At 45.9% G+C, this 144,179-nt stretch overlaps 2 protein-coding genes across 8 annotated transcripts in view; one reads left to right on the top strand and one right to left on the bottom strand.

Annotated features, from left to right (window-relative positions):
- Drep2 (DNA fragmentation factor-related protein 2) overlaps positions 1 to 9,100 on the bottom strand; it is a 282,308-nt gene extending 273,208 nt beyond the window's left edge. For 4 of the 6 annotated variants that reach the window (XM_071670463.1, XM_071670465.1, XM_071670469.1 and 1 more), the window contains exons 1-2: positions 8,955 to 9,076; positions 7,587 to 7,817 (exon numbers count right to left, since the gene is read on the bottom strand). In XM_071670463.1, the coding sequence (XP_071526564.1) occupies positions 7,587 to 7,709 (123 nt within the window). In that variant the 5' untranslated portion in view covers positions 7,710 to 7,817; positions 8,955 to 9,076. Of the gene's footprint in view, positions 1 to 7,586; positions 7,818 to 8,393 lie in introns of all 6 variants that reach the window. The other 2 variants (XM_071670467.1, XM_071670466.1) reach the window with 2 other exon arrangements.
- Positions 9,101 to 51,595: 42,495 nt separating this feature from the next.
- LOC139753722 (uncharacterized) lies at positions 51,596 to 126,425 on the top strand. 2 transcript variants are annotated; one of them, XM_071670471.1, is made up of 6 exons: positions 51,596 to 51,689; positions 79,128 to 79,247; positions 80,166 to 80,457; positions 85,206 to 85,359; positions 86,628 to 86,720; positions 123,237 to 126,425. In XM_071670471.1, exons 3-6 carry the CDS (start codon positions 80,291 to 80,293, stop codon positions 123,762 to 123,764), a joined length of 942 nt encoding a protein of 313 aa, XP_071526572.1. In that variant the 5' UTR covers positions 51,596 to 51,689; positions 79,128 to 79,247; positions 80,166 to 80,290; the 3' UTR covers positions 123,765 to 126,425. The 2 variants fall into 2 exon arrangements, with proteins under 2 accessions (XP_071526572.1, XP_071526571.1); XM_071670470.1 differs by having other exon boundaries at positions 51,686 to 51,877.
- Positions 126,426 to 144,179: the final 17,754 nt, after the last annotated feature.

Genomic DNA, 144,179 nt, shown 5'->3' with positions numbered 1-144,179 from the left:
TGTAGAAAACTAGTAAAGTACTTGCAGATATAATGTAGACAACTAGTTTAGTACTAGCAGTAATAATGCAGATAACTAGTTAAGTACTAGCAATATCAATGCAGAAAACTAGTTTAGTACTAGCAGTGATTATGTAGAAAACTAGTAAAGTACTTGCAGATATAATGTAGACAACTAGTTTAGTACTAGCAGTAATAATGTAGACATCTAGTATAGTACTAGCAGTAATAATGTAGACAACTAGTATAGTACTAGCAGTAATAATGTAGACTAGTATAATGCTAGCAGTAATAATGTAGACAACTAGTGTAGTACTAGCAGAAATAATGTAGACATCCAGTATAGTACTAGAAAAAATAATGTCGAAAACCAGTAAAGTACTAGCAGAAATAATGTAGACAACTAGTATAACACTAGCAGTAATAATGTAGACAAGTATAGTATTGGCAGTAATAATGTAGACAACTAGTAAAGTACTAGCATTAATACTGTAGACTAGTATAGTGCTAGCAGTGATAATGTAGACAACAAGTATAGCACTAACAGTAATCATATAAACAACAAGTACAAGCAGTAATAATGTATACAACTAGTATAGTACTAGCAGTAACAATGGAGACAACTGGTATAGTACTATCAGTAAAAAGTGTAGACAGCCAGTATAGAACTAACAGTAATATTGCAGACTAGTATAATACTAGCAGAAATATGTAAACAACTAGTATAGTACTAGCAGTAATAATGTAGACAACTAGCATAGTACTAGCACTAATAATTTTAGACAGCTAGTATAGTACTAGCAGTAATAATGTAGTCAACTGGTACTATTAGTACTAGCAGTAAGAATATAGAGAACTGGTATAGTACTAGCAGTAATTATGTAGGCAACTAGTACAGTACTAGCAGTAATAATGTAGATAATTAGTACAGTACAGCAGTAATAATGTAGACATCTAGTATAGTACTAGCAGTAATAATTTAGACAGTTAGTATAGTGCTAGCAGTAATAATGTTGACAACTGGTATAGTACTAGCAGTAATAATGTAGACAACTAGTATAGTACTGGCAGTAATAATGTAAACAACTAGTATAGTATTAGCCATAATAATGTAGACAACTGGTATAGTACTAGCAGTAATGATTTTGACAACCAGTATAGTACTAGCAGAAAAAATGTAGACAATCAGTATAATCCTAGCAGTAATAATGTAGACAACTAGTACTAGCAGTAATAATGTAGACAACTAGTATAGTACTAGCAGTAATAATGTAGAAAATCAGTATAGTACTAGCAGAAATAATGTAGACAACTGGTTTAGTACTAACAGTAATAATGTAGACAACTAGTATAGTAACAGCAGTAATAATGTAGACAGCTAGTATAGTGCTAGCAGAAATAATGTAGACAACTGGTATAGTACTAGCAGAAATAATGCAAACAACTAGTATAGTACTAGCGGTGATAATGTAGACACTAGTATAGTGCTAGCAGAAATAATGTAGACAACTGGTATAGTACTAGCAGAAATAATGCAAACAACTAGTATAGTACTAGCGGTGATAATGTAGACACTAGTATAGTACGAGCAGAGATAATGTAGACACTAGTTTAGTACTAGCAGAAATAATGTAGACACTAGTATAGTACTAGCAGAAATAATGTAGACACTAGTATAGTACTAGCAGAAATAATGTAGACACTAGTATAGTTTTAGCAGAAATGATTTAGACACTAGTATAATACTAGCAGTAATAATGTAGACACTAGTATAGTACTAGCAGAAACAATGTAGAAACTAGTATAGTACTAGCAGAAATAATGTAGACACTAGTATAGTACTAGCAGAAATAATGTAGACACTAGTATAGTACTAGCTGAAATAATGTAGACAGGAGTGGTGATGATGGTGGCAGAAAGCGTTTATATTGTAACTACACGTGATTTTTTTTCGCTGTTGTTTCTGTAAGTTATGGTGATGGTGGCTGTAGTAGTCTCGCAGTAATAGTATAGTATCAGTCGTAGTAGTTGTAATAGTATCAGTCGTAGTAGTAGTAGTATCAGTCGTAGTAGTAGTAGTATCAGTCGTAGTACTGTGGTGGAAGTCAACCTCACTGGCAACACTTGGGGGCAACTATGAAAGACACAAGAATATGATGAGGAATTATTAGCCAAATATTATCACTAGTAGAAAAAATAATTACCAGGACAAGAGAACCAAAATGATGTTATTCCTCTGGACATAATTATAATAGAAATTAAGAACAGTGTTCCCACAACACTGTGAAACGCGTGTTTTTGTACCACTATATTTTTTTCTTATAACAAAGACAAATGTACAGGTTAGAAAAAAAAAAAAACTCAGAATACTCTAAATATCTACGAAAATTATATATATAAAAAAATCACGTTTTATAGAATCATTGGTGTGTGTGTGTGTGTGTGTGTATATATATATATATATATATATATATATATATATATATATATATATATATATATATATATATATATATATTCTTTTTTTTTTATACTATTCGCCATTTCCCGCGATAGCGAGGTAGCGTTAAGAACAGAGGACTGGGTCTTTGAGGGAATATCCTCACCTGGCCCTTTTCTCTGTTCCTTCTTTTGGAAAATTAATATATATATATATATATATATATATATATATATATATATATATATATATATATATATATATATCAATTACCGTCAAAATCAAACAAGAAAGAAAAATTTTTTTTTTCTTTTTTTTTTGTATACAGTGCAGATCCCTGCTGTGTATGTGTCTATAGCTGACATATCTTGGCAAAATACGGGAGACGCGGGACAGACGGAATCCGGACGGGCCACCGGCACACATGGAGAGAGAGAGAGAGAGAGAGAGAGAGAGAGAGAGAGAGAGAGAGAGAGAGAGAGAGAGAGCGACCGATTTTTTCTCTCTTTTTTTATTTTTAAATGGCGCTCATCAGAATGTCTTCGCGCCAATCAGAATATTCAATGCTTCATGAATCTGAGTGAATGGGAACACTGTTAGGTCACTTAAGATTACCACTCCAATTAGAATCTAGTAATATGTAAGACAGGAACACTGGCTTGGAAATAGTTTTACATTGCTTCGTAAATCTGATGAGAAACATGACATGTAAATGATTTACAAAATAGCAAGAACATCATTAAAAAATATGAGGACTCAACACACACACACACAGAGAACACACATACACAAAGGTGTGTATATGTATACATATATGAATACGTACAAACATTTGTACATACACGCACCTGGTCCCGCACTCTAGCACATTTACTCCACACACACACACACACACACACACACACACACACACACACACATTAAACAGGGACCTGCGCACACATAAGTATATACAGATGTTAGTAATATAAACACGCGCATGTGCACATAAGCGCGCTCACACCAGCATAATTATAAGTAAACACACAAATCTACATACACCAACACACACACACACACACACACACACACAAATCTACACACACCAACACACACACACACACACACACACACAAATCTACACACACCAACACACACACACACACACACACACAAATCTACACACACCAACACACACTCACACACAAATCTACACACACCAACACACACACACATCTACACACACCAACACATACACATACACATATACAAAACTCCCACACAATAATACACATAAATTATGCTGCATCACGTTATGTATGGGAGGTACATGTAATGAACAGTCATGAAACATGAAGTGATCATGGTGGTGTGGTCGCGTGTGGTGCAAAGTGGTATTTGCCAAGGGTGGGTAATGTGGCCTAACCTAGTGTGTCGTGGTGTAAAGCGGTGTCAGACTGATGTGCTGTGGTAGGGTTGTAAGGTCACGCTGCCTTTTACTGTGTGGTGTTATGCATTATACCTGCGTGGCGACTGGTGTGGTGTGGTTGTGAGAGGTGTGGTATAAAAGCGAGTGGTGATGTGGCACAGGACACTATGAAATAGAGGCCAATGGGGTGTGGGAGCGGCGCGCGGTGTGTGGCACAGTGCACCATACGGTGTGATGGTCCGACAGGGTGCACGCTGATGTGGTATGGAGAGTACCGTGGTAGGGTACAGTGCAACGGTGCCAAGTGTGGTGCAGTGCTGTGTGGTGTCGCATGGTGTAAGTCTACTGTGGCGCGGTGAAGACTGTGGTGTTATCTAACATGGCGTCCTACTGTATAGTGTGGTGCGGTAAAGTGCACTGTATAGCATAATGTATTGTGCGATACGGTACAGTGTATAGCATTCTGTGGCATGGCGTGTTGCGAGGCATGATCTATAGTGTAATACGGCGAGGTATGGTGTACCGTGTGGCACGGTGTACCGTGCAAATTGTGGTATGGTGCACTGTGTGATGGTGTGGCACAAAGCATTGTGCAGCATGCAATGGTGTGCTGTGTAGCTTGGTGTGGTGTATAGTGTGGCGTGCTGTTTCGTGCATGGTTGGGTGTACAGTGCAGTGTGGCCTACAGATTCGTACAATGTGGTATATGGTGCAGTGTATGATGGTGTGGTACCGCGTAACGTATAGGGCGGTGTGAGTGTACCCAAGTGTGGTTTGGTGTCCTGTATGGTATGGTGTATCGTGTAGCCTGGATCAGTATGGTGTGGTGTAGTGCACTACGTAGTCTTGTGTGGTACGATGCATTGGGTGATACCAAGTTTCGTGTCCTATGGTATGGTAATTACCTATCTGTACCGTGCGAGGGGAGGGGGGTCTACACTCGTGGGGGCCCCTTCTCTTGAATTCTCCCATCATATTCTTTTTTTTTTTTTTTTACAGATTCTGTATGTCCCCCACACTCACAGTCTCATAATTCAGTTTATTCCTTTTATTCACTACTAATACGCTATGAAAGTGGCTCTCTACCTCTATTCCAACCAGTTCCTTGCTTAATTTCGTGTTATGGTCTGTCTACACCACCAAGCTGATTCTAAAATTTGCAGGTTGCGATCAGGTCACCCATTACTCGTCGCTCTTCCATGAATAACGTATCTAAGGCCTTTGGCCTGCTTCTGTAACTAAGCTCCCTTAATTCTAGAACCACCTTCGTTGTTCTACTCTAGACCTCCTCTATTAGCTCTTCCTGTCTCGCAAGGGCGGTGACCCGGCTTGTGAGGCATTCTCTAGTTCTGGCCTCTCGTAGGACGTGTTTCTGTAGTATGGTGTACCGTGTGGTGTGGAACAGTGTCGTATGGTGTGGTGTGGAGTACAGTGCAGCCTGGTGAGGCGTACGGTGTACTTTGTGTTGGTGTGGCATAATGCTGGACACGTACGGCAGCAGATGACGTTACGGTGGAGTCTAAAGTGGTAGAATGTATTATACAGTTGTAGAGCATCTTGATGTAGGCTGACGTGGGGCCCTACAATCGCATGAGGTGGGGGGGAAGGGGGGTCCACAATGTGGTGAAATATGTGGTATGATCCGCTCTGAGGTAGTTCACTGAAGTCTGTGAATAACGTAGAATGTGAAGTGTGATTTATGTGAACGTAGAATGTGAAGTCTGATTGCAGCGTCACGTCAACCAGCGTTGTACAGTGTGCAGCGGTATGGTGTATGGTGTGGTATGGTACAGCAATGGTAGGCAGTGCACCACAGTGCTGTAGAAGATAATGTCGGGTATGGTACTGAATCGTATTCTGTGGTAATCGAAGTGTAACGTGTGCGTTTGGTTAGGTATAGCGTGGTGTACTGTGGTGTGGTTGCGATAGTGTGGCACAGCGAAAAGCTTGACGTGGTGTGAGGTATGCTGTACTGTCTGGTGTTAACACTGTAATATGGGATGATACAGAGGTGATGTAGGATGGGTTACTGTATAGAATCCCGTATCGTGAGATGTGTTCGGTAAACATCATGATGTGTTTGTGTGGGTACACCAACTGTGAGATATGGCGCGCTGTTGCTTAGCAAAGTAGTGGTGTGGTAAAATGTGGTATAGTATGGTACTGCAGTGCGTGTTATACAAAGTGATGAGGAATGATATCATCTGGTAAGGTGTAAAGTGTGGTGTGGTGTGATGAAGGGTACTTCGGGACACTGACAAGAGATGTGGCAAGGGTTGTGGTGTACCGATATGTGATATGATACAATACAGTGTTGTGGGGTATGATCAAATGTGGTGTAATACACTGCAGCTCGGTATGGTCAGTCACAGTGCTGTGTGGTAAGATTGCACGGTGGTTAGTTATGTGGTAGCGTGGTATGGTGGGGGAGAAGTGGAATGGTATTTTGATGTATGGTGTAATGTGACGTGATAACTAAGTTTTTGATTGTCAGTATGGTGTGGTTTGGCATCATGCAGTGAAGTGGTATAAGAGTATATAGTGTATATGATGTGATGTATACATTTTTGGTACGATATAGTATGATGTTACAGTATCAGGCAGTATGCTAAACCTTAGCTTGATATAGCAGAGTGAGAGAGGTTCGTGTGGTGTGGTGTGGTAGGGTGGTCTTGAGCGCTGTGTGGTGTGGGAAAAGATATGCCGTGTGGCATAGCATGATCTTCTGCAATGGGGTGTTCCGTGGTGATGTGGTGAGACACAGTGACTATTATAAAATAAAAAGTACTCTGGAGACACACAAGCATTAGCTATAAACCTACATGAGCTATAGTAGAAAAAAAATATATATATATATATAATCTATGGTGCATGCACAAGGGGAAGGGAAAAAAAGATACTGAGAACAGACAATGCACGGTAAAACAGTGCAATATAGGAAGGTGCTATCAACAAATAACATAATGAGAGCGAAGAAATGCACTGCAGTGTGAAAGTGATTATAACGGGGAGGTGCGCATGCGTCGGAGGGGGTGGCTATGTCCGTGGCGGGGGACACGACAGCCGCCCGGCCAGGAGAGAAATGGTCTTAACCCAATCAAAAAATTTCAAATCCACTTGCTAACGTAAAACTAGTATAACACACTACGATATCTATATATGTAAGCATATAGATATACAGATCAACACTACGAGACGATGATGCAATACCAAATAAGTAAGGGGGGGGGGGGGAAGAGGGAGGGAGGGATTGGGGGGGGGGAGAGGGTATCATCTGTGGTGCAACATGAGGTGGTGGTATAAATATGATGAAGAATGCTGACGGGTCTAGCCTTAGCAAAAGCCCAGCAGCCTCACTCGAGGCTACGTACAAGAGTCTGGCCTTAAGAGGAAGAAGGGAGGAAGGGGGGAGGGAAAGGGGGAGTTTCGGGGCCTTGGCTTTTGTTATCAACCTGAGGTTGATGGGAAACGAGTCCACCAAACCTCGAAGCCTTCAAGACCGCCCCTGGTGAACACGACTCCGAGCCTCAAAACCAAAAAAAAAATATCTTTACGTATTCACATTAGGGCCTTAGAGTACGATGAGGTGATGTGGACGAAGTGATGAGACGGGATGTTGGTGTGTGTGTGTGTGATTGTGAGCATGAGGGTGTGTGATTGGGCCCAGCTCCTCCCCACACCAGCTCGCCCGAGCCGGGTCAGCGAGGGGCCGGGCGACACAAGAGAGATTTGTACTAACGTGAGCTGGCATTTGGTCTCGAGTAAGGCTTCGCAGCTGCTGTAGTTCATTGAGCAAAGGAACCACCAGAGAGGTGTATATATCATCCAGCAAGTTCGTAGGGTCTCTCAAAGCCTCAGCCATGTCTCACACCTTCATAACAATTTTGGTAACCTAATTCCAATTTTTATTTTTATATTTATTTGGGGGGTCATAGGACTGTAGGCCTTTTAATGGGTTTTATGTTTCATTCTGTAAGAAAAGAATTGAGATGATTTTTTTTTTTTTTTTTGGTAGAATTTAGTTTGATTAGCGTCAGTCTTGGACGCGTCACCAGATCTGGGCCAATTTTCCAATTGTATTCTGTTATTCACTTACTATACAATCAAGGCCTACATTCTATATAGATATATATGTGTGTGTATATATATTATTTTATATATATATTTTTTTTTGAAAGTACCCTTTGCCAATTTTCATACAAATTAATTTCTTTATGATGTGGCTAGAAGACCCTAGCGAATATTGCAAAAAACCAAAAGAAATGTCACCATTTGTGTAGCAACAATTGGTGGCACACTTTTCCGGCACCAAAAGAAACAATTTCGGGAGTTCTCACGCAGTGGGGCGCTTCAAGTTGTGTCAATCCGGGTGCCTGGGCTCAAATTGGGTCACTCGGTCGCTATCACACTGCATTCAACTGGCTGTTCCCATTTATGAATTTTTCAGCATTTCTCATCATGATAGACATACTTAAATGTTTCTCTGATCAATTATACAATGCATATTTACTCTTTTTTTTTTCTATTGAATACCTGTCTTTTTTACCTGACAGTGTACTTTGCCGCTTCCCTCCGTGTCAAGCAGAGGGCTCTTCATCACTCGCGCCTTCGCTTGGAGTTCATATAGACACTGGGGTTTCCTTTATAAGCACACACACAGAGACCGCCAACCTCCTTCAAGCCTCCACGGTAAGAATGTTGGGGGCCTGGCAGTTTTGAGGTGTACCGTGGACGATGTTGTGGGAGGAGGGACGCCGATCCCGCCACCCACCACTGCTCCGCACTATCACATCACCTTCACCTCTACAACTACCACCGCCACAACACAGCACTTCACATCATGTAAGGCCCAGCTGATAATGCGACAGTAGACGGTTGCAGCAGGAGCAACAGCAGCAGCAGGAACAGGAGCACAGCAGCAGCAGCAGCAGCAGCGGTGGTGGTGGTGGTGAAGCATCCAGCGCTCTCTCTCACTCTCTCGCTCTCCCTCACCCCCGCCTCGGTGTCCTCATCTTGGAGGCGACTGCATCTCGACACTAGTACACCAAAACGCGGGCCGATACACCTCTAATGTGTGGTCACTTTAACGCCTGGGGAAGCCACTCACCTCTGCAGACATTAGGGCATGACTAGGTGGGGCAGGTTAGACAGCAATGAAGGAATATCCCCGGCGAGCCTCAGCACCGCATGGCCCCCCTCTGCCCCCGTCCGCCATAACTGGTCGCCGATCAATAAGAACTCGGGCCGCGGTGAGTGTGGGTCCTGCCCACCCAGCCAGCCGTCCTGCCTCGCTCCCGCACGCACGCCTCTTCTTCCTCCTCCTCCTCCTCCTCCTCCTCCTCCACCTCCTCCTCCTCCTCATCGCTCTACCTCTTCCTCATAGTGTCTGATACGTTCAATCTACTATCAACCACCGTTCGTACTCGTTATTTCACTCATCCAATCATCTAATTAGCTCTCTTTAACCAAAACCATGTCTTAGGGGAAGGAGGAGGGGGGGTCTTACTTGTGTATATCGTCCTTTACACGTGAAGTAATATGTATCCCATCCTCCAATACTCACTACTACGTGGATATCACCTTCACTCCCCCCCACCCTGTCTTAAGCCCGTACACTAACACCACACCACTCCTTCAACACCTCGACTGTTCTGTCCCCTTCATCTGCCACACGTTTTTCAGTCGTCTGCTTCTGAAGTTAGTTCTTCGTGTGTGTGTGTGTGTGTGTGATATTTGTTACTCCTGATTTTCGTCTCTGCTGCTCGTCTGCCCATGGTGTTCTCGCTATGCTGCTCCTGCTGCTGCTGCTGCTCCTGCTTGGTAATGGTTCTCCCCATTTCCCCTGCCGCTGTCTTTATGTATATAGCTGTTCTCGTTAGTGCTATCGTGCTATCAGTCTATATGTCCTCGTTGCTGCTATCATGTTATCTGTCTATCTGTTCTCGTTGGTACTATCGTGCTATCAGTCTATATGTCCTCGTTGCTGCTATCATGTTATCAGTCTATCTGTTCTCGTTAGTGCTATCGTGCTATCAGTCTATATGTCCTCGTTGCTGCTATCATGTTATCAGTCTATCTGTTCTCGTTGGTACTATCGTGCTATCAGTCTATCTGTTCTCGTTGCTAACATGCTATCAGTCTATCTGTTCTCGTAGGTACTATCATGTTATCAGTCTATCTGTTCTCGTTGCTGCTATCATGTTATCAGTCTATCTGTTCTCGTAGGTACTATCATGTTATCAGTCTATCTGTTCTCGTTGGTACTATCGTGTTATCAGTCTATCTGTTCTCGTTGGTACTATCATGTTATCAGTCTATCTGTTCTCGTTGCTGCTATCGTGTTATCAGTCTATCTGTTCTCGTTGGTACTATCGTGCTATCAGCCTATCTGTTCTCGTTGCTAATATGCTATCAGTCTATCTGTTCTCGTAGGTACTATCATGTTATCAGTCTATCTGTTCTCGGTGCTACTATCATGTTATCAGTCTATCTGTTCTCGGTGCTACTATCGTGTTATCAGTCTATCTGTTCTCGTTGGTACTATTGTGCTATCAGCCTATCTGTTCTCGTTGCTAATATGCTATCAGTCTATCTGTTCTCGTAGGTACTATCATGTTATCAGTCTATCTGTTCTCGGTGCTACTATCATGTTATCAGTCTATCTGTTCTCGGTGCTACTATCATGTTATCAGTCTATCTGTTCTCGTTGGTACTATCGTGCTATCAGCCTATCTGTTCTCGTTGCTAATATGCTATCAGTCTATCTGTTCTCGTAGGTACTATCATGTTATCAGTCTATGTTCTCGTTGGTACTATCATGTTATCAGTCTATCTGTTCTCGTTGGTACTATCATGTTATCAGTCTATCTGTTCTCGTTGGTACTATCATGTTATCAGTCTATCTGTTCTCGGTGCTACTATCATGTTATCAGTCTATACTCTCTGATGGTTCTCTACCTGTTCAAGTTATTTCGGGATATAATTCATACTCTCAATATTTTCCTAGACAATGTTTTATCCTCATTCCTCTTCTTGTTCTTAACCACACACATCTACTTACTTTTGTTCACTTCAGTGTTCTTACTGCTGGTGTTACAAGTATTTTGGTAATGTTCTTGTTCCTGGTGTTACTTCCATCCCTGTTCCTCCTAACCACTGGTGTTGTCTCTGTTCTTCTAACCACTGGTGTTGTCTCTGTTCTTCTAACCACTGGTGTTGTCTCTTCTTCTAACCACTGGTGTTTTCTCTGTTCTTCTAACCACTGGTGTTTTCTCTGTTCTTCTAACCACTGGTGTTTTCTCTGTTCTTCTAACCACTGGTGTTTTCTCTGTTCTTCTAACCACTGGTGTTGTCTCTGTTCTTCTAACCACTGGTGTTTTCTCTGTTCTTCTAACCACTGGTGTTGTCTCTGTTCTTCTAACCACTGGCGTTGTTTCTCTGATGGTGTGCCTATCACCCCCTGGTGTTTGGTCTTACCACTGGTGTTGCCCTTAGTTAGATCTTGCCCTTAGTGGGGGAGGTTATAACTAACTCAGCTCTTATTTTACAGCCGGAGTTACTCCCATTTCGTGTTGCTTATCTTGGTGTTACATTAACTTCCTTTTTTATTTTTTATTATCATTTTCCATTGTTACTGTTGCCCCTACTTCTGGGGTTGCGTATAATACCCATTCAGTTATTGCTATTACACCTGGTGTAGTGTTAGTTAGTATTGCTGTACTCCTGGTATTATCATAATACTCGAATTCTTTGTATAATATTAAGATAGGAAGTTATTCCTACTACTGTTGTACCGCCTACCCAGCAAATGTTCTTACTGTTGGTGTTCAGTCTACCTTTGCCACTGTTCTTATTGCTGGTGTTCAGTCTACCTTTGCCACTGTTCTTATTGCTGGTGTTCAGTCTACCTTTGCCACTGTTCTTATTGCTGGTGTTCAGTCTACCTGTGCCACTGTTCTTATTGCTGGTGTTCAGTCTACCTTTGCCACTGTTCTTATTGCTGGTGTTCAAACTATTCATGCTACTGTTCTCATTTCGGGTGTTCAGCCTACACCTGCTTCTCTTTTATTACCAGTGTCAGCCTACCCATGATATTGCTCTGATAGCTGGTGTTCAGCCTACCTTTGTTACTATTCTTACTGTTGCTCAGTCTACCCCTACTGTGGTCTTTTTTGCTCGTGTTCAGCCTACCCCTTCTACTGTTCTGTTTGTGTTCAGCCTACCCCTTCTACTGTTCTGTTTGTGATCAGCTTACCCCTTCTACTGTTCTGTTTGTGTTCAGCCTACCCCTTCTACTGTTCTGTTTGTGATCAGCTTACCCCTTCTACTGTTCTGTTTGTGTTCAGCCTACCCCTTCTACTGTTCTGTTTGTGATCACCTACCCCTTCTACTGTTCTGTTTGTGTTCAGCCTACCCCTTCTACTGTTCTGTTTGTTTTCAGCCTACCCCTTCTACTGTTCTGTTTGTGTTCAGCCTACCCCTTCTACTGTTCTGTTTGTGTTCAGCCTACCCCTTCTACTGTTCTGTTTGTGTTCAGCCTACCCCTTCTACTGTTCTGTTTGTTTTCAGCCTACCCCTTCTACTGTTCTGTTTGTGATCAGCCTACCCCTTCTACTGTTCTGTTTGTGTTCAGCCTACCCCTTCTACTGTTCTGTTTGTGATCAGCTTACCCCTTCTACTGTTCTGTTTGTGTTCAGCCTACCCCTTCTACTGTTCTGTTTGTGTTCAGCCTACCCCTTCTACTGTTCTGTTTGTGTTCAGCCTACCCCTTCTACTGTTCTGTTTGTGTTCAGCCTACCCCTTCTACTGTTCTGTTTGTGTTCACCTACCCCTTCTACTGTTCTGTTTGTGTTCAGCCTACCTCTGCCACTTATTGCCTGTGTTCAACCTACCGCTGCCAGTTCTTATTTCTGGTGTGCAGCTTACCCGTGCTACTGTTCTTATTGCTCGTGTTCAGCCTACCACTACAACGTTTCTTGTTTCTGGTGTTCAGCTTACCCCTGCTACTGTTCTTACTGCTGGTGTTCAGCCTATCCTTGTTACTGTTCCCATTGATGGTGTTCAGCCTACTCCTTCTACTGTTCTTATTGCTGGTGTTCAGCCTACACTTGTTATTTTACTTATTAACGGTGTTCAGCCTACCCCTGATACTGTTTTTACTGTTGGTGATCAGCCTACCCCTACAACTGTTCGTATTGCTGGTGTTCAGCCAACTCCACACCATTGTTCTTATTGTTGGTGTTCAGCCCACCCTTGCTAGTGTTCTTATCGCTGGTGTTCAGCCTACACCTGATACTGTTGTTATTGTTGGTGTTCAGCCTACCCCTGCTAGTGTTCTTATCGCTGGTGTTCAGCCTACCCCTGCTACTGTTCTTCTTGCTGGTGTTCAGCCTACCCTTGTTACTGTTCTTACCACTGGTGTTCAGCCTACCCCTGCTACTGTTCTTATTGCTGGTGTTCAGCCTACCCTCGTTACTGTTCTTATTGCTAGTGTTCAACCTATCCCTGATACTGTTCTTATTGCTGGTGTTCAGCCTACACCTGCTACTCTTCTTATTACTAGTGTTCACTTTATCCATACTATTGTTCACACTGCTGGTGTTCAGTCCACACCTGCTACTGTTCTTACTGCTGGTGTTCAGTCTAAACCTCTACTGCTCGTATTAATGGTATCTAGTCTTCCCCTACTACTGATCACACTGATGGTGTTTAGCCTCAACTTCTACTGCTCTTACTGCAGGTGTTCAGCTTGTCCTGTCCCTACTTCTATTCTTATTTCAGGATGCTACTATTCATCTTAACCCTACTGCTGTTTAGCCTACAAAATGCTCCTGTTCGTAGTGCTGGTGTTGAGGATGCCACACCTTTCTACTGACTATATTGCTGGTGTTCATCCTACTCCTGCTACTGTTCTTACTTCTGGTAACTGGCCTACCCCTGTTACTTTTATTGTTGCTGGTGTTCAGCCTACCGCAAATGTTCTTGTTTGGGTTCATCCTATCCCTACTACTGTTTCTGGTGATGGTGTTCAGCCTACTCTTGCTACTGTTCTAACTGCTGGTGTTCAGCCAACCTCTGCTACTGTTCTTATTACTGGTGTTCAGCCTACCTCTAAAACTGTTAATACTACTGGTGTTCAGCTTACTACTGCTATTGTTCTTACTGTGTTCAGCCTATTAGTTCTTATTGTTCTTATTGCTGGTGTTCAACTTACCCTGCTACTATTCTTTTAGCTGGTGTTTTCAGCCTACCCGTCCCTGCTACGTGGGTCCTTGTTAAGACTTTCTAGGATCGCACCAAGAGTCTAGAATCTAAATCCTATGAACTTTAAAAGCTCATAGATATTTGCATTTCCTTTTACGTACAGAATTCCACAAGTCTCTTCCCGGAGCCGACTGCATGGGTAGACAGATGTCCTCAGGAAGAGGCCGGCGTGGTGGCGGTGTCAGCCACGAGCAACGTAGAGTCATCAGGTACTTTACACTGAGTCAGTGAACACTGTCTTACATACAGCTCTACGGGTACATAGCTCAATCCCTTACTCTCATCTGTATCTGTCGGTCCCTCGCTTCTTGATGGGCCAGTACCACTACAGGTCCTCTGTTTGGAAAATAGATGAACAAAAGTATTGTTTCATAACATAACTATGGCAATCCTCTCCTCAAACAGCGTTTTACTCTGGTAGCCGAGAAGGTACGGGCAATTGTAAGTCCAAATTATGGCCAAGTTAGATCCTCCATTTGTGTATATATATATATATATATATATATATATATATATATATATATATATATATATATATATATATATACCTCCGACTAAGACAGGTATTCAAATATCGCCAAGCCTGAGGTGAGGATGAACAGCTGCGCTGGCTATAGGCCGATCTCCCTGTCCGCAACTCAAACTCAAGGAAGCACGCGCATTGGTCCACAGTCGTCAGCGACGCTAACCACCTGACCACTACAAATTCTACGGGCATGATTTCCTTTTAAGAGATATTATGAGCCATTCTCAACTATCTGTTACCCTTTTTTTTCCTTTATGCTACAGAAGGAACACCACTCATGCTGGAGGAGTTGGAACCTTTCCCATTTCTTTCTGAACAGTATCAAGTCTGATGGATGTTTACAACACTTCTGTGAAATTACCTTGAAAGATATTCTTCTGGTGTTTTGGCAATTGGGAAGGATTTCGGTTATTGCAGACACTCCAGCTGTAATTTCTTCGCACTGAATGCGTTTATCTCTTGTACTAGAATAACTAAATCCATTCCAAAGGTGACCCACGGAACACTATGTTAGTTTATATTCCATGCTACTTTGTATTTTGCGTTCGGTGTGTCTGAGGACGCGATGTTTTGGACCAATTCTGAATCACTTGTGAACAAGCATACCCAATGTAGCCTGTCATTACTTTGCAATTAGCTTTATTTCATTTGTTTAGCAGGACACTTAACATCCACAGTCTAAAATGTTCCTGTTTGAGCAGCTGTTCGCCCATGTTCCTTTTCGGGGAAGGTTCTTAGGCACCCCGTTGCTCTTCATGACAGACTGGATGGAATATTCGAGAACTACATTTCGCCTTCGATAGGTCTGTGGTTTCGCATAAGACGGGTAAAAAGGTTAGGTCAATATTTTAAGTCCAATTCCTCCACATGACCCTTCTCTTCCGTCATTCCTATATAAAATGGGGATTCGAACCCATACCTCAAGTTCTGTACCCAAACATTCGCTTTTACGGGTTTTCGAGAAGGGGCAGCAAGTCCAGGATTCCTCCTCATTCAGCAGACGGTGAGAGAATGGGGCTTTCTTAACCTGTGTGAGACGAACGTCCCTGGATGTTGGTATGTACTCAAGACATCACAGTTCCTTGTGTAGCAGACGGGAGAGAGGTCCCAAGTGCTGGCAGCAGACGCAGCTCATTCAGCTGTTCTTCCCCTCCCTCCCTCCTGCTCCTTCCCCACTCTGCAAGTGGCTAGATAATGGGTAGTAGCTTCGTGACAGGTCTGGGCTAGCCGACGGCACGTAACTCTGCTCAAGTTCCCCCCGAGGAGTCGAGGTCCGGGGACCTTATCGCCCGCTAACAGCCTGGGTTCCTATCCTGGAGTGGTATTACTACACTATTACAATATCACTGTTTTTACTGCTCGCGTGGGTGTTACTGCCGGCTCCCGTCCTTGCTGCTTGTCCAAGTCTTTCTCTCTCGTATCATTTCCTGCAAAGTTATTCTTACTACTGCCACTATTTCCACCCATGCCATTACTACTTGCACTGTTTTTTCACTGTTTTTACAGCTTATGCTGTTCTCATTGATAGATTGCAAGGCTTGGAAACCAGTTACGCTGTTCTTTCTATTGTGTTATGAGTGCTGTTGTATTTTCATGCTTTTGGTGTATTGCTTCCTCTGAGCTTGTGTTCACCGTAGTTACTGGAACTACAATAACTAGATGTATTTACCGCTCCTGCTAGTGTTAATCCTAGTCACATTCTCTACTAAAAATCTTTTTCGAATAACACTTTTCTCCCTTCTATTGATGTTGTAGTTGGTCACTGTGTTCTTGGAGTTACGTTTTCTTAGTAACTGCTGAGATGTATGTCTCACACTTGGCCTCGTCCTCACAACGCATGACATTAATCGTTTGACTGTGAAAATTTCTCTTATCAGGTTTCTTCATCCTGTTGACATTTCCCCCTTATTGTGGTTGGCGTCACTATGTGTTGTGCTTCTGTTTTTACAACCTCTTACTTGCCTCTTTTTCTACTCGTCCTTCTTCTGTTGTTATTGCTTCTTACTCTTCGTCATGACCATTTCTGATGTACCTAGTACTAGGACTTCTAACCATGATGATCATCAAAATTGGTCTAAACGAGTAACTGCAATCAAATTAGGACTACAGCAATAGCTTATTAGTTATCTCCAACACCTCGAGTTACCTCCTCTAACCCAGAAGGAAAACGAGAAATTATTGTTAAAGCTTGATTATAATCATCTCCACAAGCTACTTAGTAAATCCAACAGGCTCACAATTAAGGAAAACACAAACACACCCCACAAGTAAGACACTTGCTCGCCTAGAATGGAAGACAGAGATGTCTGATTGTCGATTTCCGCTTGGCTACGGAGGGAGACGCAAGGCCAGAAGTACGGATCTTCCGACACCTTGACGCAGGTCGCTAGCAAAAAGTACGCTGGCAATGTTCCTCTGCTTACAGAATGGTCTTATGTCACAGTACCTCGTAACACTGGTATGTGGTGGTCTGGCAAGACCATAGCGTACCACACAACCTGCCCATATGTTTGGAATGGTGGACTTCCTTTACAGACATTCTTTTTTGCTACGCAGTAGCTGTAGCTAATTAAGGTAAACATATTTATATAAAAAAAAAAAGACAAAAGTCAGCGCAGCTTGGTACACTTGTATTAATGACTAAAACAGCTAATGGTGATTCCTAAAAATGAATTTTGAACTAATGATTTAAATCTTCGATATATCTTTTCAAAATCTGTGTTTGCCACTCCGTTCTTTGGTAAAGGAGACATTCTGGTCGAAGCAGAGATACTTGTGGTGGTTGTTTCGTACTTTCTCTGCTTACAGAACTGTTCCCAAAGAGAGATCCAAAATTCAGCAACGGAAACCATCACACAAAGGCCCTCAACACCTTCCCAATCGTACTCCATTTAGCAGTCTTTAGTATATAAAAAATCTTGTTTTATGCAGCTCCTGACACGTCAAGGAGTCTGTGTGTACAAGTATCTGTTGTCTCATCCAACGAGATGCTTGTGAGAGAACGAGAAATGTCAGATGACGCCATCACCACAGGGAGGATACTAAAACCCACTCCATATCCTTCACAAATGTGAAGGAATCCGGCTAAATCAGATGGAAATGGGGAAAGGATGTGTTGCTCCAAGAGCCCTGATATAAACCAACGTGGCGTACCCAACGCTGAAACAACTGCAGGTTCTCGATGGTTAGGACATTGGTTGATTGGACGTAAACAAATAGGGGTTACGGGTCAAATCTCTGATTGGTAAGACGTGACATGTGGTGTGCTACAGGGATCAGTCTTGGGACCAGTTCTCTTTCTCATATATATATAATGATTGTGATAATAGGATGCACTGCAAGATATCTAAATTTGCGGTCGATACCAAGTTGAGTAATAAACCTACAACAGAAACCGAACGTCTGCAGCTTCAAACTGACAGACTAACGGATTGGGCTAATAGGTGGTATATGAATCGTGATGCTGATAAGCGCAAAGTTTTACATATCGGTAGTAACAATCAAAAAAAGGGCAAGTTGCCATATGAATTCTGCTAAACTACAAGAAGTAAATGAGGAAAAGGACTTGGGTATGATAATCTCTGGTGACCTGGAGCCAGGTAAACAGTGCTCAGAAGCAGTTAAAAAAAAGCGAAAAAAAAATTCTTGAATTCGTAGGTAGGGTTTTGGAATTAAAGTCTTTGGAAATTATCTTCACTCTTTACAACTAACTGGTGCGTCCCCTAACTGCAATGCTGTGTCCAGCTTTGGTCATCCTTCTTGAGGAAAGGCAAAGACAGAGTGGAGAGAGTACAGAGGCAAGCTACCGAGATGATTTCCGGCCTGGGAAACAAATCCTAGAACAGCCAAATAAAAGAACTGAATTTTGATAACTTGAAAAAAGAGAAAAGAGGTGATCTAATACCATTCTTCAAAGTTATCAAACGTTTCTATAATCTTGATCTGAGGAACTACTACACAAGGATGGATTCGTCTGGTATCACTCGTAGTAATGGACATAAACTCGTTGGGCAAACGTTTTACCTCAAATGAGACCAAGTACGATTTATCAATCAGAGTAGTTGAAAGCAATACCATGAATACGCTTAAGCATACATGTGATAAATATCTTGCTTCAAATCCACGACGAACATCATTAGCACCTCTTTAGCTATGACAAGGTTACATATCTTCCTCTCTGAAAAATCTGCAGGTCTTCCTACACCTACCATGTTGATCAATGACTCTCCGATCTCTTCCACCATCACACACAGCCTAGATTTAGGCCCCAGTGGTCTGTGCTTGTTTGAATTCGGTTGTGGACAGGGTACTCCCGTTCGAGTTCCTCAGCTAGGCGAAGCAGAACCTACCACTATGAGAATATTTCTGAACCCGTCACTCAGTTCCTCACGTATCCTTACATCGACTAATGCAACGCTTCCCTGTGAATCCCTTCTGCATGACTAGGTGGTCTGTAACTGACAATTCATCTCCTTAAATCTATGGAAAAGTGTTGGATTTTGTTCCGATTCATCCACAATATTCTTTTCAAAGTTCCTTTTTAAGTGTGTGTGTGTGTGTGTGTGTGTGTGTGTGTGTGTGTGTGTGTGTGTGTGTGTGTGAAGTGTAGTGATAACCATGAAAAAAGCAAGAGCTTTCGTGTATTCACGGTAAATACGCGAAAGTGCTTAGGACGTTCGTTTTTCCACTTTTCATCGTATTTGTCAGCATAAACACAGATTTTCCTTACTCACTTTTGGAGTTGATTGTAAGATCACCAGGGTGTTCTAACATTCGTTTGTTTAGATCTTATCTAATCTATCTTCCTTAAACAGGAAACTGATAAGCGTCAATACGGTCAATTACAGATGAAGACCGTCATCTCTGTCATACATTTGTTTGGCAACGCGTGCCATGTGGCATTATGCTCACCACTGGTCACAGATCAAGACAGCAAGTCTGAGCTGTGTACTGACAGAAGTCATTTTTCGTCAGACGAGGTTTTCAGGGAACACAGTCCCCCGCTGAACAGACATCGGTTAGCAGGAGGGACTTGATACCTATCCAGGTGTGTCTGAGGGTCAAGGCGAGTCCTCACCCGCGAAACATGCACGTCGATCAGTATCTGGTACTTCAGCGCCCTCCCGAAGCATCTGGCACTCTCCAAAGAGTTTAATGAACGTTCTTGAGACGTTGCTGTTTTCTGCGGCTAATTCATCGCCACGTAGAAATATGAATGCATAAGTTGAATTACCTGGTGCGGTAAGGGAGTCTATTTATGGTGCCCGAGACCTTGACATTTCACTTATCAACCCCAAAATCAACAAGGTTTACCCTGTCTCAGTGAGGATGTAAGGAGGAAGAGGAAGACGATGATGAAGAGGAGACTGACAGATGAGGAGGAATAGGGAACGAAGGTAGAAGTGAGGGAATGAATTAGGAGGCGTCGGAGAGGAGTGTGGGTGGAGGGAAGAGGGAAACGAGATGTGCATCTCAAACAAACGTAGGAAGAATGAGGACGAGCAGGATGGGGAGGAGGAAACGGAGGCAGTACATGGGGAGGGAGGACATGGAAGACATTAACAGAAGACCCGACGGTGTGCGACGAGAGGTTACCTGACGGAGGACGGTAATAGTATCCTAAATTCCTAATCTGTATAGATGTAGACGGGATAGTAAAGCAGATGACGCCTTCCAACCCACCACTCCCTCTGGCGTATCAGCCGGCAGGGATACAGCTATGGAGGAACGCCACGTAGTATTAGAAAGAGTATGCCGTCATGGACATTTTGCTGGAAAGGATGAATGGAAACCCATTTTGAACTTCCAACCGCCCGAACTCTTGGGTATCCGGGGAAGAGGGAGGGACCAGGGGACTAGCTGATCTTCAGTAGGTCCAGAGACCTATCTCGCCTCCGGTGGGTCACCTCGAGAGGGTCTTAGGAGTCCGGTTCGTCATCGATATAGGTCCAGAGGCACTATATTCGCCTCCGGTATGTCGTGGGACCCACCTCGTTCCCGGTGGCTCCTGGGGCCCGCGAATCGTCTGCTGTGGGTCCAGAGATCCTACTTGTCTCTTGTGGATCTAGGGCCCCGACCCCTCCTCTACTATAGGTCCAGGGGCCCCGCCTCGTCTCTGGTGGGTCCAGGGGCCCTGATTGTCTCCGGTGGGTTCATGGACCCACTTCGTCTCCGGTGGGGTTTAGTGACCCAGCTCGCTTCCGTTGGGTCTAGGGACCTTGTTCATCTCTGGCGGCTCCAGGGACCCGGCATGGCTCGTGCCCTGGTTAGTCCAGGCCAACGCCTTGGTCAGTATCTCTCTCCACAATATCGAGAGAGAGAGAGAGAGAGAGAGAGAGAGAGAGAGAGAGAGAGAGAGAGAGAGAGAGAGAGAGAGAGAGAGGGAAGGGAGAAGAAAGAGAAAGTGCTTCTTCTTTTCATCGGGATTCAGATAAGGAGACACTATTTTCCTGTTACGCATGTGAGTTAATACCTAAGAATACGAGCACCACTTGTTGGTGTGTGTGTGTGTGTGTGTGTGTGTGTGTGTGTAAGGGTGTGTGTGTGTGTGTGTGTGTGTGTGTGTGTGTGTGTGTGTGTGTGTGTGTGTGTGTAAGGGTGTGGCTCACCATACGGTACCGTGAGGGCGGTAGCTGCCAGGCAGGCGTTGGACGCCCCCCACTTCGACCTGCCAAAATCACAACCAGAATGGAGCTCCCAAGGAACACCTGTGTCGCCTGCACTACAGTAAGGTTATTGGCAGTGAAATAAGAACGGAGGGAAATACTGCTTGGAAAATAAATATATAAAAAAATAAGGAAATCTGTAGTTAAGTTTCATGGCCACAGTTGGAACTTTCTTCACGTTATGAGCTAAGTTAAGTTCAAAGTTAAAACTTCTCATGAGGGGACTAACTCAGGTACAATCCTGAGTGCATGGGAAAGACAGATAACAGAAGATCCACTGGCTCATGTCTGGGTTATCCGCGTATCACTCACTTCTGTCTATTCCTATTTCTAATCAACGTGGGTGAGTTATGCACAGAACATTACGAAGGTTCTCTCCTCACCCTCCAGCGACAACAGCTGTCAGGGAAGAGAACAGAAGAAAATCTGTGTGTGTGTGTGTGTGTGTGTGTGTGTGTGTGTGTGTGTGTGTGTGTGCGCGTGTGTGTGTGTGAAGTAAGCCTGCATGAAATTCAACAGGACAGAACGAAAGGGGAAAATCTTACCATAAAATCTTACTGCACTATCCTATCCTCTGCTGCAGTACAGTATTTTCTTCGGGTCTGGTCGATAAATGGGGACCTGGCTTACGCTAGGGTGTGTGTGAGTGAGTATGTGCATAAGCAGGAGCAAATATATATATATACATATATATATATTTTTTTTATTTCATACTATTCGCCATTTCCCGCGATAGAGAGGTAGCGCTAAGAACAGAGGACCAGGCCTCCGAGGGAATATCCTCATCTAGCCCTCTTCTCTGTTCCTTCTTCTGGAAAATTAAAAAAAAAAACGAGAGGGGAGGATTTCCAGCCCCCCGCTCCCTTCCCTTTTAGTCGCCTTCTACGACACGCAGGGAATACGTGGGAAGTATTCTTTCTCCCCTATCCCCAGGGATATGTATATATACATATTTTTCTTTTTTTTTTTTTTTACTATTCGCTATTTCCCGCATTGGCGAGGTAGCGTTAAGAACAGAGGACTGAGCCTTTGAGGGAACATCCTCACTTGGCCCCCTTCTCTGTTCCTTCTTTTGGAAAATGAAAAACGAGAGGGGAGGATTTCCAGCCCCCCGCTCCCTTCCCTTTTAGTCGCTTTCTACGACACGCAGGGAATACGTAGGAAGAATTCTTTCTCCCCTATCCCCAGGGATAATATATATATATATATATATATATATATATATATATATATATATATATATATATATATATATATATATATATATATATATATTATATTTATTATATATATATATATCATTTACACACACACACACACACATATATATATATATATATATATATATATATATATATATATATATATATATATAAGAGACGAGGCAACACAAGCGTGACGCATGCTTCCCCGTAACACCCACACACACTCACTAACCCTATGTCACCCAATGGGAAGGTCTGCCTGCCTTCATGAGTCTTCTCGTCCATAAGACTCGTACTTCAGTAACCTCTTTTCCCTACAGTGAGCTTCTACCATCCACGCAAAGCGACACCCGACTTCCACCACCCTTGGCAGCCTTGACACGCAGACTCGTCCTTGGTAGGACAGCCATCTTCGCCCTGGATATTCACAAGGTGAACTATGACCTCATGGATATATTCCCCTTCGCCGTGCCCTCATCTTATCTCTATTCTCCGAGGCACTAACCCTAAATCCTACTTATCCCCAGGCTGGCTGGCTAGTATCCCAGCCCACGCCCCCGGCATGTATTTTCACTTCATTCAAGTATTCACCCAAGGCTCAGAGCAACACATTCACGCCTTGTGTGTACCTTGCCCCGCCCTGGTATACACACCCTGACTGCCCCTACATCTCTGTATCAAGGGGAACTTTCAAGTGTGTACAGGATGACAGAAAGGCATTCAACTGACGATGAAAATCACAACAATCACTTCTCTAACTAAAAGATTTCCTAGCGTTTCTCATTTCAAATGGAAATGCGCTAAAACTAAACGACCAAACTACATACAAATATGACGGTGATACTGTAATTCGTCAAATCACCTCGTTCTATCGCTATAACTTGTAAGACCGTGTTCAACAGCTCGCACATAATGATGTGTGAGTGATAATGAATTTCAAATTCCATAGTAACACATATCTGAAAGGTTTTCTTAAAATCAGAATGAAAACCAGTTTAATCGATGATAAAAAAAAAAAATTACCTTAGTCTCCCATTCACTAATCACTAGATCTTTATCATAAATAAATAATATTTAGTAATGCAATCCTGAACACGAAGAGAACCAGACCTTTGCATATCGGGCAAAAAGTTTCGCACTGTCTTAATGTCACCTTATTCCAGCTGTCTACAGGATAACTCGGTGATTGACGAGTTACGTTTTCTTTTCTTACACACACTGTCCTTAAAAGCAGCTACCAACAACTGCTTCTCACTGCCCCAAAATCTGTTGGGTATGGGACACTTCAGGGTGGAGACCGGGCCTCACAGAGGTGGCGCAAACACGGAAGCTGCAGCACCAGGCACACGACGTGAGAATCTACCTTAGAGAAGGGGAGATGAATACGGTCATTTGACAGAGCAGATCTAAATAGAGCTTTGACGAGTTCGATCTAAGACGCTTCCTAATTTCAGATTTGTCTCATCTGACTCGTATCAATACATCCACGTGTGGGCAAACGTTTCGCTTCGAATGGGCAAAGTTACTTTTTTTTTCAAACATAATATTTACCAATGAATAGTGTGGTATCTCTTTCTCTCTCATCTCTTACTTTCAATAGTTGATGGTATCTTTCTGTCTCGCCTTCCTCCGGCTCTCTTTATCTCATAAGCCAACCGTTTCAACATCCTCCTGTTATCAACTGACCGTGGAGATTCCCACACAGTAAGCCCTGCGTTGTTTAAAGTCTCCTCCTCCATAAACCAATTCACAATCTGGCATTTCTACTTTGTCTACTTCGTTTATTTAAACTCGTGTCTTGCTCTAACGTAGAGTCCCTTGCTCTCTTATCTCTCCATATGGATTTAGAGATTTTCTTTCTCCCCCCAGTGACATAATATTTCGTGAGAAATACATTTCACCAAAAGTCTTAACCCAACTTTTCCTGTCGTATCAATTACGTTTTCTTTTGTGTATTCCTTCCCCTCCCTGTGAAACTATGTCTTTGTCATTCAATCATTCAGCGCTTTACAACCCCTCCTGCTTCCCGTCTCGCCTGGGATCAACCACTTCCTTCGCCTCGTCGTCTGTAGATGCCTATATCAGCACGCAACATACCACGTCTATAACTGTTTAGAAATGATTAAAATATGGATGTCCTGTGATAGAATCTGATACATTTTGATACCTAAAAAAAAAAAAAGAATAAACCTTGTTCATACTTCCTGAATTTGAAAATGCATCGATTTTTTCCTTTATGGTTTAAAACTGGCAGGGTTGGCAGCTTGTTGTCAAGGTTTGGTACCGGATCTCCCAGCTAAATGTGACTGATAACACTTGCATATACAACCTCTCTTAACCACAACCCTCACCTTTGTTGTCATGACTCATCCCACGGGAAAATTCCAAATAAATTTTTGTTCCTGTGAACACAAAGAACGTAAACCAGCTGCCTCTAAAGATGGACAATATGGCTATTGAATCTCTCTCTCTCTCTCTCTCTCTCTCTCTCTCTCTCTCTCTCTCTCTCTCTCTCTCTCTCTCTGTATATACATATATGCTCGTATATGCTCGGTAGGGCAATAATCTCATACAATGGGGAACATGAAGCTGTCCGAGTGTCTGCTTCTCAAAATGAATCTGCAGAGTACAGCAAAAGCTGGAGGGCGGATGTACTCTCTCTCCCCAGTGCCTCAGATCACCTTTTATCCGACTTCAGCCAATGCCTCATCTCAAGCACTATCGATCCTACCTCATCAAAGGTTAAACTACTAGCTACCTAATAGCCAAGGTTCCTATGAGCTACCATTTAAACAGAGGTAATCATGGGTAATCATGGTAAGAAAAGAATATCTTTTCTTCTTCCCCTATTCCAGGAGTCGACTTGGGTCCTACGGCCTTATGGATCGAGTACGCAAACCGGTCCACCATACGTAGACATAAAGTAATAGACATTTGAGGAACCACTTTCAGAAGCGTTCCAGTTCACTCACAACCCGACAGCAGATGTAGCACGACAGCAACACGACCTGGAGTGACAGCGTGGGTTAAGTAAGATTTCTGCATAAATCTATGGAATAATGCAAAGGGAATGACTAAACACCGTAAAAGCATGATGAAAAGCGGAAAAGAGAAGCAAGCAATGATGAAAAGAATAGTCATGAGTGCAAGAAGCACTGGTAGCGTATGGACAAGAAGCACGCTGCTGGATTTTGGAAGTGGCAGTACACAAGAGAATATTATGAGTGCAAGATGCACTGGTAGCGTATGGACAAGAAGCACGCTGCTGGACTTTGGAAGTGGCAGTACACAAGAGAATATCAATTGTAGTAAACATGACCATCATCACGACTATGAATACACCAACGAGATGAGCGTGACTGAAAGACTGCACATCAAGAAGCCTCATAAACCACTTGCACTTCTGAATCACTCGTGGCGTTGTGGAATCGAGAGGCGTTTTGGCTAAGGAGGGTCAGGCTCTGAGGTGGCCTGAGGGCTGCCCTCAGTGTGGTGTACGTCCCCACTCGGTAATTCTCATGACCATGACGCATTTTCTAAAGAACCTTATGCCTTGTGCGCGCCGACTACGTCGCTATTCCTCTCCCCATCGCCAGCCCATGGGTCACCTCTATGATCAGCCGCAGACGTACTTCCATCACCAGCCAGGCACCTGAGGTGATAAAACCAACAGGGTCGCAAGTCCTCAAAAGGGTCTCGATAAGGATCGACACAGATTTGGCGGCGGTGACCCCCTGTGCCTGCTTGATGAAATGCTTTAGGAGAGGATTACATGGGAGGGCCTCGAGTGAGCGCTACCAGCCACAGTTCCCATTATATATGGAGAGGCACACAACCCTCTGAGGGTGGGCGGGGAGCAACGGGGTGCGCGCCGCCGGCCGCGTGTACCTCTGCATATCAGTGATAAATTTTGCCACGAGTTTGGAGGGAGGGAGTCAGTCACCTCCTGCTGGTGTGTGTGTGTGTGTGTGTGTGTGTGTGTGTGTGTGTGTGTGTGTGTGTGTTCTGTGCATGCTGCCTCTGTGGTCGAGTGATGAAAAATACCCACGACACGATGAATGGTAGGGAGGCGAGAGGGAGGGGTAGAGGAGCTCTCAGCCACAGGTGAAATCTGAGACATTTCTCTGCGAGAGATGTGTGGCGACGCGATCTATTTCGAGACAAATACTTCATGAGTGTGTGTGTGTGTGTGTGTGTGTTAAATGTATAACTGAGAACGGAGATATGATGAGAAATTCTTACAACAGACTCTATAAGACTGAGAACATACTTTTAGTCCCTATCGACCCATACGGGCTGTTTTTACTGCCTTTCCACATACATTCTCCACAGGAAACCCTTCTATCTTCTGTTTGGTGATCGTACTGATCATGCTGCACTTATCTTCCTCGTTCTGAGGTTAGTGTTTTCTTTCTGGTATCACTGCCAACCTTCCTCTTACACACACACACACACACACACACACACACACACACACACACACACACACACACACATACATACACAAGACGCGCCGATCCCATACATGCAGTAATTCGAAACGGAGCAAACGTGTGATACACGAGCCAAGGCAGTTGAATCCTGCCTAGCGAGGTCCAACTATACAGGTATATAAAGTCTGTTATTCTAATAGCATTTAGTGTATAGGATAACGTTATTCATGTTTTCAGATATGATTACAATAGATATACGTCTACTGATATCAAAACATCTATGCCTGCACACGGGATATACTAGCAGAGTGGAAAGTCGATAATAAACCTGCAGGGGACGTGTCTGTGGAAACGTGTTAGTGTCAGTGAAGAGATTTAGGATTAGATAGTATTTCCCACTACTTCCTCTGACGCTGCCCACTGCAATACTACCTTTAGTGGGCTGCCCTTATCTTACACGAAGACGAGGTGTGGGTTTCCGGCAGGACTAACGAGAGAGATAAGCTCTCATTAACTCAAAAAGGATGGTTGGGAATATTTTCATTTTTTGACACTTTTTTCCCCCCCTCCCTCTTCCTCCACGTCGTCGGGAATCAGCCAAAAGAAAAGCGAGTGTTAAACCTCGCGCCTCTCCTCTCCGTCTGCGACGACCCTGACGACTGCTGTTTCTGCTAAAGATGACCACCCCGGGTCGCAGCCAGACGTGGGGGTCCCTTTTGCCGTCAGACGTCCCGAACTCGACCCGCAACCCCTGCCCTTTTCCTGACGCTGCTGCATCAAGCGACCACCGCCAACGGTCGTGACGATGACCCACAGAAAAAAAAAAAACGGACGCTGCGAACACTTTTTCCCGTTTCGTCTCCCTACTTCTACGGGAGTGAGGAAGATGATGACCAGGTCCTACTTCAGCGAGAGGCCGGGAAGGGCTTCTTGTGCAGGGCTGGTGAGAGGACCGAAGGAACCATCTCTCTCAAGGGGGTGAGAGGTGGGAGGTGCTGCGTCTCGGCGAGATGAGTATGAGGGATGATGTCCCTCATACTGAGTACTGAGTCCGGACAGTGTGTAAAGTGTGAAGGGATGTTGTACTTCAGAGAGACAAGTGTGAGGTTTATCACGACTCCGTGAAATAAGCATCAGATGTATCGCAGTTCGGTGAGGCCAGTGTGAAAAAGCACTGTACTCGAGTGACAAGAATTGAAAAAAGTATGATCTTGTGCCTAAGTATGATCTTGTGCCTAAGTAAAGTAAGTGTGATCACGTCCTGCCTCAGCGTGAGGAGTGTAGAAAAGTAGGACTGTGTCTTAAATAAAAGTGTGAGGTCCTACACCTCAATAAGAATGGTTTGAGAGGTGCCATGTCGAGGAGAAAAAGCGAGGGATGCCTATTTTTCTAAAGGCAAGTGTGAGGACTGCTTGCCCAAGACAAACAAACAAGTGTGAGGGAGTGCTCACAGCATCTAGAAAAGTGTGACAGGTGCTGGCCTACGGAGACAAGTGTGAGGGGTGCTGATTTCAGTGACTCAAGTGTGAGGGATGTCCTGAGGGGTGTTTGCCCTCAGGACAAGCGTGAAGTGTGTTTTCCTCCGTGAAACAAGTGTGAGGGGCGAATGCCTCAGCTACATAAGTGTGAATGGTGCTTATCTCAGCTAAGCAAGTGTGAGGTACCTGGCTCAGTGGGACAGGTGTGTGAAGGATGTTTTCCCGTATTGAAACAACAGGTCTATGCATGGGTCTTTGGAGAAGGAGGAGTCTCGTATAGTTCTCTCTCTCTCTCTCTCTCTCTCTCTCTCTCTCTCTCTCTCTCTCTCTCTCTCTCTCTCTCTCTCTCTCTCCTAAACTTGGGTGACCCGTTCATCGCGGGGGTTTACGGAGGCTTAACTAGACACTAGGGCATATATCTTTACGTAGATCAATGAGTTCCTTCCTGTAAACAATTGGTGAAAATGCAAGAGGTACCTCCAACTCGAGAATCAGGGGGCCACATCTTCCACCTTCATATGATCAGTGTCACACCCACCACACTCCACAACCGGTGACCACACCCTCCGTAAAAACACAGTTCCGAATATGAATACATCACTAGAAAAAAAAAAAAGAAGTTTGACTGCCATCCTGTATATTTCAAAGACCGTCGAGAGAAAATCCCTGATGAGTTAATGATGGAGTATGAGGGTCACACCCCTCCATGTGGCACCACAGGACCGACCGACGCCCTCCACAGTACACACGGGTAGTGTGACGTACACAAAAGACACTCGTCGCTTCTGGCAGTTCGTGTGTCACCCAGAAGTATGAATATCATGGGGGACAACAGCGACACGAGTTCAAGTATATTCAACCCAAATACCTCGTTCAGGTGCTCTTTTATCTTCGAGGCTGCGCTCCATGCGTGAGCCGGGTAAGGTGCACTTCTTTTGAGATAGGAAGACCTTTGATAATGTTGTACTCTTTCTGTTCGCTTATGGAAGATATAAAGCTTCGCCAGAGGTAACTTCTCGGACGCTGCATACACGTCTTTTGGCGGACGCCGAGGACATCCGAACATATGCATAAATCATTTTGATTTTTCATCATTTAAGCCCGCGAACACCTTATACTGGGCCCCTGCGGCTTCAAGGCTGCGCTACGATCAGTATCAGGGATATGATGGACTCCTCTTTGGAACGAGAACTTCCTCGACGAGACTGTACTCCTTTTCGCGTACTGACGAAGGCGTAACCACGTCAGTGCTGACCTCGCACTTTACTCACAGCGTAGCCTCCTACATGGGGAGCCCAAGAGCACCTAACACACACACACACACACACACATATATATATATATATATATATATATATATATATATATATATATATATATATATATATATATATATATATACTTTAACCACCTGGGGATGTCCGTATTATCCGTGAGCTGGATGAAACGACCACTGGTTATGATGGCGCAACCTTGGACCTGAGTCTTAAAAAGGTTACGTCAAAACAAGGCCATGAAACCACAGGGTCGTAGGATCGTGCTCGAGGCTCGTATCTACGGGTGCCGGTCGTGCTTACGGAGTTACGACAACCTGCACAAAGTTACTTATAAGGACGTTAGATCATCCAAAACCTGTTGCTATTGAATCAAGTTCTTCCTCCGTCCCTCTGAACGGGTTTCCCAACTCTACTTAATAGCCCTAAACGCTGTGGTCAGACCTCTCAGTGTGGCACTTACGGACACACGGTCATTATGATGCAAATCCTACCGCTCACTTTAAGGGTGAGAAGACATCTATAAAAAAGAAAGGTCTTCGACCAGAGCTACCGGTATCGACGAAGAGGTCGGGGCAAGGACAGACCGAACCTTGGGCTCGGGTCGAGGAAATGGCAAACAGATCCATATATAAAAGCCCATTACAATCATCGATCAAGAGGTATTGGACGATGGAAGGCCAGACAGTGAAGAGCCGCCTCAGCGAGCGGCACCAGACTCAACCAAGATGGGCACGACTGGAGTGGATATTCCCGGTGTGGGCAAAGCTGGGTGGAGGGGGGTGCACCAAAACGGAGACACAACTGGCGTAAATATCGCAGGAGGGGGGGTTAAAGGTGGCAGACAGCAGGAGGCAGCGCGACTGGCTATCACTCAGACAGGAGGACTTACGGCTGGTGTGCAGAGGGGGACACACACGGTCAAGTTAATACCATTCCAACAAAACCCAGGTCAAGAGCTGGGGCGCAGGAGCTGTGCAGCGGGGAGGGAGGAAGAGAGGGAGGAAAACAAGTGTGCAGAGGGAGGACACGGTCAAGTTAATACCATTCCAACAAAACCCAGGTCAAGAGCTGGTGCGCAGGAGAGAACAGCTGGCATCATTGCAGCAGCGAGGGAGGGAGGGAGGGAGGAAAACAACAGGTAATCAAGCAATACAGAAACACAGATGACGTCATAATGTAACGGGAGGGACCACAGCTTCTGTACAGCAAGGGAGAACAGCTGACATCATCAATGACAGACAAGGGATCAGACCCGGTCTACAGCAAGGGAGTACAGCTAACGTCAGAGTGACAAGGAGAGGTCAAAGCTGTATGATACGCAGCTGAAGTCAGCGCTATCACCATTGCAGCTAAAGGAGTGGGAACTGACACGCTGCAAGAAGGATGACTCGGGCACACACACACACACACACACACACACACACACACACACACACACACACACAAGGTGAGGATATACTCGAGGAAAACATGATTACGATGGTAATAGCTGTTGTAGCTTACGCAAAGGAATCTAAACAGACAAACACTAGCTGACCTGGGTACTGCAACCACAAGACTAGGAAAATCACCTTAAGAGCCATATATATATATATATTTATATATATATATATATATATATATATATATATATATATATATATATATATATATATATATATATACAGATTGGAATTTATTGATGATGAGTTTGAGAAGATATATTCTGTTGGATCCAAGTTAAAGCATCCTAGATCTTTCATTGTTTTCATTGATAAATCCCTTAAGTTAGCAAAGAAATAATTTTACAGAGTTAAATCCAAACCTTCCTTTGATACCAAGAATCTGTGTTGCCTGGATGTGGATAGGTAGCTGTAGTTTTGGGGTAATATACGTCACAGCTAGGGAATGGATGAGAACACATGAGGCCGTTCTCCTACTGGTTCTAGCGCTACCTGGCTAATAGGGGAAAGTATATATATATATATATATATATATATATATATATATATATATATATATATATATATATATATATATGTGTGTGTGTGTGTGTGTGTGTGTGTGTGTGTGTGTGTGTGTGGTGTGTACTGCATACACCTCCGCGTCTGACAGTGATGAACGGTCAAGGGTTAACTACCGAGTTACCATGAGTCTGACAGGAAATGACAGGTGAAGACCCCGTTGCTTATGTGTTTGGCATGAATGGCAATCGAATACATGTCATCGAATTAAGTCGTCTTTCCTCTCTCAGCTCCACAGACGGACTGCAGGTTCGAATCCTCCTTCTCTCGCTCCCTCCATACTGTAGAGGGGAAATGAAGAGGCGGAGAAACTATTGATTACCCACAACGAGATCTTCGTACAAGGAAGGTCTCGCGCGTAGCGCTCAACACACGTCGGTGCCTGGTGAAAAATACGGCGTCCCTCTCTGCCATTGTTCTTAGTAAACGATTACCGATCCCGAGTTCATCTGGTGTCATATATCAAGTTCTCTTTCTAAGTTGTTGCGTGTGTGTGTGTGTGTGTGTGTGTCTCTCTTAGTCTATCCCGTGGTAGCTTTCTTATGAGGCATTCGTATTATCATTCTTCTTTTTTTCTTTTTTTTTCATCTGACATGTATTCAGTCTATTCCGAGAGAGAGAGAGAGAGAGAGAGAGAGAGAGAGAGAGAGAGAGAGAGAGAGAGAGAGAGAGAGAGAGAGAGAACGACGAGATTCTGCCATAGGGACAGAGTTTAGCGCGTAGCGTTCACCGCAGGAAATACATATATAATGGTTACGACTAACGAAAGAGTCGCGTGTGGGGTATACGTGCGTGCTGTCGTGTGTATGTGTGTAAGATGCGGCACCCCAGTTGTGGGATGAGGGCAGAAAAAAATAAGACAGTTACCTGGGTCAAAGGAGTGACACGTGACAGCCACCGAAGTGTTGGCTCACTACGCAGCTGTCATAAACACCCCACCCCCCCTCCCGATACCCAGGCGGGGTAGTACCCCTCCTTGGTGGTTGGCTGCACACCACCTGAGAGAGAGAGAGAGAGAGAGAGAGAGAGAGAGAGAGAGAGAGAGAGAGAGAGAGAGAGAGAGAGAGAGAGAGAGAGAGAGAGAGAGAGCCAGCCGTGAGGGTACGAACCTGAGCAGAGGGATAAGGATGACGAACTGCAGGAGGCAAGTCAGCAGGGTAGAGGCAGGCAAGAGGGGTATATCTGATATATGAGCACAGTAGGCGTATACGGTGGGGATATATCTGATATATGAGCACAGTAGGCGTGTACGGTGGGGATATATCTGATATATGAGCATAGTAGGGGCATACTGTCGAGATATATCTCATGATCACAGAAGGAGCATTTAATGGTGATATATATGATATATGAACACAGCAGGGGCATACAATGGGGATATATCTGATATATGAACATAGCATGGGCATACGGGAATATATAGACGATCACAATGGGGATATATCTGATGTATGATAACAGTAGGGGTATACAGTGGGGGATATATGTTGATATATAAACACAGAGGGGGCAAATAGGAGTGGCATATCTGATATGTGAACAGTAGAAGCGTAAAATGCTAGCAAAATCTCATGTATAAAGGGCAGGAGGCATGATGGAATGAGGACATACGTGATGTATAAACACTTCAGGGGGCATGCAATGGGGTCACAGCTATCATATAAACAAAACAGCGGCATACCCGATATATAAACAGCAGGGAGCATACATGATATACAACCCCAGCAGGGGGGTATACCTGATATATAATCCCGGCAGGGGGATACCTGATATACAGATAACAGAGGGATTTGGAAATGACTTCATAATGAAGGAGGGGAGGAATTGCCTGCAGTGATACAGTAAGAGCACATATACGGCAGAGGTAAGAAGTGTTAGAAAGCTAGAAAAGGTTGTACATATGTATATAGTAAGATATGCATGTATACATATATATGCACATATGTGAGCAGTACAGAATGGAGACTCATCGCATGGACACACAGAGGGAGGGAGGTGAGCGGCAGACAGCGAGGCTCGCGCGCAAGTGAACAGGAGGTGAACAGCGGTGGGTGGTTAGCGGTAGATGACCCGAGATACGGCATGAACGAACGAGATGTGACCACCAGGTGGGTAAGAGTACATCATACCCACCCACCACCTCAGCAGGAACAGACGCAGGTCCAGAGGGGCCAGAGAGCTAGTGAGGAAGTTAAAAGGCCACCTCAGTAGAGGTATCCGGACGTACTGAAAGCTGAGCTGGAAAGGGCCGCAAGCAGAGACTGGGAACCTGGCCAACTGGGACACAAGCAAGCGAAGGGGGCAAGCGACCCCAGCGTCCTCCGCGCGGGGGGGGCCATCACTAGCAAGGACGTGCACGAACAGCGTCGTGGATCAGCATGTGCACTACGTGAGGTGGAGGAAGGTCCACCCACAGGACATACCAGCAGGGGGAGGAAGTGGAGGAGGTGGAGAGGAGGGGGTGTGTTAAGGAGGCACAGGCGAACTCGCTCTGCAGCAGTGTAGGAGGAAGTCCTCGTGGCCAGCCATCAATAAAACACCAACCGGAGAGGAATACTCACGGCCGAGCTGTACACGGATTAGCCCGGTCTGCAGGGCGCGTAAACCAGAAGTAGCGGGGGCAGACAGCAGCAGCGGGGGCCTGAGACGAGTCCGGCGGGCTGTAAGGAGGGAGGTGGCACGCTGCCAACACGGATATGTTATAGCCTGAGGTGAGCGTCCACACGGTATGGGAGGATAGCAACACCGGCGGCGGCGGCGGCGGCCGTGACGCCAGCCACCGCCACAACCACGCCAAGTCTGGCCATAACCTGAAGCCTCTCTCTCTCTCTCTCTCTCTCTCTCTCTCTCTCTCTCTCTCTCTCTCTCTCTCTCTCTCTCTCTCTCTCTCCCACGACAACCACAATACCAGGACCTCGACACTCTTAGACCGTGTCTCTAAACTGACCTTATGGTCGGAGGTGATAGCGAAGTTAAATCTCTCGCGTCCTCAGGAGTATCCAGAGCCCGACGGAGTTCCATGGATACATGACCGTAAAATTTCAGTCGAGTCAAGTTCTCTACCAGGGAGAACAAAGAGATACGTTAAGGCTGTACTAAGCTCTCAGTCCTCACTACCTAGTTAGTGCGGTGTGTCGTAACGTCATAACAGTGCAGGGTACGACTCTCCTAGCATACAGACAAGACTGAGGAAGATCTCTGTGCTGTGGGCTTTTCCCACATCTGTGTAACTGTACACTTACTACATACATCTGCCGTGCCTCTACCACATACGTCTGCTGTATCTATACAACACACATCTCACGTACCTTTACCACACACATCTGTGAGTTTACCACACATACCTGCTGAATGTTTACCACATGCGTCCACTTGTATCTTCACCAGAGAGCACTTCGGGAGTAAGGTGTTTCATGACCAGACGGCAACACTGGAGGTAGTGTTGCACGGCGGCAAGACATGCCAGTACACAGTTCTGCCAATGGAGACTTTTGCAGAAGACATGAGCGAGCGTTCCCCTCACACACACACACACACACACACACGCGCACCGAGCGTCGCCTCATGAGCCTCACACACCAAGGATGAGGCTGAAGGGACAAGCAAAACGGGCACAGATACAACACCTAGTCGTCCCTCACACTCCACACCCGTCCCGAAATCTGTTTCTAAAAGACTGACGTCTACATGTGAGGTCTGGCTGCGTGCAGCACAGCTCAGTCTCTGCCCTATGTATGTGCGTGTGGATGTATGTAAATATGCGAAGATGGATGGATATGACGGGTGTTACCGGACTCAGGCCGCGTGAGATTACGCCGCAAAGTGGAGAATCACCAAAAGCGATGTTATTACCACCGTCAATGGACGAGGAAGGCAGTAAAAAAAAAAAAATCATCAGGGAACTGCTCACTCCAAAAGGAATGCACACACTTTCCCTGCTACTGATCGTAGCTGCAAGTACCCCGTAAAATGGGTCTTGGGGTTACTTGATCACAATTCTGTAAGTTGCGCCGCACATTCTCGCAACAGTAATGTTGTAGGCATGTCTCTAAATATTATGACATCCAGGTCGGTCATTGTGTATCAATTATGGTACAATTAAACTCATGATGTCTCTATGTTATGTAATTACATGTTGATCATTATCTATTTGTACTGTATGGAACTGGACTTTTGCAATCATGGGGCCCTCTCTCTCTTGAATATGTAGACACACACACACACAAATATATATATATATATATATATATATATATATATATATATATATATATATATATATATATATATATATATATATATATATTTATGGTGAAGAAACTGCGTCTCCAGGCAGTAATAAGGAAGAAACTCCTTAGATGTACAGATCATCTTTGTGGAATTGAACAAATGACTCATGTTAGGAGAGCCTTTTCGCAATGGGCTGAAGTCACCAGTGGCGTGTTGCAGGGTTATGCCCGGGAACAGCTACTGTTCTTGATGCATGCTGAACGAACTGCAGGAAGGAGGAGGGAGGTGAAAAAGTGAGGAGGACTGCATCAACTCACAGAGGGGACTTGTACAAACACCACAGTTGGTCTGATACATTGTCCATGATACCCAACCCGAGCAAAGGCAATCATGATGGGGCACTACAGAAGAAGGCCTCGGCATGAATTCCATCCAGGAGGAAATGAGCTGCAGGAACCTGGGTTTGAAAGGAAAGGGAAGATGACAGTGTCCCTAACCTGAAGCCAAGAGTCCCACATCAGGAGAGTAGCGAAGGAGACGTTCTGTCTGCTTATGAATATCAGAAATACGTTCAGGTTCGCACAAGACAGTGAGGGAGTGACCTGATCACATCCTTCGAGTTTTAAAACTGGAGTGATGACAATGGAAAGTTCCTCAAAAGATGCAGGTACAGAAAGAAGTACTTTCACTGTATAGGAGTAGCTGCTGACGGCAACAAACTGAGTGAGGTTATAGCATATGCAGTAAGCCTAACAAAAGTTTAGAAAGTTGTAAGATATTAAAGAGAATTCAAGAGATGGGGGTCCTACGAGAGTAGAACTCCTTCCTCGTACAATACAAATTGATAATCACAAAAACAAGAAATGAACTGAATCGTGAGATAAGAGAACGTGGTCATGTACAATTCTACCAAGTTGTACGACAGTGGCGAGTGTTCACAAGACGAGGCCCCCACGAGTGTATGACGCCCCTCCCTCTACAGTCCAAATAAGTAATTACACACAACCCCACAGGGACAAGTATTGAGAGAGAGAGAGAGAGAGAGAGAGAGAGAGAGAGAGAGAGAGAGAGAGAGAGAGAGAGAGAGAGAGAGAGAGAGAGAGAGAGAGAGAGAGAGAGAGAGAGAGAGAGAGAGAGAGAGAGAGAGAGAGAGAGAGAGAGAGAGAGAGAGAGAGAGAGAGAGAGAGAGAGAGAGAGAGAGAGAGAGAGAGAGAGAGAGAGAGAGAGAGAGAGAGAGAGAGAGAGAGAGAGAGAGAGAGAGAGAGAGTTTGAAGACCAGGAAATAAACCTTTACTCGAATTCACGTTATATATCTTTAACTACCAATTAATGGGGAGGGGGAGGGGGGTAATAACAACGTTATTATAACAACCCTTGCCTGGCTACCTATTACGTTCAATAAAGCGGCCCTTCAACCTTCGCGTAACAGCTGTGTCAGCCTTACCCTTAAATCACGGCGGTAACAACCTTTGGTGTGGGATGGTGACCCTTGACCTGAGTCTTCTGGGTCAAAGGTTAACGACATCATACCTGGGGATTGTGCCGTCGTGTAGAAGGGTCGCACAGCCGTGTTCAAAAGCTTTACCGTCACGCTCACATGTCGTAACGTCGTGCTTAAGGGTCGTACCTTCGTGTTGAAGGGTCGTGCCGTCGTGCTCAACGCTCGTGACGTCCTACTCTAGAGGATGTATCGTCTTACTTAAGGGTAATAACGTTGTACTTTAAGGGTCGTGCTGTCGTGCTTTAGGACCTTGAAGTTGGGTCCAAGGGTCGTAAAGTCGTGCTAAAGGGTCGTAGCAAAGTCTTGCCCAAGTGGTTAATATGGCGACCCGAGACGGTCTACCTTTGCGTCATATGAACCCCAGTGTGAGGGCTAGGCAGCCTCAAGTCCATCGCCCGTGTTCGGCCCTGGTGCAGGTGTTCTGTAACCCGAGTACGACAGTTCCGCAGCCCAAGTTGACTATTCAAACCTCAGTACCACAACTCTGTAGCCTTAAGACGGAAGGCCTGTACACCTGGTGTGTCGGGTGGCCAAGCCTCTGTCGGCGTTGTGACCCCCCAAGTGTGGCGATGGTAGCAGCAGTCTCCAGGCCCCGAATGTCGTGGGGGTGTTGTGGTCCTCTGGATTCTGGGTGTTGCTAACCTGTAGCTTAAGTGTTGCTGACCTATAGCTTTTGAGTGTTGCTGGACACTGTAGCTAGAATGTTGTGGACCTATGTCTCTTTTGAGTGTTGCTGGCCTGTAACTTGAGTGCTTTGGGCCTGTAACTCGACTGTTGTTTGACCTGTAGGTTAAGTGTTGTGAGCCTGTAATTCTTTAGTGCTGCTGGGGACCTGTAGCTTGAGTGTTGTGGACCTGTGGCTCTTGTGTGTTGCCGACTTGTAACGTGAGTACTACGGACCTGTAACTCGACCGTTGTTTGACCTGTAGGTTGAGTGCTGTGGACCTGTAACTCTACTGTATAGGGCCTACAGACCTAGTGTTGACCGCCGTAGCTTCTTCGTATGGGCTACAGGGGAGGTCCTATGAGTTAGATGGAGAGCCCCGTGGGTGAGCCGGGCGTCCCCTACAGGTTCAGTCGGCCCTATGGGCTTGACGAGTGGCCTCTATTGCAGCATTATGGGCTAAAGGGGCGGCTCTATGGACTTGAGGGGCAGCGCTATGGGCCACAGGGGCTGGACCTATGGGCGAGGGGTTGGCCGGCCATAACAGCCCTTCTCACAGCACTTAGTCGTTAATGGATACGACTCCCGGGGAGTGAAGGAAAGGGCTCCCTCCCTCCCCATCCCCACCACCAAACTAGAGTGAAGATGCCCTTAGGGTCCTCGGGTGTGTGAGTATCAGTGTTAGGGAAAGGCTGGGCGGGGCGGGGCGGACCGGGGTGGGGCGCGGCGGGGCGGGGAGAGGAGGAGGGGAGACTTGAGGAAGAGGAAGTTACGGGAAGAGGCTGGGGTGGGAGGGAGGGAGGGAAAGGAGAGGCCTGGGTAGGGACGGGGGAGGAGGAGGTGGGTGAGAGCAAAGACAGTGGATGGCTATGGTATGGAGGGTGAGGGGGGGGGGGGTGGATGGAGAGGAAGAGGAGGAGGAGGAGGGAGGGAGGAACAGGCAGGGAGGGAGGAGGGAAGACCCGTGGTGGAGGAGGAGCAGGAGAGGACAGATGATGGGGCAGAAGGCTGACACCTGACACACGCTTAAGATAACCGAGTAAACGTTTCCTCCAGAGATGACCATACCTTATGACGACCTCACAGGAGTGAAGTAAAATCGAAACAGAAAGTTAAGCAAAATATAAGAGGACTCCGTTGGTGTAGCGGTTAGCGTTCCCGACCGTGAAGCATCCACGGGCCGCCAAGGGTCGAGAGCAAAGGCTCGAATCCTGGCTGCGGTAGTCGGTCCACAGTCAACCCAGCTTTTCATCTACCCCTATGGGCTGGCCAGTAAATACGGGTACACGTATATCGTCAACATAAAGAAAAAAAAATATACAGCTCACTTGCAGTTCTTGTCTATTTATCTATCTAGTATCATTACACCATTCTTAATCCAATCTGGGTACAATCAGGTACATAGAGACCCCTGCAACATTACTCACACCCATCCAGTAGTATACCCTTGTCCAGCGCTTATGTACGTAAGGGCTTCTTACTTTTCCCCCACCTCCACACACAAATTGCCTCCATTGTATCTAATCCCCGGTCATTTCTCCAGCATCTTCATCTGATATATCCCTAACCCTAGTCAATTCTTCCATTATATCTAGCCATCGCTTCCGCGATCTATTTGCCCTCTTTGTACCTTTTACTGATATATATATATATATATATATATATATATATATATATATATATATATATATATATATATATATATATATATATATATAATATATATATATATTCTTGGTCTACAAGACCATACCGTCCTAAAAGATTTTCATCCACTCGCCTTCCTGGTGCATTCTTCCCACACCACAAACCCTTCTCTCACATTCATTCTTCAGTCTTGTCTTATCATCCCAGTTCGAACCACACAAAAGCGTTCACCCCAGGTGACCTATCCTGACCTATATACACTTGGGTTTCACACAGCCACGCATCAGCGATGGAACAAGCACTCCTTCACCCTAGATTCTCGCACACACACACTCTGAGCTTAATATCATCTTCCCACTCACCAGGGTCTTCAAGTACCTACTCAATCTTAACCCCCGTGAGCGACTCTCCTTCTAACTTCAGCTTCCCCATTACTATCCTAACTAAACATGTTCAGACAACCACAACTTCCAGCTCTTCGCAATGCAAACTGATCGTATAATCTTACCTTCCGTTCATTTGAAAAAAAAAGAAAGCATTCTATCTGTATTCGCACTAACTTTCAGAATCTTCATGCAACAAGCATTCATCGAACCGGCCCACCATTTTGTCCAATCCTTGCTCTGCTTTATCTAACACCACAGCATCATCTACATACAACAACTACGGCAAATTTTCATCTTGTTTTTCCTTGCTCTCGTCTCACGCGATGCCCCATCCACGATAAACACATGAACAGGATGACAACACACAACCCTGACGCATTTCCCACATTCATTTCGGATCACTTACTCTCCTACATAAACTACTTCCTTTATTTAACTTTTAAACAGCATTCACAAGTCTTCAGTACACACCATACATAGTCGCAACTTTCCACAGTGCTTTTCTGTCAACTTTGTCATATGACTTTTTCATAATTAATAATGCTACCTTTTTAGACAAAATTTCATTCACTGACTCTTTAAATGAAAAATAAAAAATATGATCCACACATCCATCTTGCCTTCGTAGACCCTACCGTGATCCTCACCGATGAATGGTTAACAAATCGTTTGAACACGACCAATCACCATCCTACCATTCGTGCCAACTACGACAAGTTTCTTCTTCGTCTCTAGGTCTTATACACACTTTTTCTCCCGTTCTTCAACAGTGAAACAAATACTGTCTTTGTCCAATAATCAGGCATCTGACCACTTTTCCAAGCATCCATATATATGTATACACATTCCAAATCCCTTCCAGAGGACTTTCACTCAATCATACACCATCAGCTCTTCTTTTTCTTTAAGAGCTTTATTGATTTGCATTGCTTCCTCTTTTTTTAAATGTCTTCTTCTCTCAATAAACCAACTACTCCTTCACCTTTCCTAAATCCCAACAAGAACAATGAACACGTCACTTTCATCGTAATTTCCAGTCACATATATTCAGAACGCTCCATCTTGTATAAATTCTTGCTACTAGCATTCAAACCGACTTAACTTTTATACTTTCACTCCATACACATACCTCTCTCTCTCTCTCTCTCTCTCTCTCTCTCTCTCTCTCTCTCTCTCTCTCTCTCTCTCTCTTCCTTACTCTCCTTCTAAAAGAACTTGAAATTTTGAATTCTGATTCATATTTCTCTTAAGCTCCTCATTTACCGTCAGTGATATACACCATCCTTTTAAGTCTTCTGTCTAAGATTCAATAACCTAACACACCCTGTCCCCTAGTGATCATAATCTTCTGGCACATTTTAGCTTCTAAAATCTCATTTATAAATCCCCAATGTTTCTTTTCTGTGAAATCTTCATTCCTCCATGCTGTACCCTTACTTAAACCAACGTTTGCACAACCTAACACACACACACACACACACCTCCCATATTCATCATAATCTGACATATTTCAGCTTCTAAAATCTCATTTATATAACCCCCAATGTTTCTTTTCTCTGAAATCTTCATTCCACCAAGCTGTACCCTTAATTAAACCAATGTTTATACATCCTACCACACACACACACACACACACACACACACACACACACCTCCCCTGTAGCCTGCAATAAGGCAAGCCATACGACAGTTACATTCTGCTCGGGACATTAACAAGACATGCCATCACGTGGACGGCAATAAGACATCAACCTGTGATGGACGGATGGGACGGGATGCTAATGATGCAAGCTGCATACCGTTAGCTTGCGTGCGACGCCGTGACGCCCCGTGATAACGTGGGCAACGGCTGATAGGTCAGACGACACTGAGGAACGTCAAGTGTGGTATAAATATGAAGGATGGAAGGAGTCGGTCAGGGAGGGGCCAGTGTGTGACTAATGAGACATGGCGAAGGTAGGATTATCATTATCATTTTTACCTGTGTTATCATTATCTTTATAATTACTATTATCATTATTACAATTCATCTCTGGGGATAGAGGAGAAAAATAATGCCAATCACGTATCTCCTGTACGTCGTAGGAGGCGACTAAGTGGGACGGGAGCTGTGGGATACAAATCTTCCCCTCCTGTATCACTTTCCAAAAGAAGAGACATATTATGTGTGGTATGAGGAGAAATGAACACAGATGATTTAAAGGAGAAATTTCTCATTTTGTTCTTTATGTAACTAAAGAATAATATGCAGATTACCAAAAAATCTATTTTTTATCCACGTTATTTGTAGAAAAACACGATTTAAAGAAAAATATATGTATTTTTTCAGTGTAACTTGAGAAAAGCAGAAAAGAAAATATCTGTAATGTTTTTTGATGCAACTAAGGAGCCACAAATGACATCAATCGCGGATCTGAAGCGATGTGTGATGTAGTCTATCCTTAAACGTATGTATGATGCAGCTTTCAACTACTCATGCTGGAGAATCACTCCATACGTTAACGGTCCTGTTGAAGAAAAAGTCCATAGCCTCGTTCGAAGCGAAGCCTTCGCCCATCAGCCAGATCTAACCTTCAGCAGCTTCTCAGACCTAAATTTTCAAAGCCTCTGATAATTCCGAATACCTAAATTAGCTCGCCTTTGTTGTATATCCTGTCGACCACTCGAAGGAACTCCAGCCACAGTGGCCATCAGATACGACACACGGGTGACACTTCCCTCCCACGCCACTAACATCAATGCAAAGGTCATGAACATTAAACGCCCTCGGAAAACTCACTAGGACGAGCTTTGCTGGGAAAAGAAAAATCTCTTGGTAACCTCCACGAACAAAAATTCATCCATTCCATTTTAAACTAAGCTTACCTCTCGCGCATGGTTATCCATGCTGTCAAAATGAAGCAGCATAAGCCTGCAAACAACATAAAACAGGAGATACAGAAAGTGTGCAAGAACCACGGACACACATCATTTGCTCAACGAAACAAAAATACTTCCATTTCACATCAGTATCCTTGGCCAGCCTACGCTATACTGGGCAAGCTACTGTGCGTCACATAATTAGTGTGTCACCAATGGCAACTCAAGGATGGACAGTTTTTGTATCTGTTTCTTTCCCTACACTTCGCAGCTTTGGAAATCTTTACCCCCCCCCCCCCGCTTTTTTAAATGGCAGGTTTCCTATTTCCTCAAAAATTCTCAAAATCATTTTCCCCTCCTCATTCTCACCTCTCATTAGCCCTCTTTGTATCTCAATTAAGGTGTGGCCTCGATGTGAACTTCTGTCCGACTCATAACCGACCACCAATCCCCAGGCAGAAATGAAAACCTTACCCCAGCCTCACGCCTCAGTAACCAATACTTATAGATTCCTCCAACCCATACAAACACTTTGCCAAAAAATGGACACATGTCGATGATTTGACAAGAAACAAACAACCACTCTCCTCATCCATCCTTGATCTCTACTCTACCAGACATAAACCCGTTTGAAACTACATTTCCTAGTCATGCAATAGTTACACTTTCTCGTCTGTGTTCTAGACGCCACTCATCATTCCTCCAGTGCAACAGACACAGATTCAAAACATCACAGGGGCCCTTATCTTCAAGACTCAACCTCCATACGGGCCACCAAAAGCCACACACCTGCTGGCCACGGGTCACCAAGGGCCAAACACCGTCTGGTCATGGGTCACCAAGAGCCACACACCTGTCTGCCCCGGGTCACCACGAGCCACACACACCAGCTGGGCCAAGAGTCACACACCTGGGAGCCACGAGTCACCAAGAGCCCCACACACCAGCTGGCCACGAGTCACCAAGAGCCACACACCTGGGAGCCACGAAGTCACTAAAAGCCACACACATCAGCTGGCCACGAGTCACCAAGAGCCACACACACCAGCTGGCCCTTAGCCACCAAGAGCCACACACCTGGGAGCCACGAGTCACCAAGAGCCCCACACACCAGCTGGCCACGAGTTACCAAGAGCCACCACAAACCTGCTGGCCACGGGTCACCAGGTCATGGTAAGGCACGTACCTCTGCTGCGGCGTAAGTCATCAACGTGACGCTAAAGTGGAAAATAAGAACATTCTTAAGATAAACTGTAAAAGATGTAGAAAGTTTGCTCGTTTTGCTGCAAGTAACTGATCATATATGCAAGCATATTAGTATGCGTATATATATATATATATATATATATATATATATATATATATATATATATATATATATATATATATATATATATATATATATATATGCAAAAAGTACACAAGTATTGAGTGCACGTATGATACAGGTTGAAACCACAAGGAAACGCAAAATTCGGTGTCCAGCGTATTTTCGTATCATCACGTCGTCAAGACTGAGTGACTCAGTCTTGATGTAAATATACGAAAGCGCTTGACACTTGCTATTTCCCGTTCCCTTGTGGCTTTACCAAAACACACACACACACACACACACACACACACATACAAGTGGTTTAAGCAGTTTTTTTCTTCTGGTGTGTGTGTGTGTGTGTGTGTGTTTTACTGGACTCCGCTTACTCGAAGTCACGTCGCGAGTGAAAAGCCACTTTCGGCGGGCTGTATCACTGAGAGTACAGTCTCGTCAAAGAATTTACTCACACCAAAAGAGTTCACATTTCCCTGCTACTGGAAGGAGCGCATGTCCTGAGGGGCAGAAGCCTCTGGAAATAGGATCAGTGTAGCGCTAGGGGCTATCTTAGAAATAGGTCCCGCAGTAAACATGAAGACGTGTACAGGCAAATTACGTAATTCTTTATAATGATGAATACCAGATTCATTTTACTCTAAAGCCGCTCTTAAGCAACAGTAGCATGAGCGGCAGCAGCAGCAGTAGTAGCAACAGCAGCATGAGCGATGGCAGCAGCATGAGCAACAGCAGCATGAGCAACAGCAGCATGAGCGATGGGAGCAGCATGAGCAACAGCAGCATGAGCAGCAGCAGCATGAGCAACAGCAGCATGAGCGGCAACAGCAGCAGCAGGACGACTCACTGTGACTCATCATAACACGCTGGGAGTTCTCGAGGTTGTTTACAATCCAAAAATACTCCCCCCCCCTCCACCCCCAGGCCATGGACCTATCACCATGACGTCACCGGCCCACGTGACTCCCGCCTTCGCTGTATGGTTGGCAACCCACCCTCCCCCGATGTCAGCTCGGGGAGAAAAAGTAATTAATAGCAGTCATTAACGAATTCTAGTGCCCTGATAACTACAGATACGAATGACAGGCTCAAGTAGGTGGTATCACTGACCTAATTACATTGACCAGAGGGATGGCGTGGGACCTGATGGTGGGGGGGGGACCTATGTATGTTGGCTGATCTCCGTGTTATCTTACAACCCCCACACAACCTCCCCACACCCCCACACCTAGGACTTGCAATGACTGCGGCACTGATACCAACGTATGGGTACGAAGCAAGAGTGTTGGAGTCATAGGGACATTAAATTATTTTTTCTTCTTTTCTTTTTTTTTTGTCTTCTGAATTATCTTGAGGTTCGTAGAGCCAGCGGCTATCGCGTGAGGAAGGGGGGAAGGGGGTGTGTCAGCGTTGAAGCGGTCAACGCCAAGGAAGGAGGGAAGGGGAGGGAAGGGAAGGGACGTGTTGGCAAAGAGGCGTGAGGCCATTACGCGAGCAGATAGCGAAGAGAGATCCCCCGTGTGTACTGGGTCGACATGCGCCGCTATTTCTGACTGATACTACCGACTGGAGGAGGAGGAGGAGGAGGAGGAGCAGGAGGAGACCCTGATATCTCCCTAGAAGGTGGAGCTAGATAAACACGAGACGGTGTACCCGTATGCCAAGAGACGAATTCCGATACATCCATGATGGACTAAGGGAGAGGGGAGGGCTGGGGAGGCGAACCTTGACACAGTGAGGTGTATTGCCGTTATCATGCATAACCCTACGACCTCTGCTTCATGGAGGCTGCTGCTCCTCCGAGGTTGCGCTACAGTCAGAAGAAGGGAAATGATTGCTTCAGATCGAGAAGTTCCTCGACATAATGAGTAAGTGCTTTTGTCACATGACGGTAAGAGCCATGTCGGTGATTTTTCACTCACCCCTAGAGCCCGGTAACGCCTAAGTCAATTGGGAGGTGAGTTTGAATGGAGAAAAACTGGAGGAAGTGAAGTGTTTTAGATATCTGGGAGTGGATCTGGCAGCGGATGGAACCATGGAAGCGGAAGTGGATCATAGGGTGGGGGAGGGGGCGAAAATTCTGGGAGCCTTGAAGAATGTGTGGAAGTCGAGAGCATTATCTCGGAAAGCAAAAATGGGTATGTTTGAAGGAATAGTGGTTCCAACAATGTTGTATGGTTGCGAGGCGTGGGCTATGGATAGAGTTGTGCGCAGGAGGATGGATGTGCTGGAAATGAGATGTTTGAGGACAATGTGTGGTGTGAGGTGGTTTGATCGAGTAAGTAACGTAAGGGTAAGAGAGATATGTGGAAATAAAAAGAGCGTGGTTGAGAGAGCAGAAGAGGGTGTTTTGAAATGGTTTGGGCACATGGAGAGAATGAGTGAGGAAAGATTGACCAAGAGGATATATGTGTCGGAGGTGGAGGGAACGAGGAGAAGAGGGAGACCAAATTGGAGGTGGAAAGATGGAGTGAAAAAGATTTTGTGTGATCGGGGCCTGAACATGCAGAAGGGTGAAAGGAGGGCAAGGAATAGAGTGAATTGGAGCGATGTGGTATACCGGGGTTGACGTGCTGTCAGTGGATTGAATCAAGGCATGTGAAGCGTCTGGGGTAAACCATGGAAAGCTGTGTAGGTATGTATATTTGCGTGTGTGGACGTATGTATATACATGTGTATGGGGGTGGGTTGGGCCATTTCTTTCGTCTGTTTCCTTGCGCTACCTCGCAAACGCGGGAGGGGGCGAAAATCCTGGGGGCCTTGAAGAATGTGTGGAAGTCGAGAACATTATCTCGGAAAGCAAAAATGGCTATGTCTCAAGGAATAGTGGTTCCAACAATGTTGTATGGTTGCGAGGCGTGGGCTATGGATAGAGTTGTGCGCAGGAGGATGGATGTGCTGGAAATGAGATGTTTGAGGACAATATGTGGTGTGAGGTGGTTTGATCGAGTAAGTAATGTAAGGGTAAGAGAGATGTGTGGAAATGAAAAGAGCGTGGTTGAGAGAGCAGAAGAGGGTGTTTTGAAATGGTTTGGGCACATGGAGAGAATGAGTGAGGAGAGATTGACCAAGAGGATATATGTGTCGGAGGTGGAGGGAACGAGAAGTGGGAGACCATATTGGAGGTGGAAAGATGGAGTGAAAAAGATTTTGTGTGATCGGGGCCTGAACATGCAGGAGGGTGAAAGGAGGGCAAGGAATAGAGTGAATTGGATCGATGTGGTATACCGGGGTTGACGTGCTGTCAGTGGATTGAATCAGGGCATGTGAAGCGTCTGGGGTAAACCATGGAAAGTTGTGTGGGGCCTGGATGTGGAAAGGGAGATGTGGTTTAGGGCATTATTGCATGACAGCTAGAGACTGAGTGTGAATGAATGGGGCGTTTGTTGTCTTTTACTAGCGCTACCTTGCACACATGAGGGGGGAGGAGGATGTTATTCCATGTGTGGCGAGGTGGCGATAGGAATGAATAAAGGCAGACAGTGTGAATTGTGTGCATGTGTATATATGTATGTGTCTGTGTGTGTATATATATGTGTAAATTGAGATGTATGGGTATGTATATTTGCGCGTGATGACGTGTATGTATATACATGTGTATGTGGGTGGGTTGGGCCATTTCTTTCGTCTGTTTCCTTGCGCTATCTCGCAAATGCGGGAGACAGCAACAAAGCAAAATAAATAAATAAATAAATATATATTTATATATATATATATATATTGGAAAGGATCACAATTTTGCGCGTGATCAAGATATTCCTATGAGTCCACGGGGAAAATGAAATATTTCTCTCTTGTGTCTCCCCTGATGATGTGATTATTACATGAAAGTGCACTTGGGAACTTTTCGTGTTTCATTTTCCCCGCGGACTCATAGGAATATATATATATATATATATATATATATATATATATATATATATATATATATATATATATATATATATATAATCTGGGGTTTAATTGAAAGTCACGTGTTACGCGGCGTGGTCAAGCGTCATAAGAAAGATGGAGAGACTGCATTTTTGTCCACTGAATGCCCGCGTCCGGGTGAAAAAGAATGAGAAGACAGTCACCTGGGTCAAAGGAGTGAAACCTGAAAGCCGCTGAAGTGCTCGCTCGCGGCGCAGCCGCCAAAAACGCTCCCGATAACAAGACGCCTAGCACCGGTAATATACCACCCTGGTCGTGGCTGTCCACGACATATGAGAGAGAGAGAGAGAGAGAGAGAGAGAGAGAGAGAGAGAGAGAGAGAGAGAGAGAGAGAGAGAGAGAGAGAGAGAGAGAGAGAAACGTTGAAAATTATGCAACAAAAATACCGTTATGGTACAAGAGAGGTGGATGAATGGAATACACCGAAAGAAGGTGTGCTAAATGTGGACAGCATTACAGAAGTCTAAAAGGTTGTACCATATTAGAAAATATTCAAGAGATGGGGGCCTCACTAGTGTAAAATTTCCTCCCTGTACAGAAATAGGTATTTTTTGCTCGGGGTGCACAATGAATCTGCCAAGGAGATCGGCACAAATCAATCAAATACAAATAAGTAACTTCACGCGAACTCTGGCATTCAGAACACACACACACACACACACACACACTATATATATATATATATATATATATATATATATATATATATATATATATATAAATGGATTTGTATGTAGCATTTATGGATCTGGAGAAGGCATATGATAGAGTTGATAGAGATGCTCTGTGGAAGGTATTAAGAATATATGGTGTGGGAGGCAAGTTGTTAGAAGCAGTGAAAAGTTTTTATCGAGGATGTAAGGCATGTGTACGTGTAGGAAGAGAGGAAAGTGATTGGTTCTCAGTGAATGTAGGTTTGCGGCAGGGGTGTGTGATGTCTCCATGGTTGTTTAATTTGTTTATGGATGGGGTTGTAAGGGAGGTAAATGCAAGAGTCCTGGAAAGAGGGGCAAGTATGAAGTCTGTTGGGGATGAGAGAGCTTGGGAAGTGAGTCAGTTGTTGTTCGCTGATGATACAGCGCTGGTGGCTGATTCATGTGAGAAACTGCAGAAGCTGGTGACTGAGTTTGGTAAAGTGTGTGGAAGAAGAAAGTTGAGAGTAAATGTGAATAAGAGCAAGGTTATTAGGTACAGTAGGGGTGAGGGTCAAGTCAATTGGGAGGTGAGTTTGAATGGAGAAAAACTGGAGGAAGTGAAGTGTTTTAGATATCTGGGAGTGGATCTGTCAGCGGATGGAACCATAGAAGCGGAAGTGGATCATAGGGTGGGGGAGGGGGCGAAAATTTTGGGAGCCTTGAAAAATGTGTGGAAGTCGAGAACATTATCTCGGAAAGCAAAAATGGGTATGTTTGAGGGAATAGTGGTTCCAACAATGTTGTATGGTTGCGAGGCGTGGGCTATGGATAGAGATGTGCGCAGGAGGATGGATGTGCTGGAAATGAGATGTTTGAGGACAATGTGTGGTGTGAGGTGGTTTGATCGAGTAAGTAACGTAAGGGTAAGAGAGATGTGTGAAAATAAAAAGAGCGTGGTTGAGAGAGCAGAAGAGGGTGTTTTGAAATGGTTTGGGCACATGGAGAGAATGAGTGAGGAGAGATTGACCAAGAGGATATATGTGTCGGAGGTGGAGGGAACGAGGAGAAGAGGGAGACCAAATTGGAGGTGGAAAGATGGAGTGAAAAAGATTTTGTGTGATCGGGGCCTGAACATGCAGGAGGGTGAAAGGAGGGCAAGAAATAGAGTGAATTGGAGTCATGTGGTATACAGGGGTTGACGTGCTGTCAGTGGATTGAAGCAAGGCATGTGAAGCGTCTGGGGTAAACCATGGAAAGCTGTGTAGGTATGTATATTTGCGTGTGTGGACGTGTGTATGTACATGTGTATGGGGGGGGGGGGGGGTTGGGCCATTTCTTTCGTCTGTTTCCTTGCGCTACCTCGCAAACGCGGGAGACAGCGACAAAGTATAAAAAAAAAAAAAAAAAAAAAAAAAAAAATATATATATATATATATATATATATATATATATATATATATATATATATATATATATATATATATATATATATATAATTGTGTGTGTCTGTGTGTTACCGGACTCCGTTTGTATCACTGCGAGTACGATTTCGAGTACAAACTCCTCAATCTAAAGGAGTCTGTATTTCCCTGTTACTGAAAATAGCACAATCCTGGGCTGCAGGAACCTATAGAAAGGTCCTAGAGTAATTACAATACACACACACACACACACACACACATATATATATATATATATATATATATATATATATATACATATATATATATATATATATATATATATATATATATATAGTCTGTTCTCACTTGCATGATGGGTGAGGAAATACAAAGTTATGCCACTGTTCCACGGCACGGAGGTGTGTGGAAGACCCCCTTCTCCACCGTCGCTCGACCCATCTCGACTAACGGACCCCTCGTCGGTGGTCTTTATCGCGCTTATCGACGAGACTACAGCACCGCCACGCCCCCGTAGCCTTTCATACCCCACGCTCCCCACGCCCACACACCGCCTCACCCACGTCCTCAGGCTATCCCACTCGCATCCTCAAGCTGGCCAGCAGCTTACCTGACCTCGCTTCCCAGAGCAGGAGAGCCAGTCAATTAGCGCCTGCGGCCGGAGACCTGAACCTTCGGGGAATCACAGACGCCCGTGGGGTTTTTTAACTTACAATCAAGTTATCATTTTGTTGTAAATGTGGGGGGATAACTGCACACTTAGCTCCCCACCAACCCACACCACTACCCTACCAGGTTTGCAGTAGTGTGTGTGTGTGGGGGGGGAATTATGTTGTAAATGTGGGGGGATAACTGCACACTTAGCTCCCCACCAACCCACACCACTACCCACCAGGTTTGCAGCAGTGTGTGTGTGTGTGTGTGTGTGTGTGTGGCGGGGAGAGGGAGTGGAGATGGGGAGGGAGGTTATGATGCACGTCTGTGCTACAAGAACTTGTAACTGAACAGCAACTGAAGACCTCAATCCACTCCACCGGGCGAGCAAAACCTACACTTGATGGCGACTAGAAGGTCGGTGCTTTAACAATCTCATTCCCTTCGTGCAGAGGAGGAATTAATTACCCACGAAATGAACGTATGGGTTCCAGCTTTTGACATGCGTGGGAAGATGTAACAGTCTCGCGCTTTATACGGGATAATGAATGGGCTGCCCGGGGATAGCTGCGTGCCCATCCCGTCTCTTGTGGCGAATCGTGGGGGCATAAATGGGCAACAGTTAAGCTGATACGTTCTGCATGGCAAGGGCTGCGTCGACGACGCCTCCCGTACCGTCGTCCTGTTAAGACTTAAGCAAGTCTATATATAGGTCACAAGAGCATGGCACTCACACAGGTGAGTCAGTCGTGGGTCTGCTGGGGATGAAGGGTGAAGGGATGCGAGTGTGAGGGAGTTTTGGGGGGGACTGGAGGGGTGGGGGTGTTGTAAGGGGGTGAAGGGGGAGACACATGCCAGGTCCCGGCCATTTTCAAGGGCAGTTTCCTCCCGTCGTGGCTGCCAGTGACACCAGCGACTCAACACAGGTGAGCAACCATACTCTGTGTTCCTGCCACGTCTGGTCCCGTAATGTTTCTCCCTGGGTTGACTAGCTCGTCCGCCAACCGCGTTCGGCAAAACCGTTCGGGCGAAGACGTCCGTACGCGTCGAGGTGGTTCTTTTTGTTTTAATGAACCAGTGTGTCTGGTTCCCTGCTAGTGAGGGAGGACCTAATGAGGAGGCTGACACTCGTTCGGCTGTGAATACCCGTTTGGGGCCGTGACCAGCTGGGTATCCGGCCGGCAATGTACCGGGAGTGGTCCATCGCGCGGTAGTGTGGTCCATCGCGCGGTAGTGCTTTGTACTAACAAGTCGCAAGGTAAACGTCGTTCGCGGTGGCTTCTTGTACGTCAGCTGACGGGTACGGGGGGGTCGCTTGTCGTAATGTGTCGTTGCGGGCGAGTCGTACGACACTGCGCTGAAGGGTTGTTCTTGGTACAGCAGTGTGTCGGAATGGTCAAACGTAAGGCGGTGCTCCGTGGGGGGCGACTACTCATATGGCAATTTTTCGGGATGACGACTCATTTGCTCCTGGGCTGCTGCTACACGTATAGCAAATACTCCGGGGTATCTATGCATATGGCAGTGGAGGGGCTACTCTTATGGCGATCTTACGGCGTCGCTGCCACTCGTATGGATGTGTTGAGATGGTAATTCCTTTATCACCTTTATCAACGTCCCCAGTTGGTCAGTTGCGTCGTGTGTGAGCCAGTATGACCAGGTGGCTACCTCAGACTTCACCTCGGGATGGGTACTGGAAGGGCAGAGGGTTGAGGGGAGTGATTCTTACAAGGAGTGCATCGTAATGCATGGTATCATATGAAGCTTACCTTACCAAAGCAGTCTCCCGGAGCGCCAAGGAGCAGCTACTGGGACTGCAAGATGGTGCGATGCCAAGCAGCTGTGAGTTCTGAAGTCTTAAGCCGTCACCTATACACACCAGGTGACCACGTATGTACACAACTGATCGTCACATATACACACACACCTGGTGACCAAGAAAACGTGAATTAGGGGACCCATGTGCATACAACTTAATCCCCATAACACCCCAAATGAGGCATCCAGACAAACACAGCTCCAAATATGCACACACAACTTATCCATCCGTATATATGGTATTTCTACATCTAATTTAGACTGCGAAACGGAAAACTTGCAATAAAGAGAAAAAGGAGAAAAACAAAAAAACATCAGAATTTTTCTGGCCCAGCCAAAAATAAATACTTGCGAAATGCCAGACTCCGACTGAAGTGGAGCAGCGCTTCACCTCCCCAACCCTCGCCACGAGACCTGCTACGTTCTGTTATCACAGAATAACGCATACGACCCCTTCCTCTCCTCCAATATTAAGGTAGCGTTCGGAGTAACCCAGGCTCCCAAGTCGACAGGTGAATGCCGTTGTAAGAGTCTCGAGATGCATACGGTCCAGATTATCTCATCTTGAGTATTAAGGGTTCCTTGTTCCTCGAGCTTCATCCACGTTACTCGGAAACGAATATCCACTGCCATCAATCCTTAGCTTATTTTTGAAGGTTTTCTGCTCAAAATTTCTCTCAACTAGACCGTCGAGGTGTGGCAATGCAGAGCACTCCATGAGGGAAGGTTAGATGAAGTGGCAGTGAGGGAGGAGGCAGGCCAGGTGACAGAGCACGTCAATATGAGCATCCATTATGAGGCAGTAGCTAGCTCGTATATCACATGCTATAGCCACCCTCCCTCCTTGCCGCCGCTCAGCCACGCCCTCGTTCACACCATCACTCTTAACAAGGGCTTCAAACCACCCTCAAAGCCTCTTGTATACTTCACGTGCTAACAGCTCTTCAAACATTCAGTGAAGAACATAATAACTTGTTTTCTTTGTTACCAAACAGTAAACCCAGGCAAGGATGGGACGCGTCTCAAGTGTCTCCGACACTCACCAAGGAACATGAGAGTACATGGGAAGGGACAGGTAACAGAAGACATGATGGATTATGACGAGGCTATCTGCGGGTGGACAGTAGAGCTCCCTGAATTTCTAATCTCTACAGATGGAGAGAGGATGGTGAAGCAGATGACGGAGTGGTTACAAACACACCACACCCAACACACAGGTCCATGGTAGGAGCAGATCTTGGAGACAACAGTGTACACAGAAGAGAGGCTTTGCTCCGAGACAAACCATCTTAGCTGACAACCCTATACAACTTCTCCATGAGTGTGGAGCTTCATCATTCCTTACTAGCAACATAAAAGAGATATCGATTTATCAACAGATTACGTATTATATGAACCATACGTACGATCAAGACAAGCAGAAGATCACTCACAACTGGAAACTGTAGTGCCAAAGATTCTTCTGTCTGCAGCTGGTCATGTTTCATCACACACAAACGTCTAGTGTCTCGTGTGTGTGTGTATTGACTCAACACATATAAAGCCAACTCATCTCACATACAACTAACATATGCAAACCCATACCTAGTGTTGTGTGTGTGTGTTGCCTGAACATCTACACAGACCCACACCTAGCGACGTGCGTTGCTTCAACACCCACACCATCATACACAAACCCACACCTAAAGCTGCGTAGGTTGCCTCAACACCTACACAGATCCGCACTTCGTGTCGTGTGTGTTGCCTCCACACTTATACCAACATACACCGACTCACGACTAGTGTCGTGTGTGTTTTACCTCGACACCCACACCAACATACACAGACCCAAGTGTCATAAGTGTTGCCTCAACACCTACGCCCACAGCCAGCCTCTGCAATCACGGTCACCAGCGCCTCTGTCCAACTTGGACTCAAGGTCTGCACTTTCACATCTATGTACAGCCTGAACCACCTGATCATCTCGCTTTCCCAGAAGCCCACCTTCGCCTACGCATTCAACACGTAGGACTCTTCTCTGCCATATGATTCTTCCCGGCCATCCCACCTAACCCACGTAATCTATCCCACGTAACCCCACTCACATTCCCTCCCTAGGCAAACTAATTGTTCTACACCTGTTCCCACGCAAACATGTTCTCCTTCACACGTTCTCCTGCCCACGCATTTCCGCACCTACGCCTTCCTCTCACTGCGCATTCCCTCCCTCCCCCTCCCCCCCCCCAACCTACGCCTTCCTCCCACTGCGCATTCCCCCACCCACGCCTTCCTCCCACTGCGCATTCCCCCACCCACGCCTCCATCCCATCCCCATACCGACCACTTGAGGTCGCGCGCGTTTCGAATACCTCCGCCATTTGCTGCCTGATATAATTCACAAGCGTAACCTCCACGCGGTAAAGATGGCAGGGTTTGAATAGCTATTATGATTTACCAGATCTGGTATGGGCCCATGGTGTGTATTCCCTGTGTGTTGCTCGTACACACACACACACACACACACACACACACACACACACACACACACACACACAGCATTACAGTATTCACTGTTCATTCGCTGTACACATTAGTTCCCACACATCTGTTTATCATACCCGCGGTCCACACGTTTGAAAATCGACCTTTCCACGTATCTACACATACCATACAACATGCATAGCTGCTAAGTGGTTAGAAACTATCTACTATAGTTATTACACGTCCACACTCACACAAACTTAACAGCACCGAAGTTACCATGTGTACACCCGTTCGATACCCGGTGTAACTGACGAGATGGTGGGTTGGTTAATTGTTTGTCTGACTGGTCGGTTGGTTGTTTAGCTGGTAGGTTAATTGGTAGGCTGGTTGGTTGGTTGGTTTGTTGGTTGGTTGGTTAGTTGGTTGGTTGGTTAGTTGGTTGGTTGATAGACTGGTTAGTTGGTTGGTTGTTTGGTTGGTTGGTTGGTAGGTTGGTTGGTTGGTTGGTTGGTTGGTTGGTTGGTTGGTTGGTTGATAGGTTGGTTGTTTGGTTAGTTGGTAGGTAGGTAGGTAGCTATGTAGGTTGTTTGTTTGGTTGGATAGTAGGTAGGTTGTTTGTTTGGTTGGATGGTAGGTAGGTTGTTTGTTTGGTTGGATGGTAGGTAGATTGTCTGGTTGGGCAAGATCATCAAGGCCGTTAACGTCAAGTTAAACTCACCAGTCGAAAAATCACTAACACTTTCTTCAGGTGTTGAGGATCACTCGAAGACCACTTACACTATATAGCATGTGGCCCTTGCTAACACACGAAGACCACATACACTATATGGCATGTGGTCTTTTCAAAGAAATCAAAGATTACATACAGTATATAGCATGTGGTCCTTCCTAACAAATCGAAGACCACATACACTATATAGCACGTGGTCCTTCCTGACAAATCGAAGACCACATACACTGTATAGCATGTGGTCCTTCCTAACAAATCGAAGACCACATACACTGTATAGCATGTGGTCCTTCCTAACAAATCGAAGACCACATACACTGTATAGCATGTGGTCCTTCCTAACAAATCGAAGACCACATACACTATATAGCATCTCTTCCTCACAAATCGCACAAAATATTCACATTATTCTATTTTCTAACTTTGTTACCCTTACATCCTCCCTATTCTGAGTGATCTACCGCTATCTAATGGTAATTAAGCACCACAAAAATTTTCTTGGATGTGAGATCACTTCTTACCCGTAAACCTTTTTTTTGTATTTCTCGCTATTTCTCCCACCTTGGTATGAATTCGTGAAGGATCTTCCTTATCGTAATGTACATAGCGAGCGATGTAACCTGAACCTGTGACAACACATGGTAGACGTAAACAACACATGGTAGACGTAAACAACACATGGTAGACGTAGACAACACAAGGTAGACGTAACCATATCATGAGTATCGCAAATACCAATAACATTCTAAAAAGATACTGATTACTCTCTAGGTCGTAAATCCCCTATATGACAATTGAAACCCTGCCTTACTGACGAATTCGAAGGATCAAATTTACTTGCTATGAGATGTCCTAAGCCTCTCCTACGCCATATATATTTTCGGGAAAATGGGAAACTTTTCTTGAGATGAATACGATCCTTCGTTTTCAGGATATACATATCTACCATACCTCGATTATCCCAGGACCTTCTGCTGCGCTCAGGGAGTCAGCCACGTCCATCGGCAAGGAGCAGAAGGCAGCAAGGGCAGTGACGTGCTTGTCTGGATAGGATACGGGTTGGGAGGTGAAGGAATAGGAGGGACTCCGCGTCTTTCCGTGTTGCGTTTTGGACGGGAGGGTTTTCCCTTACGAGGAACCGATGCTGTTTGAAATGTTGAATAGCTGCTTAGTGCCCACGAGTGCATAAGAACGAGTGTGATGCATCTAAACGGTTGCTTAGTGCCTGTCGAGTCATTTACAATGTGAATACCTTTCGCCGATTTGGTGTTTGCTGGGTGGGTGAGGTAGGATGTTGTGGGAGCTGCGAGAGATGTGGCGCTGGGGGGTGAGGTAGGATGTTGTGGGAGCTGCGAGAGATGTGACGCTGGGGGTGAGGTAGGATGTTGTGGGAGCTGCGAGAGATGTGACGCTGGGGGTGAGGTAGGATGTTGTGGGAGCTGCGAGAGATGTGACGCTGGGGGTGAGGTAGGATCTTGTGGGAGCTGTGAGAGGGGATGTGACGCTGGGGGTGTGAGGTAGGATTTGTGAGGGTTGTGAGAGGAGAGGTGACGCTGGGGGTGTGAGGTAGGATCTGTGAGGGTTGTGAGAGGAAGGGTGACGCTGGGGAGGGAGGATGTGAGGTTTTCATTGGTGCGTGAAGGTCGCTGGGCGCCTCTGAAGTGGCATGGGTGGGAGTAGGTCAATGCCATGAGAAAAAATGGTGCAAATCATGTTTGAAGTGGGATCGTATTGACGGTATTTTTCGTTTCGTGGTGTAGGTGATGGAAGCGTAGTTGATAAGCAGCCATTGATTGTTCTAAGCGGTCTGTTTTGCGTGGTCTTGCAAGGCTGGCTGGTGACCAAGCCCCAGTGGGGGAGGAGAAGTTCTGAGCGAGGTGGATATATCGTTTGTACAGGACACTTGAGGGATCTTGATTTTTCTTAGGTTCGAAACCTGTGTTGGGGAGTTGTCCCGAACGCATCACGTTTGTTAATGGCTCTGCGCTGGCGTGGTGTGTGTGTGTGTGTGTGTGTGTGTGTGTGTGTGTGTGTGTGTGTGTGTGTGTGTGATGTGGGGAGTGAATGTCATGTGTCACACGTGATGCCTGGTATAGGTGCACTTTTGTCGAGCGGGGAGAGATTGATCGCTCAAGGTAATGGGAGGACACAGGTTGGATTCATGTATTAACTGGAGTCAAGAGGGCGATGGTGGGTCTACGGGACAAAGAAAATCTGTTTGGAGCAAGTCCTCTGTTGTGACTGCGCAGTGCTGCGTGTTTATTGTTATATAGTGCTTGGGGTTTGGGGGGGGAGTAATGTGAGGTCGTCCGCATTTGAAGACGTTCACACTGTGGTATGTCTGGAGAGAGACAGTCGTGTGGCAAGAAATTAAAGAGGGTCGGAGAAAGAACAGCTTCCTGGGGAACACCTGTATAAAATCTCTTGCCTTAACATGGCTGACACATTCACTCAGTTTCTCTTAAAAAAAAAAAGACTCCTCTCTTCCTCACTCCTCTTGCTACCAAGTAATTAAGCAATGGCAATCACCCACCTATTGTGATCGACTCTCCTTCCCTCCCACATCAATTCTGAACTCATTCTCTTACGCTCTTTCACACGTCCCCACAACTCTTCCTCTCGCCTTCACATTTAACCCAAACTTTACCTATCAATACAAGACATTCGAGAACCACATGTGCCCCATTTCCTCAAGTTTAGTGTCACACAGACCCAGAACATCCAGGTTCCTCTCCCTAGATATACAAAGGAATACGAAGGAGTTCAAACAGCAACTGACCACTGGGTCTTTTCTAAGCTGTATGTGATAGTGGAGGATATCGGAAACACTGATAAGTACGGGAAAAGTAGAAAGGCATACAGAAATATCAGAGAGAATGAAACTGCGACCTTTTCAAAACCCAAAAGCTATCTCTCCCTCCTTCCCATCCTGTTCACATCCACGCACAAACAGGCTAGCCAATCTAGAAGTTAGTATAATGCCCTCAGCTCCTGCTGATATTCTGGTTTCTGGTCACCTAAAGCTTTGAAAACCTAAACGCAAACTGTGGGTTACAAGTCATTCATTGGCACTATGCAAGCATTCCGCCAATCCTCAGGCTCCTCACCATGAATCATACATACATACATAGGCTAATCGCTGCATTAGGACTTACTATTTTCTAACAGCCATATTAGATACAACACTATCTTTGTATGAGACACTTTCCTACATTGCAACGTAATATAAAGATATATTTGTCTGATTTCACTCGTAGAAATGGTTACTAACTCGTGGGCAAACGTTTTACCTCGAATGAGGCAAAATACTCTCTCCTTAACAGGATTATTAACACATGGAATAATCAGCGAGTGAAGAGTGGTTGAAAGCATTACCAAAGATACGTTTAAGAACAGACTTGATAAATATTTCGCTTCAAATCCAAGGCTGACAATATTTGAGTCTCCTCAGCAACATGTAAAGTATATGTTTATTCATCTTTAACATGTACGTGTTTCTCCTCTTACCCCACTGATCCATGATGGTCACGTCCCTTCCACTAATCACAATCAGCTTTGAAGGGACCAATTGGTCTGTTGCTGTCTGAATTCCTTTGTCCATTCAATTTACTTCACACATTCTGCCATCCTCAGCCTGAGCCTCCCAGAGGGGCGAGCACGCCTCTTGGCTCCTTCTTCTGTTCCATATTTTAGAAATCGAAATACAAGGAAGGAAGGATGGGGTGGGGGTGGGAAGAATTCCAGCCCCCCAACCCGACCCCTTTAGTCACCTTCTACGACAAGCAGAGAATACGGAGGTAGAATTCTTTCTCCCATATATATATATATATATATACATATATATATATATATATATATATATACATATATATATATATATATATATATATATATATATATATATATATATATATATATATATATATATATATATATGTTATAACACGTACGAGTATTTACTTCAGGCAAGTTGACTGTAATCAAACCTTTACATACACTGGTCACTGGATTTCTGGGACATATTACACACAGATTTTAGTACTGGACATATAATTATATCTCTCTCTTTTATATATATATATATATATATATATATATATATATATATATATATATATATATATATATATATATATATGAACATATATCAAATGATCATTAGTCTCCTACTTTTGACCCGATCCACCGAACAGTTTGCTGATCTATCTGGCAAACCTATATTTTTAATACACTGTCCAGATATAGTTTTCGAAAGCCTTCCAAAGCAAGGACTACATAAAGGTAACTGCATTTTTTTTTTTTGTCTTGAGAACTATGAATGTGATACTTAGAAATATGATGATTTTTCTTTTCATTTCCATGAGACAGAGTTAGTTAGAAATACAACCCTGGATACCTTTCTGTAGGGGGTCATGTATAGATGAGGCAGCACTACATGCGGGAGCAGAGGAAGCTGGGCTCCCTTTGGGGATGGGAAGGAAGGTCCTCGACGAAGTGTGATACTCTTTTCCAACCGCTAATGATCATACAGCCTCGTTGGAGGTGAACTTTGGCTCGTGGTGTTAGCACTTGTGGGCGATGCCCTTGGACACCCTGTAAGGCATATGTCACTATATGAGGAGTATCAGTGGCAACACTGGTAACTACTCATGAGAATTACATTCTCGTGTTAATGTGACCGTCAAGTGGCAACACTGGTAACTACTCATGAGAATTACGTTGTCGCCTTAAAGTAACTCATTTTCCTTCGCCTGTTTTACAGTCAGATATTGTAGGGTGTCCACCATGATGAAAATGACGCCATCACGACACCATATTTCGACACATCATCTGAATAATGTACACGTTCTTATGAACTTCGACCTTCTAATGAGTTTACCAGTACGATGCTGTGGAGGAAGTTCATCAAGAAATTACGAATCACAATCCAATTCTACATTCTAATGAGTTAAGCAGTACGATGCTGTGGAGGAGCCTCATTAAGAAACGACAAATGACACTCCAAATTCTACATCTATTCGTACGAAGTGGCTATGCATACGACGGGGTAAGAAATCTGTACATAGCTACATGTTATACATGCAGCTATGATTAGAACAACTCATTCTACCATTCCAAAGATGATGGTTACACAGCCCTTGTGATTTTCTTAATCGCAAATGGCCCAGATGACTCATTACTCCTAAGTAAAACGCCATTGTCTTTCATCTCATTTTCTATGGAAATTACGTTACATGAACTCAGAACGAACGTACATGTAGCAGTCAGTTGTCGTACACGAATGGAGAGTTAAGACTTGGAGTAAAATGCTTATATCTTGATTAATCATTAACCTATGTTTTCTCAAGTCAATTGGTTAACTAATCCTCTTAGGTTTTCGCTTTCGTTTTTCTTCGTTTCCTTATCTCGAAAGCTTATCTTAGTCTTAGGCTTTGTGAGCTAGTGGAGGTGAGAGAGAGAGAGAGAGAGAGAGAGAGAGAGAGAGAGAGAGAGAGAGAGAGAGAGCGACATCGGGCTCGGCTCTGTGAGCTAGTGAGGCAAAGTACACGAGACCATGCTAGGCTTTGTGAGTTAGTGAAGAAAAGTAAGCGACATCGGGCTTGGCTTTGTGAGCTAGTGGGGATAGTAGACGATGTGTGAACAGCAGCAGATCTTGTTCGAAGACCTAACCTACCAAACACCGTTCATGAAATTGGCAACAAAAAAAAAATGTATCGTTTCAATCGGGGAGACCCACACCCTTATTTTCGTCTGGTATAACTATAAAAAACGGGAACCCACACCCTTATTGTCGTCTGGTATAACTATAAAAAACGGGAACCCATACCCGTATTGTTGTCTGGTATAACTAGAAATAACGGGTGTGCATCGTCTAGATTTACCGTCACCATCATGAGGCACAGGACTGAGGAGGGAGTAGGCCAGAGAGTCGCTGGCTCAGATCCGTACTTCGCGTCGCAGCGTCTGCGCGCTGACCACGACACAAAAACCCAAACAACATCCTGTCGTAATTAGTCTACGAAGAGGAAAGTATATATCCCCCCCTTGCAATCTGCAATGATACGTTCTGAAACTAATGGTCTCCAGGAGGAGCAGAGGCGGCATGAGCGATCTACACCTACGGCCTCTTAAATGACGGCTGGTTCTTAGGATCGAATATCATTCGCTACATTAGATATGTTCTGTGATCCAATACCTCGATTATGAAGTGTTATGATTTCTAAGGAAGAGAAGGATTTCCTCGCCGTCTTTGGGGCTACTAATAAGCCTATACGTTCACTGATACAGTACAAACATAAGGAGTTCGTAGATCATGTCCTATATATTTCCCGGTACTTGTCATTTCGTATGGAATGTCTGACGAGTTTGCAAAGACTGGATATTGTCGATGCCTAAATCCAAACGTTAAAGATTCTGATTGATAAGTTCACATGTTGTGTCCGTCTTAAAACTGGGTTTACTGGCAAAAGATGTGCCCCAGGCCACAGCACAGCTCACACCTGGCACCTGACACCCGTCCCCTTGGTCGTATTCACAACAGCATGACTGATTTCCACACTCTTAGTCTGCCTACTGTGTATACACTGATGGCATATGCTTCACAATGGGGAAAATTCACCTCGTAGGGAATTACTTCTCAAAGTATGTATCAGTATACAAATATACCAGCTAACTATACTAGCGTTTTACATATCACATGATACGTTCTTCATAAATTGCAGATATACTTAAGTGACTGATCACAGGGGCGACGTTTCATTAGCTATTATACCGAGGGTCGTAAGTAATTACAAAGCCAAGTCGATTTATCGGTATTTACGATACATCGAAACAGCATAAGCTTTCATGCTGACGATATCGAAATGAGAGACAGATGGATGTACATCAATATATCGACTGATCGACATGCCTTATGTGGGTGAAGACGCCTTACACGACCGACACAGCAGTACTGTCTCCTGTGTACGAAAATGGTACTCTCTTGCGCCTGCGCAAGATCCCGAGGTCGGTGCCACAATATGAAGGTAGGATGTCGAACACACGCGTCGTCGACGGACGTCGAACACGCGCGTCGTCGACGGATGTCCGAACGGAATCCTGAAGAAGGTTGCAAACGCCTGAGGCGTATCAGAGCAGCAGTCATCCATGGGGTATGGCAGTCACTCCATACCCCATGAAGTTATACGATGACCCAACACCAGCAGGGCTGTCACGAGGTTACAGGATGACCCCAAAACCAATAGGGCTGTCATGAGGTTACAGAATGACCCAACACCAGCAGGGTTCGTCATGAGGTGAAACACACAGCCCTCTGAACCAAACGGAGTGGCAGGAACTGCTTACAAAGTACAAGTTAAGAGGTTCATGAAATATCAAAGCGTTCGACCTGAATCAAAATCACACACGGGACATATCCGGAACCCATCACACAAAAATAAGTTTAAAAGGCAAATATCCTTGATATCACACCGAATGGCCTGGTCACGAGCATATTCATCTCGCTTCTACAGCAATCATGAGCGATCAGTACGTCGCGCATCACAAATGTGCCGTCAGTAGGATTTCAAAACTACAAATATGGATCATTGACATCACGTTGATGATGGATGTTCCTGTGGTACACTGGCGGGCAAAGTTGACCGCAGCCGGGCACCCACTCACCCAGCTGGCTCTCTCTCTCTCTCTCTCTCTCTCTCTCTCTCTCTCTCTCTCTCTCTCTGCCTCCCGCCAACACCACATGTGTTTATCATCACTTAGCTCAAGGGGTACGACGGGGTACGACCCTTGAGCAGCACGAGGAGACGCTCAGTCACGACGGTACGACCCCAAGTCACGACGGTACGACCCTTGAGCACCACGATGAGACACTCAATCGCGACGGTACGACCCAGTTACGACGGTACGACCCTTAAGCACCACGATGAAACAATCAGTCAACGGTGCGACCCCAAGTCACGAAGGTACAACCCTGGGGTACAATGGGCTTGCCTTTGACCTTTCCCTTACGCGTCTACTCAAGGCCCTGGCTATTATACCCAAGAGCTGTACCTTCGTACTCAAATGGCTGCTATTTACTGTAGGCGAGAGTGAGCCGGGAAGGGGGGGGGGGGGTAGGAATTGGACAGCAAATAGTGAACAGTGTTACCTACAATATAATCAAAGGGGTGAGGGTAGAGGTGTGGGGTGTGAAGCCAGAAAATAATGAACACTGTTATCTACATTGTAATCAACTGTTTTCTCCCTTATCAGCAGCATATAGTTTGCCTAGAAGACATGCTTCATTTATCATTCTTTTTTAATCGGCGTCTTAATAAATATACTTTCCGGCTGGTTATTGTTATGAGATGCATCACCATATAATAAACTCTGGCTGACTTTGTGCTGAAAGGATGACTTCAGTTTTCAACGAGCAGTTCATGCCACGAGAGGAGAGAGGACCCCCCCCCCCCCCTTCAGTAACACGAAAGGACCACCTCCCCCCCCCCTCAGTGACACGAAGTCTAATGACGTGATACGTATGACGTGATACGTACAATAAGGACACCACGTCCTCGTACGAGCAATGTGCACGACTACGATCGCAGTGACGGGACGACACGGCAGCGTGCACGCGAGAGGAGAGAGAGCGCTCTGCCGCTTCTGGATGTACTACTGTACTGTGGCACCTGAACTTATAACTGTATAACTGTTTGGGGCGCCACACAGACTGTTAGGGGGGAGATGGTGAGTGGCCATTACATATGGCCGTGTCGCAGGCCGATGTGTGTGTGTGTGTGAGAGAGAGAGAGAGAGAGAGAGAGAGAGAGAGAGAGAGAGAGAGAGAGAGAGAGAGAGAGAGAGAGAGAGAGAGAGAGATGGGGGGTGGGGAGAAGATATAAATCTGAGGAGAGAGGAGGAAAAGAGAGTAGGGGATAGAGGAAGAGGAGAGAATGAATGAAGGGATAGGGAGAGAGGAAATGAGTTAAAGAGAAGAGAGCGGGCAGGAAGGGAAAATGGGGAGAAGAGAGGGAGGGGCGAGGAAAGAGAGAGAAGGGCGGAGAGAGAGAGAGAGAGAGAGAGAGAGAGAGAGAGAGAGAGAGAGAGAGAGAGAGAGAGAGAGAGAGAGAGGCGGGGAGAGGTGAGAGAGGGAGGGACGGGAGAGAGAGAGAGTGTGAGAGCGATGGAATAGGGGAAAAGAGAAGAAGAGAAGGGAGGGTCTGGGAGAAAGCGAGGGGAGAGAGAGCGCAAGGGAAGGGAGGGGAGAAAGAGAGGGAGAAGAAAGCAAGGTAAGGAGGGAAGAAGATAGGGAGGGGCAGAGAGAGAGAGAGAGAGAGAGAGAGAGAGAGAGAGAGAGAGAGAGAGAGAGAGAGAGAGAGAGAGAGAGAGAGAGCATATATATGTGGGTGGTGGGAGGCCAGTGTACAGATGCTGAATGAATCAAAGGCACAGAGGGAGGATGGGTCACCTGTGTGTGTGTGCCATATCGACTGGTAAAGGGGGGGTGGTCTGGTGGCCGGCGAGGCTTACCCACCCTCCCACGGTACGGCGTTGTACCCCGGCCTGCCTGACACACACCACCTAACCCTCCCTCTCTCTCTCTCTCCCTCCCTCGTCTTACAAGGCTGGCCACCGCTGACCTGGGCAGGGACTGCGGCGCGGGGAGGGGGGGGGGGGGGGGAAGGTCCGGCCAGCCACCATGTAAGGAGGAGCCCCCCCCCCCCCTCTCTCTCTCTCTCTCTCTCTCTCTCTCTCTCTCTCTCTCTCTCTCTCTCCCCAAGCTTGCTAGAGGCAGTCTCCTCTAATCCCACCGGATGGGACGCCCGAGGTAGGATAACTCCCCGCCTCCTCCTCCTCCTCCACCACCTCCTCCTCGTCTCCCCACCCCACCCACCCCTAAGCCCACCCCACTCATTTTGCTGAATGAGTACTCCTAGAGGGTGTTGAACATCTGAATAATTACACAGCGACACACACACACACACACACACACACACACACACACACACACACACACACACACACACACACCTGGGCTGCGTGAGGATCGGGCAGGTAGTGAGGGGGGGGGGGGAAGGGAGAGAGGAGGGAGAGGGGTTGAGGGCCGGGCTAGTAGTGAGGGAGGGAGGAGGTTGAGGAGGAGGAGGAGGAGGAAGAGGAGGCACGGCTGAGGGCTGGGCGTGGTGTGTGGCTCATATATGGAGTTTTGGCTTGTAATTTACGAAGCCGAGGGAGTGAGGGAGGGAGGGTAAAAACTGTAGGTAGTGTCTAGCTGGCCGAGCCGACAACCCCACCACCGCCACCGCCGCCACCGCCACCGCCGCCGCCGCCGCCTCCACCTACGCTCTCTAAAGTTGAGGATACCAAAGGCGGCGAGTCAGAGGAAGTGTGGGGAGGTGGGACGTGCACGGGGGGAGGGAGGGAGGGAAGGGGGGAGAGGGGACGTGCAGCTTACTGGAGGGTGGGTGGGGTGGGGTGTGTGTGAGGGGGATGTGGGGGGAAGGCTCAGGAGGGGAGGGTGGGCTGGAGTTCCTCCAACAGAGGAAGTGGTGCTTGCTGGAGGGTTGGATGGTGGGGAGGGAGGGAGGGAGGGATGGAAGGTTGGAGGGAGGTGGACTAGAGCTGCGCCCCAGCAGGGGGTACGTACAGCTCACTCGAGGGGTGGGAGGGGAAGGGGGAGAAGGTGTTCCACCTGGGGGAGGGATTGAGGGGGGGAGGCGGGCTAGCTCTAGCTTCCGAGAGAAGGAGGGGGAGGGAGGGAGGGAGGGGGAGGGTGGGAGGGGGAGGGAGGGAGGGGGAGGGGGGAGAAGAAGGGGAGGATGGGTTCGAGGTCTTCCGTGAGGGAACATGGAACTCAACTGGGGAGGAGAGGGGTAGGTGGCATGGCAGGGGGAGGCGACGTGGAGATTTCCCCCCCCCCCTCATCTCATGGGGGAGAGAGAGAGAGAGAGAGAGAGAGAGAGAGAGAGAGAGAGAGAGAGAGAGAGAGAGAGAGAGAGAGAGAGAGAGAGAGAGAGAGAGAGAGAGAGAGAGAGAGAGAGAGAGAGAGGAGGGTGGGGAAAGGGGGAGAGGCGAGCTGCTCTTGCTACGGAGACGTGAAACTTACTAAAGGGTGGGGAGGGAGTGTGTGGGTTGGGGGATGGATGTTGCTCAGGAGAGCTCCAGGAAGGGGAAGGTATAGTGCTGGAAGGGAAGGGAAGGGAAGGGTTGGGACAGTGGGGAGAACTGCAGTGGTGTTACTCAGCTGAGGGGGGTGTAGGGAGGAGAGTGGGGGGAAAGGGAGGAGGAGGAGGAGGAGGAGGAGGAGGAACGGGAGGGGAGGAGGAGGCTGTCCAGGTACTGCTGGGGGAGGAACGGCAGAGTCGAGTCCACCAGCGGCGGTACTACTGCTGCTGCTGCTGTGGGAGGGGACGTTAGGAGGGAGGACGTGGGGAAGAGGGGAGGGGGAAGTAGTGTTTCCAGGAGGAGGAAGAGGAGGAGGAGGATCAGGAAGAGTGGAGGAAGAGGAGAGAGAGAGGGACACAGGGACACGAAGAGGAAAAACAGAGGTAAAATATTTGCTTAACTTATGGCTATGCTGTGACCTAGATTCGAGCATACAAGATGGCTCCGTGGAGTCAGCGACCTTGCTCGAATACTGCGGGGCCGTGTGAGGTGTTGCAAGCCAGACCCGGGGTATCGAACTGGTGTTTTATGTGGCCCCGAGACACCACCCTCCACCCACCGACCTACTCACTCATACTCCATACAAGTTAGAACCCTCACACTCCATCAACACCCCTCCACACACACACACCCCACACCCACGCCCCAATCCCCCCCGCCCAGCCACCCACACACTCACGCCCCGACCCACCCAGCGACCCTCCTACTGTGCCACTCACCCGCCCGACCACCCTCCCATGCGCTCACCCACTCTCCCTCCCGCGCTCACAACCACCCAACCAGCCCGCCTCTCTCTCTCTCTCTCCTACCACCCCCAAACTACCCAGCCACCCATAACCACCCATACAACCACGCAGGCGAATTGCCACTCTCCATTATGCTACCCTCCCAACCAACCACCGGGCCACTCTCCCAACCACCCTACCACCCTCCTAACTAACCAACCAACCAACCACACTCCAAACGACCTTACTTGCCAGCCAACCACCCAACTTGCCACCTCCGAACCATCCACCCACCCAACCAACTACCCACCTTGCAACTCTCCCACCCATCTGCCATTACACAATCCCAGCCAACCATCCACTGTGCCACCTTCCTAACTAAACCCCCCACCCACCGTGCCAACCTCTCAATCAACCATCAAACGTGCCACTTTTCTAGTCAACCACCCACTCACCGTGCCACCCTCCCAACCACCCATGCCACCCACCGAACCACCCTCCTAACCAAGTTCTTTCCTTGCCACCCTCACCTTCCAATCAAACACACAGTCTCCCTCCCAAACCACTTAAATACCCAGACTCCCCCACCTTCCTAACCACTCACCTACAAACCTTCATTATCAAAGCAAGTTCAGGCACAAGCAACCACACCTTTATCACCGTACTTTCAGCTACCTAAATCCGTCACCGGGGAAACTTCTCCTGAAAAACGAAGTTACGTCTCAACCCCTTTTTGTTTTCTCTATGATGAGCCGCCTCAGAACACTGACTCGTAGATTAATGACGACTTCCTTAATGTCATCTGCTGGTGCCAGTACCACTACTTCCTGGAAGTTGCCGAAGCCACAGTCAATCAGATACCAGTATCTCACACGTCACACACACACACACACACACACACAAACTAAGCCTTTTACATACATATAATGCTCCTGTATCCTTCAATGCTCAACTCCCGTTCCTCTTCAACGTGGGATGGACCTAGTGCATACAAAACTCTCTGCTCACTCACCCTACGCCCCTACCTCACGACCTGTGCGTTCAGAGAGATCGAATTTCTCCACTGTAATACAGGTCGATTTCAATTACTCCAACACTACGCCTCATTGTCATCAGCTGTGATGAACTCCCCCATCCAGTTACTACTCTCCTTACATAGGAAACATGTCCACAACATAAGATGAACCTTCATTCTTTTGGCGTCTCAACCCGAAATTCTCCTGATCTTGGACACTCCATCTGCATCTACCCACCTCTTCGGCCGTCTGCATCTGCTACTATGCTGTATAATCCCACCGGTCTATCACTAACCCCACACACACACACCAACCTTAGGTCCATCATGATACACACTCTTATCTCTCTCCATCCACACACTCCTGATTTCACATACCCTTACAATTCAGATCTGTTCTTCTAATTCCTTCTAAAATCGCGAAAGTTATCCATAACTGCTTCCTTCACTAGGTACCTATCTTGACCCTCGGGGAAATCAGGATATCACATTCATGCATAACAGGATGAGCAAGTACTTAAACAAACAGGTTTCCCTTACTTCTTACCACTCAACAACGCCTTTGTGTTCACTATAACTCCCACAAGACCATAGATTCTCCTACCTACCTTGGCAAATGGCACTTTCATCTTGCCACAACCATACATTCTAGAGTGTCTCATCCCTGAAGACCTCAAGAACAACTTTATTTCCGCCGAAAAAAAACAAAAAACGGGGACATAAGACCTCTCCATTTCTATAAGAAAAATTACAACAATGATCCTCTGACATTTACTATCAAAATCCTCCTATTTCACACATCCTCAATCTCGCCATCCATTCCACCCAGGTACTCATGTCCAGCCAGGTGGAGAGCCATCCCCTTCCCAGCACACAACAACATCCCTGGCAGCTTCCTCCGTACTTTGGTTCGCCTTTGCAAATCACTCGACCCACGCGATGCCCTCCCTACCCATGAACGGATTCAAGCGCCCCAAACACCTTCCTGTAGATCTATGAATGCAACTAACCCCCAACAGCTTTGTCTACAGCCTAACCCACTGCCTTAAGCTTACCCAGGCGTCCTCCTCCGAAGTCGTACTCGTTCCTCACCCAAACACAACCGGTATTCCTTCCTCATACCATAATGCATCAATACACCAGCTGGAGGTGTCCAGTGCGCGTAATGAGTGCGACATCTACGAAGCGCAACCTTTAATAACATCGAAATCTGTTACAGACTCCGTCAAATATACTTCTCTCTGGGTACACTAACCAACAGCCAAATATTCAGCGTACCCAGTTACCACACAAATGGTACTGGGTTCGAATCCTTGTCGATGATGGGCATTATGTGTTCTATGAAGGCGCACTTTCACTGAATGTATATGTATGTTTGTATCTATCTATCTATCTATATATATATATATCTATATATATATATATATATATATATATATATATATATATATATATATATATATATATATATATTCATACTGTCGGCAGTTGATTGGATACTTGGAAAGCGCAGGAATGAAATGTTACATTCTCATGACAACGTTTCAAGAAATCTATTTACGTTCAAGTTTGTCAAATTTTAGAATATATTTCCCGAAACTTTGTTAAGTTTTCTTTCAAGTTATTACTTTTCATTATATGTTTGGGCTTATATATATATATATATATATATATATATATATATATATATATATATATATATATATATACATATATATATAAGCAGCACCTACCCAGCCTTCTCTTGGGTAGTTGCAACGTGGGTTTGAAGGGTTGTTGGATGTGTTGAACCTGTAGTTCTAGTAATGTAGAGATGGGTGAGCTTCAGACCAGATAAAGAATGTGTGATTCGTATTTGTCTGGGGAGTGTGGTTCTAGATGGGTCCTTCTAGTGTGGTGGAGTGGTGTTTTAAACCGAGTTGGGAGGGCGATTGTTTAGGGTGTATGTGTTCTATCAGGAGTTGTGTTTATGGGTGGTAGAGGGACTTGAGTAGAAGTTACTGAAGTGTGAGGCCTGCCAGGGGTAGGCATTCTATTTCTACTTGGGTATGGTGGGTAGTTACGGGTTGGTTAGGGTTGGCAGAGTCTAGTGCTACTGCAAAGAGCTGATCTTAAAGCATGTATCTTTGCTTCATCGTGTAGGTGATGAATATCAGAGATTGGTTGGGGAGCCTGAGATTGCTCTTAGTGCACTGTTGGGCGTGGAATGCATCTCTTGATACATTTGCTTTTCAGAAGGTGGAAGACCAGGCGGGAGAGATGTGGTTTAGAGTGAATAGAATGAATTGTTTACAGAGCTTTCTATGACACTCAGTTTCTTGTTCGAATCTGGTGCTACTTAGTATTCTGTGAGAATTTAGTTCGTGTATCGGTTTTGCCTTGATGTTTTTGGTGTAGGGAGTGAATATGTCATGTATGTGTGTCGTATGTGATGCTTAGAAAGGTTGGTGTTTTATCTAATGCATGTGACTGTCCATTCAAGGAAACTGGGGTCGTGAGCTGGATTCGTGTCTATCTGGGGCTGAAACGGTGATCGAAGACTTCTGTGGAGATGCAGACATTCAGTTCTTGGTAAATCATTGTTCTAACAGTGTAATGTACTGCTGCATGTTTGTGGTGCTAGGGTGTTGTGAGGTGACTGTGAGGTCGTCTGTATATGAGAGGTCCTTCATGTTGTGGTTTGCTGGGGTAACGGGAGGTCACGTAGGAAGACTGAAAGAGGATTGGAGAAAGAACTGCTCCTTTGGATACTCCTATGTAGAGATGAAGTGTTTTAAAGGTGTAGCTCTTACGAGTATAGCATGGCGGCCGGCCATGGAATTGGAGAAGCATTTTCTTTTTTTGTCACTATTGTGGAGGGTGGAGTCAAGTATCTTTTGCATGTGGATGTGTCGGGGGACAGTGTCAAATATTTTGACCATGTCTATTGCCACTGGTATTGTGCGGGTCGGGGGTTGCAGGTGGATGTAGTGTTGTGTGAGGTCAGTGTTTGGTGTGGTGGTGGAGGAGTGGTTCGGTCTGAAGCCATGTTGTGCTGGTGAGGGCGAGATATCTTGGTCGATTCCATCCTGCTGGGTATCTGCTCTTCACAGAGTTTGGATACCGACGATAGAAGTGATACGGGCAGGTGGATGGGAGGGTTTTAGGATCGGTGGCAAGTTTCTAGGTGTCATACATTTCACTGGGCAGCCTGGAGTCGGTGAAGATATCTGCAAGTGCTTGAATGGCTACTGCGCCAAAGCCGTTCATGTAAAAGTTTGATATGGTGTCAGAACCCGTTGTAGGAGTTCTTTAAGTTCTTAATTGCACTGTTCGTATCGGTGAGTGAAGGATGGGCAGTTGTTCCTGAATGGCTCCTATGTAGGTCTCTTATGATTCATCTGATCATGGGCGAAGTTGTACCTTTGTGGCTGACTTTAAGCAGTACCTTCAAGGGTAGGTCTGTGTGTTCTTTGGGAGAAAGGATATCACTGTAAGAAGTCAGAAGCGTTACACGTGCGGGGTAGCTGGATCGGCGCGGCAAGTGTGAATTTTCTTCTCGAACGTGCGTCAGAGTGGGTAGCTGCGGGTCTTGGGGTTTCGTGGGTGCTGAAGAAGGAATGCCAGCTTGCAGTCTGCCTCTCAGTGAATAAGATGGTGATGGTGTTATTTTGAGCTTCAATTCTTTTTCTTTTTTTTTTTTTTCTTCGATTTCTGTTGATAGTAAATGGTTCTGGCTGATATGGTTTCTTTGTTGTATGACTTGTGTCACTTGCGACAAGAAGTCCCGGTTACATTTCTTTCCATGTCCTTGTGGTATGTGCTTTTTGCTGGCTTGGTTGGATGTATTGAAGAGTGACACTGCGTGATTTGGGGTTTAGGAAATCACCCATACTGAAGTTTTGGTGCTAAGTTTCCATGTACGGTAGGATGAGTGGTTAGCGTGCTTTCCTGCAGCATGTGCGAGTCCTCATGTTCGTTGTGTGGGTTGGGTGAGGCAGGTAGAGTGCTATGAGGGTACGCAGGTGGTCAGAAGACAGTTCGTTTAGCGTGTTGCAGGTGGTCCCTCTGTGTATAGTGCTGCTGAGCATAAAATGATGGTGTCTGACGTGGCTGGCTGCTGGAGGTGATGGGTCGAGAGTCTGATTGGCTGGTTTCGTAGGTTGAGGATACAGAGAGGGCGCAGTTGGTTTGTGAGCAGCTCACCCCTGGGACGCCGAGTGTGAGCGTTGAGCCAAGTGGGATGGTGGGCAGAGAAATCTCCACAGAGATATGTGCTGGGAATTCTGGCCTAGGACTTGCATTTTGGGGAGTATCTCCGGAGGGGCATGTGGATGGGGGGGAAAGTATATAGGTGGCTGATTACGTTGTAGGTCGTACTGTGAAGCTTTACGCCCATGGAGTGTATATCAAGGTTGTTGTCGCTGTCTGTGCGCTGTGTTGTACCGCCAGTAGCGTTGGAGAATGGTGTGATTAGGTTGGACGAGTGCTATGTGTTCTCCTCCTTGACCTTGTCGTGTCTTACGGTTGTGCGATGGTGGATTTGGACGCGAGTCTGGTTTCTTGGATGTCGTTCTCCTGCAGTGGGTAGAATGGCGACATCGAACGCTTACTGCTCTAATGCCCCGTCCTCTCCCTACATAGATACACACGCATCTCTACACTTTATACGACCTATAGTCCCGCCCGGTAGATGTGGCCGGTTTCCTATAAGCTGCAGGTATTATATGAGGCAAGAAGTAATTATATATGAATTCATACAAGGAAACAGTAGGGTAAATACTAGTGCCTTTCGACTTTCACTTTATATGATGAAAATGCGACTTGCGTTAAGTATGGACGAGGTACGGGAACACGCATGGGTTCGATTTCTCTCCTTCGGCCCCAATAAACTTCCCGTAGAAAGTACTTCATGAATGTGATATTAAAGTTGGACTGTCCAGGACTCGGCGCCATTAATTATGTCAGAGGTAAAACTGCACAGAAGCGAAGAAGAATTTTCGGCATCTGAATTAGACTCCCAGTTCCTCAGAGACAGACTCTGCTATTCGTGTAATGTGGAATTTCGAAGTCAAGTCTAGATCATATACGGATCTCAAGTATGCTTATGTGGCTAGAAGTGGCACTACAGGGCCATCAAAAGAGATAAGGGTGCCAAAGGCTTCTCAAAGGAAAATGGGGGGAAAAAAACTGGGTTTTATCAGGATTCCAATGAACTAATTTGCGTGTCCCTCAATAGAAAATCACGTCAAAATCTGAGTATACAGTGAGAGTTCAGACAAGGCGAGTTGTAGATCGAACAGGAGATGGCAAGGCACATTTGAAAAGATATGAAATGCAGTGTTAAGTAGTCAGCAAAGGAGTGCATTTGTTTACCTGCAGAAGAAAGGAGGTCGTTGATAAAATGAAAGAGCGTAGGAAGCAAGACAGGCTCCTGAGGGACACCGCTGCTGATCGGGAAAGAGATGGTTCGGTCACCTGTAGTTACGGAAACTGACCCGGTAAAATGAGAGAGAGGGAAGCCTGGAGATCATACTCAGATGGCACACGATGTTAAAAGCTTTCAATGTATCAAAGGCTAAAATACTAGATTCCACAGAGATGACCATCTGACATTACCAAGGTAGGAAAGCAGGTATACCACCGACTGATCTCGCTATGCGAATGCCACGCCGATGATCACAGAGAAGACTATGGGACTCAAGACGCTGAAGGAAAGAGTTGAAAACAGATTTAAAGACTTTGGAAAACAAATCTCATATTAACAGGTGGATAATCATAAGCGACATAACAGTCATCCTTCATCAGGAAAGGTCTACCAATACGTGCTTCCACAGTGGAAAAGATCAGGCTTGTAGAAGAGGCGGGGAAGATGAGAGATAAGGGCACATAGCAAGACGGCAATAGTGACAAAGTAGTAAACAAAAAAGAAAGATGAACAAGGTAGACTTATGGGCTGACTCAGGTGTAAGAATAATTAATCTGAAAAATCCTAAGTCGAAAAAAACGGAGTAACGATTTCTATGGATTTAAAAAGCATATGACATTACTGCCAGACACATAGGAACATCATGTACGGATTCGAAATGAGTGTATGATCGAGGCCTCAGAAAGGGGAGGCCTCCGGAAGGGGAGGCGGGAGGGTCTTTCAGATGTAAAGAATGAAAAGGTAAGTTGCTTAAGGTTATGTGGGGTATGGCGAGACATGCTCAGAAACGACGGTTTGGGCCTGAGCCTGACGGGTGAGGGGTTGTGCTTGGTATCCAAGATGGTTAATGTCTTCACTAGTAAGATGGGAGAGCTATCTACTCATCAGTAATGCTGGACGAGTCGTCAGACTGGGCAAGGTGGCGGTGTCGCTGTCTGCATTTCATACTGTTGCAGTGAGTAATATGGTACGGTGTTTAGTAGGCGGTCAAAAGTCTTATGATAGAAAAGGCGATCGTACATATTACAGACGACTGAAAATGAGACGAGGACAGACGCTAAGGATAGTTACGATAAGAATATGTAAAATGAAGTTTACAAGAGTGATGGAGTTTCTGATGCTTGTTTGTGGAGATGTAGCAATATACGGATAATAATTATTACTGATTCTGTCTAAACGAGTGTGTTGAAGTGTTACGCCTTAAGAAAAAAATCTGGACTTTTCATTAAAATCTTAGATATTTCTCTCTGGTTCTACAGCTCAACATCACGTTATTGTCGCTGGCTACCTCACCAAACCGTCACTTGTGTCTTGATAGCCAACTAGCTACCTGTGAACACACACAGGGGCCAGTACGGCGCGCTGCATCACACGACCCTCCACGCTTCGCGTCAACGAAAGGAACTTCGAAATGGATACAGGATTGGTCGAAATGCCGATTGAAATCTGTCGTATCCCGGCCTCTACTGCGAACGCTTTTCTTCTTTCAAGAGGAGATAACAAATCTTTCTTCAACCTTCCCACACACCCCCCTCCTTCCTTCCTTCCTTCCTTCCTTCCCCCCCAGCTCAACCCCACCCCACCCTTCCCTTCCTCCACGATCGCTGCTCCTGCAGTACTTCAGCTGCTGTGAGAGGGATCGACGCATGACGTCAGTGGGTACATTATTCAGTTTTCGTGATGCCGCCGATGTACCCGACAGCCACGCTCCTTACGCCCACACGCCTTGCTTCTGCCCAATTAGTCACAGTCGTTCTCAGGTCAAGCACCTTTAATGCCGGTCTTTATTTAAATCACTAACGTTACTTACGTGAGCGGTTATTTCGGACTCAAAATTTCGCTCGTGGAGAGAGAGAGAGAGAGGGCGCGAAGTCCATGGCAGAAGAGAGTGGCATTTCGACAATCACCCTCGGCTTCCATCAATGGCGAGAGAGGCATGTTTTATATTTTGTCATCATTTGTTCATCACCTTCCCCACGAGGATACAGGAGCAAGGCGATGTGGGAAAGGGAGGAACAGGAGGAATAGGGCTGAGGGAGGAAAGGGAGTACATGGCTACACGGAGGAGATAAGTAACAGGAGACTTGATGGTCCCTAACGAGGTTTCTCTCTTGTACGGTGTCTTGAAAATAATAGCTGAAGGCACCTCCCCACCCACCTTTCCCTCCGGCTCAACTAATTGTAGGAAAATGACGAAAAAAAAAAATACAAACGATCCAGCATGGAAGATACAACCATGGAAATTTTACAGGGAAGTGTGGACTACAGGAAAGTTTCCTATCAGTTTGACAACACTTGCTCTGCGGCTGGTAAATGAAAAAGGGAAAAAAGCATGATTAGTGGTAAACTAATTTGTTTTACTGATAGCAGATGCTAGAATAGTACTTGTCTCGACTTGCTCTGAGATAAGTTACATTCTTAGCATTTACTAAGTCGGGAAGTAATCTATTCCAATCCTCAACCACACCATGTGAACAGGAGATATTCCCCACATTGCTATTGTACCTCCTTCCTTTTATCTTATCATTATTCCTGGTCTCTGAATGCGTCCGAGTGCTACACTGTCGTAATCATTTAGCGTTCAGAGTGCCACACTTTCGTAATTACTTAGCGTTTTGAAAAATTCTATCAATATCTCCTCGAAGTCTGCGTACCTTTACGATGAGTGATATAATTTCAAGTCTTTGAGTACTTCCTCGTCAGACTTATTTCTAGGCGAAGGACTTGGTTCTGTTGCCCTTCTTTGAATTCACTCAAGCTTCTCGTTAACTTTGATCAGGTTTGACGAGAAGACCTGAAGGGCGTATTCCAAATGAGATCTAACGAAGGCATTGTAAAGAGAAAGTATCGTACCTTTTGCTTTGCATTTCATGCGTCTAGCTACGACACCTAACATCCTACAAGCTTAAATGCAGGTACGAAGGCACTCTTCACCGTACTCAAGTCTATTACTGATGATCAATCGTGAGTTATTTTCTCATTGAAACTTCTAATATTGGTTCACCAAGCATTTTGTATTCATGATTTATATTTCTGGTACCTAAGGGAGAGGAGGGAGAGTGGAGGGTGGTTGGGTTGAGGGGTGAGGAAGGGGTGGCTGGGTCAAGCGCCCGTGACTCCGCCGCCAGTGACCTCGGGGGACACCGAGCACGAAGCTTTCATTAATGAGCGTTAACTAGCCCCACCGCCCACCGCTGTGCCTGGCTGCGTGCAGGGAACCCAGTACGACCCTAGGCCCGACGCTAATGCCGTCCTCAACACCGGGTAAGCCATTCTCCCAAAGCAGTTAGCTGTTCCATCAGTTTATCCAACCACAGCTCCTAACAGAAGACTGGCAACCTCAGGCACATTCCTGAGGACTATATACCTCACCCTCGTGGCGAAGACGACGACGAAGAAACTTTGCGGTAGACTTCGCGATACGTTAAATCAACCTTGCAACACGAGAGAGTCGAACGTGCTTTTCGCGAACTCGACTGACGAAAGAAAACGACATATCTTCTTGTAAATTCCCTAGGCCAATGACCGGAATACAGATTTGCTTGTCTTAAGAAGGGAGACTGTACTCAAAGCAATTTCAAAGGCTTGGGAAAAGAACAGGGTGAGTGTGTCTGTGAGAGGATGACTGACTGCTTACGATGCTGTCCATAATTTCTGTGCCTTATGGAGGAAGGTGGAGGTTTAAGAATCACGTTAAGGGATCGTGTGGAGGTGGAGGGATGCGAACGCGACGGTTCCTACGGGAGAGCTAAGTACCAGTACATGGTGATCATGCAGGGACGGAGGTCAAGAATCTTGCGAACTGGTGGGTGCTAAGGATTAGGTAGGTCAAGCTGTTAAGTGGGTTAGGAAAGGTTGATCTTCGTGATGAGACCTGGTTCTACATGAGGTCCTCAGAACTCTGCCTATGACACGAAAGCAGAGACTATTTGTGGGACGCCGTGACGGACGGAGGGATGTGTGGGACGGAGGTGTGGATACCCCTCTTCGCAATATCTAGCCACCCTTCCTTCCCGTATTTTCGGTCTGCGGGACGAGAGAACTAACTGGAGAATTGAGAGACGGGTCTATTGCTCTTATGACATTATTATTCGTAGGCACAATCTTGTGGCAGTGTAGACAACGCAGGTGTTGTGGGAGATGTCATCAGCCACCCATCCCCCTCCCTCGCTCCCTCTCAGATGGAAAGGTTGACAGTAAACTACTCCGATAACCACACTACTCGCTGGTTGTCTCTCGCGCTTACCCACACGACAAAAGCCAGAAAACACTATTTTGATTCAATATCTTAGCAAGTCTTCTCCAAAGAATTCATCTCTCTCATATATATATATATATATATATATATATATATATATATATATATATATATATATATATATATATATATATTCTCCGAATCTAATTTTGCTTTGGTACATATGTATTTCATATTTTTGTTTGTTTGTGTGTGTGTGAGTTGGTTTTGCAAGAAACTGAATAAATACATCAGTCCATTCTCTATGATGATATGGAAACATTTTCTAATAGATCTTCCCCTTGATTTCTTCCCGCCACTCCCCATATATCCCCTTCATTGATTCTGACTCGAACTATGATCTATACTCATGCCATTTGAAGCACATCGAAGCTTCGAGGTGAACATGTGTGGGAGAGAATCAGTTCCAGAATCACTGGGACGGTAATTTCCGGGGTCTTAGGTACAACGATAGTTAAATCGATCATGGACTTAGCGCAAGTGAGATACTATGTGATGTGTCGTCAGGCTTGAGGAAGGTTCGTATGACACAAGCCATTATTCACGACCCTTAAGAGGCAAGAGTCGATGGCTGGCTGGCGGCAGAGTACCTTGTTCAGTCTGTTATTTCTTCTGCAGGAGACGCACGCGAGGCTGTTCCAAGACATCGTGGTAGCACCTCTAAGCTCATAGTTAACGGGAGAACCTTCTGCTCCAGAGCCACCACTCCTTCAGGCCAGCTCTGGTCATAAACTCCAGGTAGGCACCGCGGTCTCAGAGAACTTCCGGTTCTTCCAGGAAACAGGTAACTTCCCAGTGTTCTTTAAGAGCAGATAACCACCGGGAACTCTGGCCTCTCGATCAAGCTCGCAAAAGGACAACTCGGAATGAGCCTTCAGCATGTTATCTACGCGTCACCTTCAGAACTAACACTTCAGTAGCCCCCAGCACAGGACAACCTCCCAACCAACTGAAAAACCACACAACCTTCCAGTAGTCCTCAGAGCCGGTACATAACTCCGGAGTACCCTCCACTTCACAGCCACGCAGCTCTCTAGTTTAAGTCTCGGACGTAGACAACCTCTTAGTAAACACAGAACCAGGCATCCCCCTCACTCATTAAACCCTGGGATCTTGTTATGAACCTCACCAAAGGTTTCAGTCCTATATAACTTTCTACAGGTCCTTACAGCCTTGTAACCCACCAACGTACCCTTGAAACCTGTTAACTAACTTTCGTTAACCTTTTAACAACCGGTCGATTTCCTAACAAGCTACAATGAGAGTCGGGAAAACTCAGCAAAAGGGCTTTTCCTTTGGACTCGACAGCGATAGAGAAGGCCTCGCCGCAACGACTAATTGCCTTTCAGTAGATCTGGATCATAATTCCTCCTCCTGGAAACACATTTTCCTTCAAAATTCAATAAAAAAATAAACGTAAGTCAACTTGAACATCACATAAGCCTCCACAATTCACTTGAACACAACATATCCTGCACAAGTCAGCCTCACCACGTCAGTCATGGACCACGTCAGTCCATGCAGTATTTACCTCAGCCGACCACGTCAGTCCGTCCAGCATTTACCTCAGCCGACCACGTCATCCATGCAGCATTTACCTCAGGTAAGTTAACCCCATTCCAGAGGTTAACTCCCGGTATCTCAATCCCTCCACAGGTCGAGAGGAACGCTAACATCACCGCCATAAACGGACGCCCTCAATCCACGAACAGCGACCCCGAGATCTCTCACAGTCTGCCGGCAGGACTCCAGGGTAGAGATCGGGGACCGGATCCACTGGAATGCCGCTGCACCTACGGCTCTTTCGCTCCGGCGTGAGCGACATCAAGAACATGTTCGACAAGAAGATAGAGGAGCACAAGAGGGCGCAGATGGAGAACCCCTTCAGCGAGTGGCAGGGTGCCGGCCGATCCAGGAGGCTCTCGAAGGACGATACGGGATACGGCAAGTACGTGAGGCGCGGTCGGTCCTGGGAGAGCTGTATGTAGGGGTGGTAGTCGTGTGACTGCTGGTCCAGTAGCTCACTGTGAGACAGGCTGGGGGGGCGGGATTTCACCATGTTGCATTATGTGTTACTTCTATTTGGCTTTTAAGGGTGAGAGAGAGAGAGAGAGAGAGAGAGAGAGAGAGAGAGAGAGAGAGAGAGAGAGAGAGAGAGAGAGATCACGTACAAAAGTACAAAAGACATTTTATAGTTAACAACTGCTGATACCTCCCATATTCACACACATTTCAAACCAAGACGTAAATTAGCATCGAAGCGCGCAATCGTCTTTTCATCTCATCTACTTAACGCGAAGAATAAACCAAGTATAAAATCCTGCCACCAACCCGTATCACCTCCCCCTCATCCCAGGCCTACACCCGCCGTAAACTGGGGATGTGCTGAAAAAGTAAATTGCTTCGTCCTCATCTCCCATAAGGGTGGGGGGGGACTCGACACGCCAAACCACCATTCAGTTCAAGGAGTCCCACCGAACCACAGACTCAACACAACGTCAATTCTACTCAATACATTACCTGTTTCTCCTTTGGTCCCTTGGTCACACACACACACACACACACACACACACACACACACACACACACACACACATACACACAAATAGAAAACGAAAGCAAGAAAACGACTCTTTGTGGATATCAAGATGTGCTAAAGGAAAGCACTGATGTAACCAGGACTGACCACAACGGGATACCACCTCCTTCTTCTTCCCTCGCACAGCCAAGGTGTGAAATTCTTCTCCATCTCTCGTCTTTCCCTCCTTCTTCCCACGCACAGCGAATTCTTCTCCATCTCTCATCTTTCCCTCGTTCTATTACCTTTATACCGTTGGAAATCAGGTCTACAAACACCTGCGGAAACCATGAGTCATATCTCCCATATCTTTCTCCCTCGAATTTCTCTCTTTCATCCAGGATGACCTAGATTGTTCTAGATGTTCTACCTGTACCCTGTCGGTCACTATACATTTTATTTCTATGATGGCCTCAGGAACCACTTCTACGAAAGTGTCCTCATATCACCCAGGGCCTTTCTAAAGGCTCCTGCAGGCCAATGCTGGACTACTTCCACTGGCTGGTGGAAATTTAAGACACTTTGGAGTGACACGCGTTCTCTGATGGGCCTTTACCCTTAATGATACAGCCTCGCCGAAGGTGACGCTACCTCAACACTCGGCAGTGTAACCTTGAGCAGGCAGAGTCCGGTAACTCTCTCTCTCTCTCTCTCTAACTCTCTCTCTCTCTCTCTCTCTCTCTCTCTCTCTCTCTCTCTCTCTCTATCTATCTATCTATCTATCTATCTATCTATCTATCTATATGTATATAGAAGTTTATGACAGACATGAAGCTATGACAGACACAATCTACAGTGATCTACAGTGCATGACACTCTAAACCTCACGAGGTCAGCTTTCTTCAAAAAGCAAATCAGAATGACCGTCACTTGTGTGGGGATAACGTAAGGCTGGACGTCCGGGTCACTGTAACAAGATGACAGACCGTAACGAGGTCAAAAAATGACGACCTGGACACAGCTCTCGCAAGGCCAGTCACGACCCAGGTAATGGTAGTACCAGGCCAGTGACGACCAACACTATCCTAGCACGAGGCCAGTGACGACCAACACTGTCCTAGCACGAGGCCAGTGACGACCAACACTGTCCTAGCACGAGGCCAGTGACGACCAACGCATTCCTAGCACGAGGCCAGTGACGACCAACACAATCCTAGCACGAGGCCAGTGACGACCAACGCATATCCTAGCACGAGGCCAGTGACGACCAACACTATCCTAGCACGAGGCCAGTGACGACCAACACTGTCCTAGCACGAGGCCAGTGACGACCAACACTGTCCTAGCACGAGGCCAGTGACGACCAACGCATTCCTAGCACGAGGCCAGTGACGACCAACACTATCCTAGCACGAGGCCAGTGACGACCAACACTGTCCTAGCACGAGGCCAGTGACGACCGACACTGTCCTAGCACGAGGCCAGTGACGACCAACGCATTCCTAGCACGAGGCCAGTGACGACCAACACAATCCTAGCACGAGGCCAGTGACGACCAACGCATATCCTAGCACGAGGCCAGTGACGACCAACATTATCCTAGCACGAGGCCAGTGACGACCAACACTGTCCTAGCACGAGGCCAGTGACGACCAACACTGTCCTAGCACGAGGCCAGTGACGACCAGCACGAGGCCACTGACGACCCGGACGATATTCACATGAGGACCAGCAACGACTCATAAAATGCTCGCACGAGGCCAGCAACGAGCCACATAATGCTCACATGAGAGCAAGGACGGCTCAGACAATGCTCACAGCACCACTAAAAGCTGCATTAAGCGAATATCCACAAGTAGCCACGGCAGACTAGCGTGTCAGTGTTGGCAGCCACGGCAGACTAGCGTGTCAGTGTTGGTAGCCACGGCAGACTAGCGTGTCAGTGTTGGCAGCCACGGCAGACTAGCGTGTCAGTGTTGGCAGCCACGGCAGACTAGCGTGTCAGTGTTGGCAGCCACGGCAAACTAGCGTGTCAGTGTTGGCAGCCACGGCAAACTAGCGTGTCAGTGGTGGCAAATATACATAATGTGATAATACACAAAACGTACAAAACCTATCTTTGCATCAGTCCACATTAACTGCGTCGTATCAATTCCAATCAATGCGTCGCACACCGTTGCTCTACCCACTTCAAGACCTTCCTTAGTTCGTTATAGCAATATTCGTACTACGGAGTGAACGTCATTTTCTTAGAATCAAAGCTACATTAGTCTGCTGTACTATGGCAATACCTAGCTTCCCAGTGCTATGGCAATAGTAGCCAGCTGCTGTAGTTATTGTAATACAAGTCTTCTAGGGTTATAGCAACACAAATAGAATTATAGTATCATAGTCTGGCAGAGGCGTCTGTGATCTAGTGGCTCTTCCTACGTTAACGTGGAAAAAGGGTACGGCACATAACTCTACGGTCAGCTCCACCCGTGTTTCGTTACTGTCCCGCGTAACCAGTCACTATCGCAGTACCGAATGGACGTGAGGTGTTGTACACATAGGCGCACACACACACACACACACACACACACACACACACACACACACACACACCCTCATACACTCCACCACCCTCATATCAAATCAGACAGATGATGCGAGACAACAGCTACTCAAGTCCTGTAGCTTTTGCTCTACATCCTTACAGCTACCGACGCGGGCCATGTCATCTACGACGTGGTGCAGACACCCGAACTTGTACGTATAATAGTATGGGACTTTAGACCTATGGTGATGAGTGACAGGGGGGGTAAGTCCCACGGGAGGAGAGTGTAACTTAGACGGGGGCTAAATCCCGGTGCGTGTTAAGGTTGGAAGTGGGGGGAACTGGGATGCTGTCCACTGGTAGCGAGGTAGCGTTAAGCCTTTGAGGGAATATCCTCACCTGGCCCCCTTCTCTGTTCCTTCTTTTGAAAAAAAAAAAAAAAAAAAAAAAAAAAAAACAGAGGGGAGGATTTCCAGCTAACCACTCCCTCCCCTTTTAGTCGCCTTCCACGACACGCAGGGAATACGTGGGAAGTATTCTTTCTCCCCTATCCCCAGGTATAATATATATATATATATATATATATATATATATATATATATATATATATATATATATATATATATATATATATATATGGGGCACCAAAGTTTTAGGCATCTTAAACTGACTATTCTTTGCCCATTAAAATCATCCTTGAATGTTCTCGAGGCGTCACTTTGCTTACCAAAAGCAACCTAGCAACCGTCCGAGAGTACACACAAGTCTCAATGGGTCTCACTCCATCAACACAAACCGTATTACTTTATCTTCAGTTAATCAAATAATTCTCTCTAACATAACTCAGAAATTACGGCTGCGTAAGTCTTCTAAATTACATTATATCTATTGGTACACTTGTGCTTTGTATACAAAGGACCATATACACGTAAAGGAATTTTTTTTTTTTGGTATCTGATCCCTCAATTCTTGCTTGTCGAAAACTGGCCGAAATTCCTGAGCAGATTCTGCCACGCGTCTCGCAAAGAGGCAAGGAGAGAAGTGATCCATCAGTTTTGAGAATTCTCTCACGACCACTTCAAACTGTATTACACATTCATTGACTCTGCATCTGCTATCATCGTGACAATGACCAGGTCGACAACCTAACAATTATACTCTCGCAACGCCTTTATCTGTTAACTATCTTGAAGCAAGGCAGATAAGAGATGACTTAAAAGGAATTCGTAAGGACAAATCTTACGATCATTTGTAACGCCGGGAGTTTGGGATCCGCGCATGTCATACCTACGATACAGACTGCTGAAATGGCTGTATCACGTAGCACCATGGTTGGTCCTTGAGGCTGTATCACGTAGCACCATGGTTGGTGCGTGAGGCTGTATCACGTAGCACCATGGTTGGTCCTTGAGGCTGTATCACGTAGCACCATGGTTGGTGCGTGAGGCTGTATCACGTAGCACCATGGTTGGTCCTTGAGGCTGTATCACGTAGCACCATGGTTGGTCCTTGAGGCTGTATCACGTAGCACCATGGTTGGTCCTTGAGGCTGTATCACGTAGCACCATGGTTGGTGCGTGAGGCTGTATCACGTAGCACGTACCCTCCCAATTCCAACACCCTCCCTTTTCCTACCCGACAGGCCGATACCTGGGAGCCACACGGAGCGACGGAGCCAGGCGGCGCAGGCGCACATGATGATGGACATCCGCTACCTGTGTGACATGATCTGGGACTGCTCCGAGTGGCGGAGCCCGGACGGCAGGGCCGCCATCACCTTCGGCAAGCTCTTCAAGGTAGGGGCCTGCCGACCGAGAGCTACGCCGTGTCGTACGCGCGCAGTGAGGTGGAGAGGACTTTGTATGCCTGTAGGACGCGAGCAGTGAGCTTAGAGGTGGAGAAGACTGTATATCTGTAAGATATTCAGTCACGGGCAGTGTGAATGACAATGTACAATATGAAGAATAATGAAGGATTAGATATGGGTGTTCCAATTCTCTTTTTAGCGTCGTGAGTGTTGTGTTCTAATGTCATCCTTCCACACTTCTTCCTGTTTCAGTCATCCATTCATTGCGCTTTCCTGCAAGCCTTTTACTCACCCTGCTGTTCCTCATTAACTCCATCACTGACCATCTGCCCTTAATTTCTTCCTCTCTCTCTCTCTCTCTCTCTCTCTCTCTCTCTCTCTCTCTCTCTCTCTCTCTCTCTCTCTCTCTCTAGGTCTAATCTGCCTTACAGCTTCATCCCTTCCATCCTTCCCTAGCCTCTCCTCTTCCCTCAATACATAATACTTCTCTCTCATCCTTGCTTTCTCATGTAAAACTCTCCTAGCCTTGGCCCTCTCTCATATACCTCTCTTCCCTCTTTATTTGTTGTTTTTTCATTAAATTTCTCTAGTTCCGTCTCTCTACTTTCACGCAATAATTTTTTTTCTCATCTTTTTTTTTGTCTTGCTGTCCCTCAGTCTTTTCCTCCTTTTCATTTTTCTTTCTTCATCATACTTTCCTTTTATTTCTACCTCCATCCTCTCGACATTTTCTCATATCCTCATTTTCCTATCAGCAATACAAGAATATGTTATCTATCAATTTTTCCAGACAATATTCTTCATAAATATTTTTTCTTACCTTTTCATTGTTTTATTCTTTTTCTGATTTTGATATTCTTTTTTCATGAACTTAAAATGTCATCATGTTTTCAAAAAATAATTTTTTGAATTTACTACAATTATATAACATGACCTTCTCCTTTGACCTCTGATTCCTACACCTCCATCTGGCCCCTCCGCTTGAATCCCGACCCCTTCCTTGGCCTATGACCTCTTTCCCCGACTCCTGCCCTGGTCTCTGACCTCCGCCGTCTGACCTCTTGACACTTGTCTGGCCCTGTGACCCCTTGTAATTTGACCCCGCCCACCAACCCCCGACGTGTTCACGGCTTCCTCCCTCCGTCTGACCCCGCATGTGGCTTACACCCACGTGGCTTCAACCCGCGACGTCTGGTCTGGTTCCCCACGCTCCTGGCGCGGACCGGCGGGTTTGGGCTGACTGCCTTGGCGATGCAGCTGTACATCGTCATCTCGGACAAGGTGGTAGGCACCCTCCTTCGAGCCCGGAAACACGGGTTCGTGTACTTCGACGGCGAGATGCTATACCAGGTAAGCTGTTCCATGTACTATTAACCCACCTCATCACCCGGTGCGAATGACAGATGGATTCTGATCTATTTATATTCTTGCTTTGCCTTGCCTCTCCCTCTCTCTATCTCTCCTGTCCAGACTGTCTGGTGGCCTTATCAATATCTCCAAAGAAATTCATAAGTTCTGGTCTGGGAGCCCAGTACATATGAAGCACAGTCGCCGACGAGTTATACATTTTATCGCGAGCACGAAGGTGCGGGTCAAGTTACACCTCAGTAGGAGAGATCGACAGCAATCCGGCTCGAAGAGGCTTCAATCGGTCAGCCGAGTTCGGGGACATGGTGTTGTCGCTCCACAGACGATGAAGGGCAGCAGATAACGAACGCGAAAGTAAACTCTCACAATTACGTTCCCTTGATGACATCATTCACTTAAAACATTCTTTTGTCTTCCCATTTCCATACGAGACCAAGTACATTTTTCCGTTCCTCCTCACTTAATACATCACCATCTACTTCTACAGCTTCGTATTGTGCAGCCGAGTGAATACAAATCTGCAGTACCCTGTAGGGTCTTGCTACTGTATCTGATAACCATACCTGTGAACGAGGTATGTTGTACATGTGGAATACACCAGGTCGGAGTCTGCCTTACGTTAGGCTCTCTCGAACATCATCCTTGGGAGCAACGTTTCATTCGTCTCTTTCCCACAAGCATACACCACTTCAACCACAAGGGTATACGCACACTGTAAGCATACACCACCTCTACTATACTCAGACGTCTGGCGGTCCAGGGAGAGGGGTAAGGTGTCGCTAATTACCTAAAACCCTGGTACGAAATATCCAACTATTCAACCCAATGGCGGCCCCTTCACTACTATATGACGGATGACTTCCTGGGAGCCTAACACGTTAGTTCGCTTTGCACCCCAAGTCCTTTCAGTTCGCCCCAACGACAGATCTTTTTTTCGTGAGGCAAGACAATTATTCCTACCGTACATTTGTTGTGTCTTGTTCGTGAGCACAGATAACGTGCCTGTCATACCCCTGTCCCCCGCTCTCTCGGCGTACCCCTGGCGCTAGTTGAACCACCTCCTCTCTGATCCTGGACACACCTTACAGTGCATACCTCCCTCCGCCTCCTGCTTGTGGCATCTCTCGTGGATCTGTCTGCTCATTTATTCCTCGTCAGTGAGGGTAGGTAACCAGGCTGCGATCCTCTCACAATTCAATAGATTTCGGGATTGCCTTTAACTTAAAGTACTTCGACTTGACGTTCTTTTCATCATTTCTAATCATACTTTTTTATATTATTTCAGCTCATTCTCGGAGAAAATATAAGTATAATTTGTTACTTTTTTCCATACGTGTCGTTACTTGCTGATGGCAAGTGAGGTGAACGTTACGTACTTACGTTTCAGCTACGTAACGGAGAAGCGGAAATGTATACGAACATTCCATCCATCTTCCCTCCCACCAGCAACTAACAAGAAGAAGAAAAAGCAACGAAATAATCACAATTTCTCTTAAAAGTACCAATGTAAAATCGACCAAAATTCGAAGTACTTAAAAGTGAATCCCAAAATCACCAACTGGAGGGAGCGACAGTCAGCGAACCTCCTGTCTCGCAGTAGACCAATATAGCACAGGAGATGCCACTTGGTAATGATGCTATGGATGGGTTTAGCATCGCAGGTCGGTCATACCACTTCATTTAGTGAGCCCAAGCGCATTCAATTAGACACACACACACACACACACACACAAACGGGCTTCCGATTCAGTATGGGCCAGCCCAGGGTCGGACCCGCATGGGTTCGAATCCTGGGCGTGGCAGTCGGCCCAATCGGAAACCAGGTGTTCATCTTTCCTTCGGGACTGATCGATAAATGAGCAAGTGGCTTAGGATGATGTATGTGTATGTACGTACATATATGAGTAACGCTAATAGTTATCACACAAAAGCATTACTAATCATAAGCGCTTCTCATATAACCCCGAAAAAGGTAATTAACAAGCATGTCACTAATCATCATTGAGTGGCCGAGATGACTCTGGTCCCCTTTGCTCGACGCAAAACCCCAGGAAGAAGACGCAGTCGTCAGACCTGCTGGTGTGTGTGGGGATGACGACGTGTGGTGGCACACCCTCCTGAAAAGGTGAGGGACACGGCCGCCGATGTGGCACTCGTGTGTGGCACTGCCCTAGTGAGTGGCGGCGTTACTCACCCGGCAGGAAGCGGGGGTCGCGTCCTACGTAGGGCACATGTCACCCCATTCATCTGCGGGTGTGTGTGTGTGTGTGTGTGTGTGTGTGTGTGTGTGTAGTCATTCCTCAGCCGAAGGAGACAAACATGTTATTCATCGGTGAGACCCGCATGATTCATCTGAGGGAGCGAACGTCACGTTATTCATCGGAATCAGTGTACCGAGTCATTCATCTGGGGGAGCGGGGGGTCGTCCCGTTTGCCACGACGAGTTACAGCCGTGACGTCATGTAACACGTGTAACTTCTGACATTTATGAGGGGAGTGAGTCAGCCGTGACGTCACGTACCAGGATTAGTCCCGAGGCGGTGATGACGTCACGTACAGCATGGGGGGGGGAACGAGGCAGTGACGTCACGTAATGGGTGAGGATCGGATTGATGCAAAATGATGATGTCACTCATCAGGTGAAGGTTGTGGTGACCCCTACCTCGCGAGGTGAGCGGAGCGTAGGCGCTGGTTACGTCATGAGCCTGAAGCGGGGGGGGGGGCGAATGTCGTTACGTCATCCGGCAGGAGAGGAAGAAGAGCGGTGACGTCATCCACCATGTAGGTGCTGGGGGAGGAGGAGGAGGAGGAGGAGGAGGAGGAGGTGGGGGTTTCACCAGGCTTGTCTGAAGGGGGGACGTCATGGGGTGGATGGGTCAGTCACCTCACCTGCTGATGGACACTTGACGCAGTCTGTCGTCATCGACGGCCCGGCCATCGAAATCTGGTGCTGTTCTTCCCTCCCACACTATCGTATTTCTATTTCAGCCGAGAAGGCATTGACAACTGAGGCCCCAATCAAGACCATCTCACCGTAGAAGGTGACTAAAAGGAGAGGGAGCGGGAGAGAGGGAAATCCTTCCCTCTCGTTTTTTTTTTTTTTTTAATTTTCCTAAAGGGGAGCAGAGAAGGGGGCCAAGTGAGGACATTCCCTCAAAGGCTCTGTCCTCAGTGTTCTTAGCGCTACCTCGCCAGGTACCCAATTTATCGACCAACCCCTAAGGCTGGATGAACAGCTAGGTTGACTGCGGACGTAGCTTCTGCAACCAAGAGTCGGAACCCATGCGCTCGACCCTGGGCGGCCCGTGAATGCCTCATGGTCAATGAACGCTAACTGCTACATACACCATGGAGGGCCCCATGTGCCTCATATGTCCCAGGGTTGGGACACCTACCTACTGTCACGGACTGGTAGCACCATTTGACACATTACTACAAGGCTCGTGGGGGAAATTATATCGCTGATGCATCAACAAAAACCGTGGTTCTCCTTTTTAACCCAATATGTAGAGGCCGGCTTACCAAACGTCATCAAATTCTCTTCTCGGAAACACGGTGCAAAGAGAATGAATTTTTTTTGAAGGCGTTTGCCAAATGCTTTTTTTTGTCTGATTCGCTTGAAATCTACAAACCACATTCTTTCTTCTTCGATTCACAAGCATTGGGACAGCCTGTGCTAAAGAAGGATGCCCGTTCTAACCCCAACCAACTCTACCGTCCTCTTGACTTCCTAGGTTTCCAGAGGCTTCGAATACCTCCTGAACTCCCATTTCTTAAGGGTCCAGACAGTGTCACGTTCTTCCCTCTGAACCACCGCATGGTTATCGCAAGGCAGCCTCTTTTAAGCACTACTAGTGTCTGGTCATGTTCTGTGACGTATACTTGGGGGAATCCTTTGTTGAAGCCTTATATACACAGAAGGCTCTAGACTGGGTGTGGTTTTCGGATCTAATCTCCAAGCTTCCCTCTTTTCATTTTCCTCTTCCCTCTGTTCTTTCATACAATGCTTCCTCCTTGACCGGTTCATCCATGATCAAATTCTCAGTATCGACAGCGGTATGCCTCAGGGCTATGTCCTGGCTCCTACATTCCTCCTCCTTTTCATCAAGGTTTATCTTTCTTCATTAACTCACTTAAATGTACTTTAAAGATAACGACTCAAAGTTGCATTCCTCTTCGATACACGTTTCGGCTGGTCAAAACTTCCTCTTCATATTAAGATGACGACAGAATTCCCCAGTAGAGCAGGTACGACCTCTAAAAAGTTTGTAGCTTCTATATTCTAAATTCTCCCCACATCTCTCTGAACCCCCCTCACAACTTTTCCATCTCATTTGATTGTTCTACAATTCCATCCAGTCAGAACAGAAGCGCGATGGGTAACACCGCAAAATCCAATCTATCTTCCATAACCTCACATTACGCAAATGATTAAGTCAACCTCTTAAGAAACTTGGTAGCCTGTTTTGATGTCGGTGATTCTTCTCCTCTGAACAGTTATTCCGATTACCTAAATATCACTTGTAATTATACATCATACATCTTTTCATGTAGAGAGTACGCTTTATCATCTCGGAAGTTCCTTGCAATACACACACATTTGACGGACAGAGTTGAGTCCAATGCAACCCGATGTATCAACTCAACAAATCTGACCTTTATACATTTTTTCCTATGCCTAAAATGTTGGTTCTCTTTCCCTCTTCTACGAGTATTACACCGGTTTTCGCTACCGAGCACTGGCCTCTTCTGCCTCCGCTGTTAGTTAAGACCCCAAAATGCTCGGCACGCTACTGCATCAATGTGATTACTGTACGGCCGTTAGCAGCTCGAGGGTGAGCTATTGCGATGTCTGTTTCTTCCCCTACATCGCATCGCTTCGGAACTATTTAATACCTCATAATTTTCTTGAACTGCCACGACTGCGCCAAAACTCTTTTCATACCTTTTTATGAGGTTTTTATCAAGGTCTGGCATCGATGCTTCGGGAATATAAATGTTCCATAATCAAACTGTAAATCCAATTCGGATGTTGATGTGCACTTCAACTGGAAAAATTCTCAGGACCTTTACACTTAGGAGGCCTATTAGTGAAACCTAAATACGAAACACTTTATTGGACTGTTTGACACGGCTGTGTAAGCGAGACTTTTTTAACGTAAACCCTCGCAAGCTATATGCAACTTCACTCACCTTTCAGTTTCCTGTCTACATCGGTTGATTACGAGGGACTTCTTCCTGCTGAGTCAACGGAGCTAATGTGTGTTTCGTATGTAGTTTTACTTCCCCGGTGAAGTGAAACATATAACACATCACAGTGAGGATATGGCGAGGAAGAATCACCATAGCGTAAGAAATAACGGTCAACTAAACCCATCCAATACCTCGAAAAACTTCACTGATTTCCGTCAATATGACGCTAATCATCGCAAGCGTCATAACTTGAATATTTTTTCTTGAATCATCATGGACCAAAATGCTCATCATCACTCATGGAGGAACGAGAGAGGAAGATCACAACCTACAGGGAAGTAGGGAAGGAGTGCGTGCAGCCCCACCCCCAGTGTGTACATCCTGAGGTTCTAGACCCACTGATCAAGTCACCAGTGGCGCTGAGGCTTAGTCCATACCTGGTATTCAACCGTGAGGGGTGAGCGACCATAAAGGTCAGACTCAGCAGGGAAATGAATGTGAGTTGTGCTTACGTTCGTCCCTCCTGCCGTGTACAGGCCGCGGGGTTCGAGTGGGTGGCAGTGCCACGGTGCCGACCTTTGCTGACCCGGCCTTTCGTCCCTTCTCACCACTCCCTGCTCGCACGTCACGGCCACCTTCGCTTCACTACTTCACTGTCATGACCACTTTCCCCGTCATCACTATACTATTTCACGACGCTACCTCACTGTTGTCATTACACTACTTCTCTCTCATCACTACACTGCTTCACCGTCATCACTCAACACACTTCTTCACTCTTACCACTGCTTTTCTTCACTGTCATCACTACTCGGCCTCACTCTCATCGCAATACGTCTTCACTGTCATCATCAAACCACTTCAGTGCCATCATTACATTGCGTCACTGTCATCACTAAACCGGTTCACTGTTATCGCCTCTATCCAAATAGCCTGATTTCACTTGAGTTTCTCTTGTATCATCAATTTTTGATGATGACCAGTGAAATTAGGAATGATACTAGAATTCACGAAGAACGTTCGCTAAGTTCGTACGACATCACTGTTACTGAACATTCCAATCCAGTGAAGGTCTTCCAATCACCTTCCTTTCAAGAAACAGTAGGACTCGTCTTACTAGATAATGCTGTGTCTTGTGAGATTCCCTTTTCTCTTCGCAGATCAGCTCGTTCCTTCATGCATCTGTTTTTCGGATCTTCGTATGTACGACAGCATGCACAAAAGCGCGTGTGTGTGTGTGTGTGTCTGTGTGTGTGTGTGTGTGTGTGTGTGTGTGTGTGTGTGTGTGTGTGTGTGTGTGTGTGTGTGTGTGTGTGATCATCTATTTGCAGAGTACGTGAAGGAGTTTCACATGGGTGTGGCCACCTTCTCAAACTTCCTTCATCTCACTTTTCAGACTTCCCTCCACTGACTTGATTCACAAGTTTCCTCACTGTATTTAATTCAAACTATGACTCTGATTCTACACTTGTACCTGTTTACATATTTCTAAGCAAGAGTCTTGATCGCTCTTCCTTTACAGCTCTCAAGGAACTATTTACCGTTACCACTGTCAAAGTGATTTAAATAGAACTTGAAGGTTGTAATCACGTCTCCCGTTTTTTTTCTACCCTCCGCGGTGGAGCAAATTTATAACCTCGAAACGTTTCCCTGTAACTCAAATATCTTATTTCAGATACAGTCTTTACTGCCGTCCACTGGACCTTCTCTATCAGCTCTGTATGTTTCTTTTAAGTGTAGTGAACGACCTTGACATGTACAATTTCCTTAACCATGTCCTCAAACCTAAATCTTATATCAACCTGCATATAATTTCCCTCCTCAACAATTCTTCTGGCGAATGCACGCCTCTCGCCCACCTAAATGTTCAAACCTCCAGTACCCCACGGAGACCCCTATCGCTCCAGACCTTCCCCTCTTGTGGCAGTATGGTACGTCAGGATAAGAAATGATCAGCGAACATTGGTCCCAAGATGACGATGGAATGCCTGAGGCGAATGTCAGGGGATGACGATGGCTACTGTGAGTTAGAAATACTGATGAAATCAGAGTGAAAAAGATCGCAGAGTATTTTGTGAATTTGGACAGATATTCTGCCGACATATCTTAATGAAAGCAAAAGTGAAAGAAAAAAAAAAATTGCGAGTGTTCTACGGACAGATATTCGGCCGATATAACTGCACTAGATCCTGAAACGTTGAGAAAACATATCAGGAAGATAACATATAAGATTTTCACTTGCCATGCAAACGGAACGATGAGACAACTGGCAGGAGAGCTGGTGTTGTTGGGAGGGGATTCTTCACATAGCCATTTACGATGGCGAGTCTAGATTTACAGTGTGAATTTGTATCACACGCATTTCAGAATTTACTAAAAAAAAAAAAAAAAATCGGCATAAAAAATTTCGACCTATAGTTTCATTATTCAGCATGAATCTTGTGAATGTGTGTGGAGTAGATGTGTGTGGCGGCGCCAGGTGGGAACATCCTACAGTTGTTGTGATGTGTGAGTCTCTCCAACTCGTGATGAGTACGGGTGTTGTTGTGCCGTGGCTGGAAGCCTGACTCATCTTACGTGGTTTCCTCATCGCTTTGCGAGTATGATCTTGCGAGGCCGAAGTCCATCACGAATCCCTATGTTAACTATGACCGAGGACCTCCACTGGTGTGGGTTCCACACGCAGACGACAGGCGTTTCACCACCCTGCTGTCCGTCCACCTTGCCTACACAACGTCCAAAAATAATCCAGTTCCTTCCAGAGAATGGAACGAAGAGAGAGAGAGGGCAATGCCTGTTAACGTTAAGGGGAACCTAGATTCATAAACCTACGTGTCCGAATCCCTCACGTAATCATTTCACAATGGGCAGCGCGCGAAGTTTAGAGTTCATTCATGAACTGCGTGAGCAGTGGAGCGGGGCTGAGTCTGGGTGGAGCCGGGTAGGGAGTACTACAGAAGGTAACGTCGAGTGAGGCCAGTGTAGCACAGGGTCAAAATGTCAGAGTGCCATGTGCTCGGCCGCCCCTGAACCAACACCCCCCCACCACCTAACTCCCACCCCTCCTTCCACCCACTCCTACCCCCTCCACTCCTGCTGCTGCTGCTGCCGCCGCGGCTCCTCCTCCTCCTCCTCCTCCTCCTCTGTGGCACACAGGCGAGGGCTGGCCCGGCCTACCTCGGGCTCTGTTTCCCCACCTTCCCCGTGAACATGAACACCTTTCATTACAGAACCGTGTCGAAAACACTAAAATCAAGATGGCTCTCTTGAATCAAATATTTTCAGAGGCTATGGAGGCAATGGCTGTGCTGGGACTATGGTCAATTCATTATACTTGATCCTCGAGCCGACACATCCACTAGCTGTACAAGATCCCATCTTCCCGGGTCTGTGAGGACACAGTGTGAACTACAGTGTCGTGAAGCAGTTCGCTCTGTTACTCATCACGAACCCCCCAAAAAATGTTTTCACTGACAGTGATATTACAGCAGTCTAGCATGATCATTCATTACTATATAAATATATATATTCCTTCCTATCGGCCATGATAAGATCGATAAAGACCCGAAAAGCTGTGGATACATGCCTGTATCAGGAGGCCACAGAGCCTGCAGTCACCCACAGTGGCTGTGTACACTCACATGTCCTCACAAATAAGCGTACGCCAGATTGCGTATAAAGAATTATACCGACCTAGGTGTCGCTTGACCAATAACGACGCAAGACTGTTCCGGCAATCCTGAATTAGACGATGAAAAAAGAAAAAGAATTAAGTTCTGTAATCATCCCCTCATGTGCCATATGCTTAGCGAGTGTCTACCTTAAGCTTAGCGAGTGTCTACGTGGTCTTACACTCAACACTTGACGAAAGTATGAAGAGATTATTCGAGTGGTGGTCATAACAGGACGCTGACCGCCTCAATGACCCCGACAGATGACAGGTCTAAAACATGAATAAACCAACGAACCAACTAACCATAATTCTCTCTCTCTGTCTCTCTCTCTCTCTCTCTCTCTCTCTCTCTCTCTCTCTCTCTCTCTCTCTCTCTCTCCCTCTCTACCTCCACCCTACACACACGCACATACAGGACTTTCTGGACGGACGCCTACTACGCTAGCTGCCAACGAGAAAAATGTTTCAACACAGACAAAAATAAGGTTGAAATGTCAGGTACTTTCATCAGAGCTGTATCAATGAGCGCGTCAGTCGAGCCCACGCACAACCAGCCCAAAAGAACCAACCAGCAAGCTGTTTTCCGTACCCTGTTTACTGCCAGCATACCTCAGCCTCCGGTTCTCACCATCACAACAACTATTACTGAGAGATCATGTTTCTTTTAAATAATGAAATACATGTATTAAATGTATGGGAAAACTAATAACCAAAAATCACATCAATTCTTAGGCCAAACTAAGCTGTCCATGGCCTTAGCGAGGTAGTGGCAACGAACACACGAAATGTGGCTTCACTGGGGCACGTCAGCCATCAAGCTGGCACATACGAGACCATAACCCATCATCCACAGCCAAGCCAGACAGACCACTCCATGGCTTATCCTCGCTGCTTTATGAGCCCTGGTTCAGTCCACCGACAGCACGTCCCTCTGCACCCGTATATCACATCGATCGTATTTATTCTGTCCCATTCACGCCTCTCACCCTCTTGAATGTTCAGGTGCCGATGCCCCGATGCCTCCTTCACTCCATCCTTCCATCTCCTCGGTTTCCCCCCTAGTCCTTACTCCCTCAACTCTCGACACATTTACCCTCCCAGTCAAGTGTTTCTTCACTCATGTTCTCACCATTACCGAAACATTTCAGCTGGCCCTGATCGGCGTATCACACCTCCCTCCCTAACACAGGTCGCTCCTCACACAACCAGTCCACCTCACACCACACACCGCTCTCGGGCATTTCATCACCAACACAATCCACCCTCACCCTTACCTTTGCATTCAAAGCTCCAGAATACTTAATCCTTCAAACTCGACCATCTTTGCCCGTTCAGACACCGACCTCTCCTTCACAAGTTCCCTCAAAACCTTATCCCCTTCCTCCATTCTTCCACCATAGGACACTCACTTCAGCCCCACAATGGTTCCCATACGCTGCCACGTCCACTCCCAGGTTAGTATAACACTCCACCTCTCCCAGACAACTGGAACAGTCAGGAGCAGCCACTCAGTATCATCCTATGGATGCATAACGTTTGCTAATCACGACGACAAAAAAAAAAAGAAAACAAACGTTTTAGGTGGGTCGAGGAACACAGCCAATATCAACCATCTCAATCATCCAGCCTAATCGTTTCTAGTGTTACAAGATAAGACGTCTCAAGCTCTATGGAATCACGTTCGTGTGTGCATTCTATTATCAAAGAACTTGAGTGAAAAAATGTTTTTGTGCCATCAAAAATAGACAATTTTGCTATCCGATTTAATCTTTTTCTCTGCTAAAAAAAAAAAAAAATTGCATGGCTATTATTTATACTAAAGGCGGATGTGCAGAGCCATCTTTTGATGTTGAACTTTGTTTTTGCTTGCGTGGGATTTTTGGCTACGTTTTATTGCGTTTCAAGTTTTATATTTTCTCTGTTGTTTACCTGCTGAAAACACAGGGCTTAGAGTCTTATCATATTCACTGTGAATAACAATATGCAGCAGGAGTGGTCCTATTCACTCTACTAGGGAAGCTATAACGTGTGTAGTGAAATAAGTTCCCAGGTCTAACAAATGTACTGTGAAATGCTAAACATACGTCCCAAGATCCGACTGTATACCGATAATGTCAACTTGAAGTACTCCTGGACAGAAACAGTTAAACACAGACGCATACTTTCGATGTCCACTCCACCCAAGTTAGAATCCAAGTTCTGTATGATTTTCAGTGTCATTAAGTGAGTGCAAAGGATACAGTGAGATAATACGTCGTTTCTGTGATGCAAATCAGGACATCTTCTCCCCGTGTCACTCCTGTACATTAATAACATCAAGTTTCCCTACCTACTAATTACGGTATCGGGCCGTCATCATAGCGCATTAACACACCCAGGCGTCTGCGGTAAGCAAAGTCGTATCGCGAGTGTCAGGTCTAAAATGACGAAGTGTCTTTGGTTTAGCTGATACTAAAACTGAAGAAGAAATCGTATGCCTCAATACCTTCTACAACTCTATAAACAATTCTTTTGTACCATGCTAAACCACGCCTCACCTGCCTGCTAACCCACCCTGTCAAGCGGTTTATCTACAGTAATGAGGGCAAATGAAGAAGGACAGGGCAAGTTAGGTCAAGTGGTCATCTGGCGCAACGGGGCAAGTGCAGAACGGAGGCACGATGTCCCCCACACACTGGCACGGAGTCAAGTCACGTCATCGTCCACCAAGCTCACTAGACACAAGCGGACACGTCCTACTGGAGGAAGTAAACATTTCTTTCGTGACCATGAATGTCAGGATTCTGGCAAATGTCAGGAGCCGGTGTGACGGTCAGCCGCTGAGGGACATGCACCTGGCTGACGCCACGTTCACATCTCCTCTACCTTGCAGTTTCCCCTTCCCAGCAGTTTCCTCTCCCTTGCAGTTCCCCCATTTCCTGCAGTGCCTCCATCACTACAGTTCCCTCATCCCCTGCAGTTTCCATCCCTTGCAGTTCCCCTTCCCTACAGCCCAACTTTTTTTTAGCTCCCCCTCACCTGCAGCTCCATTTCCCCCCTTCCCCTGTAAACCCACTTCCCCTTGTAGTTCCCCCCAACACCATTAGCTCCATTTCCACTTGCAGCTACCCCTTCCCCTGTAGTTCCTCCCTTACCTTGTAATACCCCTTCCCCTGTAGCTTCCCTCCCTCACCTTGTAGTACCCCTTCCCCTTGCAATTCCCCCTCACCTGCAGCATCATGTCCCCCTGCAGCTAGCACCCCCGTCCGCAGCATCTCCCTCCCCTTCCCTTGCCCGTCCTGACCAGGGGAGTAGTGGGAGGTGACAACGAGGCAAGCGGCGGCCGCCACAAGGAGGGCCCCGCTGTAACCTGCACTGTACTTAATAGAGGAGAATTACTAGATATACTGCACAGATCCCGGAAGCTCAACTGGGCGCGCTATCGTCGGCTGCAGGTGCTACCACAGCCCCGGGAGCCCACCCTTACTTAACTGGGGGGGGTATTCTTAATCATAACTTGAGGGCTAAACATGAGACACGCCCGCCCATCCACCGGCCTCCGCCTCGCTCCTACCGACTGTCGCCATGATAGCGCTAATGAGCGAATATGCTGCTGCAAATATAGTCCAGGTGGTCGATATATGTTAAGCGAAAGCACGAGCCGAAGAGTGCGCGTCGCAGGTTAGTGTGTTAACGAGTGCGTTAACCGATGATGAATCGCCCATGTAGCTCACGATGGTGAAAAAAGTGACGACTAAGCAGAATGGCAAATATATGCTGACTCAAGGACCACAGCAGAGCTGAGTACACAATATATGGCTGACTCAAGGACCACAGCCGAGATGGGTACATAATATGTGACTGACTCAAGGACCACAGCCGAGATGGGTACATAATATGTGACTGACTCAAGGACCACAGCAGAGCTAGGTACATAATATACGACTGACTCAAGGACCACAGCAGAACTAGGTACATAATGTATGGCTGACTCAAGGACCACAGCAGAGCCATGTACATAATATAAGGCTGACTCAAGGACCACAGCAGAGCTAGATACATAATATATGGCTGACTCAAGGACCACAGCAGAGCTAAGTACACACAAGAAGAAAAAGTATCTTCTCGGATGGTTCTCATTAATTTCGAAATGATCAATATGACTCGTGTTATCTCGGCAGGGTTGGTGAGCTGAAATGAGAGACAAATTTGCTAATGATTTACAGTTTATGACTTTATACTCATTTTCATCGAAAGAGGAAATCAATATGTATGATACAATGGAAAATGAGCGGAAATGTCGCTAGCAATGGAAATACATCGATATCATGAAAGCAGGGCCACCAATGTGACACTAGACCAATGGGCATTTCTCAAAATCATTCGTCCAAGGTGTAAGTTTCATACAAAAAGTGGAAAGACACTTTTTTTTTTTTCACAATGCGTACATACATATCGAATGGAATTATAATGAAGAGTGCCCACAAGACGTTAATACAGAGACCGGGATACACTATGTTCAGCTAATATACAATGTTTGCCCCCCATATATTTTCAGACCACAAAGACGACGAAAGTTTTTTTTTTTTGTAGGTGCAAGCATATGACGCCTTAGGGTGAAGTCATCGTATGTCTGGTCGCTGAAAAAAAAAGTGTTTCTAACGATATAAGCACCAGCAACCCGCCTCAGTGTGCCTCAGGCTATCTTGAGGGAAGGATATGCTTTCTTTATTTTCCCTGGCTGCCACTTCATTTTGGGAATTCCCCTTCTGGATGCTGTATTTTTTCTACTTGTGTTTCAAGACAGTTGGCTCTTACCTTACTAAGGAGGTTAGAAAGGAGAAAGCCCGAGATCTCGCCTGAAAACAAGAAAATGTGGGTACACGTGAGAACTGTAGGCGCACCGAGCGCTCAGAACACGATCAGGAAGCTGCTTCCTGTAACAACACCTCATCAGTGTCTCGACTCATTCAGGTGATCAAGACTCTATGGACCCAAAACATGGACCTAGGAAACATGCCAGTTCCATGCCCAGAAGCTTGCAGATGGTATCAAAGCCAAAGGAGAGATGACTGACTGCTACAATGGAAATGTATGGGAGAAGCGAAAAAGGCTTTTTGTCGACACTGCATAATGGAAACTAAACCAACTTTTAGGTGTTATCTTACAGCGACAAGGAATGCTTATAAGATACATCTATGCGATTCTCTACAAGTGTACGCGTGTTTGTGAGGGTTATATTTTCCATCTACTACTCTCAGTGCACGAATACCAAATGAAATCTCCCTGTGTCAGGTGTATAAAAGCATGTGACTTACCTCCTGCAGACCACAGTATGAACTTCCTGTCATATGCAAACGACCTTGCAATCAAATCACATCACTCGGACACCACAGAAGCAAGATCAAACATACAATACTACGTTACACAATTGGAGCAGTGGCTCACCCACGTCTGCATACCCAAAGAAGCTTTCAATTACCGGTTCAACCCCAGAGACACTACTCCAACTTGGACCCTCTTTCACCTTGAATGATCACTCGTTCCCACCAAAGAAAAACTAATCATTCTGGACATCATATACCACACACACACACACACACACACACACACACACACACATACACACACACACACACACACACACACACTACATTCGCTCCCCACACCACAAACATGAACACAAAAGCAACAAACACTCTAAATACCCACAAAGCACTACCTGGTACCAGATTGGGAGACGAAAAATATATTCAAGAAACAATTTACCCACTCCACCCTAAGCTAAGCCTCACCCACCTGGTCAACATCCTGTCATGAGGAAATATAACGAAAGTCCAGTCAAACAAAACAGAGCACTTAGAACAAACACAACCTGCCTGGCAGCCACAAACACTCAACACCCACAAAGTGAAACGAAGATCCTCCCAATAAAATCTCACTTCACTATGTCCTGCACTTATTTTTTTTGCAACAGCGATCTACCCTTTCCATCTAAGTCACTCCAGAACTAGACATTAACCCTATATGAAATCAAGAAGCACACCCTTGCTTCACACTTAAGATATCTGTATTCACAGATACCCTTACTAACCCCAACAAAGATAACAATGACAAGACATATGCATTACGAAATGATCCATCAAGGACTAAACACCCATCGTGCTCAGTCTTAAAAGCCACCATACCAGACATACACCCATCTGAAATCACACTCCCCAGACATATGCGTGTTACACTTTCTCGTATACGCTCTGAACACTACACACATCGGTTCAAGACCCCCCTCATGCTCATGATGCAAGTAGCACAATGAAGACTCTTCATCCTTAATGCTCTTTTACCCTTCATCCTCCTCGCACAGACACACGCACATCATTTCACTTTAAAATCTGTGGTACCGCCCGTTGGAGGTATCTGGCACTCTGAAGTAGGAACTCGTGTGTGCGTGTGCATATATGTGTGTGTGTGTGTGTGTGTGTGTGTGTGTGTGTGTGTGTGTGTGTGTGTGTGTGTGTGTGTGTGTGTGTGTTTACCCTAGAGAGAATGATTCAAACCGCACACTTCTGTCCAAGATGGGGACGCTAACGACTAGGCTATGGAACCCATACTACACAGAATGACTTTTCGATGGCTTTTACTCGAATACCTTTCGTCTTATACGCGTGAGCAACGGGGTCTCCACAGGTCACTTCCCATCAGGCTCACAGTAACCACTGGCTAACATTTAACCCAAATCGTCGTTAAACGCAGAGGTATATGATCAACGTGTATGACGCCATGAACGTGCGCTTCCGCAAGACATGACAGTATTCACTAGACAGCAGGATTCGAACCGATATCTTTCTGCGTGGAATCTGGGAACGCTAGTGGTCGGCGTCTCCAACTTCCCCCGACCGCTTCAGGTGTCCCGGTTAAGTGCACGAGGTGTTACAGGTGCTACCGGACACCACCGCCGCCGCCTACTTGAAGTCACACAGCAAATAAAGAGAGAATCACGTCTGGTGAGGCTTTACCAAAGTCAGTTGACTAAACAGTGTACAGTCAGGTCAACGAACTTTCACGCGTCATAGGAGTTCCATCTTGTCTCTGCTACTGACGGTAGCCTTTGGACGTGCGAGAGCCCTTGGAAAATAGGGTTCTGGGGCATCATAAGGAAGGACCCTTTCAGAGAAGGGGGTACTAAAGGAATGGGATTAATATGTACATGAGGTGTTACCATACTCCCCCCTATTAGTGGCTACGCAGCAAGTAAGAAGTTACCCTCAGTGAGGCTGTATGATCGTCAATAGACATAAGCGTACAGTGTTGTTTACGATCTCGATGCAAGGCAATCCCTCCTTTTCCAGTTCCAGAGTGGAGCGCAGCCTAGGAGCTGAGGGAGACCCATGAAAGGGATCCTAAGGTCATTTGATGATAAAACAGACCACAACAATACCCTACGAAGCCTAGATCTTCCATAGTCGCCAAGTTGTGCCATATTTTCTGAAGAAACAGACAGATGGCCAGATGAAAAGGACTTACCCTAACTAAACGTTTTTCGCTCCTATCCAGCAACACTTGCTTCCATTGGGTGGTTTCTTGGTCTTCTGTTCTCCGAGCATACCAGGAGACCGCCACAGGCCGACGCAACATGACTGGAACACAGCAAGAGGAAACGTTTTGGAATCTACGGCATTTTTCCAGAGCTGAGGAGTGAATGAGCATTTTTGTCATACACTGTCCAGTTTTAGGTGGACGGGATGCATATACTGACGGAGAGCGACGGATGAATGAGTGGAATGCTGGATAATCTGCAAGAATAAAGGCACAAATTCCCATCTAAATGAAAGTAAAAGAATATCCGAGACAAACTCGAGGAGAACAGAACAAAAGCGACCGGGTAGTCTGAAAATGACAGCTTGCAGTACACGTCGGGGAAGTTGACGAATGGACGTTGCGATTCCCTGAAATAATGATCAGTGCACAGCGGGGACGCCGGATGAATTGATGGATGGACAGCGGAAAGCCACGACAGGCGGTGATCTTTATCATTCATAGTCTCGAGGTGTTCAAACAGAGAGAGCGAAGGGTGGAGAACCGGCCCGACCTCCTGAGGCAATGTACCTGACTTTGAAGGGAGGGATCTTGTGTCCTGTAGGCTCGTCAGGTCTTTGTCCCCCTTACCCAACTGCAACTGGGGGCCAGCTCTCTGACTTGACAAGAACATCAAGACGTCATCCGTGAGTCTTGAAATACACGATGATGCCAATTATGTCATCATCGTCATAATTCAGAACAGACCCCAGATTCCAAAAAAACATGAAGACTTCGGCTTGTACCTCACACATTTATGATATTACAGAGTGCTATCTGTACGTCTAAGTCCAGAAACCCATTGTCTTTTGTCCTATATACACACACACATATATATATATATATATATATATATATATATATATATATATATATATATATATATATATATATATATATATATATATATATATTTATTCCTACGAGTCCACGGGGAAAATGAAACACGATAAATTCCCAAGTGCACTTTCGTGTAATAGTCACATCATCAGGGGAGACACAAGAAAGAAATATAACAGTTGATATACAACGAAGAGACGTAGCTAGGACGCCATATGGTACTTGCTCTCCTTGGAGGGTTTGTGTGATGAAGGAACCGGTGTGACAACAGAAGAACAGTGTGGCAATGGCTGGAAAGGTCAACAGGAGATGGTGTGAGATCAACAGGGCAAGTGATAACAATAAATGAAAGGCTAGAGTTATAGTAAAGATCCACTATGACACTGGTGGACTCGTATAGCAATAGTGAACCACTGTGATAGTCGTGAGAACCAGTGTGAGAGAGGTGTGGACTCGCTTGACAGTGGTGAACCAGTGTGACAGAAGGTGGAATCGCTTGAATGTGGTGCACCAGCATGAGAGCAAGGGGCTGCTTTGTAAGATGATATCTAACTACCATACGTGCGAAGGAACTCGTTCGTTACAGGCGAACCAGCACGACAACTAAGGTAACTAGTTCACTCATCGTACGACTCGTGAACTAGCGCGACCCGAGGAGAAGTAAGTGACTGATGGTGGACCGTATGGTGACGTATGAGCTACGACGGCATCCGATGCCAGGCATGACACTGGGGGGCGCTAGTGTGAAAGTGTGGCATCACTGCTATCGTACAGATAACGTATGCATGACATCATCTGACAGCTACGACCCGTATGACAGGTGAGGGCTGCGAAAAAAAAAAAAAACCGAGAGGAGCAAAAGGGAAGTCAAAATTCTCTCTCTCTCTCTCTCTCTCTCTCTCTCTCTCTCTCTCTCTCTCTCTCTCTCTCTCTCTCTCTCTCTACAAGGAAAACAAGTCTTGCCATACATCTGGGTGGTGAAGAAAGACCAACTGGATATTTAGGGTATTAGAAGTGGTTGGTTGGTAGTACGTGTAAAAATTCAGCTTGAGAGAGAGAGAGAGAGAGAGAGAGAGAGAGAGAGAGAGAGAGAGAGAGAGAGAGAGAGAGAGAGAGAGAGAGAGAGAGAGAGAGGCTTTGACCTGGAGTTCTGTATTCTGAAATGCTGGTGTTGGATGTGTTTTTGGGTGGCGGTGGATGGGTTAAGGATGGGTACAAAGTGAGTGGGTTCTCAATGAGTTACAAGAGACGGGAGGAGGGAGTGGCCAGGAGGATGAAGTGGGTAAGATGAGTTGTTACTCATGGATGGGAGATAACGGGCAATCTATGATAGCAGAAGGTCTGCTGGTGGATGGATGGAGCGAGAAGTGGATGATGGTGGTTGTGGATAACGGCTGGACAACAGTGGTTGAGTTGTTAGATGGGTGATAAAGGGTGAGTAAGGTGATGGATGACGGTGAGTTACTCAACCGTGGTGGGACGCCAGTTGCAGGTGATGGTAGGAACATCATCAGCGAGTGATGAGTCATGAGTAATAAACGTGAGTCACACCCGGATGATAAGGGAGGGTGACCTGGGCGATGATGACATAAGGTGAGTAATGGGTGGATGAGAAGACGAAAAGTGGATGAACTGTAGATGAGTAGGATAGGCAGGGATGAGTAACAGTATGAATATCTGGTGAGGATGGGTTCTGGGTGGCAAAACTGTGCAACGAAAGTAATTCGGATGAGTAAAGTTGTGGACAATGCTCGTGGGTGAGTTAGGGAATGAATAATATTGGGCGAGTTATGGTGGGTTAAAGTGGATGATTGTAAGCGAGTTGTGGAGGGGGGGGGGGAACTGTGGGTGAGGGGGAGGGAAGGAGGTGGGGTTATAACTAGTTAGTAACTACGACCTACCTGAAGTTAGGTGGGTGAGTGGATGACAGGTGGCTACAGCAGTGACAGTGGGTAAGGCCAAGGTGGATGAGGCAGAAGAGAGGTGACGACATGGGATGGATGACAATGAATGAACTGTGTGCCGATACAGCGGGATGAGGGGTATTGGTGGATGACTCCACCTGAGGTGGGGGTGGGTGACACAGTGGAATGAGGGTATAGGTGGATGACTACACTTGACGAGGGGGTGGGTGATACAGCGGGATGAGGGGTATTGGTGGATGACTCCACTTGAGGTGGGGGTGGGTGATACAGTGGGATGAGGGTACAGGTGGATGACTCCACCTGAGATGGGGGTGGGTGATCCTGGACAAGTCATGTATGGGTAAATGGATGAGGTGTATGAAGAAGGTCATGGGGAAATACAGTGGGAGAGTTATGAGTAAGGGACAGTGAGTGAGTGAATAAGGTGGTGTGGATGCCAGTAGGTGAGTAGGGAGTGAGAGACAATGAATGAGGCGTGAGTAGTTACTCATGGGAGAGTTGTGGGTGAGTGAGGCTTGGTAGACTAAAGCTGATGAGCAGGGTGTGGGATCTGGTGGGTGTAGTATGTGTAGTGTACATGGGTAGGCAACAGTGGGTGCACTGAGGGTAGTGGGCGTGCTGTGGGTGCCTGATTACCAAAAATGGCAAACGACTGTGGGTGAATTCTGGGTGGGGTGATGGTGGATGAGATGTGAGTAGAGGGGGGAGGAATGTTAGTGGGTGACACTGAACGAGTTATGGGTGAACTGTGTGTGTGTGTGGGGGGGGGGAACAGAATATGGGTGACAGAAAACGGGTAAGATGTGGGCCGGGAGTACTGGATCGATTGTGGGTGAAACTGTGGGGGAGGAGGGGGGTAGGTGAGCGCACAGGTGACACAACAACTGTGGGTTATGACTGCAGGTTTGTGGCCAGCTGTGAGGGAGAATGCCATGGGATAGTGCTTAGGGGTGGGCAAGAGGAGGCCAGCACTGTGTGGGTACTTGATAGCAGGTCAATGACCGGGGGGGTTAGCTGTGGGAGTGTGCCGACAGGCTAGCTGTGAGTGGGAGACCCCGGGTGAGCTGTGGGTGGGTGGCACCGGGTGAGCTGCGGGTGTGTGATCGAGGGTGAGCTGTGGGAGGGCGACCCTAGATGAACCGGTGAGTGTGTGACCCCGAGGTGAGCTGTGGGTGTGTGACCCTAGTGGGAACATAACCCTGGGTGAGAATGTGGTAGTGTGATCCCTGACTGAGTTGTGGGGTGGATGGCCTTGGGTGAGATGTGGGTGGGTGAGCCCCTGAGTAAGCTGTGGGTGTGTAAGGGTGAGCGACCCTGGGTGACCTGTGGGTGTGTGAGTAACGGTGGGTGATCCTGGGTGACCTGTGGGTGTGTAAGGACGAGCGACCCTGGGTGACCTATGGGTGTGTGAGTAAAGGGAAGTGACCCTGGGTGACCTGTGGCTGTATGAGTAAGGGTGAGTGACCCTAGGTGACCTATGGGTGTGTGAGTGAAGGTTAGTGACCCTGGGTGACCTGTGGGTAAGGGTGAGTGACCCTGGGTGACCTGTGGGTAAGGGTGAGTGACCCTGGGTGACCTGTGGGTAAGGGTGAGTGACCCTGGGTGACCTGTGGGTGTGTGAGTAAGGGTGAGTGACCCTGGGTGACCTGTGGGTGTGTGAGTAAGGGTGAGTGACCCTGGGTGGGTCGTGAGTGGGTGAGAGTGGGTAAGGAGTGTGGACTGTGAGATGAGCGGTGGGGCCGGCGGAGAGGAGCGATCGAACAGCAGAGAGTTGGTTAGCGAGTCCTGGGGAAGAGGCGTGCGTACGTGCATGCGTGTGTGCATGCGTGCGCATGAGTGCCAGCTTGCGCGTGCGTGCGTGCATGCGTGCGCCCGGTGTGTGTACGTGTGTATGTACATGTGTGAGTGTATGTGTATATGTGTGTGTATATGTGTATATATAAGTGTGTGTGTGTGTGTGTGTGTGTGTGTGTGTGTGTGTGTGTGTGTGTGTGTGAAGAATAAAGTGTATGGGTGAATGATAAAGAGCCGTAAATGACTGAAGAACGAGGACAATGAATAATGGGAGTGTACAACCCCGCCTATACATTCACACACACACACTAACCTATAACAATACTCACTTTACCGAAGCCTTACAGACGATTCATGAGGGCCAAACGAGCCGTCAAGTGTACTGTAACTGTACGTTCAAAGATTCCGTTCAGCAAAAATGCACAATACAGATGTATCATTCAGGCTGATGTTCAATTTCTAACGTGTGGGTGACCAAGTGCTTGGTGAGGCGTGATCGGGTGTACACCCTCCGATGACTCGGTGTGGTGAACCGGTTCAAATAGGCCTAGATTATGGTGGTGTGTGTGTGTGTGTGTGTGTGTGTGTGTGTGTGTGTGTGTGTGTGTGTGTGTGTGTCTGTGTGTGGACTACGGCGACGTGTGTGTTGTGGTGACGTGCCATGACGACCTGATGTTCCTGTGATGACGGTCGCTACCGTGTGTGGTGATGACTACAGTGGCGTGGTGGTGATGACGACTGACGGGTCATCATGATGAGTGGCCACAGATGTGGCGTGTGTGTGTGTGTGTGTGTGTGTGTGTGTAATGATGACCCCCTACAGCGTCTGCTGGCGCGTAAGCCATGGTGATCGGAAGCGTGTGGGACGCCCATAGGTGTGTGTGTGTGTGTGTGTGTGTGTGTGTGTGTGTGTGTGTGTGAGGGGATGAATGGTGATCTAAGCGACGGTGAGCGATGATGTGGATAGCTACAGTGACGCGCGGTGACTTAAAGACAGTGAAAACGATGACTTCGTCGCGCGGTGATGGTGATGTATGGTGACGACCCAGGTGATGGTATACGGTGATGGGAATGTGGTACATGGAGGGGATGGGTGTGGATGTGGAGGTGTTTGATGGTGTGGAGGTTATATGTCTCCCCTCCCTCAAGCAGGGTTCAAGTGTCCCAGCCAGACGGACCCCAGCTCACGGGCCGGCCTGGGGTACACACAAACTAGGTCACGAGAGCAGCAGCAGCAGCAGCAGCCCAGCCGGCAGACGCGGGGGCGGGGGAGGGGAGGGGGAGACGCGGGGGCGGGGCAGGGAGGGGAGGGGGGCGGACCCTCAAATGTGAACCCTCCCTCAAGGGCGTCTTACTCCTCCACACGCCCGCCTCCCACGTAGTCTTCACTCTTTAAGGCTCCCTCAAACCCCCCCTTCACATGGACCAGAAAACACCCCCCTCCCTTCACATGCACAAGGGCCCTCTCATAGATACGGTCCCCCATATTTATTAGGCCCCTCACATGGAACGTGCCTTTAACAAGCAACCTGCCCCTCACATGGAACCGGTCCCCCAATATTACGGCCAATCCCTCCCATGTAACCACCCCCCTTCACATGTGTCAGCCTGTCACAAGTACATAGCTCTTCACATGTCCCATCCCCTCGCACATACCTGGTCCTTCACACGTCCCAGCCCCTCACACGTACCTGGTCCTTCAAACGTCCCAGCCCCTCACACGTACCTGGTCCTTCACATGTCCCATCCCTTCGCACATTCCTGGTCCTTCACACGTCCTAGCCCCTCACACCGACCTGGTCCTTCACACGTCCTAGCCCCTCACACGTACCTGGTCCTTCACACGTCCCAGCCCCTCACACGTACCTGGTCCTTCACACGTCCCAGCCCCTCACGCGTACCTGGTCCTTCACACGTCCAAGCCTCTCACACGTACCTGGTCCTTCAAATGTCCCAGCCCCTCACACGAACCTGGTCCTTCACTTACCCTAGCCCATCACACGTACTTAGCCATTCACATGTCCTGGCCTCTCATACACACCTGGCCTTTCACATGTCTCAGCCCTTCATGCGTCCCAAGCCCTTCAAATGTACCAGCTCATCACAATATACCGGCCCCTCACACGTACCGAGCCCCTCAAATGTCCCAGCCCCTCACACGCACCTAGCCCCTCACACGTTCCGGCCCCCCCATACGCATCTTGCCCTTCCATTGTACCAGCCCATCACACATGCCTACCCCCTCACATGTCCCGGCCCGTCAGCTAAAAGGTACCTTGTCCCACTCACATAAATGTGGTCTTACATAAGTACCCGGCCTCTATCACGTAGTTGGTCATATATATATATATATATGTAACTTGCTCCTCATACGTAGCTGCCTCTTCAAAATAATGTTTCCCGACTCTTTATATGTACCTAGCGTCTCGGAGGTACCAAGTTCCTCGTCTGTACTTATCCTCTCGTACATACATATGTGCCTGGCCTGCCCCTCGTATGTACCTAGCCTGTGATATGTAACGAGTCCCCCCCATGTATACGAAGTTTGCCTCACAGATGAACTCGACCCCTTTACACAATCCCGATTCCTCACAAGATCCTGACCTCTCTCACGAACCTGGCCATGGCGCCTCACATGAACCCAAGTTTCCTCACACGATCCCGGCCCTTCACATCATGCCGGCTCTTCACACGATCTCGGCCCCTGACTTATACCCAGCCTACAACAACAAGCAACCCTCTCAAAGTACCGTGTATATCTAGTACACGTCATTCCTTACAGTGATCTGATTCCCCTGGTCTACTGGGTCTACAAGAGGTATTTTGAACCTCTCTCACACACACACACACACCAGGAACCTTACATACACTACGTATCTTAAACATGCGCCTGATTGTCTTTTCTGTATCCCGTCACTAATACATACCCGACCTCTCGCAGGTCACTGGTCCTTAACATGCACTCGTCGTCTCAAGTGCCTAGCGCCCCCTTTACATGTAATCGGCCACTGACACGTACCTGGTCCTTCACACGCACCTGACCCCCCTCAGACCTAACTGGCCCCCTTTCACATGTACCTGGCCCCTCAGGCATACACGACCCCTCTCACATGTACCTGACCCCTTACAAGTACTCGGCCCCAATCACATGCCAGGGACCCCTCAAGTCTACTCGGCCATTTACACGTACATGGTCCCTCTGAAAGACCCAGCTCCTTACCACGTTCCTGTCCCATCCTTACTCCTCCAGCGTACTCACCCCGTCTACCGAGCAGCTTACATATACTGTACAGCCCCACCCTTCTAACACATACCCGCCAAGTACATGGAACAAAAATGTCACATAAGTAACTTGTCTCCCACATGTGCTCAACCTCTCCCGACTCTTCACATGCACTTATCATCCCATTATGTATCTAGTTCCTCAACAATGCGGCTCCTCACGCACCCAGTTCCTCTCATGTACTATGCCTCTCACACTTATCCTGGCCCTTCACATGAACCTAGACCCTTAACTAAACCTAACATGAAACTAACCCTTCACATGTACTCGCCCCTCCTATGTACATATGTACTTCATAGGCACTGGATCACTCGTATGTACCTGACACATCCTATTCAAGAAGCCCTTCACATGTTCCCCCTAGCAACTGACACGTACCATTGCCTTTACGTGCTACCAGCCCCCCTCACATGAACCTCACCCCTCAAAAGTAACCGGCCCTAGAATGGATCCAGCTCTCATATAACCCCGACCTCTTGCATATACCCGGCCACTTACGGCCAACCAGCCCTCATAAGTGACCGGTTCCTCACATGCTCCTGCCTCTAGTGTGTGTCACATACACCTGATCCCTTTATCTTACAGGGTCACAACACAGGCACCCGGCGCTTTACAGTTAGCTGGTCCCGTACCTGTGTTTACGCCATAGTGTATTAGGCCTCTCATATATATATCTTCCATCCCTCACATGTCACTGGCTCCTCACAAAAACATCAGCCCCTCACAAGTACGTACGTGGCCCGATAGATGTGCCCGTCCCCTTACCTCTAGCCGATGGCCCTCTCCGTATACTCGGCTCTCCTGGGTAGCAGATCCCTTACACCAACCTGGCTTCTCACATACGTCGGACACTTCATCCATGGCCAAGACCCGTTTACAAGCCCTACCCTTCGCATGCAGCAGGCCTTTTGGTATTCACCAGCACTTCACACATCCCCCAGCTCTTCTCCACACGTTCCCTCCCCTGTTAATGTAGTAAGTCCATACTCATACCCAACCCTCTCTATACGTACCTGTCTCTGTACCAATGGTACGCAATCCCTCACATGTAGCCGGCATCTCACGTGCACCCTGCCAACTCAAGAACATCAAACCCATTACATGGATCCGGCTCTGCCCATGTACCTGGTTCCTTATATGACCTCCCTCACGTAACCCGTCGTTCACTTGTGGTTGGACGGTCACATGTGATCCGCCCTCCATATCTAAGTGGCCCGCCCCTTTTAGTTAATCCGCACTTGTAGCAATACCTTCTAATGCAGATGATCATAAAACATGTACCCTGTCGGTCATATGTAGCCGGAACGTCACATATACTTGGCCTTCTATATGTGATCTTTTGCTAACAAGGCATCTCATTTGCACCTAGCACATGCAACTGTTTCCTGTCTTTCACATGTTCTAAACCCTAATAAATATCTGGACTCTTGAAATGTACCTGGTCCCTTCACATATACCTAGTCCCTTGCTTGCACCAGGCCTCCCGGCTATATGCAGTCCCCTCATATGTATCTGGCCTTTTAAAGAAAACGCGATTCCTTCCATGTAATAAGCCTAGTCCAAGTACCTAATCTCTTTTATATACCAGTTTTCTCACTTCGTCCCTATTCCTCACGTCTCCCCATCACTGTCTCGTGTTCCCGGTTCCTCACGACCCATCTCGTACATCACCATCCTGTGGTACGCACTAGGGAGCCTAGCATAGTTCATGAGCAGGACATACAACACATCCTACGACTGACGTTGCCCAGTCGATGCCTTGCGAACCCTGGCTCCCTGAAGGGGTATGGAGCACTGTGACTGGCGTGGGCGTCTGACCGACTCTGAACGATAGAGTTAGGACGACACATGGGCAGCGAATGCTCTTCCTCCTCACGGTTTTCGAAGACATTTTCCGTAAACATAGAATGGGATCAAAATGCTGAAATACAAGAGAGTTGGGATGAGGGAACAAGCACATAAGACTTGGACGCGCGAGAGTACAAGCACAATAAGACTTGAGCGCGCGAGAGTACAAGCACATACGACTGGGGGGCGAGGATACAAGCACACACGCCTGGGCGCCAGGGTACAAGCACATGCAAGCACAAGGGTAAAAGGACATGCGCGCGAGGCGCCAGGATTTAACCACATGCTCGTGGGGACGAGCGTACAAACACATGGTGCTTTCCTATTAACTTGCTTAAACTGATCATACTAATCTCATGGGCGAGTACACAAACGTTTTCCTGTCTCCTGGTCCCCAAACGTTCCTAGTTCCAGGTCCCTCAAACGTTCCTATTTCATGCCCCCCCCCCCCTAACGTTCCGTTCTCCCAATGAGGCCCCAGGCCTTGAACTGTGACCCATCAACCTGGAAGTGTGGTCTCAGTCCCCATATATATATGATCCCAACCCTTATATCTGACCCTAAGTCCTGAAATGTGACCTCCCAGACTCTGGGCGTAAACTTAGCCCCCACGTGTCAGGCCTCGTCCCACAGTGTAACCCCAAGTCCCAGTGTGACCCAAGCCCCCATTCTCTGACACTAGTCCGACTGTGAACCCAGTCCCTAGATGAAGACCTCAAGCCCCCCTAGAGTCCCAAAGAGTAACTCCAGTCCCAGGGTGTGACCCAGTCTCGCAAAATGACCTTTGCCCTAGAATGTGACCCCCCCCCCCCCAGGCCGAGTAAGGCAACGCAACCCGGTTCCGGCGCAAAATTCGGGTCAGTGACAGAAGTGTTTTGGTAACAGCGGAGCTGAGAGAGGGAAATTCCCCCACCGCGCCGGCCACCCACACACCAGTATTGCCAACACTCCTCACTGGAAAACATTCATCTCCATCACACTATACGAATGAACACCGGCCCCATTTCTTCCTCCCCTCGGATACCAACGACCGGTACTTCGAGACAAATGATAAAACCAGAGCTGTCGCGCATGCGCCCCATTTTCCCTCTCAAAAGATCTGCCAAAACGAACCGCGCGGAGAATCGTATAATACGGCGGCCGTGGTAATGCTGCAGCTAACGTGAACGGGACCGCATCATCGATACAGGAGCATTCGGACACGGGTGTCAGCTGTGGCCGGCTAGCCTGCAACACCCCGTGTCCTGCTGACCTCCACCCACGCCTCCCACCGCCACTCCTCAGCCGCACCCACCGGTCCTCAGCGCGAACCGGTGTGGGGACGGGCCACAGTGAGGACACGCTGAGCATTATACGTGAGACGAGAGAGAGAGAGAGGGGGGAGGAGTGTCTCTCTCTCTCTCTCTCTCTCTCTCTCTCTCTCTCTCTCTCTCTCTCTCTCTCTCTCTCTCTCGCAGTATGGCCGAATATTTATAGTTTATCGAGGGCGGTGGCACCACCTTCGTAGGGAGGGAGGGAGAGGGAGAGAGGGTGGTAAGCAGCAGCAGCCAGCCAGCCAGGCAGCCCTGGTGCTCCTGCCTATCGCCCGCTGCTAATGGACTAAAGTCAGGTTAGGTGGCGCGAGCGTCGATACGGAGCGGCGCCGACAGCATCCATCCCGCTGGTCGGTTCATTTCCTCACACCGCTTGCTAAATAGTCCCCCCCCTTTCCCTCACCCCGACCAGGTGTTTTATCCACACTCACTTAAAAGGGGGGGGGGAGGACGTGAGCGGTCGGCCAGAATTTCCTTTTTTTTTTAAAATGTCCATTGGAGCCTCCCTGGCTGAGGTGGTGGCTTTGTGCGCTTTATACGATACCGCCGGCCTAGCCTAGGTAGGCTATACACACTTGCCGGTCAGCTGTGTTGCCGGCGGACCACGCCAAGCAGTCTCTCCTTCTGCTGCTGCCAGGAAAGTAACACACACACAGACACACACACATACACACACACACACACACACATACACACACGTACACACACACACACACGCCGTCTAAGCGTGATAACGATGGGTTCAATGTTTGAAAACTTACTGTAGAAATGCCAGCCAGCCCCGCTACGAAGAACGCGATGAATGCTGAAGAGGATTTCCCCTTGCATCTGTACGCATGGGCGACATTTCGCGTATCATTTGTTCTGGTGATGATGAGGGACATTATCTAGTCATTACAAAAACAATCACACAATGTGCGAGTTATCTTTGTGATCACGGGAGACAAAACATTCAGCTCCGCCAAGGAGCATGAATGTCTCAACAAGGCTGTGTTCATCCCCATTACAGTGTGGCTAAGAAACACTCACGCCTCTGCTCTCCTCAGCCATTATGTATAAAACAACTACTTCTTCACCTTATTTACTCCACTACAAACTAGGCTCTAACCTCCTATGTGTGACAACCTTCCCGAGCGTGCGCGCGGCCTCCACCGAGCCTATCCCCATGTCTGATTATTTTGTGTGAGTGCGTTAACATCCATACGGATATATAAGCATGTAAAATACACGCAGGTGTAGCCGAACTCCACCTGCACGCGGTTCCACGGCGAGTAAAAGTCACTCTTGGAGTGTACAGTCTCGTAAAAGGAACTTCTTACACCAAAGGAGTCCAGGTTTCCCAGCTACCTGGTGTAGCGCAGCTTTGGGGCTGTAGAAACCACTGGAAAGAGGTCCTGGCTAAATACCGGAACCCTCTTTTACAAAGTGGTAATTAGGAATAGATTCATAAATGAAACAAAACACAGGGATGTAAGTTAGCTCTCTAACCCCGGGATCCCCTTTTATGGGACTCCTGTTTTCGAGACTAGCGTCCCAAGCCGGAAGGTCCTCAAAGATGTTATACTAAAACTTCTTAGACGTATGTTGCATATTCATTTGTATGCATGTTTGACTCGTCATACATATATGACTGTTTCATACATATATCTATACATAAACATACACCCACACACATTTCATATATGTACGTATATATATATATATATATATATATATATATATATATATATATATATATATATATATATATATATATATATATTCCTGCTTCAATGTTTATCAAGGTTCTGTGGCTCAAAGTGAAGCTTATGCTATTTAGAGATGGGAACTTTCCCCGTTCACATATTCCCATAAAGCGTCCATGACAGTCTGCTGAAACTAGACCATTCTTCTTTTTTTTTTTTTCTTGTCAGCAGTTGAACCAGAGAGAGAGAGAGAGAGAGAGAGAGAGAGAGGTGGGCGAAGATGTGCCCTTTGCTTGCTTCATTATCCTGATCCTACCACAGTGCAAGATTACGACAGCAGAGAATCTCGTTGTGGGCTGTCCTGTCCCATGTGCTCCAATCCTACCTCCATATCAGTCCCCTCCTTCTTATGGCTAGCTTGTCCCCTCCTTTTTCAACCCATCCGTTCCTCCTTCCCCCCTACATAGTGTCCGTCCCCTTCCACTACACCTCGCTCGTCCCCTCCCACTACGTCCCGCCCGTCCTCTCCACCGTACACACCTCCTACCCCCCATCCCTTCCCCTTCCACTCCGCCCGTCCCTATCTCCCTCACATCTCTAGCCACAGTCCTCTCCTGACGCATTAATTACTGGCACGATATTCAACGCCAGAATTAGCCTGGTGACCACCGTAGGTGGGAGCCGAGTTATGTATGGCGAGAGCCAGCGTGGGCTACCTGGGATGGGACGGGGCAGTGTTCTGGTGGGAGGCTCCACTGTGGGGGATGGGACGAGGCAGTGTGCCGTTGGGAGGCACCACTGTGGGGGATGGGACGGGGCAGTGTGCTAGTGGGAGGCACCAACGTGGGGGATGGGACGGGGCAGTGTGCTAGTGGGAGGCACCAATGTTGGGGATGGGACGGGGCAGTGTGCTAGTGGGAGGCACCAATGTGGGGAATGGGACGGGGCAGTGTGCTAGTGGGAGGCACCAATGTGGGGAATGGGACGGGGCAGTGTGCTAGTGGGAGGCACCAATGTGGGGGATGGGACGGGGCAGTGTGCTAGTGGGAGGCACCAATGTGGGGGATGGGACGGGGCAGTGTGCTAGTGGGAGGCACCACTGTGGGGGATGGGACGGGGCAGTGTGCTAGTGGGAGGCAACACTTTGGGGGATGGGACGGAGCAGTGTGCTAGTGGGAGGCACCACTGTGGGGGATGGGACGGGGCAGTGTGCTAGTGGGAGGCAACACTTTGGGGGATGGGACGGAGGGGAAGTGTGTTGGTGGGAAGCGCTACTGTCGGAGATGGGGCGCAGCAAAATGCGTACACAACAGAATGATCTGCCAGTGCTAATAAGGCAGCGTGGAGGCAGGAGGACAGAGGGGGAAGTAAAATTATGCCCAAAACGGACGGTGTGAGAAAAGGAAAAGGAGGCAGTGTAGAACTGATGACGTAGAATGCTAATGCGATAATACAGGGGCAACGGGAAAGAAAACTAGTCAATTATCAAAGGCCCTACCCCCTATATACAAGGCCAGCGCCTCCATAAGAATCCTCCTCCTTTTCTATATCACCCTCAAACGATGCATAACTACAAGGATGTTCTCTTAATATAGACTCCTCATCAAGATGGTCGTTCATCAGAGTGCGAACAAACTCGCTTCCAAAAAACTATGACCCGAGTAAATCATCTGTCAAAGTGTCAATGTAAGCAAACATTTACACACACACACACACACACACACACACACACACACACACACTTATCCTCCACTTTTATTTCTGACATACTTGCAAACGCAAACCACAGCTTCTTTGTCATCGTTTACCAGAATGAGTATGAAATTATCACCTGCAGACGACACGACACGACAGTCTAAAATTGGACGTTGAAAAGATCACACCTTCCAGTGGGCCGCTGGAAATCTGAAATCAATTTTTCGTACAGACCACCGACTCAAACAAGCGTTTTCATATGACGACAAAAAGAAAAAGATAATGTGAAAGATTAACATCTTTAACGTAGTTTGCATCTGACAATCTGACCTCGCGATCTGTGGGTGTCTCGCGGCACCGTGGAAGCGGAACTGAATCATGTGGTGGGTAAGGGGGCGAATATTCTGGGAGCATAGCAATAAGAGACCTGCGTAAATGTACAGAAACGTAAAAGCTGTACCAAATTAGAACGAATAGAAGGGAGTTCAAGTCAGATTCTATGAGTAAATCGAAATCCTCTGACTTACAGAATTATAAAAGGCAATTCGCATTTAATCATCAAGCAGAAATCTTTTTTTCAAAGAAATAACACAAACTTCAAAGTGAGAGTGTCACTATAAGAAGGATGGAACCTTCTATTCAATATCAAAGTTTCAGTAACACAAGGGTGCCAAAGAATGACCAGATACTCTATAGGAAACCTCGTCTTGATTTTATTGATTATTCAACGACAGGACTTTGCACCATGCAAGGCTCCTTATTCATCTGGTAATGAGCGAGTGAGCTCTAAGCCACACCCGCTACCTCCACAATCCGTAAGACCTCCGTCAGGTCAGACTGACAAGGCTGGGGGCAGACGAGAACACTGCACGACAGACGGTCATGCTGCCAAGGTCTCCCACACCTGCGTCGATCAGTCATTTTTTTTTTTTTATGTTTTCCCCGAACAAGTCATGACGTTCGCTTGTGTCACTGACGAGCCGGACTCTCGGGGGATGGGGGCCAGGCGAGTACGAATATGACGTCAGTGTGCAGGTATACCTCACGATACGTCGTATCCACGTTACATGGTAGTGGTGCTGCCTACCGCTGCTGTCGCTGGAGACAGACACCAGACCAACCAGTCCATACACAAATATGATACGGATGGGAAGGAGGCCACACCCACTGCTCCATACACAAAGACCATAAAAAAAGAAAGACAAAATGAACTTAAGAAATCCAGCCTCACCATCATTTGTGTGGCTGCTGGAGTCCGTATTTCATACATTTGCTGGCCTTGGCATCCTTGTAGGTGCTGAAAAAAAACTAAATACCACAAGAAGAATTTATCTGAAAAAGCAATAATAATAATAATGATAATAATAATGATGATATTCATAATTATGAATATGATAATTAAATGAATAGATGAGGATAATAAATGTCCTAGGTTCATCGTTAATTATTTGATTCTTGTTTTCAATTCATCAAGGACGGCAAATAAAGTGAACACTAGCAGTCGACCTCTTAATAATACCTCATATAAAATGTCAAAAGTAAGTAATATATAAGAAATTACCATTATTATAATAATCATCATTAATACTGCTACTACTATCATACTATTATCATTATCATTATTACTACCACTATTATTACTTATCATTACTAGCAGATTTGTGCCCTCCGCACCTTCTCCTGCTCTCTCATGAAGGTGGCTACATTATTTTCCCTCGCTACCACCAACTCTATGGATGCCACACACTCTCTCACCGCCAACACACCCTCCAACCCTGGCCACTATATTCGCCCTCCCTGGCTATTACATCCTCCCTCCCTGGCCGCCGAACCCTCTCTTACCAATACACCTTGAACGGCGGAATGGCACTGTTCAGTGGCTACAACCATCCACCCATTTTACCTATTCAGACCTCCTATATTGCCTTCGTAATCTTCCCGCTCTACATTAACATATTTTCCCGATAATACATCACCCCATTAACCAGTAATATCTATCATCTGAGGGAAATAGGTCAATCATTGGCAACTGTGTATGGCGGTTAGTCATCGTGCGTCTACCAACTTCCTTAGAGTGTCAACAAGTGGTTACTACCCCTGTTTGTGAGCAGACATAGACACAAGCAAACAAGGACGCCTTTTATAGTATAACTTACCAATACTATTATCGCATTTATTATCATATCATCATAATTTCTATCATCAATGCTAAGTTATGACTGTCAATACCATCATTATCATCATCATCATCTTGTAAACCCTAGACCGATTTCTGGTCCTCCTGTGGTTTTCCTGGAAAGACTAAGGTCCATGCGGAAGCAAGGTAAATTGGGCTCCTCGTCAGTAAAAAGGTCCTCGGTAACGGAAATACAGTCTCGTATTGTTACCACTTGTAGGCAGAGTTCGCTGACACTAACAAATGTTACATGACTTGCCTTAAGCACACAATCCCCCTCTAAGAGGCTCCAAAAGCGCTCAGGAAGTAAGCCACATCCATCAGTCGGAACCAAGGGTCAAGGAATGCGGTGAGGTGGGTGGCTTTGTGAGGCGAGCACAGGGCAATGCCAAAGTGTTCAGTGTTTTCAGTATGGTCTACTGATGTGGTGAATCGGTGTATGTAATGTTGGGAAGATAGGCGCTATACAAAGCACAGAGAAAGCGTAACTCGTACCTCCCTGGGGATTGCAGTTTCAGATGGGTAGTATGTCTGGCTCAGTGGAGTTTAAGACTTCGTTAAGAGCGCTTGACCAGTCATTATGGTGGGAGTAAATCTTTGTTTTCTTGGGGAAATGGAATATATCATCCCAAGTCGAGCTAATTTTCAGATAATGGACTGTTGTTCTCGTGACAATTTAAGGGGATTAGTCAATGTACATCAGAACATTCTAATCCGACCTGAACAAATACATGTTTCTAGTTCCGTGAAGCATATTTCAGATGCGATATTTTTCTTGATGCGCATTGTTTCGGGAGATGAAGTCCCACTTAGCTTGCCCTTCCATCGAACTTAATAATCTACTCTGCCCATGAAACCATAAAACAACCATATTCATATGGGGAAAAATGCGAAGTAAACATTGACAATTAAAAGGACGGGCGAGAATTGAAATGACAGCAACATTCCTCTCAACTCTTGTTGTCCACTGGATGATTATTCCTCCTACGGTGACCACACTGGGTCTGAACACCTGGCTAGGTGCTGGCCAGACGGAGGTGTTGGTGGCTAACCCGCACCATACTCCCAGTCTCTCGCGTGACTGCTCGTTCCGTCACCAGTCCCACGCCAAGTTCAGCTGGCGATACCCCCGCTGCCTGACGAGCCGTGACCTCCGACCCACGCAGCTCAGTGCTATCAATTCCCTCTGAGTGCCTCGAAACCCACGTCTCCCAGCTCCAGAACTCTGCGCTATTATATTCACGTGGATATGACAAAAATAAATACTGATTTTATGTGATGTCAAACATATTCTGCAGCCGGAGAAACTGGAAATATAAGCCCAACCAGTTCTAATGCCTCTGAATGTCATATTCTGAATTTATACCTCTAGAATGATTGAATCTGGTTAATTTAGTGTGTGTGTGTGTGTGTGTGTGTGTGTGTGTGTGTGTGTGTGTGTGTGTGTGTGTGTGTGTGTCTGTCTGTCTGTCTGTGCGTGCGTGATTACTGCTTGTGTGATCCGGGGAGGATTTTATACTCGTGTTGCCCCGTCTGTGTGTGTAATCATCAAAGGGTAATCACCCGTTTGTATGGTACGGGGAGGGAGTTCTATACTCGTAAAGCCTCATGTGTTCAACACTCCCTCCCTCTTCCTCTTCTTCTTCTTGCTGTGCCCGACACGACACGGGCAGAATGTGCCTCAACCATGACCATCTTGAGTGAAAGGAGAATATGAGAAGAAAAACAATGAAGAAGTTAATCAGACATCCTCAGGTGTTTATGACCTGACTCAAAGGCAAAAATCTGATACAAAAAGGAAGTTCCAGGGCCTCGCTGTTCGAAAGGAGGAGGTATCATAATAGTCCATCGTCGTGTGGCTGGTCTCCTCACAGACGCCATAGGAAGCAAAAGCAAGACGCTAATCAAAAGTCTATAAACCCCAGAGGATGGAGCACATTCAGGCAGTTCACCGTACGAGAGCAGGTGCCAAAATAATGCACGTAGAATAAGGAGAAGGCAGCAACAGCACGACGGACAGAGAAGTATGGCTGAAGACAGGAGATGCCTGGAGAACTGCTGAGACGAAAGGCTGTTGATTCCGCTGTGGTTAATAAGATAAGATGTCTCTATGGTCAAACTGCGTACCTGGTACAAAATGAAATTCTTTATGGTTAGACGCTCAATTCCAAGTTACAAAGTACAGAAATTATGAAATAAAAATTACAAAATATCACATAAAGGAGGCCGACAAAGAGCCACCCCCAAACATCCAAGTGATACTCCACGATGGGGCAACTAACATCGCGTCAATGTAAGAAACCCCAGCTTATGGGTAGCAGACTTTGCCATGTTCAACACTTGGGGTTTCCTGGATAAAGTCGAGGATACACCCAATATGTTCATCTTACTCTAGCCATCAACTGCGGTGTTCTGAGACTAAATAGAGGGGAAAAGGTTTACATTTAGAAAGAATATGGGTAGAAATTGAATTTTAGTACTAGTGAATTTAACCAGGTTTCTTCTACCCGAATACGATACATCATGCAAATCTGAATTAAGAGAGATGTGTTCCGTAAAAGAAGGAGAATAAGCCTTAAAGTTAGATGCAGAGGAGACATTATTTGAAGTAACTGTGCATAACTGTGCATCAGCCTCCAAGAAGAAAGGGAAAGCTTACCCCTGCCTTACACTGAGCACCCCTATGATCACAGAAAACCCCAGACAACAACAAACACAACACTGACAAAACATATACACACCGAAGTGACCTGAAAAGCCCTAAACAGCAGCCCTCTTCACCTGACCTTACACCATCCAAACAGACACACACATTTAAAACTACACTCCCCAGACACATACGAGTTACACCTCTTCGTTGCGCTCTAGATATCTATACAATATTACAAATACTGTGAACATATAACAAGATCATTTTTGCCCAGGGTGTAACTACCATACTGAACACTTATTGTAATCTGTCCAGTACTCACTTCAAGGTCTCATATACGTGCAGAACACCACAAACCTCATGACCTATGGTCCCGCCCAGTGGAAGTGGTTAGCTCCTCTGGGGAGGAAGGTAAGGTATGGTAAACATATACCCATGAGTGCATCAGCCCTTCATAAACCGCCAAAAATAATGCATTAGTCCCTCTCTTTATTCCCAAATGCATTAATCCCTCTCTTTCTTCCCAAATGCATTAATTCCTCTCTTTCTTCCCAAATGCATTAATCCCTCTCTTTATCCCCAATGCATTAATCCCTCTCTTTCTTCCCAAATGCATTAATCCCTCTCTTTCTTCCCAAATACATTAATCCCTCTCTTCCCAAATACATTAATCCCTCTCTTTCTTCCCAAATGCATTAATCCCTCTCTTCCCAAACGCGTTTATCCCCCCCTCGCTTCCCAAATGCATTAATCCCTCTCTTTCTTCCAAAACGCGTTAATCCCCCCCTCTCTTCCCAAATGCATTAATCCATCTTTCTTACCAAATGCATTAAATCCCTCCAATTCTCTCTCTCTCTCTTCCCCCACAGCGACGTGACGACGACAAGGTGATCGAACTGGCTCGCTCCATCAACACCATCCGCGCCAGGTTCGGTCAGAAGACCCTGCTGACCGGCGGCGGAGAGGCTGAGCCCTGGGGAACTGGGGACTACGAGGACGACGACCTACCCCCAGACACCATCGACAGGAGGAACTCTCTGCCGGGAGGACCCGTGAATACTACTTCTATGGCATTCCCTACCGCCCGGAGACACTCGATGCCCCACACAAGCCCTCTGACTGGTTCACAGAAGCGGATCTTCGCCAGGAAAATGTCGCTGGAAGAAGAAGTCTTAGAAGAGACTCAGACTGAAATCCAGGAAGGTGCTGAGGAGGATGACAATGAAGCGGGAGAGGAACAAGATGAGCGGGAAGATACTGAGAGAGAGGCCTCCGCCGCACATAAGGCCATGACCACAGAATGTCGTCCCGACTCGTCAACAGAGAATGAAGAACCGCGCGATAACACAGAGGGACAGAGCGACCTCCCGCAACCCGAGGAAGACCATACGTTGTAAAACACAAGTCCAGGGTTTCCATGACTCCTGTACCAGTGGCTACCCGACGTGTTCCTCAAGCCAACGGGAAGTAAGAGAGACAAAGTCTGCGAGGGACACCGCATCGGAAACGCCCCTCGTGACAAGAGGCGAAGGGTAGGGGGTGTTAGGGGGTGCAAGAAAGGACGTTCTGCTTCCGAAGGATAAGTGAAAGTCAAGTGTTGACACAAACTACAATCGCAAGGGCATCACTGTTGTACGTCGTGATGGCTCCTGCGGGATTACCGTTCGTCCCAGGAGCCACCACACAACGACACTTAGCTATCCTAGTGCATCTAAGTAGTGATATACTCATTATAATGAAGGATATTTTAGCGCGCGCGAGAGAGAGAGAGAGAGCAGCTGTTTTAGTTGGCAAAGTCTGTGATCAAATAATATTACTGCTTCCGATGTTCTCAATATTTTTCTTTTAGATAGTGGATGAAGATACTGCTTATATATATACCAATGGAAGAGTAACAACTAGATCTTATGTCTAAAAAAAAAAAAAATATTTTTCTATACAAATTTAAAAAAATCAAATAAATTTCATTAAAACTCAAAAAAAAATCATTAACTGTGATTTTTCACCATACAAATTAACAGTCATTCTAAAAAAAAAAAACTTCATTAACTGTGATTTTTTCACCATACAAATTAACAGTCATTCACATCTTAGACGATGGCGTGTGTTCAGACTAGCGCAGTGGGAAATATCATGAGGAGGAGGAGCACTTTCATCAAACTCTGTCAGTCTGGGAACTGATTCATACATCAACGTGTTCTCGTCTCGAAACAAAAGATACACAGATTTCTAACATATTTTTTTTTTCTCTTTATATCTGACTAAAAGAAGAAAAAAAAAAAATCCCACAAAGATTGTGCGAATGATTTCCTTTATCTGTTAAACAGGATGTGAAGTAATAAGTGCCACCGAGGCACGAGACTGTATAATGATATGCAAAAGCGGACTTCAACTGTCTGTGCTCACCTATGGCGAGGCTGCATCCCCGTCCGTTGACGAGAGGGAGTACAGTCTTGACGAGAGGGAGTACAGTCTTGACGAGAGGGAGTACAGTCTTGACGAGAGGGAGTACAGTCTTGACGAGAGGGGGTACAGTCTTGACGAGAGGGGTACAGTCTTGACGAGAGGGAGTAAAGTCTTGACGAGAGGGAGTACAGTCTTGACGAGAGGGAGTACAGTCTTGACGAGAGGGAGTACAGTCTTGACGAGAGGGAGTACAGTCTTGACGAGAGGGAGTACAGTCTTGACGAGAGGGAGTACAGTCTTGACGAGAGGGAGTAAAGTCTTGACGAGAGGGAGTACAGTCTTGACGAGAGGGAGTACAGTCTTGACGAGAGGGAGTACAGTCTTGACGAGAGGGAGTAAAGTCTTGACGAGAGAGGGTACAGTCTTGACGAGAGGGAGTACAGTCTTGACGAGAGGGAGTACGGTCTTGACGAGAGGGAGTACAGTCTTGACGAGAGGGAGTACGGTCTTGACGAGAGAGGGTACAGTCTTGACGAGAGGGAGTACAGTCTTGTCGAGGAACTTCTCTAAAGAAAAAAGTCCATAATTTCCCTGCTACTGAAAGTAGCGCAGCCTAGACCTACAGGATCTCCCGGAAAGATAAAAAAAAAAGGGGGGGTCCTGGAATCAAACTAGGACCCTTTCAATAAAGGAGCCTTGGAGCAATAATAAATAGATTATATGTGTTAGGGTCTACATGGTAAAAGCTGTTCCCTTATCTACACATTAGACCAATTGTCAGCCTCGAACTAACCTGTGACTAATCCACGTTGGCTGTAGAGGTAAGGCAAGAGTTTCATCCGGTACATCATGTCGCTGCTACTTTGGCTACCACGTCCTGCTGTCACACACGTCCTGCCCTCCTCCACATTCAGCGCCAGACGCACCATCGTTCTGGTGACGGAAGTCTGGCTTTCAGTATCATAACACTGCAGTCAAAGTATGATAATATTACAGTCATATCAAGTATAATGATGTTACAATCACCATCGGATAATCTTCTGCACGTCTCTACTGTTAATGTTGTAAAATATAACTTTGTTCTACTCCAGAGGATCTCTCTCTGTTCTACTGAAACGTATATCTTTGTTTTACGATAAAGGATATCTTTGTTGTACCTTAAAGTAAGTCTCTGTTCTACTTTTACAAGGTATGTCTTTAATCTACTGTTATGTTGTAAAGTATGTCTATTTTTCTATGGTTATATTGTAAAGTATGTGTATTTGTTCTGATGGTATGCTGTAAGGCTTTGTTCTACTGTTATGTTGTAAGGAATTCATTTGTTCTATTGTAAAGTATGCCTTTAATACAATGTTATGTTGTAAAGTACTTGTTCTACTATTATGTTGTATATGTATTTGGTCTACTGTTCTGTTGTAAAGTAAGCCTCTGATATACTGTGACGTTGTAAAGTATATATCTATTCTACTGTGACGTTGTAAAGTATATATTTATTCTACCGTGACGTTATATTCATTTGTTCTACTGTTACAATGCATCTTACAATTTACAATGCATCTTCTTTGTTACAACTGTTGCTGTGCACCTTGATGACACATGCCGTTGTTTACTGTGTAAACGAACTGTACTGAAACAGTGACTTAAAAGAAGCATTCGGTTGCTTAAATACCCTTCCACCAACTGTCATTTCTGAAGAGCCAATGATTATTAGCAGATACGTATACAAGAAATTGCTGCTGATAGCAGAAAAAAGTATTGTATATATATATATATATATATATATATATATATATATATATATATATATATATATATATATATATATATATGGTTATCCACAAGGAAACTGAATACGCGAAATGTCAAGCGCTTTCGTATGATTACAACGTCAGGACTGAGCACAGACAGGGAGGACTCGAATACAATATACCAGCCGCTACTGGGCAGGGCAGGCAAATGAATTCATAACCAAGTGACGTGATTAAGGCAGAGGTCACCCTCGACGACCTCTACTCTCTCAAGTTAAAAACTCACGTTAACCTATGTTCTGGGAGACACATTTTTCTTTCACTTATTAAGTGAAAAAGTTCTTGATACTTGGAATCTTCCGTTTTCTTGTGGTTTTACCGGCATCAAATAAACAGTCCCTCCTTGTTTACTTTTTGCATATATATATATATATATATATATATATATATATATATATATATATATATATATATATATATATATATATATATTTTCCCTGGGGATAGGGGAGAAAGAATACTTCCCACGTATTCCCTGCGTGTCGTAGAAGGCGACTAAAAGTGGAGGGAGCGGGGGGCTGGAAATCCTCCCCCTCTCGTTTTTTTTTTTTTTTTAATTTTCCAAAAGAGGGAACAGAGAATTGCGCCAGGTGAGGGTATTCCCTCAAAGGCCCAGTCCTCTGTTCTTAACGCTACCTCGCTAATGCGGGAAATGGCGAATAGTTTGAAAGAAAAAGAAATATATATATATATATATATATATATCTTTTCTTTCTTTCAAACTGTTCGCCATTTCCCGCATTAGCGAGGTAGCGTTAAGAACAGAGGACTGGGCCTTTGAGGGAATACCCTCACCTGGCCCAATTCTCTGTTCCTTCTTTTGGAAAAAAAAAAAAAAAAAAAAAAAAAAAAAAAAAAAAACATGCGATTGTCCATGACAATTGTCATGGACAATCGCATGTTTAACAAATGGCGTCCTAGCTTCGTCTCTTCGATGTATATCAACTGACTTATATTTCTCTCTTGTGTCTCTCCTGATGATGTGATCATTACACGAAAGTGCACTTGGGAACTTATCGTGTTTCATTTTCCCCGTGGACTCATAGGAATATCTTCACGCGGAAAATTGTGATCCTTTCCAATATATATATATATATATATATATATATATATATATATATATATATATATATATATATATATATATATATATCCAGTTACACCAAGATTAAAAAAATGTTGCCCGATTACAGTGTAGAAAATGGTCATACGGCTCACCACTCGCTTGGGGCTGATGATGATGTCACCAAACTCTCTGGCAGAAGATTGTGGGGGGGGGGAGAGAAAATGTGTTGTCTGTCATCTTGTGGTTTATACACAAAGAGTTCTTCCCTTAGCAACCCTGATATCTCTGTCTCGCACATCCGGGTTGCAGCGTTCTGAGACACGACCTCTAGAAAATGAAAGTATTTCACCAACTGAAATTATCCCAGTGAGAAGCGGGTGTTCAAAGACTCCGCCGAGGTAAGCCGGAGCCGGCCAGTATGGGAAGCGGTTTGCCCATGTTACTGAGGTCGTCTGTGAAGGCGCGCATGACCCCCGACCAGGTCACGTCCGGGTATTTACGGTCGCACGGATGTGTTCCGCGGGGTGAGTTCCCGAGGCGCGTAGGCGGCGGAATACGCCAGTCGGTCAGTCGACGTCTCCTCCTCCTCCTCCTCCTCCTCCTCCTCCTCCCCCAACCACCACTCTTCCTCGAGCCAGGTAATGTGACCTTCTACGCGTCGGATACGACAGGTATTTCCGGGATGGTTTCCGGCGTTTGTTCGCCTCGGGACGCTTCACGTCACGCACTCGAAAGAGAAGAAAAGAAAAAGAGAAAAAAAGAGAGAAGAAGAAAGCGCCCGCTGCTCTGCGCCGACAAGGAAACGTTGTCACCGAGAAATCACTGCGCTGGACGAGCAAGCTCTGGCTGGCTTGGCAGCGGCCGTGGAGCGTGCACGGCAAACGCGGTCAAGGCTCCAGGGAGAGAGAGAGAGAGAGAGAGAGAGAGAGAGAGAGAGAGAGAGAGAGAGAGAGAGAGAGAGAGCTGAACGTGCAGCGGAGGGAGAGGATATGTGCCAGCCAGTTCACCAACCCCTCGCGTTACCACCTGCCGGCCGGATCACCAAGCACTAACGACTTCTACTGCACCACTGGCCGGCAGGATCACCAGCCAGTTCACCAGCAACTGGCCAATGTCCCTCACGCACCGCACAACTACGACACCTCCACTGCACACAGACACAATATACCAACCGGATCACCACCACTAGCCAGCCGGCTCACCCGCACGAACTAACCCCCTTAGGCACCACACCAAACGTCACGAATGGCCAAGGGATGCGCTCCCTACAAGCACGTACTCTGTATGACACCCTGACCCGTAGTGGTGTATTCCCGCCTGACCCGTAACACCGCTGCGGCAAGCCAGCCCTCGTAGTCACAGAGGAGAAAGGCTCCCTTATCACTATCCCAAAATCTCACTCGTTATCCTGTCTTATGGAAAGGCAACAGACAGACTGTATCACCGATACACCAGAGAACCGTCTGGAACAGAACGTAAACAACTGCCACAAACGCTGAAGAGCGTGTCAGTCATGGCACCGAGTCTGTTTAGAAACGTTTTCAAGCAACCCACTTTGAATTCAAGACATGAGGAAGGAGTGTTCCATCGGCTCAAATTCGGCCCACAGACTCGACCACTTATTCCAGATGAGACTTACCGTAGTTGGCACAAGCTTGTCATAACCGTATTGAACTAAGCCTTCGCGACCTCTGTCATTCTTGGCGATTTAGCGGCCGGACAGTCTTCAGGCGAGCACTTTCTACATCATGAGACCTACAGCCGTAGCACACGGCCCCTCCTCTTCCCTTATCTCACCCTCCCTTAACCGCCAACACCTCCCTCCCCTACAAACCAACTCCATTTCTCAGTTTACGTTATCATAAAAAAGAAAATTGTCGAGTTGTGTGTTATTTCCCGACAGCATAGCATATCCCCTTCTATAATTCTGGTGTCATCTCTGATCTTTATACATCCTCATTCACTTATTCACCACATAATCAAATTAAATATTCCACGATCGCTCTCCCCAAGCGGTGTATCATATATGAACTAATCACCACCACCCACGCCACTGATGTGTTAAGATAACATCTAGTAATGATGGATTATATCAGTCCCTCTCATCCGAGTGTTTGCCGACATGCTGGTATAGGAAATTCTCCTGTATCTACTCTTTTCAACTTATTAAGTCATAAGTCTCTGTCTCAGTGAAAAACCAAAGTTTCCTAAGCCTATCTCTGCATAAGTTTCTCACCATCTCTCTGTAAGGCTTTCACCATCTCTGTATAAGGCTCTCACCATCTCTGTAAAAGGCTTTCACCATCTCTGTAAAAGGCTTTCACCATCTCTGTACAAGGCTTTCACCATCTCTGTATAAGGCTTTCACTGTTTCTGCATAAGGCTTTCACTGTCTCTGCATAAGGCTTTCACCGTCTCTGTATAAGGCTCTCACTATATCTTTATAAGGCTCTCACTATTTCCTCTCTCCTCACCACAGCATTCACTTGAAACGCTCTCAAGCCAGAATTACCTGTAGTGTATATCAGGCCAAAACTACAATAATGCCTCTCAAAGTCAGGTCACTCACAGCACGTAACCGTCTGGACTGTGATGTATGACGAAAAGCAAAAGTATCTCAACATTACCACAGCAGCCAAGATTTTTCTTTCATTCTCTCCCTCTCACTGCAACAGTCACCGTCTTCCCACCCCGGCCTTTGCAATGCCCACTAACCGTCCCTCTGAGCTGCCATCTGGGGGCAGCTTGGACAAACACGACGGCAAAACAAACAATCTGGCCCACCCATACGCCCTACACACCGACGATCCACACTCACCTAATGTTTATGCTGTGTGATATGGCCTGATGTGAGGAAAATGTCGTGAATATATATATATATATGTCAGTTGATATACATCGAAGAGACGAAGCTAGGACGCCATTTGGTAAACTGACTTATATTTCTCTCTTGTGTCTCCCCTGATGATGTGATTATTACACGAAAGTGCACTTGGGAACTTTTCGTGTTTCATTTTCCCCGTGGACTCATAGGAATATCTTGATCACGCGCAAAATTGTGATCCTTTCCAACACACACACACACATATATATATATATATATATATATATATATATATATATATATATATATATATATATATATATATATATATATATAATATGAGAAACATGAGGTAAACAAGCATCAGCTGATGGGAGGTAAGTGCCGTCCACAACACAAATAAATCACCTCTGCCACGCAGCAGTTTAGCGTAGCCAGGTACACTGTGATGTCATCCACGTGCTGCAAATGTATTCATGTTGCATCACAACGCTTAGTGGAGGGATAAATATCGCGAACAGATGATGAAGACACATGAGATAAACATGCGTCAGTTGACCTGATTTCACACCACCCACGCCTCCTACACAGCTATCATTCATACTCATTTTTTCATCATAATTTAGTTTAGTTACGCATCCAGCGACATCATGCTATGCTGCGTAAATTCTTTCTCTGTTTCATACAGTTTAATGATATAATGAAATTGTGATAACTAGAGGGGGAACTATACTAATACCAAGGGCCAATCATATTATCAACCCCATTCCCAATCAAATACATGCCTTTCTTCCCAATTTTTCGTAGAGAAAAACGAAAATCAGAAACTATGATGTAAAACATGAAATTCTTATTATTGCAGTTACGATATAAAACTAAATTGCATTAAAACACTTTACTGACGTGAGAATGACCAAAAACATTTTCATTTGGTCTCATACTGAATAATCTTCCACAATTTTACTCTCATACACTGAAAAACCTTTTGCGACAAATTTTACAACTTTTTCTCTTGAAAATCTAAATTTCCACTACTTATTGTGGCTTGCTACAAAATACAAGATATATATATATATATATATATATATATATATATATATATATATATATATATATATATATATATATATATATATATATATATATACATGTGTGTGTGTGTGTGTGTGTGTGTGTGTGTGTGTGTATCACCTTTATGTCAGAATGGTAGTCAAAATCGAATTAGGATATTCATTTGATCATGGGAAATTTCCGTATCTGAAGAGTCAACTAGAGAGAGGTTAGAGACCATAATGATACTTGCCCACCATGAAAAAGAGAGACGAGTCTGGGGTGACATGAGCACAATCCTCAAATTTCCAAACCAGTTAAGTAATGTCGAAGTTGAGCAGGTTTTCAGAGAATGAAAAGATAAAACAACCAGAATCCATAACAAGAAACTTAACATGAAACGTATTTATAAAGGTCGTTTGCGATACCAGAGTGACGAATGGATGCAACAATACAGGTGGTGGAACTGTGAATGCTCACAGTATACATTATTTTCAGAAAGATGTATTTCATATACTTCAACATTTGAGAGTAAAATTTGTGAAATACTAAATATAGGTAACATTAGCCTGATGTGATTTGACAAATCTAGACCCCAATGCTCGGGTTTGTTAGACGAGGGGAATTCCATTACTGCGTGGTGGTAGAGAAGGCTCGTGACTTGAGATGGGGGCCTCACGAGTGTGAAAACTCCCCCCTCGTCCAAGTAGGTAATTACGCATGACTGTGGGGTCGCTCCCGATTATTTTCCGATAGACTGCTATATTGTAGAGTGTTTGATCTTCTATCTGCAACACCTACAAAATCGAGACCCGTCTCTTTGAGAAACAAGGAAGACATCGGGGACGTTTTCTATTTAGTCTCTGGCTGTTCTCAATATCCAATCCCTGATCACTTAAATATTAAACATGAAATGGCATTATAAAATTTGTCACCTACTGGTTCCCCATGGAAGCGATAGAGAAACTTTAGACTTAAAAGAACATTCGTAAGGAGCTTGAATGGGTTATGATTGTTATTATCATTAATACTATTATCATTATAACTATTAATAGTAGTATTTTCATTATTATTATCATTATCATTATTATTACCTTTATAGGGTAATGTTATCTAAATACGTGGCGTCCGCTCCACCTGCCGTTCACACAGAGAATCTTCGAAAACAGGTTTGATGGTTCCTGCAGCAGGCCATAGCAGTGATCGTCTCCCCTGTGGCAAAACGCTCTCCAAGCATGGGGTGAAAAGCAAGCATGACCAACATACATCCATACAGGAGCACGCCCACATGGGTACACCCCCAGGAGCACACCCACATGGGTACACCCTCAGGAGCACGCCCAAATGGGTACGCCCTCAGGAACACGTCCACAAAGGTACTCCCTCAAGAGCACGCCCACATGGGTACGCCCTCAGGAGTATGCCCACAGGAACACGCCCACATGGGTCCTCCCACAGGAGGACGCCCACATGGGTACGCCCTCAGGAGTATGCCCACAGGAACACACCCACATGGGTACTCAGGAGCACGCCTACATGGGCACCTACAAACTAGCGTTCGTCCCAACATCATAATACCTACAAATTAGCGTTCGTCCTGACATCATAATACCTACAAACTAGCGTTCGTCACAACATCACAATACCTACAAACTAGCGTTCGTCCTGACATCATAATACCTACAAACTAGCGTTCGTCCCATCACAATACCTACAAACTAGCGTTCGGTCTTACCTTGTAACTACTGAATGTGCCGACTTCACTGTCATGATGAATCAAGTAGAAATTTACTTATATTTCGCTATCCCACTGAAGTTGTGACACTGCTATTAAGCGTATTTCAAATCTACGATTCTCGGACAACGTTAGTATGACAGAGGACCCAAGGTCTCCTCCCACTGGAGAGATCGAAGGTGAGAGGTCACAGTGTCACGAGTCATGAGAGGTAAGAGTAAATGATACTGTCAGGAGTAATAGGTCAGAGGTCACACTAATTAGTCAGAGGTGAGAGTAAATGATATTGTCAAAAGTAATAGGTGAGGGGTCACGCTCATTAGTCAAGAGGTGAGAAATACACGGTAGTGCCTGGGGTCAAACCGGAAGAAATACTACTACTACCCCCCTCCCCACCCACCCACCTCCTGTCATACATGCCAAGTAGCGACAAACAATAACGTCATGGTTCAAAGGTGAGAGGTCAGGTCACTGAATCACGGATGAGAGTCTTCTGGCGTAGGAGTACAAACATCAAAAATATGATCCTTAATCGTCAATCATCAAATGGGTGATAGTGAAGAGATAATCAGCACCCATTTTAAACCATTTTCGTGAGATGAATAGATGGTTAGATACAGTATATGAAATCAAAACATCCGTGTGAGTAGATTACCTATTTGTAGTGAGTTCTACGCTCGTGGAGGGCACCCCCCCGTCTCTTGACATTTCTCTTTGTACACTCTCAGCATTTGCAATTTCATCAGTTTATTCCACTGACATTCCATGAGTGTGTGTGTGTGTGTGTGTGTGTGTGTGTGTGTGTGTGTGTGTGTGTTTACAATGTACGGGGACGAAGTTCTTCTACACTTACGGGGCGCCTTTTCTTGAACATCCTAAACTATCATACAACTTTTACACTTTTTTTTATGCTCTTAACAATCACAAATCCCATTCCTTCACTACTCTTAAATGATGAAAAACTCTTTTTTTACATCTTTCCTACTGATTAATATGTCATGATCTCTGTTTGTATACCTTTTTCTTTTTTTAGCTTGGGTCCACGCCTCGCATTTCATACATCGCCGATGGATCTACTGTAACGTCAAACATACCCATCTTTGCCCCTACGGGTAGTGACTTTTTCAACACATGATCCCAGCGCACCCAGGAACTTTCGTCTCCCCGTCACCCACACTGGGATTCACTTTAGCTTACCTATTTCCATCCGCTGCCGTCTAAAACGATCTAATAACTCAGAATTCACTCCATTTTACTCACACCCTACCGGTCTCTCCGCCTTCTAAACATGATTACCTCACTTCTATTCACATTAACTTTGCTTTATTTTCTCCTGTCACACACTCTCTCAAACTTAGACACAAGCTTTTGCAGTCTCCCATTGGAGCAGGCCACCAGAACCGCGTCATCTGCAAACAGCAACTGACGCACCTCCCAGATTCCCCCACCCCCATCAGATTGCAAGCCCCCACCTCTCTCCAAAACCCGGGCATTTAACGCCATCACCAGCCTACCTATAACGAGCCATGGCGACATGACACACTCTTCCCGCAGACCCACCCTCACCCGGAACCACTCACCCTCCCATCTTTCTACTCGTAAACACACCTTCCATTTTTCATGAAAGTTCCTCAGTGCTTCGAGTAGAGCTTTCCTCCCACACCATACATTTGCAGCGACTTCCACAGGAAATCTCCACCAGTCCTATCACATACTCTTTCTCCAGATTACATAAAGGCCGTAAACAAATCTTTCTCTAGGTATTTCGCACCCAGATGCTTCATCAAAGTAATCACCTGGGTAATACATCCACCACTGCTGAAGCCATAATATTTCTCTGTACATGCCACAATCCTTCCATCATCAAGATCTTCATTCTCCCAAGTTTGTATTCTTTGTGGGTCCCAGGTACCATCAAGCGCTCCATATATACTTAACATAATCATGTGTCTAATTTCCTCAATCATATTTTTTCTTTCTTATTTTGCAAATACTCTTTGATGAGACAATCAATTCACCACAGAATCATCATTACACCGTTATCATAAGATGTAAACAGAGAGCACGATTTTACAAAGCCTATCGCGGGATTGGCCCCCTCCATAGGAACTGAGATGGGTCGTGGTTATGTATTCCTCGTTTTAGCAATGCATTTCTCGGCCACGTCTTAACTAACTTGACACACAATGATCATACGTTTCCTCACCAGCGGGTAATTTACACACTTCCGAGTATTTACAGCCATGGTTTTCTGCTCATCCAAATTACTCTATCTCAAGTTTCCGTCCCCTTCCAGGAAGGACTATTTCGGTGTGAGGTTTTCAACTGTACTCCAGCAGCGGGATTGGAAAAAGTGACCACTACTATATAGATGATCCTAAACAAATGAACGGTTAGAATCTAAGGAGAGAAAAGGAAAAATAAATAAACATCAGTCGAGCAAAACTGAAGGGTAATTACCGCCAAGTTTTCCAGTTGTGTACATTATGGTAAGTAGGGGCACCATCATTAAAAAAATTTTAATGTCAAAGTTTGACGATAAGTCTTCATTTAAGCGCCATGCCGCACCTCGGGGATTGCATTATCTCTCCCATAAATGGCACTGCGCAGTAGAGCCACCAAGCAGAAGGAATAGGGTGTGGCAATTCACTCATTACGTCCTCAAACAACAGTTTGCGTAAGCTCTACTTCTAAGGGGGGCAAGATATCAAGAGTAGATAGTAGTAATAGATCTCTAATCTCGCTCTTAATGCTGTTGCATGTCGTCCCCAAAAGGGAACTATGCAATAATTCATTTCACAAGAATGGTGGTTTCTCCTTTAGCCCCAGTACGAGGTGTAGTAGGAACGGACTAAAGAAACCACAAGATAAGTGGGACCGTATTTCGTGTGCAGTTTCACTGTAGATCATCATTCACTAAAAATCGGTATCTTATAAGATTAAGAACTTCCTCTTTGAGTTATTCCAGCTTCTGATTTTGCCAACTGATTTGACTCATTCAGGATCATGCCTGATGAATATAGCAGATGACCGAGATGAATCTCATTCTACGTCATCTGCTAAGCATTTGCTCACACTATTTAGCTCACAACCAGCCAGCTGGCTGTGAGCTAGTTTTTTGTTACGTTTTCTTGATAATTTTTTTTTTTCATCAATGGCCTTGCTCCAGAGAAGGCACGGGTTATGTCTGTCTCTTAAGGCATTTGATGAGCGTTTCAACAGGCGTCAGCATGTTGGACTCTCTACGGAAGGACGGACCAAAGGATGTTCCCGGGAAGGAGCACCGAAAGGGCGTCCCACACAGAGGCGTCCGCGTGACGCCTCCTCCCACAAGAGGCAATCTAATGTTGCCCCTCCCCCCCAATCCTCCTCAAGAGGGCATCAGCCTGGTAACCTCCTCCTCCTCTTCCAGGGAGGGCATTAGATGACCTTGATCCACCACCACCACAGTGAGGGCGGGGAGGCTCAAGAGTTTCAGAGAGCGCGTTGCTCTTCGTCCAAAGCTCTTCAGCGCATCGGCGGATCTCCTCGGTAAGGGTCTGTTTCCATCGCTCGTGCAGACCCTATTATTTTGGGGATGTTGTTTACAAGTTAATTTTCTTCTCTCATTTTCAAATGTTTGGCAGTTTTTGTCATTGGATTTGTGTTTTCCTCTCCCAATACAACAGCTGATTACATCTGTACATGTGTAGGATATCTTAAAGAATTTCCCTTCAAAAAACGAGAGATTTACAGCATATCTTTCTTCTTACACCTGTACTTTGCGTGCCCATATACTCGGTACTTACACCACTGGAATGGGGATGGAATGCAAGGTTTGAGTGTGTAATCTGATCAGCCAATATGAACCTTGTAAGGGATTTCCGGGCTGTCGTTTGTGACTCGTTTAATCATGGTGTTTATAGTCACTCCTTTGTCATCAACTTTATCAATTCAATTTCAATACTGACTACATTTAAGTTTAGTTCTCTGAGGGTTTCACCTTGCGGTAGCCGATGGGATATAATGCCCCTCTGACCGGTAGGGGCGATATCTTTGACTGAATCCTCTTGACATTTCTCATTAAAGAGTAATTCTTTTGCCTATCTGTTGGTTTTTTTCGCTGATTACAACAGTCCCACTACTCATTGATATTACTTTCTGCTTTTCAAACACTCCATTCTTCTCTTCATTTTCTGTTTACTTAATCGATATTTTGGTATCATTTTAAAAGTGATATTTTTAGGCAAATAACACTCTTGGAATTAATCATATATTCATTTTTCTCTAAGAGTCTCGGTTTATTCCAATAGACTAACACACACGTCTTTACCATTTAGCACAATCCACTACCAAAGCCTTATTACAAAAAGAAAGAGACACATAGTTTAAGGTGTCAAACACCTCAGAACGAATTGCCTTTTCTCATGAAAGTAATATTTCAATCATTTGGATATTACTTTCAAAATTTATGACATACGCAGCCAAGATGTATTTCCTCAGCTTCATTTCTGAATCAATGTCCTTCAGGATTCCACTGTCACAAGGTTTCCAGTCCCATTTCCATGCCAATGGTCGTCAGGAATCGGTTTCACGGTTTCCAGAGGGTATACTAGGGCTGTCTTCCAACACGATTTCTCTTCTTCCCTTTTCTTCATTCAAAGAAAAGAAAAAATGGGCGAAGAAAATCATCCTTCAAAATCTTATAATAACAGATATCCTTCACATCATCTCATCATTTCCACGAACGTGACCAGAATGATACGACTTTCCTATACCGTTGCCCCTGTGGAAGCACACAGGGATAACTTCCCCCCCAAAAAAAAAAATATCAGGCGAGCAAAACTGAGCAAACTCACCTTTAGAGAGAGTACTGGTGAATGCAAACACCTTTCTGCTCATGATGGTTGAGGGCGACCAGGAGAGAACGCCGGGAATCGTACACCTTTAGCTGCCACTCTCGGATCCTATATGGCAACATTCAGCAACACTCCCATCATAAAAGATGATCCAATCCTCACTGAGTAACGCAGAAACCACCACTGCCTTAAACTTATTCGTAACCAGGAAAGAGATCTTGATAATCTTTTCTTTTCCCAATCTTCCAGAACGAAGAATCTGACGAATGAGGAAGTATCCTCGCCATTTTCACATCGATATGCGTGATATTTCCCTCGTGGAGTGTACGAAAGCGACAAATATTTGTCACCAATGCACAGTCCGTGAAATCTCCACGACCAGGAAAAGATAACCAAGAACTGAAGGAGGGAAAACGGGGTTTGGTGGAAAAATTTAAGGGTGGAATTCGGAGTTGACGTAGGCAGAGGGAAGACACGGCGGGTCTTGCGTCCTTACGAAGAACGTACACTTGCCGGAGGTGATTAGGGGGAAGATGGAAGGCAAAGGCGAGCGGAAGGATCGTACAGAAACATGCGGGTGAGAGGGACGTTAACGGGATGGAGAGTATATAAAGGTATCCCACGATAGGGATGAATAGTTGGGAACTTTCATCAGGCATCAGGAAGAGGGACGAATGGGGATAGTCAAAATAACGATGATGAGGATCAAAATGATATGTAAGGACGTCTCTTCTACACATATGTACCTTGGTACCAAAAGACCAGATTAAGCCAATGATTCCCTCAAAGGTACTTTGCGGAAAACCACATGACGACCCGAGAGACACGAGACAGATGGCAAAATACCCCACTACATACATGACTAGAAAAGGTGTCCTTAAAGTAACCAGTCCCGGGTTTCATTACCTCTGGCTGGAATATGACAAAAATTCAGACTCATCCAAGTCGTCAACATACATGGCAACAGCTTCGCATTTTGACAAGCAGCAGACAAACAGATGAAGCACCGTGTAAAGGAGAGACCTCTACGGAACATTGATTGGAGAATGACACAGACTTTTCTTTCGTCATACATCACTGGAGGAGCCCCTGGAAGACTACCTCTTCTTTTAATCTGTGGTTCATCATTTTTCTCTTCTTAAGCCATTCATGCACATTAACCTGATATGTCGGACCTAAGAATTCCCGCATACAGCATCCATCTTACCCCAGTATCACTGCCAATGCGTCATTTGGAAGCTGCTCTTTTCGCTTCTCTTCTACTCCGCCTTGGATGATTTTAACATTCTCTCGACCCCTGACGCAACGCCTACATGCCTCCGTCTATGCTCTCTTTTCGCAAGGTCCTAAACGAACTCCTCTTTCTGGGCACAAGCAAGGTATGGCTCATCTCCACTTCAGCTCAAAATGCAAAAAATTTCCTTCCTTCACCTTTGAAACAGGCATTGGTGAACCCTATCCCCAAAAGGCAACACGTTCTAACCCTTCCAATCATCATCCTGCTGCTCGGAATTCTATTTCCAGTTCGGGTCGTTTTTTTTCAACTCCCGTTTCCTTAAGAATCATGAATGTCAATCTTTCTCCGAGCAACAGTTTTTTTTTTTTTTAGGAAACCCCATGTGGTAACACCTGTCGTATCGAAGGCTTCTCACAAGGTGTGGCACCGGAGGTCTGATCTCCAACGTCTTCACTTTTGTCTTTCCTCCCTCTATAGTCTAATGTCTTGCTTCCCCCAACCGATCCATATCTAAATGTCGATTGATCAGCCTCTCCCTCTCTTTCCCTAAAAAAAAAAAAGTCTTGTGCCTCTGGGTTCTGTCCTGTCTCCTTCGCTCTTCCTCCACATCATCAACGATATCCTTTCTTCGACAGATACCCAAACGTGCCCATACGTGGACGACTTAACATTGTATTCCTCAACTTTCAAATTCACTGTGTCTTCTCTCGTACGAGCTACGCTATGTTTCGTCATGTACCTACCTCTATAAACTCAGATTTGCACAGTATCCCCAGCGGCCTCCTGCAGCCTAATAGAGAGCCTTTTAAACTCGTTTCTCAGTATTTTACTTTCCAAAAGCCCTCACACCGTTCCTATCATTTGATGGCTCTATAATTTCGTCACTATAACATCTTAATCTATGTCGGTAAGTCTACGTGACAAACTTTACCCAAGGAGCCCCGTCTGCCTCTACGAACCTGGAAGTCCTGTTCGTGAGTCAAAAATTCTTTCCGGAACAGTTGATCAGATTATACAAAGGAGTGATTGGTACTCCACCTTCTTGTGGGGTACGCACCAAGTGAAAAGTCACCAGCGACGATGCATTATAGGGGACATTCTCATCGAAGAACTTCTCACTCCAGAGGAGTCCATCCTTTCCCTGCTACTGAATATGGCGCAGCCTGATAGCTTTAAAAGTCCCTGGAGAATTAATGATAATAATAATGATAATAATAATAATAATAATAATAATAATAATAATAATAATAGTAATAATAATAATAATAATAATCTTGCTTCACTAGCTCCCTTATCATTATCAATTATCTATATTATCATTATTATCATTATCATTATTATTTTTTTTGTTTTTTTTTTTTGCTGTCTCCCGCGTTTGCGAGGTAGCGCAAGGAAACAGACGAAAGAAATGGCCCAACCCACCCCCATACACATGTATATACATACGTCCACACACGCAAATATACATACCTACACAGCTTTCCATGGTTTACCTCAGACTCTTCACATGCCTTGATTCAATCCACTGACAGCACGTCAACCCCGGTATAGCACATCGCTCCAATTCACTCTATTCCTTGCCCTCCTTTCACAATCCTGCATGTTCAGGCCCCGATCACACAAAATCTTTTTCACTCCATCTTTCCACCTCCAATTTGGTCTCCCTCTTCTCCTCGTTCCCTCCACCTCCGACACATATATCCTCTTGGTCAATCTTTCCTCACTCATTCTCTCCATGTGCCCAAACCATTTCAAAACACCCTCTTCTGCTCTCTCAACCACGCTCTTTTTATTTCCACACATCTCTCTTACCCTTACGTTACTTACTCGATCAAACCACCTCACACCACACATTGTCCTCAAACATCTCATTTCCAGCACATCCATCCTCCTGCGCACAACTCTATCCATAGCCCACGCCTCGCAACCATACAACATTGTTGGAACCACTACTCCTTCAAACATACCCATTTTTGCTTTCCGAGATAATGTTATTATTATCATTATTATCATTATTATCATTATTATTATTATTCATGAATGACTTACAACAATTATTATCATTATTATTATTATTATTATTATTATTATTATTATTATTACTATTATTCATGAATGACTTACAACAATTATCATTATAATTATTATTATTATTATTATTATTATTATTATTATTATTATTATTCATGAATGACTTACAACATTTTCATTCTCGTTCAATATGAAGTAACTGGGAATCACTGCTGGAGTAGTGTGAGACTAACTACCTGTGTTAACATCATGTTAAAAGTTATCATGTTAAAAAAAGTTACCGTTATGTTAAGTGAGATTGTCATGTGTTACCACTATGCTTAAGTGTCACCTACATGTTACAGTGGGACAACCACGTGTTACCACAGTGTTGAAGAGGTGTCATAATGTCAGTGTTACACAACCAGATGTTACTATAGTGTTACAGTGTTACCATCATGTTAGTGAGAGGTGTGCTATTATCATATCTAAGCGTTACCACCATGCTAGTGTAACACAATCAGTTGTTGCCATGTTTGGCTGGGAAAATCACATTTCACTACCGTTTTAAAATGTTACCATCAAGTTAATGTGAGAGACCTAGGTGTTACCATCATGTTAAAGTCTTGCCGTCATGTTAATGTAAGACTAACAGGTGTTAATATCATGATGAAATGTTACCATCATGTTAATGAGACAACCAGGTGTTACCACCATGTTAAAACGTTATCGTCATGTTAATGTGAGACAACCAGGTGTTACCACCATGTTAAAACGTTACCGTCATGTTAATGTGAGACAACCAGGTGTTACCACCATGTTAAAACGTTACCATCATATTGATATCAGACAACCAGGTGTTACCTCCGTACTAAAGTGTTGCCATCAAGGAAGTGTGAGACAATCACGTGTTACCACCACGTTAAAAGTGTTGCCAACAAGAGAGGGATAATCACGTTCAACTACCATGTTAAATTATTCCCATCATGTTAACGTACGACAACCGGGTGTTACCGCCATGATGAGAGCTTACCATCGTGGTAGTGTGTGACACCCAGACGTTACCACCATGCATAAGCGTGACTGTCATATCTAAGCGAGACAAAGACGTGTTTCGCATCACGTCACTGAAACCACCACGTGTTACCCCATCATGTTAACGTGAGAATGTGACATTTCTCTCTCTCTCTCTGCCGGATGAATCTGTTACTGCCGTCAGTATGAAACAGTCACACTGCTGCTTCGAGTGAGCATGTGACAAAGCTTGGTTACTGAAGGCAGCTATGTTGGTCTGAGACCATCTCATTCTCGAAGCGAGGTTAGTGTACAGTAATCAAGTCTTATGACTTAAGTTGGTGTTAAGTAGGTTAGTATAAGGCAATAACGTGTTACTACTAAGTTGATGTTAAGTAGCTTAGTATAAAGTAACCGCGTGTTATGACTAGGTTGGTTTTAAGTAGGTTAGTATAAAGAAATCAAGTGTTATGACTTAAGTTGGTGTTAAGTAGGTTAGTATAAAGTAATCAAGTGTTATGACTTAAGTTGGTGTTAAGTAGGTTAGTATAATCACGTGTTATGACTACGTTGGTGTTAAGTAGGTTATTATAAGGTAATGACGTGTTACGACTAAGTTGATGTTAAGTAGCTTAGTATAAAGTAATCGCGTGTTATGACTAGGTTGGTGTTAAGTAGGTTAGTATAATCACGTGTTATGACTTAGGTTGGTGTTAAGTAGTTTAGCATCACATGTTATGACTTAAGTTGGTGTTAAGTAGGTTAGTATAAAGTAATCACGTGTTATGACTTAAGCTGGTGTTAAGTAGGTTAGTATAAGGCAATCCAGTGTTAAGTAGGTTAGTATAAGGTAATCATGTGTTAAGTAAGTTAGTATAAGGTAACCAAGTGTTATGACTGAGCTGGTGTTAAGTATCCAGGTGTTAAACTCAGCTTCTCTGTACCAAGCAACTGCCGATTTTACTGTTACACGACCACGTGTTACTACCTGGTTACTGTAGGACAACCATGTGTACCAAGCAACTGCCGATTTTACTGTTACACGACCACGTGTTACTACCTGGTTACTGTAGGACAACCATGTGTTACCACCTGGTTACTGTAAGACAACCACATGTTACTGCCTGGTTTAGTGCAAGACAACCACGTGTTACTGCCTGGTTTAGTGTAAGACAAACACGTGTCACCACCTGGTTTTGTGTTAGACAGCCACGTGTTACTGCCTGGTTTAGTGTAAGACAAACACGTGTTACTACCTTGTTTTGTGTTAGACAACCACGTGTTACTGCCTGGTTTAGTGTAAGACAAACACGTGTTACTACCTGGTCATTCTAAGACAACCACGTGTTACTACCTGGTTAGTGTTAGACAACCACATGTTACTGCCTGGTCAGTGTCAGAAAAACACGTGTTACTGCCTGGTTTAAGAAACCCAAGTGTTACTACCTGGTTAGTTTAAGACGACCACGGTTAGAAAAGAACAAAAAAAGAAAAAAAAAGGTGTTGCTACTAAGATAACAAAGGACAACCCAAAGACCTGGTGTCACAACCAAGTTCAGGTAACATCCTGGTGTTACTATCAATTTCAAGATCCTGGTGTTACTACCAAGTCATTTGTAACACATCCTGGTGTTACCACTTAAAATCAATGAGAAAACCCTAGTGTTACTACTCCGTCGGCGTAACACCAAAGTGAGATAAGGGGGGAGGGGAGAGGGGCTGTAACTGACTGTTACATAAGTATTACAGTAACGAGTTATGGCCGGCATGTTATGATGGACAAATAGATACAGCTGAAGAGAACCTGCAAATGGTTCCATCACA

Source organism: Panulirus ornatus, chromosome 15 (assembly GCF_036320965.1).
Source record: "Panulirus ornatus isolate Po-2019 chromosome 15, ASM3632096v1, whole genome shotgun sequence".
In the NCBI taxonomy this organism is placed as follows: Eukaryota; Metazoa; Arthropoda; class Malacostraca; order Decapoda; family Palinuridae; genus Panulirus; species Panulirus ornatus.
The sequence above is the reverse complement of the archived record's forward strand: the minus strand, read 5'-3'. Positions and strand labels throughout refer to the sequence as shown.

Excerpts from the sequence above, each read along its gene's own strand:
- LOC139753722 (XM_071670471.1), top strand. The coding sequence starts at position 80,291 with ATGCCGCTGCACCTACGGCTCTTTCGCTCCGGCGTGAGCGACATCAAG. Across the intron at positions 80,458-85,205 it reads GACGATACGGGATACGGCAA|GCCGATACCTGGGAGCCACA; the intron begins GTACGTGAGGCG and ends CCTACCCGACAG. Across the intron at positions 85,360-86,627 it reads CCTTCGGCAAGCTCTTCAAG|CTGTACATCGTCATCTCGGA; the intron begins GTAGGGGCCTGC and ends TTGGCGATGCAG.